A 144,179-nucleotide genomic window follows, 5' to 3' on the forward strand; every position below is an offset into this window, starting at 1 on the left:
GAATAAACTAAAATGGAATTAGTAGCCACGTAATGCAATTTTAAAGCTAAGTCTGCATTATTTTTAACAAAAATTAATTTTGATTTCCCAGAGAAGAAAACCCAAAGAAATAAATATTTGGTTATGGAAGCAGTAATAAAAAGTGTTAGCAACATTTGAAATAATTAGCCATACTAAAATCAAACCATAAACGTAAGATTGTTTGAAAAGAAAGACGATAAATCACCATTTGGTAATTACATGTTAAGTAATAGAACATTTATTCTAAACGCAACGATGGACTAAATTTACAACACCAGTTTTCAAGAATTCTAAATTAAAATCAACAACAGAGGCAATAAAATGTCGAAATAACCCCCTTTTGTCAAAAAAAGTATCGGCAGAAAGTTTAAACATTTTCTTCAGAAGAAATAACGTTAGAAAGGGAACTTTTCCTCAAAACAGCTAAATTGCCGCTGTGTCAATACTTTATTTTAATTTGTATTTGATCTGTCACGTGATTAACTAACCGGACGCTACCGGTCGTGCTCGTCGAACGTAAGCATTATCTGTAATAATCCTGCGTTTTGCTTCCGGGTTTTAATTGTTGCCAGAAACATTGAAAAACAGTATTTTTAATTCAAATATTTTCGCTTTTTAATTTTTGCCATAAACATGAAAAAATGAATTATCAATCAATTTAACAAATCAGTTTCATAGCTGAAACTAAGCATGCATATATTTGTTGGCGTTTTTAAAAGTTTTCTTTTTTCATCATACTTGAACAAAATTGCTTTTAAATTCAAGCACGCAAACCAGCAATACTGAGAAAAGATTAATGAAGAAAAAAAAGCTATTCTCTCTTTATGAGCAATACATCTAGGTTTAAATAAAAGTCCATACCGTTTTTTCCTTTTTAAAAAAAAAAAAAGGATAGGCAATAAGAAAATATGTTTCAACTTTCAAAACTTTTTAGCTCAAATAAGTTTCAAAAAAAAAAAGAATGAAATAAAAAAGAAATTTAACTGTAAAGACTATTTCTATGAGCTGGGTTTGCGCTAAAAAGTATGAAATAAAATAAGTATACGTTTTCTTGGTTAAAAGAATAAAAAGTTGCAGTTGATCTTAAGATCTTTATATTTTGAGTAATTCTAAAGCAACCAATAAAATTTAAATAAAAAATTAAGAGGTAGTACAGTTAAAGCTATTCGTAAAAAGCTGTATACCCCTATTTCTTTCTCTTCAAATTTTTAATTTAAATTTTATTGGTTGCTTTAGAATTACTTAATACCTTTATATATAAAGATCAACTGCAACTTTTTAGTGCTTTAATAAAAAAACCATATACGTATTTTATTTCATACTTTTTAGCGCAAACCAAGCTTATGGAATAGTGTTTAGAATTAAAAAAAAACATTTAAAATTTTATACTTCTTCCTCTCTCAAATTTTTAATTTTTTTTAGCAGCTTTAAAGTTAGCTAAATATACAGAAAAAAAAATCAACTGCACTTTTTCCAGTGTGTTGTAATCGAAGAATCTTACATTCATTTTATCCTTTTAAGTGCAAATCACGCTTATATCAATGGTCTTAAGAATTTAAAAAAAAACGTTTTTATATTTTATTGTCATAGCAATTAATTGAGAACTGTTTCGTAACTAAGGCATGTTATTCCTGCTCGCAAGGAAATGTCCAATTGTTTATATGCAAGTCACGGTCTGTGGTCGTCGAAAACAATTTACACCAGCAGGTGAAACCACAACACGGTTTTGCTTTTCGTACTGCACTTTTCAAAAGAATAAAAATTGATTTATATCAATAACGTGCCAAAACCTCACACCTTATAGATTTAGGTTTAGTAAGTGAATGGGGGACAAAGTGAAATAGCGGCGCCGAGTGAATTGGTGAAATATTTTCTTTGCTTCTAGTACCACCTAACCGGTAATATAATAACAAAGTGGTAACACATTTAGTATATTCCAGTAAGAAAAAAATTGCCTCTGTCGATCGAAGGATATGGATATGCAAGCAGTTTTAAAAAAATGATACTCAAAATTGTAGTATTTTGTTGTTAGTCAAAAATTATTTTTGTTACTATCAAACCATAAAATTCTTGCTTTAACATTTTAAATATAAACTCAGACCTTCTAATATTTGGTTAAATTTTTATTTAGCTAACGTTAAGCTTATTTGTATTGTAAATATTTTGCTCAATTAGTCAAACGCATGCAGGGCAAAATGAAATAATTCATTTCGTTTGCTCATGCCATCATTTACTAAATCATTTCTTCATTCATTAAATTGTTTATTTACTTTCCTTCATTTAATAATTCCTTTATTTACTCATACATTAACTTTTTTATTCATTGCTACTTTATTCACTCATTTATTTTCCCTCGTATATTAATTTATTTATTAGTTTGTTACATTATTCTTCATTCATTCATTCTTGAGTTTACTCTTTCATTTGATCAAAAATATTCTTTTTACAATCGAACACAAAATATTTCATTGTTCACTTAGCCCCATAAAAAAAGAAGCGATTTTCAAAAATATTTATTTTTTGAAGGCAAGAATTTACTGCCAAAACAAATATTGTTTCAATGCAAGTTTTACTGTAAAATAATAGTTATTTCTTTATGCATTGTAATTTTCAAAAAACAAGTTTCCAATTTGTTCATTTTAAAAAGCTTAATCATCTGAACTATTTCACTTCGCCCCAAATAACCCTACATTGTTGTTTGGAAGATTCCTAGTTTTTATTTAAAGTCCTGCTCTTACTTGAACAAGTAATGAACGTCACGTAGATAGTTTGGTTACATTTACTTAGTGAATAAAAGTATTGACAAAAAAAGTTGACTAGATATTAACTGGGAAAAAATGCCTTTCAAAAAAGATCAATCGTATTTCATGTTGAAGTTTCATGAGTTTTGAACGTAATTCCTAATTTTGAAGCGACTAGAAAAAAATGAAGTAAAAAGCTTTTATCTTGCATTTTTAAAATTTTAAACGTTTTATCGCCATCATAGAGCGATGGGCATACGTAGAACGACCGGTGGGCGCAATGTTGTCCGAGGGTATAGGGCTGAGGGCCCCTGATCTAGACTATGAATTTCAAAACTTTTGAAATAAGTCATTCTTAAATACGCTGTTAGACCAGCAATAGTTTTCACATCCATTAAAAAAAATATTTATAACATTGATCGTATGTGAATGACCACTCTTTTACTCACATTTTTTTTAAAATAGAAACTAGCAGTTAATTACCTTGCGAGAAAAACCTAAGCTTAATGAGACAACAGTAATGATAATAAGAAAAATGAGCTTTGTGTGACAATGTCAATGAAGTGAAAAACCAACGTAAATAAAGCACAAATTTTCTTGAGAATTTGCTTTATTTTTGTTGGTTCTTCACTTCATAGCAATGGTAACACTTATCCAAGATGGCAACTTAGTTCTTCAACTCTTACTTACAAATAAACCAACCACGTTATCGATCCAAGGGCGACTAAAAAACACGTGCACACACATACATACAAATATACATACATACAAAAGGAATGAAGAAATATTTTTTCAAGTAAACCTTCAACAGCAATCATTGACGAAAAAACGTGCTGGTCAAATGTTTGAACATCGAAACTGTCGGACGATCGAGCGTTGTTTCTGGAGAAATGGCAACAGGTGTGCACACGGGATCGACCCCTTCGAGTATGAGAACTGAAGTACTGTACCAGAGAGCCGATGTCTGCCAGGATCGGAACAGGTTGTAGGGAACAGTACTGAGGAACAGACATAGAGCAGTAACCAGAGTAACGAAACCAGAGGCATCAGTATCTGCTCAGTGCATTAAAAATCTCCGCATTGAAAAATTTGCACAGATCAAGCATAGCACCCAACACGAAAACTTTTTAACCAACTGAGACTTTTAATGCAATGCTCAGAGACAAAGGCCCCCACACCGGAAACATTGGGGTGGTTCGAAAAATTCGATTTCTTTTATTTCGGAATCGCGTTACCTCTCAAAAGTTGTAGTTTTGTATCCTCGATTGGGGAAAAATAAGAAATAAAAATTCCAAGTGGACATCTTCAGTTCGCGCATGTGGCTGAAAGTTAAAAGTCAAAAATTGAATCTTTCAAAAAATTAAATTTTAAATACATATTTTAATAAGGCAATAGCCATAAATCTTCAGTATATTGCGCAGTTTGAACCTAAAAAATGTTTTATGGCTTTTACAGAAAACCTTTCGTTTGCGTATGCGCCTTCGATTGGGCTAAAATCTCCTGAAATTTGAAGCCCAATCTAAGGCGTATGCGCAAACTAAGTATCTTATGCAAAAGCTATAAAATACATTTTAGGTTCAAACTACCACTATATATTGACAAATTATGGCTGTTGCATTTTGAAAAAATGCAATAAAAAACTAATTTCATTATTTTCTGAAAATTTTTAATTTTAACATATTTTTTCAAACTTTCAGTCTCATAAGCGAACTGAAGATGTTAACATAGAATTTTTTTAATTTTTTTTCCCCAATTGAGGATATCAAACTACAACTTTTGAGAGGTTACGCGATTCCGAAATAAAAAAATCGATTTTTTTTTCGAACCACCCTTGTTAATATATAAGGCAGGGAGAAACAAAGGGATGTAAGTGGCAAAATTAAAAATTTGAAGATAACCAGTTCAAATGGAAGGTGGACCACTCCTCTGTCTTGGGGCACGAAATAGTAATAGTACCCTGGTAGGTGCTACTATACAGCATGGTTTAGAAACAAATTTCAATGACAGTCTACCTAGGACGTTATCTTTAAATGCGTTTTACTCAAAACTTGTAAGTATCCACTTACATGCCTTTGCTTCTTACTGCCTCATATAGGGCTGTCCACAAAAGTTGTCACACTATGAGGGGGGAGGGGAGTTCGTGAAATCAAGGCCTGATTACTGAATAGGCCAACTAATACGTGGCCTAGGGGCCCCACTTTTTAGGGACGACCAAATGGCTGGCTAACTTTTTTCAACCAATAGCTAAAACTGTTTTTGCCAATGGCTAAAATTGTGAGAGTCGACTACACAGGGGCCATGAAAAAGCATATGGCCTAGGGCACCCTGATATCTAAATTGTGCCCTGAGTGAAAATGTGACTGTCGGACAAGGGGGGAGGGAGGTAAGTGCGAAACCGTGCACATTTTTTTTATGAGGATAGGTTTATGAAATATAGTGCGATATGTGAAAAGGGGGAAGGAGGAATTAAGATACAGCGTGACACGTTTTGGGGGGGCAGATGGACAAAAATGTGAAAAAAGTGACATCTTTATGGACAGTCCGTTTGAGATGCAATTTCCCCTGAACGTCTGTGCTGGACATCTTATGCCTAAATCCCTAGACCGTAGCTAAACTGGCGACACGTCCGCCATTTTGCGGCTGAATGCCACTTTCCTCTTATGTCTTCTACAATATAGTAGCGTGCTTTGCTTCGTGATTGTGGATTAACATCGAGTTAATAAGAAACCATAACCAAGAAACAAAATGTGCTACTTCACCATTCCCCCCCCCCCCCGATGGCGGACATATCGCTACTTCATTCTACAATTCAGGGCTTTACTGCTGTTCTAAGGGCAAGTCATGTCTGCAGCCGAGTTTGAAATGAGAAATTGCCGTTTAAAGTTCTCAAATTATTGTGTTTTTCATCCAGATGTAACTTTTTCATACTAAAAAAAAATCCTATTGACAAATGACCACAAAACATTGAATTTAGGTGAAATATGCGACAAAGAAACACCTCAATTTCGATAAAAAGTGCAGATACGACTTTTGTGCTTAACACGACAGTTTACTTCAGCTCATCCTGGCAGCACATGAACAATATTTACCTGTATATTGGTTAGACAACGTAAAAATGTATCGATTCTCAATTTCGTGATAATTCCATTCCGTGTAAATTACGCCTTCATCTCGGGGCGTAATTTAACCTTTTTTTTTTTTTTTTTTGCGAGTATTTCGTCTGGGAAATGTTGACATAAGAGTATTGAATAGAAACAAAATTTAGTTCCCGCAAAGAAGACATCAAAATCGCTACCACATCCCACGAGAGTACGAGTACTAAAGTATTTTAAGTAAAAGATCTTAAGTGGCAAGCATGATTAATGGTGGAATCAGTACGTGGGTACTTAAGTAATTTAAGTGAAAAACCATTAGTGTAAATTAAAACAAAGGACCAGAATTGACAGGTGTGAAGTGACAGGCTCATATTTGAGTGATGCATGTCTGACTTTTTGTACGTAAAATGACCGGCGAAGTTCACGTTGTGTTGCTGCGAAATAACCTGAGATTTTTCATTTTAAAAAACGTCTTGTATGATCGTTTGGAGGGGTGAAACCTCAAAAGTGTCAGGTCATTGGTAACCATATTTCAAAAACCTGTGGCGTATGCTTAGAAGGCACACAATTCAACTTTGCCCGAGCCATGAGGTCATTTTGGCTTAGCAGCAAAATACTGGGCTAGCATAGCGAAGGTCTGTGGAGCATAACCTACCGTGGACATATCACATCACGCATCGCTCCCTTTGCTGTCCATACCCGCACAAAAGATTTAATTCCATTGCAACAAAAGTATGACTCTTATAATAGTCAAACCAAAAATATAAAATTTTAAACCAAGTTTACACGAAATGCAAAAGTGATTCAAAAGTCAAATACTTGCTACACTTCAAATAGGCGTATTTTTATTTTACTTTTATTGTTGATTCTGACATCTCGATTGCGTCTTGATGTAAGTCAGGTAAACAGTTTATATTCGCTCATTTTTGGTGTCGTTTCACACTTAACGTACTCTTTATTACTCTTTCATGCGTATAACAGCAATTCCACGGGTAAGTGATTGACATTTTCGAAGCAAAACCATAAGCATTGCCACATTCCACACAAAATATACGTTTTAAAAATCTCCCCCGGTTTATTGTTCTTTCTGAGTTTAAAGCCGAAATTTAATTTAAAAAAAATATTTTTATTGAGTTTTGAAAAATCGTTTTAAAAACATGGTAACTGACTGACATCTAAACTGCCGAAGGAAAGTTATGGGTTGCAAATCTTTCGGTGCATTGGCTATATTGTACAACTTTTCCCGCCATAAACGTAAGTAAAAAGGTTCTCCACACATCTATATAAAAACTTTTATAATCCCGACTCCCAATTCTAAATGCTCCAAAAGAATGAAAAACAAATCAAGTGTAGTTATATAAAACTTGACTCAAAAATTCTGCATCGAATGGTAGTGTTGTTGTCTAAACAACGAGTAATAAATTTAACGGAATAAGAAATCAATTCTTGCTAGAGTAAACTAAATTTAAAATACATGGAACATTCAATATTTACATTTTTGAGGAAACACTTAAATACGTTTTGGATGTCCCTCTCTCGAGGGTTGTCACTCGACACTAGCCCCCCCCCCCCGTAGTAATGTTACTGCGATTAATAGATTAAATATAATTTTTTAAATACATCAAGATTTAAGCATTTATATTTTTCTGAAACTTTTCAATGAATTTTGGATGTCGCCCTCCAGAGGATATCAGCCCTCCCCCCCCCCTTACTGATTTTACTCTATTTGATAGATTAAATATAATTTAAAATGTTAGGAAACATTTTCAGAACTGAAGTATCTATTTTCTATGAACTTTTTAAATCCAATTTGGTATCAGCCCTGCTCCCGAGGGTCTCCCATCGCAAGCGCGTCCCCCCCCCCCCCATGACGCAACTGTGTTTAATAGAATAAATTTAATTTCAAATATTCGGGAAAGCATTCTGCATATTGAAGTATTTTTATTTTTCAATGACTTGCAATTCCATTTTGGGTATCACTCCCACACAGGAGACATCCGGGCGGACCGCCCCCGTAGCGACGTCACTGACATAAATGTTAAAACATTTCAAGAAAACCGTTAATGAATGACGGTTATTAAACATTTCTTCACTTGAAGGTCTTAAAACAATTTTATTATGAACTGAAATTACTTTCACAATTGTAACATTGTATTTTAGATAACAGGTTTGCCTTCTAATGAAACTGAAAATGAGAATTATCTTTAGATTGGGTTGGAAGGAAGCATCGTCTCTAAGTGCCACTAATAATGTCAAAACGTGTCAAGCATTATAATATAACTAGCATTCCCGTACCTGGCATTGCTCGGGTAATGGAATTAGCAGGGGTTAACAGTGCTTGGTCCACCTAGTTTCGAAAATCCTCTATAATAATTACTTATTACCTATAACTTTTTCTAATTTGGGGAGGATCCCGGGAACCCTGGACTCCTTATATATATACCCTTGTCCTCAACCGATCTTTAACTGTTATTAACGATCCTTTTAAAGTATTGATTATCTTTGCAAACACAGGTCATCCACATTTTATTGTTATACCTATGTTTAAGCTAGAACTTCTTTGTATACAACATTTTTAGTTTTTTTTTTTTCTGGTGCTAAAATTATTAAACTGCCTGATGAACTGACTTTGGAGCAAGCTACATAACATTGGTCGTGTGAAAAAAGTCTTCTCTTAAATCGATCCCTGCTACTTTTAATGTCTGACCTTGTGACTAATTAATGGTTATTGCAAAGCAAACTTTAACAGGAAACTGCACTCTTCTAAATTTAAAAGGATAGTCCGCCTGTGATGATGTTCTTAAAAACTTCGTTTCTAGTTTTGAAGAAATAAAAGCAAAAGACAGAAACATTATGATTTGACTTGAGAAAAGCCTCGAGGAATCAAGTGAGAAACAAAAACAATATCAAATTTATAATGTCAGTAATCCAACGTTATTAAGCACAAAACTTGCAAATGATTGCAGACACGTGTTTCGGTGTTACAAGGAACACCTTTTTCAATGCAAAGAAGTGTGAGCTTTTGGATGAAAAGTCATCCGAGAAAAGCGGCTTTCTCGGATGACTTTTTTGGATGGATTTTTTGGCTTTTCTCGGATGACTTTTCATCCAAAAGCTCACACTTCTTTGCATTGAAAAAGGTGTTCCTTGTAACACCGAAACACGTGTCTGCAATCATTTGCAAGTTTTGTGCTTAATAACGTTGGATTACTGACATTTTAATTTTTCAGCACAAAGGTATTTATTCTTTAATCAAATTTATAGTTCGCTATCGACCAAAAGTTGAGATGAAGTACTGAATAATGATTTGAATGGAGGAAAGCCTTCGAAAATAAGGGATTTGAATTTCAATGACAGGTTTTTAATTTCGCAGAAAGTAAGGGCTTTTAATTAATTTCTCCCGAACTAATTGAGATTTCGAAAAATCCTTTCTTAGTGGTTACTTTTGTAATCATGCGGACATGCCTGCCAAATTTCAAGTCTGAAGCTTCAGCGGTTTCGGCTGTGCGTTGATATATATATATATATATATATATATATATGTATATCTCAGGACATTGATTTCTATATATTAAGATAACAGTGTTTTAAACACCCCATTAGAATAAAGACAATATTCCCTAAAATTGCCCAGTACAATGTGGCCAACAAATCCAAAAAGGCCTCATCGGAATCGGGGCTGTTGAGTCGGATCGGACTGATTTTCGGGTCAAGGAGTCGGAGTCGTTAGGAAAAATGCCGACTCCGCGCTTTTTTTTCCCTTTAATTTTGACTAAATCTCTTTGCATCCTTTAAAAAAGTGATTATCAATGGGTTTGATTGCATGCATTAAGACCTACTAACAAGAAAATTACTGTCATTGGCTTGATTGTATATGTATATCGAACTTTCTGTAATAGCTACCTACGCCGGCGCCGTCAACTTGTTAGCTTGTTTTTTTTTAATTTTTTTATACTAATAGCAACTATCAGCAAACGGTTTTGTTACCTAACATTTTCTAAGTAATCACTTAGTTTTTTTTTTTTACTTCGATCTGAGTTATAAAATAGTAAAAGGAATGTATCTCTTGAGCAAGTCGGGACCCGTAGCTAGTGTAGCTATGGAGGCTACTTCTGAGGGTGTTCCAAAAATTCAAAAAGTGTTGGCGCGAAAGCGCGAATTCAAAAGATTTGATAAAATATATCTGTTTTAGTCAAGCTTAAAGACTATCTATAAGCTTGGTTCTCCCTAAATAGTATGAAACAGAATTAATATCTGATTTTTGAATTACAGCACTCAATAGTTGCAGTTAATCTTTAAATCTTCATACAAAGGTTAATTCTAAAGCAGCCAATAGAAGTAAAATTAAAAATTTAGTGAAGAAGAAATATAGGTATAGTAAAACCGATTCGTAGAAAGCTGTATACCGACTCATTTTGTATGAAATTTGCTCCAGACGTACACGTACCCGACCCGGCCTCTTTCCGCAATATAGTGCCCTGTTGAAATTTTATAGGTGAAATATAAAAGATTTATTACGGAAAGTTTCCAGATTTAAATTATTTATGTTTCTTATAAACTCTGAAATTAACTCGGTGGGTCACCCACTAGATGGTTGTCACCCAGGCTTGACAGCCCTCTTCTCTTGAGAAAGTTTTTTGACTTGGCAAAAAAGTTCTCTCAAGTTACAACTTTCAAAAATTGAAAGCACACGATTTGTTCAACATTGATTTATCAAACATTCAAGGGGAGCAAATTAATATTTTTTCATTTTTTCAATTGGATTTTTAAGTAATCTCACTTTTAAAATGGCAACATTGGAAAATTTGATTTTCAAATTGAATTTCTAACGTTGTATGCATCATACAATTACAATAAAATACAATGAAAAAATTTCATAAAAAGGAATTAATATTTCTGACTCTGTTTAGAGGTTTTTCCCCTACCTGGGGGGGGGGGGATTGGATTGTTATTCGTTTTCTATGGAACAAGGGACAAACGCAAATAGCAATTCGCAGGGAATGCTCCCCACACACGGGGAAAAGCGTCTCTCTTGGAGACTCACTTGAAGAGACACAAGGGGCGTTTGTCTCTTTTGCTCCATAGAAAACGAGTAACACTTCGCTGCTCATAAGCTGTGGACGTCAGAAGACAAACCGTCATCTTAAATGACTGATAGCAGCTCCGTTCTTCCGAGCAAAAAGCAGATACGGCTGGTACGGTTAAAAGGAACTGTCACTGCTGGGAATGTACATATTCGTTTTGTATTCCCAGCCATATTTTGGCTCAAAAAAATAGGCGCAAAGACTTTTTGATTTGCCCTCGTACATCGCATATGTGTCAAAAGTAAGATCAGAATTCTTTTCCACGAGTCTGGGGAGTTGGTCATAAAAATTCAGAATTTTTTACAGAAGAAAAACTCAATGTTTTTATTTCGAAACTGAATGGCTTTAAAGGTAAGTGGAGTGTTTAATGCATAAAAACAAACAGCTTCACTGCCGTGTGCGGGTAAGCGGCAGTATCTGCAGAAATGAGTTTGAGATATTTGAAGAAACGAGTTTTGGATTCAATACTAACAATAGGGAAATGTTGGAATTAGACGTCTTTTTCGCGCCTTTTTTTTCAGCGGATACCAAAGAAGCGAGCTTGTACAATAAACGTACAATAGATGACAAAAATGCAAAAAAATGAAAAAATTTGCAGTTACTGCCCTTTACATGCACACAGCAGTTCAATCATTATTTATCATTATGCTCTGATTAAATCTATCTCCAAGAGATGAGTTAAATTATCACATTCAGACACCGTTCATTAATTTACCAGAAATTCGGTTTGAAATTTCACAAGGTTAGGAAGCATTTCCAATTAGGTATAAATCTTGATCAGCTACTTATAGCGAGCCTTTAAAAGTTTATCCTGGAGGAGAATTAGGGATACTAGCTCCATAACAGTCCTTTCATGTATATACACTAACAAATTAGAAATGACAGTATGGATTAAACCCACGGGCTCTAAGAGAGAGCTGAAAAACCCCTCAAATACCCCTTCGCGAAGCTTATGGTGCGCTTCTTTCGGGGTTATAAAATAGAGATCCCCCCCCCCCCTCCCTTTGCAAGGTGGAAAAAGTTGAGCTTCATTGTGTATGCTGCTTGCCTCCCAACACTCAAAACTTCAGTTCTGAAAAGGAAGCACCTTGTGTGCACCAAAAGATATACTGAAAATTTTGCAAATGCATTGCTATTGCTGTCTCTAACAAGGGCCAGCGCTCTCAGCTCGCTTCGCTCGCCAATTCCCGTTCGCCACAGATTTATTACGAGTTACTAACTCTCTCCATACCTCTGAAAATTCGTAAGTTAGCAAAGGAATGTTAATTGACATTTTAATTAATATATCTGCTAATTAAAGTCGTACAAAGATGAGACTGGGATAAATAAATTCTTCGAAAAGTTTCAAGTTGATCGGTTTCTCGTTCGTCTCTCAACTTTTAGTGGTTTTTGAGAAGATGAGGTTTCAAACTGACAGAGTTTAATTAGTGTCGTTAAACGGCAGTAGCGGCAGAAATGAGTCTTCAAGAAACACGTTTTGGAATCAATACTAACAAAAGCGAAATGTTGGGACTAGGCGTTTTTTTTTTTTTTTTTTTTTTGCACTTTCTTTCTCAGTGGAAACCAAATAATCAAGCTTGTACAGTACAACAAAGGTAATTCACAATAGATGACAACAATGCAAACGAGCTGATGAGTGCATCACATGACTTCCTTTTACGCCAAATTAATGATAATAGCATAGACTAATAATAAGAGTAGACCGAGCTATGGCAACCCTTTTGCTGCTCATAAACCAAACCATGTGACTGGTGGATATCCTAGCAACAGCGGGCGTTAATCGTAGCAGACGATCAACGCCAGCGCGAAATAAAATAAATAGAATTTATGGAATACGGAAGAATGATCTTTTATGGAGTCCGATTTGTAAATTTGTTATTCTAAGTTGTGAATATTTTGTTAATATAGTGAGTTTTTCGTTTAGATAGTATTGTGCATTTTCTTTATTCAATTTCAATAACTCTCTAAGCAATTGAAGATGCTAGCGCCCAAAAAGAATCGGCAAACGGTAAGATTTTTACCTATAATTTCAATTTAAGATACCGATTAGTACATTTTTGCGTTAACGCAAAACGTTTACGCCATTTCGTTCACGCCAACGCTGACAGCTCCAAATGAAATAAAAGTTACCGAAAACTGATCAAAAACTATTACTAATGTCAAAATAATGCATAACTAAAAGAAAAACAGTTCAATCTCTGCACTTGGAAGTTTTTTTTAATGAAAACACATTGACTTAAAATACATGTCGAGTGCCAAACTGTAGATAATGCTGCCATCTAGCAACCATGCTGCCAAAGTCTTCGCCAAGCCCTTCCACTAGTCACATGATACATCTATGAACCAATTTTCTTCATCAGCAAGAATGAGAAAGCTCGGTCTACACTTATTATTAGTCTATGGATAATAGTGCCATGGAGTAAGCAAAGCTTACGTTTGACGAGCACGACCGGTGGGTTAATCACGTGACAGCAATGACGTCAGCGGTTACTAACCAGTTGTTCACGAACCAATGCTTCATCGAACGCTTTCGGTTGATCACCGGTTACTTGCGCAGACATGACGAAGACGAATAACACGCAGGTGAAAAATACATATAATTGGTCAAAAATGTCACGTGGTTCCATCAATCAATCAGCTAGAGTTGCGATCGACCGGTAGATCAACCGGTGAGGCTCATAAAACGACATCGGAAGCAACCAGTTAACCGGTAGCCCTCAAGAACGCTGCGATTAGCAACCGGTTACTCACGCCGGTTTCGTCGAACGCAAGCAAAGAAACTTTAAATATTTTTACCCCAAGTTCGTTGCGAACTGAAGCGAAAAAAAAAACATTTTATACAGATTGTTGTTCCCAATATTGGACATTTTAATGTGATTCAATGGTTAACTCTCTAAATATCGCCAATATAGGAAAAACTGAAACCAGATTAAAAAAACCACGAAATTTGTCGCCAATTTGGGGAATAACTTTGCAGTATATCGCAAAGCTTTTAGTCGCCAAATGTTTGCCAAATTGCAACACCACTTGAGTTTGCATTGAAATTAACAATGATTTCTCACCAAAAAGATGTAAAAGACTATCTTTGGAACATCTGAATGTAACCAAAAGGGGAGACGCACAACTAGACTCCACTAAGAGTCTACGTACCAAATTTCAACTTTCTAGGACATACCGTTTTTTGAGTTATGCGAGGCACATATTCGCATCCATCACATACGGACGTCACCGAGAAAACTCTTAATTCGGGAATCGTCAAAATGGATATTTCGTGTGTCTATACGTTCTTAGGCATATATCCAGTGTAGTCGTGTTAGAAAAAAAAAAAAACTCAATATTCATTCGGACGCGAGCAAAATGGAAATTAAGGCCGATTTGAGTGAATTTTTTTTTCGCGAATACAATACTTCCTTTACTTCGTAAAAGGAAGTAAAATATATGTAATGAAAAATTTACAGTTCAAATTTTTTCCTAATTTTATTTTCAGTTTTTACTTCCTTTTACAAAAAAGGAAGTATTGTATTCGTGAAAACATTTTCCACTCAAAATTCGGCCTTAATTTCCATTTTGCTCACACCCGAATGAATGTTGTTTTTTTTCTCGACCCGATCACACGTGGATATATGCCTAAGAAGGTACAGACACCCGAAATATCCATTTTGACGATCCCCGAGTTAATTACAACGAGTTTTCTCGTGACGTCCGTATGTATGCGCATATGTATCTCGCATAACTCAAGAACTGTATGTCCTAAAAAGTTGAAATTTGGTATATAGACTCTTAGTGAGGTCTAGGTGTGCACCTTCTCTTTTGGTTGCATTCGGATGCTCCTAAAGGGTTTTTTTTTTTCACAGCTTTTCGGGGCGGGGGGAATCATTGTTAATTTAAATGCAAACTCAAGTGGTGTTATAATTTGGCGGACACTTGGCGATATATCGCCAGTCTTTTGGTCGCCAAGTTTTGTCGCGAACTTTGCGACAAATTTGGCGATTTTTTCTTAAAATCTGGTTTCACTTTGGCCACTGTTTGAGATATTTAGAATGTTAGCTATTGAATCACATAAAAATCGCCAATAATGGGGAAATAACATTTAATTGGTGTAAAAGGAAGTCATGTGTTGCACTCATCAGCTCGTTTAACCATAGACTAATAATAAGAGTAGACCGAGCTTTCTCATTCTTGCTGATGAAGAAAATTGGTTCATAGATGTATCATGTGACTAGTGGAAGGGCTTGGCGAAGACTTTGGCAGCATGGTTGCTAGATGGCAGCATTATCCATAGTTTGGCACTCGACATGTATTTTAAGACTGTGTTTTCATTAAAAAAAACTTCCAGGTGCAGAGATTGAACTGTTTTTCTTTTAGTTATGCATTATTTTGACATTAGTAATAGTTTTTGATCAGTTTTCGGTAACTTTTATTTCATTTGGAGCTGTCAGCGTTGGCGTGAACGAAATGGCGTAAACGTTTTGCGTTAACGCAAAAATGTACTAATCGGTATCTTAACCTGAAACTGTAGGTAAAAATCTTACCGTTTGATGATTCTTCTTGGTCGCTTGCATCTTTTATTGCTTAGAGAGTTATTGAAATTGACTAAAGAAAATGCACAATACTATCTAAACGAAAAACTCACTATATTAACAAAATATTTACAACTTAGAATAACAAATTTACAAATTGGACTCCATAAAAGATCATTCTTCCGTGTTCCATAAATTCTACTTATTTTATTTCGCGCTGGCGTTGATCGTCTGCTACGATTAACGCCCGTTGTTGCTAGGATATCCACCAGTCACATGGTTTGGTTTATGAGCAGCAAAAGGGTTGCCATAGCTCGGTCTACTCTTATTATTAGTCTATGCGTTTAACCTCTACCTGCCCACGGCAGAAAAGACTTTCAGCGAGAGCTAAGATGTTTTTAGAGCATGCATTTTCCTTAGAAGATGAGTACTACCCCTGTGAAAGAAATTTTGAACGCTTTGTGCGGAAAGTGTATTGACCCTGCTCTAAAGAGTAATTTAAATGCATCTAACTTTCTGATTTGTTCGCTATTTCAGTTAGATATTTAAGAAATAATGTTCAGCAATTACATCCTATCGATAAGCCTGCTGTAAATACAGCTAATACAACATTTGCTCTCCATCCTCAAAAACTGAAATGGCAATGTTGATTCAACTCAAATACCGTCCATTACTACATGCTCTTTTTACTAATAATAAAGCTGAAAGTCTGTCTGGATCTCTGTGACGCGCATAACGCCTAGACCGTTCGGCCGATTTTCATGATATTTGGCACAAAGTTAGTTTGTAGCATGGGGGTGTGTTACAAACGATTTTTCGAAAATTCGATTTTGTTCTTTTTACCCGACTGCGCGTGCGCGACGCAAAGGAGGATAATGTCAGGTAATGTGTTTATCAGTCTATGTATGTCCGTTTCTATGTGGCGTTCTACAGGCTAAACGCCTTGGCCAATTTTGGTAATTCTTACGTCAATCGATTTGTCTTAACCTTGGGAGTGTGTACTTTCTTGAGAGGTTTTTTTAGTTTTGCGAGAAAGATTTGACTGACGACGTTTCCGATAATGCGTCATCATTAGTTATACAGGCTGTTTATATACCTGTGCTGTGGTTGACTTAAGTTCGCGCATTTTTGCCGAAGGTCAAGAACATGTTGCTTTAAGCCGAATTAGGTCCCTAGAGGGACTAATTATCAGTAGTTTAGACCACCGCAAGTTACTTAATAAACCTCACGATACAAACAAACTCTCTCAATGAAATGACAAGGTTGCGAAATGTACCATCTTATAATCATAATAACTAAGTCATTGAAAATTAACTAAAAAGTGTAAAATGAAAAATTATTAAATAAAAACAAAAAACCCGACTGCGTAAAAACCAAAACAACTAAAAAGAAAAATGTATAAGTCCAGTAGTTTAGAATGTTATTAAGTACTACTGAATAACCACACCGTTGAAATAGTTTTATAACCGTACACAGATAAGACAAATCATAAATTTAAAAGTAGAATAGAAGGATCAACAGTCGGGGCCCATTTAAATTTTATGGGATTCCTTGAATCAGAAAGGAATGGGCCCCGACTGTTGATATTTCTATTCTGCTTTTGAATTTATGATTTGTCTTATCTGTGTACGGTTATAAAACTATTTCAACGGTATGGTTATTCAGTAGTACTTAATAACATTCTAAACTACTGGGCTTATACATTTTTCTTTTTAGTTTTTTTGGTTTTTACGCAGTCGGGTTTTTTTGTTTTTATTTAATATTTTTTTTTCTATTCCAATTTCAAGAAATTTTTTTAGAGCAAAAGTATCATAACATGGGCGAGGAAATTACCAAGTTATCATAACGTGGAACCGTAACATGGGCGAGCAAATGAACATAGCAAACTTGCGAGAAATTCATCATCCATTATTTGTTAATATAAAGGCTAAACAAATTACCTTTTAATTTTCTACGACGGGCAAAGCCGTGCGGGTGCCACTAGTTCTCAATAAAATTCTACTTGTTGACAAATTTCACGATTTGAAGGGGAAGGAGAGTTCTCAAAATTGTGACAGTTTGTCCAAAGGAGGAGCAGGATTCGACATACCGGTGTTGCGATCACGAATTAATATGCTTAGTCATATTTAGTTCAGCAACAGTATAGAATCCGCCTAAACTGTTACTGGCACTCTAAGCCACAAAAATCAATTATTTTACACACGCAAAATTGCGAACAAACAATGCCTCGCGCAAAGAGAACTTGTTTCGACAATGTTCACTCTTATCAGTCTTGATTTAGCTTGTTTTGAATCAGTTTTGCAGTAGACTTGTTCGAAGATGGATGCCAACAATCGTGACGTGGACGAGCCAGGAGTGTTAAAGTAAATTACCTTGCATTCCTAAGAAATGGTTGGAGATAGAAATTGGCTTGTTTCCGAAATTTTAAAAGTATTTTTTTTTCTGAGCATGCTTAAAAACATAGGATTTAACCATTTTTATAATAATTTGACAAAGTTTAGTATTTTTTTAACAATTATTAAAATCGGTGCGTAGATTCAATTACATTTTTTTCCGCTTTTGCCTATGACATCAGAAGTGACAAAATGCCATTCACAGATATCATTAGAGCAGAGGGTAATATTTAATTCGCGTCTTAATTATTGGGAACGCGGTCGACAGCAAGCGTAAACATTCACCGCACCAGTGGAGTAGCGTGCCAAAGTACATTAATCGTGACGTCATAAAGACCAAGCCTTATTTCCAGAATCGGACACTTAAAAAAATAATTAAAGGTTAAACGTTGGGAAAATGAAAGTTTTATCTTGCTCCATGGCTTTTTATTTATTTATTATTATCATTTTTTGCATATTCTATCAATTTCAGTCTCTAAGAGTATTACTTTTGACTGAAGGAAACAACCCCATTCTGCAAAAGTAGGCAGAGGGTTTAAAAATTTACCATGCTTGAAAACAGCACGAAATACAGGGAGTGGCAAGATAACTTCCTTATTTCAAAACGCCATAAAATCCATTTCATGATTCAATTTTTTTTTTTTTTAAATGAAGTAGGAACAAACCTAAATTTCTGTTTTAGACGGTTTCAAATACGTATTACAGCAGGTTGATGGGGACAAGACGATAGCCATTGGCCCATACACTTAAGAAGCGTACGGGCAAACCCAAAGATTTAACGGCATAAGCTATAAGCATCGCTTTATGAATGCATAGTAGGGTGGGCCGAAAAAACTTTTTTTGGAAATCTGTTTTTGGATAGTGTGGAAAAGTTGCTATATGGACCCGTTATTACCCATAAAAAATTTCGCTAAATTTGTTTAATATTTAGCCGGCGCTATTTGACCTTGAAAAAAAGGTCACACTAAAACTGAAAAAAAGGACAAAAATGCACTTTTTTCAAAAAAAAAAGAGGGGGGGGGGGGGGGCAAAAATAAAAGTTTGAAGCTAGTTTCAACAAACATTAGAAGTATCTGTCACTATCTGTCAGTGCATTAGTTGAAATCCTCAAAGATTTTTATACATTTCGTAGAATATTTAGCTACGCTCCTTTAAGACTGAAACATTGGAAAAATGAAAAAAAAAAAAATTAAAAGTAGTTTCGAAATAAGTAAGTACTGAAATGTTACGCAATACGTTACCTAGAAAAAACAATGAAAATTCAATCAATTTTATGCGACATTTGTACGCCAATTTTAAAAAATGCACACACTCAAATAAAAAATAGTTACATAAGATGCGAATTTTTTAATCTTTGGTTCCAGTAGTTTCTTCGGGATAATAAACGGTGCTCAACTACTTCTATTATTCCTAAGATTATTTTATAACTATTTTATATATATTTGACCAGGGGCGGCATTTCAGCATTTCATTTGGGGGGTCGAGTTTCTTAAATATGTATTACCACGGTGCGGTAACAAACACACATTAGCTAACAAGAAGTGGTCATAAAATCGGTTTAATATGAATAAAAATTAGTGCTTAGACGCAATTAAAATTCTGATTCATTTTCTAATAAGTTATCATACAAAACATCTCGATACTGAAGTTTTTATACCTTTTGGAAAAGTTTTAATGCATGTGTTTTGGAATTCTGAAGAGCAGGGAACCGTCTTACTATCAGTACCCAGTGTCGTGCTGTTTTGCCAGTACAGCTAAATCGAAAAGGTTTTTTCTTTCTTTTTTTTTTCTTTTGCTCATTGTGCTTCGAAAATATTTCTCTAACCTAACAAAAAATTTTCTCTACCAGCTGAGCTGATTGGACTAGTTAAAAAATAATTGAAGTAACAAAGTTATGTATGAAAACACTTTTTATGTCTTGCTCTTCAAAATCACACAGGCAACTTAAAAAATAGCAAGGAGCTTAATTTTTCATCATTGAATAATCTAGTCTCGTGGCCGCTCTCAGCTTCAATGAGATGTCATCTACCACCAGCTCTGTTATTCACTATTCCAGGCTGAAGAGTCCACAACAAGGACGGAACTGCAGTCTCTGGATGTGATAACTGGTCTGTCGGTATATTGCCTGTAATTTTTCTTGCCTAGTGCTAAAAATTTTACTCATAATTGAAACATTTTATTTTTCGTTTTCAAAAAATCCAATCCAGATAATATAGAGCCAACCATGCAGAAAAGTAATTATCATCAAATCTTGTGTTAATTTTATTCGAAAAACAATCTATTACTTCATACAAAATATTAAAAAATCAGTGTTTGACTTCACATCATAATGTGGATTTTTCTTTTTTTAGCGCCTTTTTCAAATTGGCTCGGAGGAAGAATTTTTTTGAAAACGTTTCACCATTGATTGAAATATGCATCTATGTAAAATCTGTTTTCAATTTCAATTGCAGATTGAACTATGGTAGTATGAACGCACAGATGAATTGTACATTGAACTGTGGCTTGAATAGTCCGAAAATTAAGTGTGGCGGATTGAAGATGTTTTGATAGAGTACAGCATTTTTAAAACACTTTCCGCAATAGAAACAAATTGAATAAAAATTCAAACGAAGTCATACATGCTGGAAGGGCATGAGATTTTGAAAGAATCGTTTTGCAATAATTCTCACAGTCGTCAAATCACTGCTTTGAAGTTATAGAGAAAGGTTTTTATGATTTTAACTCTTGAAGACCATCTTGTGTCACTTCGAGATTGCATAACTATAGAGTCCCATAAAAGGTATTTGTTGATATGTTTTTTTATTTTTTAATTCAATAAGCACATGCATTTTTAAGAAGTTTCTATGAAAGCAGATAATGCATTGAGCAGCTGAAACGTGTTTCTAGCAAAAGAAAGCGATGAACACTCATTAAGTAAATATACACTTAAAAAATGAGCGTAAAAGTGAATGTAAAATATCAAGGAATTTTCTTGAGAAAACCATGCAGCCACACCACTTTGCACGAGCCTCTCATATTGGACATACCATCGTTACACTGGGCACACAAGTATGAAATATTTAGCCGAGAAAAGGCCGAAAAAATACTTCGTGAATTTCTAAATTATCATCCAAATAACGAAAAACCACCTTTTCTAGTCTGGGAATGTGTCGAGCTTCATCAAATAGTTACTGAGAACCAGCGAGATTTTTTTATGAACATTGATTTCCGACTTACATAAATTGAATTCACTTATTATCTATCATTCTGCTTAAAAAATTTGGGGGTGCGACCGCCCCCTCTTGACCCCCCTATTTGCCGCCCCTGTATTTGACAAATAGAGCCCTTGAGTATTAAAAAAATGTGAATCCTCTGAAGTCCTTTAAACTGATTAATGAATTGAACGCAAGTATTCTTCTTTAAGAAATGCTGTAATTCTACACCTCCACAGCTGGGAGTTAAGCAATTAAAGGGGTCCTCTCTTGAGTCCAATGTCCACAATGAGTTGCCACTGAGGCATCTTATACTGGAATTGGACGTTTGCACAAAGTGGCCAAATTCATATTCTGGAGCTATCGAACAACTTCTAAGAGATTGTAAAAAAATCCGGTGGTCAAATTTGATAAAATTGACTGCAATCTTCTGGTTTTGGACATGAAAGATATAAAAAATTTAAGTATTGAACAACAATATTTGTATAGAATCTGTCTTGCCGTAAAAGATGGTCAGTTGTCCTTCAAGCGTGGCTGACAGTAGCCCAGGCAAACTCAGTCAGTCATGCGCGATGGCTGACAACTGCAAACCATTTGTTACGCTTGTATATAGGCACTCCAACTCCATCAGAAAATCTTACAATACTTGTAAAGTATGTAATGTTAGTTTATGCTCCAATGTGGTTTGAAATTAAAATGAAACCGAACTGCCAGTATGGTGCCCAACATTTTTGAAAAACGATTTCACTTGCAAGGCAGTTTCCAGACAACGTTAAGGAGATAATTTTCAAAGTTCTCTCAAGTAATGCCTATTTCGCTCATCCTGAACAGCTACTGTTGACAATGTTGTTTGACTCAAGAAAATACATTCGGGAATTAGCTGTTAGGCGCATTCTGAACTCTAGAAATAAGAAGACGAAGAGCTCGGATGGTGTACGATTTTTTGAGCGTCCTAAACTCAATTTTGAAGCCGTTGATTATGTTGATTTAGTTGATTGGGCAAACTGTGTTGTAACAGAGCCAACTTTTACAATGCATCTAAAAGACCAACAATGGAAAGAAATGTGCAAAGAACATTCTACAGAGTTTACTTTCGAGAAATTTCCCTGTCACACGCAAACTGTGAAACGTTGTGTGAAACTAATAACCGAAGCTACAATAAAAGTTCGTGGTGAAACTGCACGAGATGGATACATTCGTGCAAAACTTCATGCTAGGAAAGAACTTCCATCATTTGATAACAAGGGACAATATTATTCCAAAAAATAATATTCATTATGCATGAGGTATTATAAATCAAATTTGAAGATTTCTTTTTTAAAATTTTATTATCTATATATGTAATTCTAGAAAATGTATGATACTATTGTGTGATAATAATTACTATGATTAATAGTGATATTTAATTAATTAGTCTATGATTTAATTTTGAAAAATAATTTTCACATTGGTTTTTAAAGAAATTCAATATTTTTTCATTTTTCTCCAATTTTTGATGTCGGAAAGGAGCGGTTAAATGCTCATTAAAATCAATGAAACATTTTATGGGCTCGAACTGGCTCATTGTATAACATTTTCGGTGCATTCCAGCAAAATATTTGAAATTTAGTTTTTTTAAAAAAATTTCGACAAAAATTCATTTTTCTCTTTTTTACGGTTTTTCAATGTCAAATAGCGCCGGCTAGATATTTTTTAATATCCAAGAAATTTTTTGTGACTGCTAACTAGCTCACTACGCAACTTTTGCGCGCTATCCAAAAATTGATTTCGAAAAAAAAATTTTTTCGGCTTATTTCGGCCCACCCTAATGCATAGTAAAATTTTAAACATTTAGAATTTTCTAGCATAAATTTTATTCAGCTATTATTATTTGTGCTTCGTCCCTTGTCTTCAAAATATATCTACCCGTACGAAAACATTCAGAGTATAGAAAATAAACCCACTCCCCCCCCCCCAAGTACAGTACCCGCCACTAATAAAATCACTGGATTATAAAATCAGCCGCTTTTTAAAATCAAATCTGGAAGAACAGAATCATTGCAGTATCGAAACATGTTAAAACCATCTCTTAATAAAATCATGATCGCCGTTTTATAAAATCACTTTTGGACATCTTGCGTACAAAATTAATAAAGAAGCATCAAGAAGTGAAATGGAAGGTCTCGGAAAATGAGGAAATCTCGTTGCCAAATTTCCCCTCTTCAATAGATGTCAGAAAAGAGCTTTATGTTTACGTTATACTATGCACTTTAGAGCAAAGAGAAAAATATAACGTTGAAAGTTACAATGCATTTTGTAAAATCTTAAACGATATTGAATCCTTACTCTTAAATTCTGTTAACCAAACTGCAATACGCCAATATTTTAAGACCCGTGTGTGAAAAAATAACAAAAAAAAAACCCCCTCATGGTTAGTTAAAAATGACAACTGTATTTTGAAATACTTCAAACAAAAACAAATGACGTAATTCATTTTTTTTAAGTATTTAAACTTCAAAACCTTTCATTTTTTAAATGTAGGTATGCCGTTTTATAAAATCAGCCGCTTTATAAAATCAAATGTCCTGAGAACGAATGTGATTTTAATAAGCGGCGGGCACTGTATAACTGAAACTGCCTTTTTCAATTATAGGACAAACTTGTCAGCTGTTGCTGAACTTTGTAGTGCGCTGTTTTGTCATAAGAGCTCCTACTCGTATTTTGGCAAGTTAGTTCCAGACCTAAATCAACAAACTTTTCCTACACCGAGTTTCTCTGCTACTCAGATATCCAGGAAGAAATGTGCCATTTGAATAAATAGCACGTAATCAGACTAGACAGTGGCGCACACAGAAATTTTGCAAGGGGGAGGGTCCATTGTTAAAAGTCCCATTTTCATATCATACCCCAATATGCCGTCAAACATATTGACTTGATTTTATTGATTCTTGAGAACAAAAACAGTAAAAAATAAATTATTGAATAAATAATTAGCACTAATTAATAAAACAAATATTAATAACAGATACTTAAATTACCAGAAAGCAAACGAATTTATGCAATGTATTTACTTTTATCATTGTTCATAAATGAAAACAGATGCCCAAATTCAAGTATAAGAAGCATCAAGTCTGAAGAACAAGAAAAATCTCATTTTAACCTGTAATTACAAAACTAAAAACATTATTATTACTCTGTTTTCATTTTCAGTCACCCATAGTCTGCCTCTATAGGTTTACAAAACATCGTAGAATAAAATTTAGTTTTCTAGTTCATTTTTCGATTTTATTTATAACTTCCTCAGTATGTGATGGTGACATTGCTTGAATTCAGCAGTACAACAACACACTAAACGTTCAATATACATAGTACTATTTAAGTATGTGTTTAGCCTTCTCCAAAGTCGAGAAAGATCTCTCGCTTGTGTAATTCGTTACAAGACATGTACACATTTTCTAAAAAATCTTAACAAGAGGATTTTTTTTCCCTATTATTAGAACTGAAATTCTTGTTTTCTTTGTTTGGAAATATTTTGTGTATAAAGTACATAGAATCATAATCAGTTGAAAGAAGAAAAATGCAAGAGCTATGGGAGGGGTCCGGACCCCCTGGACCCCTCCCTTGTGTGCGCCACTGAGACTAGAAATAACATTTTTGCACTTCAGATTTTTTTCATAAAGTTGAAAAAATTGAAAGAAGCCCTGTTACCAAAAAAAAAGCTAGTCCACCAGAGGCGCCCGTATAGGGGCAAGTGGGGGCTTCAGTCCCCTCCTCCAGAAACTAAAACTTCTTTGCTTTTAGTACTTTTCTTCGCAAAAATGAAAAAACATTTTTCTAATAACATTGAGCCATAAGTTTTTAAAAATTTTAACCTTTAATAACTTATCTGTACTAAAATCGGTTTCCATGAGGAAAAGATCCGAGCCCCCACTCCCTTAAAATTTTGCATATGGGCGCCCATGTAGTCCACCAATGGTCAAGAGTGAAAAAAAATCTTTTAAAAGGCTCATTTTGTAGTGGTATTCGTTTTAACGGGGTTTCACTGTATTTTCAAATTCACCTTTTTTTGCGGTTGGTCTACCCTTTCCTATTTTATTTTATTTATTTATTTTTTTGAAGCTGCATTCTGTGTGGATTATCTATATACGCACATAAAATGAGCTTCAACCTCATAAATCGAACGAAATCAATCTAGATACTCAGAAAAATATTAATAATAGATAAAAATTCAAAGAATTTTGTTCTCAGAAATGCGAAAAAGAAAATGGATTTAAAAACACGACTGAAAATGCTTAAGAACACCAATTAGAGAAATGTCTGGATTTAAAATGCAAAAAATGGCTGTAGAAAGAACAAAATGTTTCCTGGTCAAAAACATCTAAAAAATGAACTTTAAGAAAATTCACATTAATGAAAGATTAAAAATTAAAATTATTTTCTCTATTATATTTTTAATACGATACAAATTAGTTGCGACTGTTGTAAATGCTTAAAAAATTATTTATCGGATTATCACTGGCAATTTTTTTTTCTTCAAGCATTTGCATAAAAAGACTGTCTGCATATTTAAAGAAATAAAAAAAATATTCTAATTTAGGACACAATATAAAACTTATTTGTATTCGATTATTTATAAACTTGAATTTACGGGACAATGTATCCCATAGTGATCCTTAAACGGTTAACAAACAAAAGCTGAGTATTTTTTCTAATTAATAGGTACATACAGCTAAGTTATTGTCTTAGTATAAGTCTATTGTCTTCCCAGGAAACCGTATAAGTAGGAATCAAAAGAGCAGAGTAAAACGTGTTTATGGACGCATAAGTTATTTGCCCTCGTCTCCGTTATCGAGATATAAGGTTTAAAAACTAGCGAAATTTTAAGAAAAGAAGCCAAACTTAGCAAGTTTCCGTAAGAAATGGAAGACATCTTTCACACGCTTTGCAGATTGATGGCTTGCGCATTGCAAAGACATCAATCTGCAGACGATGAAGTCGTGTCAGACTTCCACTGTTCACCAACACTTTAAACTTGGCGCTTTTCTTAAACTATATCTGCCATGGAGACCTTATATTTCGCGAGTGGGGACACGAGGGCAAATAAGTTGTGTCAAAAAATATCTTAACATGCTCTTTTGAATGCTACCTGTTTAATTTTTTTTCGTCATGACACTATTTGCGTGATTCCCCCGGTTGAAAGTGGTTAACAATATTCATCTTAAATGCAGAATTCAATCCTAAATGTGGGAAAAATATTTTTTCCTAAAATTTTTTTTAAGGATGTTTATTTTCACACTTAAATATCTATGATATTGCTTTTCAATTCAGCAATCCACTTTGCATAGCTACAAAGAATTTAGGTAAAAACTACAAAACTGGTGGCTCAACTTTTTGGCTAGGAAAGAATTTGACCGATGACAGCAACATAAAATCATTCAAAACTACGCACAGTTAAATATTGCATTCACTTTTTGGTCCTTAAAAAAACTATCAAATTGTAAACATCTTTGCGAAGTAACATTAACTGAACAGGAACATAACTAGTTATCACAATTGACACTAAAGTGCATATTGCATACCGACAAGGGAAGTGACATTTTTTTTTTTAAATAGCATAGGAGAAAAGACTTTACGCAACAGTAGTTTCAATCGGTTTAATCTCAAATACTACAATACTAGCAAAAATATACATATTGTGGTATTTACTGGTTAGTGTTTTTTGCCTAAAGTCTTAATGCTTATTTAAAGTTGGAAAAACTTTCATCTAAATTTTGAAAGTTTTATGATGTATCACTATTGATTACATCGTTTCTACGCCAACACGCACCAGTTACGTTAGCTAACTTTGTGCGAATTTTGCGGCAGGAAAGAGCATTAAATTCAGATTTTAAATCAATAGCAAGTACGTTTTCTCCAAAATTTTGAGTTTTGTCACTTTCCTTGCCAGGGTGTGATTTTTTTTTTCTACAAAAAGCACATTTATTCTCCTTTAAATAGCTTTGATATAAAAAATATAGTTAGAGTAAAATCCTTACATGACAATTAAGCTGGGACAAGTGACATGTTGTAGTTAAAAACAATTACACGTAATTAAGTTCACACAAACTATAAAATATTTGCTTTCTGAATTCGTCAAAATGTCATTTATCAACCGCATTGCTGAGTTGAAAGAAAGCACTGAAATTAATATATTTTTCATTTATAGAATATACCTTTTTCCAATTTTTTTTAAAAATTACTTGCTTTATAAAATGTCCATCAGCATTATTTCTGTACTTTCAATCCGACGTTTTTTTTATATTTTAAACCGAAAATTACTTCCCTTCATTGAGAAGTTCTTTTTTGATTGAAAAATTTGTTTCATTTTTTAAATTTTTTTTGCATTTTCCGAAGATAAGTTGTATTTTCACTTTGCAGATGAAACACTGATTGAATCAGTTATTTATCAGTATTCTCTAAATCTGTTGTTTTTTCTCTCGTCCGGGCAGGATATCTGCCCCTTCCTCCCATCCGGGCAGGATCACCTCCTTCCTCCCATCCGAGCAGGATCAGAGTTTTTTTTTTTTCAACCCTCTCATTTACAGTTCTTATTCTTCATTGGGTGGATTTTTTACCTTCCCCCTCATCTGGTGTCGTTCTCAGTGTATTCAAGAGAAAATTTTTCATTAAAACAAAAGTTTTTCCTACCCCCCCCCCTTATTTTTCATTCATTCGGGGGATTTTTTTCGCCAACAGAGGTTTTTTTTTCCCCTAAGAAGTGCGTTTCTTTCAATTCATAGGCGTTGATCTGTATTAGTAAGGCTTTTGCTTTGCCAGTCAGTAGTAGGTAGTATCTCTTTCCATCGAAGATGATTCCTTTTTTTTCCCGATAGCAGTTTAATTTCCTTTGAAAGGTTTTTCAATTGAAAATTGTTTCCAGTGACAAACGGTTTTTTTTTTTTGGGGGGGGGAGGAGGTTTTTTTTTTCAAAAGATTTCAAATAGCTTCATATCATGGGCACTTTTGTTTTATTTGAGGAAAAGTCATTTAGAGGCATTATTTTCTATTCATCCTCAATAGTCTGATTTTCCTTTCATTGGTCAAGAGCTTTTCACTTCTAAAGTGTTTTCTGCCATTTTGGGATTTACCCTCCTAGTTATAATTTTCAGGAAGAGCTTGAAATTATTTTTTGAAGTTCAGCTCCATTACAATTCATCTGATCATACTTCCAAGACATAACATTGTATATTAGTCAGGAAAACTTCCGTAATGTGAGGATCTCATAATAAAGGCTGCCTGCGGTTATATAAATGCAAATGTATACAGCTCATTCAAATATTTCATAACACCGTTGTCAATAGCTTTGCAGAGGATTGCAGATAAAGCTGAGATACAGAACCGGAAAGTTTTTTTTTCTTTTGCAGTAGTACAGCATTTTCACTATAACAATTGAGTGAGTTCAGTTTTACTCCTCTGATCAAATTCCCATTACTGGGATGCAATCAGGAGACTTGAGGCTACCTGCATCCCACCCAGGTTTACATAACTGGATCTTCAGACAGGTTACTAACCTATTAAAACTGAACAAATTTGCTTCCTCACCTCTCGTTTTTTTAGAATTTTGATAAGATTTATTAAAAGTATCAATTTAAGAACAAATATGCAACAATTTTTTGAAACAAATTTTCAAATATGTAATAAAATACTTCAATTAACAATATGCACCTTAAACTTTTTTTTTCAGTTTACGATTTAGACCACTATAAGTACATTTTAGTAACTAGGCTAGTCAAATTTCTTAACTTTACAAGTTAAAATCTTTCAATTTTTAATTAAAAAAATTATAATCGTATTAAAATGCAAACAAAACCTTCAATGTCATATTAATAAATATAGAAAACTGTTATGTAACTCTTAAACTAGCAAAGTCACTAAATTTCTCAGTGTATATAGTGTTTCTCAATTTGGAAAAAAAAAGTAGCTAAGCTCTTTTTAAGTAGTTAAATAGTAGTAGACTTAGTTCACAATATGTCCCATACTGGTCCTTAAACGGTTAACACTCAACAGTTTCATTTTTTTTTTCTAATTTACAGGAACATACAATTACGTTATAACCTTAGTATAAGTTTGTCTTTCCAGATCACCATATAAATAGCAATTAAAAGAGCAGAGTAAGAAGCGTTTTTGGACGCATAAATTATTTGCCTTTTTTTCTTTTGCAGTAGTACAGCATTTTTAACGCAACGAATGAGAAAGTTCAGTTTTGTCCGTCTTATCACATTCCCATTACTGGGAGGCAATCAAGAGACTTGAGGCTACCTGCATCCCACCCTTGGTTGACATGACTGGATCTTCAGACAGGTTACTAGCCTCTAAAAACTGAACAAATTTACTTCCTCAACTCACAGAGTTTTCAGAAATTAGATAACATTTATTAAGAATTATTAAGCCGAGAACAAATATGCAACGTATATTTGAAACGGATTCTCAAATAAGTAATAAAATACTTCAATCCTTAAACTGTTAACACTCAACAGTTTCATATTTTTCTAACGTATAGGAACATACAATTCAGTTATAGTCTTGGTATAGTTTTGAGTCTTTCCAGATCTCCATATAAGTAGCAATTAAAAGAGCAGAGTAAGAAGCGTTTTTGGACGCATAAATTACTTGCCTTTTTTTTTGCAGTAGTACAGCATTTTTAACGCAACGAATGAGAAATTTCAGTTTTGTCCGTCTTATCACATTCCCATTACTGGGAGGCAATCAAGAGACTTGAGGCTACCTGCATCCCACCCAGGTTGACATGACTGGATCTTCAGACAGGTTACTAGCCTCTAAAAACTGAACAACTTTACTTCCTCAACTCACAGAGTTTTCAGAAAGTAGATAACAGTTATTAAGAATTATTAAGCTGAAAACAAATATGCAACGTATATTTGAAACAGATTCTCAAATAAGTAATAAAATACTTCAATCCTTAAACTGTTAACACTCAACAGTTTCATATTTTTCCTTCGTACAGGAACATACAATTAAGTTACAGTCTTGGTATAGTTTTGAGTCTTTCCAGATCTCCATATAAGTAGCAATTAAAAGAGCAGAGTAAGACGCGTTTTTGGACGCATAAATTACTTGCCTTTTTTTTTTTTTTTTTGCAGTAGTACAGCATTTTTAACGCAACGAATGAGAAATTTCAGTTTTGTCCATCTTATTACATTCCCATTACTGGGAGGCAATCAAGAGACTTGAGGCTACCTGCGTCCCACCTCAGTTTTTTTTAAAGAAATTTTATAAGATGTATTAAACGTATCAATTTAAGAACAAATATGCAACACATTTTTGAAACAAATTTTTAAACATGCAATAAAATACCTCAATTAACAATATGCACCTTAATTTTTGTTTTTCAGTTAACGATTTAGACCACTCTTAAGTACATTTTAGTAACTAAATTTCAATTTTTAATTAAAATAATAAAGTGCAAACAAAACCTTCAATTTCAAATTAATAAATAATATAGAAGACTTATATAACTCTTAAACTAGCAAAGTCGCTAAATTTCTCAGTGTAAATAATGCTTCTCAATTTGGAAAGAAAAAGAAATTAAAAAAAATATCTAAGCTCTTTTTAAGTAGTTAAATAGTAGTAGACTTAGTTCACAATATATCTCATACTGGTCCTTAAACGGTTAACACTAAACAGTTTCATTTTTTGTACTAATTTACAGGATCATACAATTAAGTTATAGTCTTAGTATAAGTGTATTGTCTTTCCAGATCACCATATAAGTAGCAATTAAAAGAGCAGAGTAAGAAGCGTTTTTGGGCGCATTAATTACTTGCCTTTTTTATTTATTTATTTACTTAATTTTTATTTATTTTTTTTTCTTTGCAGTAGTACAGCATTATCACTACAACAGAGTGAATTCAGTTTTGCTCCTCTGATCACATTCCCATTACTGGGATGTGATCAGGAGACTTGAGGCTACCTGCATCCCACCCAGGTTCACATGGCTGGATCTTCAGACAGGTTACTAACCTCTAATGACTGAACTAATTTGCTTCCCCGCCGTTCAGTGAGTTCTGAGGAATTTGATAAAATTTATTAAATGTATTTAACCGAGAACAAATACGCAACTTATATTTGAAACAAATTTTCAAATAAGTAATAAAATACTTCAATCTTTAAACGGTTAACACTCAGTTTCATATTGTTCTAATGTACAGGAACATACAATTAAATTAGTCTTAGTATAGTTTAGAGCCTTTCCAGATCACCATATAAGTAGCAATTAAAAGAGCAGAGTAAGACGCGTTTTTGGACGTACAAATTACTTTCCTTTTTTATTTAATTATTTTTATTTTATTTATTTATTTATTTATTTTGCAGTAGTACAGCGCTTTCAACACAACGAATGAGAAAGTTCAGTTTTGTTCGTCTTATCACATTCCCATTACTGGGATGCAATCGGGAGACTTGAGGCTACCTGCATCCCACCCAGGTTTACATAAATGGATCTTCAGACAGGTTACTAGCCTTTAAAAACTGAACAAATTTGCTTCCTTCATTTATTAACAATATCAAGTTAACAATTATGCAATACATACTTCAAATAAATTTTCAAATTGGTAATAAAATACTTCAATTAACTTAATCGATTTGCAAACGCTTTAGAACAACGAAAAATGTTCCCGAAATCGAGATTTACGTAAAATCGAACAGCATTGTTTCAATACAGTTGTCTAATTCTTCAATTAGAGGTTCGTCTCTAAATTCGAGCTTCAACCAGTTCAGAAGCATTTTATTAATATTCTCAATGTTTTACAATGTGCAAAATGACAGTTTCTTTAAAATGATCAACACAACATTTTTCAACAATAAATTGATTTCAGGCGATTTTTTTCATTGAAAATTATGATACATTTAGAAAAGGAGAATGACTCAATGAATATACAAAGCATTTCAAAATAATTACATTAAAATTTAAAACTTTTAAAAAAAATGTTTTGTGCTCAATTTTAAATTGTTCCTTGCATTTCTGTTTTTTTTTTTTTTTTTTTTTTGTTTTTTTTTTTAACTGTAAGTGTACTCCAATACTTAAAAATCACAGCATTATTACCAAATTTATACATTTATTTGGAAATATGTCAGTATGATGGTGAAACGCAATTTGTTTTTTCTAAAATATCGTACCAAAATTGATCACAAAAAAAAAAAAAAAACTTTAAATTATGCAATCCTGAGAATCTTAATTTTATATAGAAAAAATTAAAAACATTTTGAACTTTTAATGTTTTATAAAATAAATTTTAGAAAAGTTATTTTGAGAAGAATTTCTCAAATATTTTTTTAAGCTAACTACATAGACCACTTTAAGTTACTGAATGATGGCACTTTTTAGTAACTAAGCTAGACAAATTTCATATTTTCACAAGTTGAAAACTCAATTTTGAATTAAAAAAAATAATAATCATTAAAAAAGTAAGTTAAGCCTTTAATTTTATATTATCAAATAACATATTGGTTAGAAGACTGTTCAATAACTCTTAAATTATCCAAGTCACTAAATTTCACACAATGTAAATCGTGTCGCTCAATTTGAAAAAAAAGATAAAATTAAAAAATAAAATAAATAGCTAAGCTCTTTTTAAGTAGTATACTGATCAGGAAATTGTCTTAACGAGTATAAATACATCAGATGATGTAACAGTGTTTTTCTAAGAAATAGTTATGTAATAAAATTAAAAAATAAACAAATAAATTAAGCGCATTTTTTTCACATTTACTTCAAATAGAAGAGGCGTGCAAAACAAAGATCATTCTTACGTCAGTGAGAATTGATGAATCATAACAGCATACACAATGAAACCCCGATTTTACGTTTCTCAAGGGACTGGGTTAAAAATGTTAAACACGGGAAAACTTAAAATACGGGAAATACATAACAGCAAATTGATGCTAGGACCCGATGAAAAAATGTTAAATGCTGGGGGAAAACGCAGATTTGGGAGACGTTAAATCGGGGTTTCACTGCAAATGAATAAGCATTTAAACATGAAATAGAATAACAAGCTAAAATCTTTATAGAGAAAGTTAGAAGTATAGTATAGATAAATATCTGTACCTCAAAGACAGACTAACGTTAGTCCCAAAATGGTAATTTTCAGGTTATTACTGCTTTTATATCGTCGCCTCAGAGCAACAGTAAGATATCCAACCCCAGAAATAACAGTAAGACTTACTGTTGCTCTGAGGCGACGATATGCGGAATCTTATTCCGCATCGAGTCATTACAAAAAAAAAAAAAACTATTCTACAAAAAAAAAAAAAAAAAAAAAAAAAAAACTTTATAATTATTCATGAGCATAAAAGAGCACGAGCCCCTTCTTTTGTGTGTACCAGGCGAAAGTTTTTTCGCACTCCTGTAAAGTAGCAGTAATGTGACTTACGTAAGTCTGGCTTTGAAGTAAAGATATAATTTTTGATTATCTATACAGAGTTACATCAATAAACTTCACTGAATAAACTGAATGCAATACTTAAGCTGTGCCAGTCATAATACTTGGAGCTCGTATAATAAATTAATTTGATAAAACAAAACCATGCAAAAATATTCAATTTTTGATTCTCTCCCCCTCAAAAACTTAAATTTGAGCGAGAATATTTTTAAAAGTTAACAAATTTCAAACTTACCAACTGTGCAGTTTGAATTATTCTAAATTACTGTGCAAATAAATTCAATTGTATGATAATTTTGTTTTAGATAATGCATACATTCATGCACTTATTTTGTATTGATAGGTGCAACCACACTTTTTCATTATTACTTAGTTATTAAAATACTTTTCACACACATTAAAAATAATTGAATACAAAGCTGTCATTTAAATAGAAACAAATTTTATTTTATGCCCGTTATTTTAAGATTATCCCCTGAATTTCAGTTAATCAGGGGTTAAGAAAATAACTATTTAAGCATTTATCCAGCGAAGGAAGAAATTTTTAAAAACTCAAATATTTATTTTAGAGAAAAGAATCTGTACATAGCTAATTTAGTTTTCTTTTAAGGTTTAATGAGATTTTTCACAAAATCTCATTAAAAATTGCCAAAATGAAAAAGTTTTTGAATGTGTTTTTGAGATTAGCACATTTTTTGCATAATTTACATGGTGGCCTATACTAATTGGTTTAAAGTCAAAGCGGACACGTATGCACAAGTTGATCCTCATTTAAAATTCTTCATTTATTTTTCAATTACGACATCTAATATATGATTTATGATAGAGTATTGAAATAAACCGAAAATCTATTTTAAATCCATGCATTACCTAGTTAAACTCAATCATCGCTCAAATGATCTTTCAAATATTTACTAGGTGTGAGTTTTACCGTAAATTCAATTTTCATGCGGTAAGAAGATATTTCAAAGTTATTTTGTTACTCTACTACAAATCTCTCAAATTAAACTGAAGTTTTGGCTCTTAATTTGGATCTTATGAACCCAGTTATATTGTACCTAAAATATTTTGCTTGCGTACTATATACGTCACTGATAGATGAAAATGGACTGCAGAGCAAAACTTTCCAGTTTACTTATCTTCTTCCTAAAGTCAACTAATAAACCCAAAACCATAACTTAACATAAAAAAATTTTTTACCCGAGTCTGAATTATTAACTTTCAATGAAGTAAGTAAAGTTTTATTCTTTATTAGTTAACTGCAAAAGGTTTTGAGTCGTCATAATCGAAAAAATTGAAGTGGCTATGCGATAATAAATTTCCAGTTGTTTTCTAATAACTTTTTTACTCGAGAATACCATTACAGCGAAAACCCGTTCCAACGAATACCAGTACAAAGAAATATTAGTTTCAAAACGAAAGAAATTCAGTCCAGATTCGATTTCCATCACATTGCTTGAATTCCCTTAAAAAGCCCGTTACAAGTAAGAAAAGTTTTCTGTCTTTGAAATACGATACAACGAACTTCAATGTACTTGAATTGAAGGGCTCGGGGCAAGAACGTGATAAGCCACACTTTTGAAAAAATGAGTTTTGTTCTAAATGCTGCTTTGATAATTGAAATAAACATGACAATGGATTATGTGACTGTCAAAAAAACGTATCTGGTTTTAGTATTGCAGAATATAGAATGAATAATGTCTACAAAAAATATTTGTAGAATTTTTTCAAAAGTTGGAAATTGGCCTACCAGGAAAAAAACACATGTGGCATATCACATTCTTGCCCCGAGCCCTTCAACTCGGGTAATGTCGTTTTCCTGATAAAGAAGGATATTATTTTCCACTTTTATTAGATAAAAAAAAGACTAGTTTCAAATTTCGAATTCCTATGTTTTGCGAACGAAAATTTTACTATGCATAACATATAAACTCAATGCATACAACAGCTAATGTCTTTAAGAAAAATCCAAATTGAATTTAATGTACTTTTGACGCATGTTCGAGCCGGCTAGCGAGAAATAAAAAAGTAAAAGTTTCATTTCAATTCACGGTATCTTAAGTTGGTGCCGATTGTACAATGAACTTGTAAAGATTCGTTTAGACAAAAGCTGTTGTCGCTAAGCTGCAATTCTTTTAGGGTGAAGGTTTTCGAATCAACGATACATCCATTTTCATGCCGACAGTTTTTTTTTTATTTTCGACTTATGTTTGAAGAGAAGAAGACCTGTCGAAAAAGAATCGTCATCCTTTCCTAAAAACTGAGCAAAGGCAGGGGCGTGCAGGGGAGGAAGGACACTTGTTGGCCCGGGCCCGAGCCTGAAGGGGGCCCAATGTTTTTGAAACTAGGGGTGAAATATAAGAGTAAACAATATGGAGTGGGGACCGGTAAAGTCTTTTGTGACGGGCCCCAAAATTTCTATGCACGCCCCTGAGCAAAGGGTGTATACTAAATACAAATTTTGTTGGGAAAGCATGAAAACCACGCCCACTTATATGTAAAAACACTAATTTTTTCAAAGCCAGTAGAAGGAGGGAGCAACTGACCCCTCCCCCTCTCCCCCCTAAATGACGGGTCTGGATGAAGTCCACCTGAAGATTGTTGGCATTCGTCTTTGGACGATTCTACTTCATAACCGATTGAGAACAAGAGAAACCAAGAGGTTGCTAAGACACTTTTGCCAAAAAAAGTTTTTTTCCCTGAAGAATCATTTTCGGTTTTTAATTTTGCAAGCGGTGCTTGTATAAAATAATTGTTACTTGTACAGGGTGGGGCAGAGCAACTGGTTAATTGCTTATTCAATGAAAATAATACATGTAAATATAAAAGTTGTATTCTTTGAGCGCCATAAAGCATTTTTTCACTCGATAAGTATCCAGGATTTTAATATGTTTTGTGTCGAAAACGTATAATAGGTTAGTCTTTTTATAAGTACATTAATAATTGCGTAAGTATGTGTCAGGATAAGGGTAACATAGTCGCTTGACAAGAGTGGAAAATTAGCCAAATCCATTTGTCATTTTAATTGAACTTTTATGCAATTAAATGGGTTTATTATTCAGTCGTTGCTTATTATCCACTCAACCAGAAATCTCTGTAAACGTTTTGCAGAAAGATTTCAATAGCTGAGGCCTTTGGCAATTTTTTCAACTGTCGCTGTTTTTGAAGCCGAAACGTAAGACTACGTAAAAATGCTTCTCGGCTTTCACGATATAATCAAAATATCGCTATTAAAAGTCTTTAAGGTACCCTAAATATTATAAGAACACCCTAAATATTTTTTTCTTCAATATTCATCTCACCTTTCGAAAACTTTATACGATTATTAAATATGACATAAATAACACATTTTGACAACTTATTTGATGGAAAAAACTATTTACTACTGGTTTTTTTAAAATAAAAAAGCCATACTTTTATCAAAAAATGACCATTTCCTTAACACCTCCAGTGCCTTCATTTTTCCAAACTTTTTGTGTCTATCTCTTCATTATATACCAGAGACTGATATGACCCTCCAATTAGGATATAAGTAACTAAAAACAGATTTTATGGATAAATGTTTGAAAAATCCAACGAAAAACGTGCTTTTTGCCCCCTAAGTTTAATTGACCGTTATTCCAAAACCACACATCGCATGTACATTATTTTTTCGAGGTTTATATCATAGTAGTGTTCTCAATTACCATTTTTGCAAAGTTTCACATCTTTAGAGTTAATAACTTTTTTTGCTAGAGCTGTTGGCGTAAATAAAAACTTCGAAAACGTGGTTTCGAGAAAATCAAGAAAGAAAAAGCCAACTTCAGTTATAAGCAGTGCATTTGAGTTAGGTAAATTTCTTCTAGTTTTCTCAATAATTCATCGATTTGAAAAAAATGTGGATTTAGAAATAACACTGGGGCTCTTCAAATTTCTCAAACTTTTTTTTTTTTTTTGAAAATTAGGGTGTTTGCCTACCTTAAAACTAACTATTGTTAATATGTAAGAGAACCATCCAATTAAGGCAAATCCTTAAACAGCTAAAAAAGTTCCATTAATTTGTCTCTTTGCTCAGTTACAAATTATCAACAGATTTTACTACTTATTCATACGGAAACATCCCGAATGAAAAATTTTAACGTCATTTTATGGTTTACTAAAAGTATCTCAGCATTTGGCGACAATATCTCTTTCACGAAAATTAGTGTTGGGCCCGTTTTTCAATGATGATAGGGTAATAATTGATGATCAATTGGCAACAATAAACATCAATTATTCCTTTGAACATCAATTGGCACACGCCAATTTGAGCCTCCATTGATGGCGAACAGGGGTTGGCGAGAGAAGCTAGCAGGGGTCAAAGCCCTACAGGTTTTTGAAAGGTTTTTATTTGGAATTCAAAATATCTTATGTTTATTTGTCGCAAAGTACCACTTTAACAAAAAAAAAAAAAATTGCTTTTTATATTTTAAGATAATAATGCAAGTTATTAGATACCACCACATTTAACGTGGCAACAGTAAATACTTTAGTATTAAAAGTTTTGTTTTATATAATCTGTCGGGACAGTAACTGCATTTTTTGTTTCGCATTTTTGTCACCTACTGTACGTTAGCTTTATTGCACAAGTTCAATTATTTGGTTTCCCCTGAAAGAAAAGTGCGAAAAAGCGTCAAATTCCAACATTTCCCTGTTAGTACAAAAAGCTTTTTTTTTTTAAATGTCTCGAAAACTCATTTCTGTAGATACTGCCGTTTGCATGCCCTCGGCAGTATAACACATTTTTCTAGAGGGAGTGCGGTGAAAGGCCTGAGGGTATTCTTTTCAAACTCATTTCGTGTCGTGGTTTCTTTCATGTAATTTAATCTAATTCCCCAATGACGTACCAGAAGTAAAATTGTATTTCCAGCTGCTAACCCGGCATACACCTTGTCATATTTAGCAACGAGCTGATGTCACATGACTTCCTTTTACGCCAATTTAATGATTAATAGCGCCTTCAAGTAAGCAAGGAAAAACTAATATTTTCACCCCTAGTTTCTTGTGAACCGAAGCAAAAAAACGTTTTACTCAGATTTATTTCCCCATTATTTGCAATTTTAATGTGATTCAGTGGTTAACTCTTTAAACATCACCAACAGTGGACAAATTAAAACTAGATTTTTAAAAAAAATCGCCAAATGTTTCGCCAAGTTGGTGACAAAACTTGGCGGCTAAAAGACTGGCGATGTATCGCCAAGTGTCCACCAAATTATAACACCACTTGAGTTAGCATTGAAGTTAACAATGATTTCCCCCCAAAAAGGGGTAAAAAACCTTTAGGAACATGCGAATGCAACCAAAACAGAAGGTGCACAACTAGACCACACTGGGAGTCTACGCATCAAATTTCAATTTTCTAGGACACAGTTTGAGTTATGCGAGATACATACACATACGTACATACGGACGTCGCGAGAAAATTCGTTGTAATTAACTCGGGGGTCGTCAAAATGGATATTTCGGGTGTCTGTACGTTCCTAGGCATATATCCACGTGTGGTCGGGTCGGAAAAAAAACTCAACATTCATTCGGGGGTGAGCAAAATGGAAATTAAGGCCGATTTTTGAGTGAAAATTTTTTCGCGAATACAATACTTCCTTTTTTGTAAAAGGAAATAAAAAGGGGAAAAACGTTGGTAATAATGAAAAACAGTGCCGGATATACTGTGGAGCGAGCCGGGGCCCGTGAGAACTTCTTCGAACTCAACCTAGCTATACTTTTTATTTCTGTACAAGTCTGACTGTAACCCTATCTCCTCAGGATTAGCAATATCTACCAAGTAAAAACTGGTACGGTTGGATGCAAGACATTCAGGGAAAGGCCCTCCGGCCCGTCCTTGTCTCACCCCTCTAAACCTAAAGGAGTCAAACATCCCAGGGATAAATACCAATAAAATCATCAATTGTCACCGCCGCAGGCCGGATTGAGCCACTGCAGGTGGATAACGGGTTTTGGCGAGCGGAACGAGCAGGGTTGGAGTCCCTTAGTATATAGTATTAATATATGTGCGTGTGTCTGTAAGCCTATCTCCTCCGAACTGGCAATGTCTGCCAGGTGATGTTGATTACAGGCAGGGCTCGAAAATTATATTGCCCGACATGGCCCGGGGCATGAAAAAATTCCGATCAGGCATAAATCTTATCCTTACATATTTCTTCCTAAAACATTATATTATTTCATATTTTTTGAAAAATTACCGCATCCTTACGGGAGCTTAAAATAGTTTTCAAGCGGTACTGCTAAAATCATTTTTACAAACAAAATATCAATCAGAATAATCGGCAAAGTCACTGAGCGATCTCTGTTAAGTAAATTGTAAAGATTATGTTTTTGTTTACCGCAACACAGATTGCCTTAGGTCGAGTAGAAAAAAAAGAGTTTGCTGTTTCTGGTTTGTATGGAAGTGATCTTGCCCTTTATATAATTTAATTTTTTGTAAATTTTAACGACGTCTTGGTATTTCTTTAAACTATTTTTTTATGGTTTATAAATCATTCTTGATTCAGATATAAAGCTGTTAAATTAACTTTCTGTCCGATTAGTGTTATGTACATTAAAGAAAACTGGGGGACGTAAAAATTTTATTTGGGCATGTATGCTTTATACAAACATGCTCGGTAGGGCATGTGAAATTTTAAAGATTTCAGGCCCTGTTACAGGACATCCAGGGGAGCCAATCCGCTCTGTCTTACCCCTATTGGTCCACTTTCACCCACCGTAGGTGGCAAACGGGAGTTGGCGAGCGAAGTAAACAGGGGCACAGCCCCCTAGTTTGTTTTGCGTTGATACTCTATACAAAAGCTGGAAAGAACATGTGTAAGGGCGGCAGTTTCAAGTTTTTGCTGCGGCTCGGAATAATCACCGAAGATCCGGCACTAAATGTAACTAGTTTCTCCTAAGTGTTATGACATTATTTGCATTTTCAAGAATAAGGAGATTATGACGGTACTAAACTGAGTTTTCTTCCCAAAGTTAGAATTGAATCCCAAATTCTACCATTTCTTATTACCTTCCCTTACCAGAAGGTATTTCAAAAGAGAAGATCATCGTCCTAAAACTGAGTTCAAATTGCTGTTTTCTCACGAGTTAAGCAATTTCATTCACTACTAACTGCACATAAAACGAATATCCAGAAAGCTGTAATAATTTACACTTCGTCGGACATTTACCTTTCTGCTTAATCTTCCTTAATAGGAGACTCGGGACTGAAAATTAAAAACTAAAGCTCTCCAAAACTCAGTCTCGAAAACTAGTAAGTCATTACTTTTGCTATTGTGTTAACATACAAGCTGGAAGGTAGGGATTTTTGTGTTGCAGACTTTGCGATAAACGAGTCAAAGTTTCTAATGCTCATGGCCGGATTTCGATTTAAGGGGTCATTAAGCTAACACGAGTATGGGGTCCCCATTTTTCCTTTTGTTGTCTGGATATCTTTTATGTTAATGGCAAAACACGCCAATTTAAAAATAAAATTTACTATGCGTTATGTGTGTCTTTTCCTCTGATGCATAAAACCATGCGTTTTTCCTTTCATTTTTGAATGCCCTTGTGTTGATTAAACCTTTGAGGGGAGGAGAATAAGGAAAGTGATTCAAGGACTTCCTTTAAGTACGGTAAAAAAAATCTCAATTTTAGGGGCTCTGGGGGATTTTCCCCCCAGGGAAAAATTTGAAAAAAGATAAGATTCCTTATAACGGCGATAACTTCCTGGACAAGAAAAGTATCAGGAAAAAAATTGGCGAAAAAGAAAAACATTTTTAAAGTCACTCTTTCGCAGATTAAGGTAGAACAAACTAAAATTGATTTTTGGTTCGACAAATCGTCGACATTAATAGACAGCGGTAGCAGAAAAGATAACGCGTCATCTCTTGCTCACAAATATAAATAAAATACTTGGCCAATATACGTAAAACATTAAATTATTCAAAAGGATCGGTGTAGAAAATTGGGAGATAAGTAACAAGAGAGTCATTCTAGCCATTCAAACAATTTATAGTTTATACACTTAAGAAATAAAGTGGAAGCACTTTTCAAGTTGTCTCAAAAACGAATTTTTAAAGACTCTATAACAATTACAGTTGTTTAATGCATTTCATTTGCAAATTCCAGTCTCTAACATTTTGACACTTGATTGTATAGTTCTATCACTTTTGTAAGAAACTCCGGTTTAAAATTTAAAAAACACTTTAGATTTCTTTTCAACAATTTGTTTCCATTACAAGTAGTGCAAAAAGCGAAAACAGAACAGAAATCGTGCACTATTTTTTCCTTGTGCTAAACTGATGAACAGTATTCAGTAGAAGTAATTCCAAAAGAACTTTCGAAATGCTAAATTTGGGATTAAGTAATCAGGGCCTAATTTAAGTGTAAGCCTGTTAAACCCGCCTTTGGCTTGAGGCCCTCAAAATTACGAACTTGTTTTTACATATAAAAAGTTTTTTTTTTTTTTTAACTATAAAATGTTTCTTAATGTTTTTTATTCAAGTTTAAGCTAAAAATTTCATTGTTATTCAACAAGGTGTGTTTCAACAAGGTTAATGAGTTGAGTGGAAAACTCTCCCCCATGGAGTGAGACAATAATCAGGAGTGACATCTTGTCTAGAATTAAACCAGTCACATGTCACTCCATGTTAGTAGCTCACTATTACTGATTATGTGGCATTTACTTTCTTTCTGCTAAATAACAATACTTCAAGATGTTTGAATCCTTTGTAATGGTTTATTTATGTAAATTTCAAATTACAAATACATTAATACAGAAATAAAGTAACTTCAGAACTTCCGTTTAAAATTGGATGACTATGCATGTCAGCACATAGACATGCAAACGCCAAGGGTGTCAAAAGGAAGAGGGGGTCAAGAAATTTCAATTCCACCCCTTAAAAATTGGAGTACGTAGGTTGAAACATTGATGTTTTGCGGGGGAGGTATCAGTTCATTTGGTGGGGGGGGGGGGGGCTACGTTATTGCTTTTGAGGGATGAGAGCCTCTGCCATGACAAAAATATTTGCAATTGAGCACGTTCTTCGATTGTGCAATTCAAAGGGCCCCGCAGGTTTGTTGTGCTTACAGTCCTAAAATTTCTAAATCGGGCCTCTTAGTAATTAAGATATGAAACATGGGAGTCACAAAAACTTAACTTACACAATTTTCTGTATCAATATTAAACTGAAACGTGAGAACCATGATTTACATTTTTGATGCTGGACGTAGCAAGGACGTTGGCCTATTATGCCTCCCCCTCACCTGCTTGCGCGGGTAATTAAAAACTATTGTAGCCCAGCTCAACAACTGATTCAAGTGGTTGAATATTGCTAATGGAGTGGTGTCGCTATTGGGGGGCAGTATGCTCTGGGTGTCACCCGTCTGGGGGGAGGGTGAAATCCAAAGTGGAATTGCAAGTTTGAGAAATATGAAGCAATGCATTTTAAGAAGACAAATTCGAAAAATTCCCGGAGGTACCATACAGTAAGTACTTAACACAGGATTAGGTTCATATTTTCAATGCACCTGTTTTTGAGATACGTTCGAAGTAATTTAGGGGCAATCAATTTCATACACCCCCTTACTCTTTTGACCTATCGACGGTCTGCACACCTGCGTCTCTGGCAAGTTATATAAAAAAACATTCATAGTTTTTATTTGTCTCATTAGCTCACTTAAACTTTTATTAGTCTCATAAGCTCACAAATTTAGTTTTTTTGGAAAATTATCTGAATTTCTTTTTTCCATGTTTACATAGAGCATGAAACTTTTTTTGCATTTGTAGTGGGGTTGATACAAATTACCGCCCCGGTTGTCACCCATGTTAGGTACGCCACTGGCAAATGGACAGCAGAGTGGCGATAGAATGACGCAGCAGTGGGGCCCCTGCACCAACCCTCCTCCTATAGTCAGCACCTCGAGACCTATGATCAGTCCAGATTTTTTTTCGTATCCTAATGATGATGATGACCGGTGGCGAAGATCGGACTCATCTGCACCGCCACCAACTTGTGCTTCCAATAAACCGGACGAAGAGAGGCGATTTACTAGACTAAAGCGTCCTGATAATCCGATACTTTCTCGTACCTTTCATGTCCTTCAAAAAACAAAAAGTCTTGCTACATAAACCCTAAGCAAAATTCAGTTTTTTTTCTACCTATAGGTTTCTTGGCAGAAATTTTGAATTTCAAGGCATTCAGTTTATGCCAGCGATTTAGATGTTTTGTCAGTTATTCTCATAGTGTTGGGACAAATTCGTTAAATTTTTTTTTTTCCAAACCATTAAACTCTTGTCAGATGAAAAAACTTTTGCTGCCCTAATAATCATTTTTAGAGCACAAAAGTTGAGTATTATTACATATTTTAGTTTTAAGGTAAAACTGTAGTACAAGTCACGCATATTTTTCAATTTAATTTCCCAATTACTTCAATCTTCAATTAGGACAGCCACCTTTGCTAAAAGGACGTTTCTTCCACCAAGACAACAGTACTGTCCTACTCTGGCAAGTGGAGCTCCGTTGGCCGGCGGATTAAACTATTCCATTTGCTGAAATAGGAGTGAGGAAAAACAGTTGAAAGTCAAAAGGCTTGATGATAGCCGAACTCCGCGCTAACATTTCATCTTCTTACTCTCTCTTGAGAGAAATGGACTTGCTCAAGGCCACAGCTCAACGTCTCAGAGGCGGATAGTACATGTATCTGATTCTGACATGTTTGTATTCCATCCTACAAAATGACAAATTAGTGTCAACTCCCTCCTTTCCCCCTCACAAAACTCTTTTCTATTGAGCAATCCTGGAGGTTCCAAAGGTTCTTCAGCAAAATGCAGGGTGTCCGATCCAAATGTACCGAATGGAAAGGTCGCTATACTTAACATACAGTTCAAAAATTGAAAATAATCGAAACTCGCATAAAAAGAGGTTATATTTTTGAAAAATTAGTACCCATCCATGCGAACTCCCTGAAGGTACAGGGGTGCTCTAATGGGAGATCACAGACGGTCACTGTGACTTTCCAAAACTTCCTTTTTCGTCGAATTTTGTCTGACGATTCGGCAAACTGCAATATTGCAGTTTTTAAATGGCGGAATGCTCATTTTCAATTGATGTACGGATATGGATACCTGTATTTTACCATCCGGCAAACTACGAATTCCACCTTCCCAAAAATTAAAGTTCGAGGCACCTCTGAGTAGCTATGAGCTCCCTTAGAAGCTTTTTCTGTACATTTTCCGTTGCCGGAAAAGTTTTGTACCACTTTTTAATGCTCATATCATTGCAGATATTTTTTTTAACATTCTTTGCACTGTTATTAAGTATTGGTATTCTGCATTGCACACAAGAGAACAATTTGTGCTTTCTCTTGCGCTGACGTACTTTTCCATTTGTCAGCTGATAAAAAGCGCAGGGGCGTCAGGGCCAATTTCGCTCTCATAGCGAGTATTTTTTTTTTTTAATCGAGAGTTAAAAAGTACATTTGATTCGGACACCCTGCAGATCCAACATAGACGTTCAGGAGGAAATTGCATCTCCTACCTTCTCAAAACCAAGAACTTACCTATCACTGTTTATCAATATTGTGCCCCACAAACTGCCCCAACCCTTACACAGACATCTCAAAGGTACAGCGAGCACTCAGTCCTCATGCTCGAAGAAGTCTATTCCGATATGCACACCGGTCCCATTCCTCCAGCCACGCTCGATGGCCCTACAGTAGCGAGGTTTAAACGTTTGACCTTTGCAGAAATGATTGCTTTTGAAGGTTATAATCGGAGGCAAAAATAACCCGAGCTTCTAGCACAGCAATAAGCACGACTGACAGTGTCGCGAAAAGTGTGTTGTGCATCAATTTGGACATTGATGCACAGTACGTGTGCTAAGTTTAATTTAAGGAGTAAGGCCTCCTTCACACGAGGAAACTTAGTTGAATCAACTTTATTATTAGCGGTTATTAGGAAGTGTAACCAAATAGAAAAGTGAAGGAATCGCCTGTCATTCTTCACACGACAGTCAACTAACTGTGCTTGGGGTGCCAGCACACTTGGCACACCCACTAATCAACCTCCCTTGATGAGAATGGTAGCGGCACCCCAAGCAGTTGACTATCGTGTGAAGATTGCCAAGCGATTCCTCCACTTTTCGACCCGGTTACACTTCCTAATAACCGCTCGTTTGTTCGAAAGTTGACTCATCTAAGTTGCTTCGTGTGAAGGAGGCCTAAATGTGTGAAAGCATTATATGAATGTGTAGGTGTGTGCTTGTTCCCAAACTTCAACAAAATAAAGATGTTACCCATTAACTGTGTCACTGTGTGAGTTTTGCCCCAAACATGTATATTATGTGTACTTGTACGCCCTGTCCCCCATTAACATTAATGTTATTTGAGCCTCTGATTATGAAAAAAAATCTCCTAATTTCTCTAAAACCTTCACACACTCATTCATAATTCTTACTACCCTGACTTAAAACAATGTTACCTTTGTAATTATTTTTATGTTCAGCAAAAGCCGGAATAAATAGAAATCAACGACTTACCTGTAACTTCTTTCCTGGCTACTTCCTGAAGAACTTTGAGTTGATTTGATTGGCGAACGACATCTACTGACGAACGTAAAGCTGAGGACAGCTTCCATTGAACACTTCTGCCAAAAAAAAATTACAATGATGAACAACTGATACTAACACTCAGGGAAAGATTTCGAAAATAGTTGGGTTTCAGGTGTCAAAAGGAAATTTAGGATGAAGTAGGGAGGTGCTCTTCAATTAAAGGGGCCGTTGGGGACTGTCAAATGGATTTTGCCTAGTAAAACCCCAAAAGCAAAATAGGCAGAAATGTGAAGTCGTGAACTAATTTTGAATTTAGTTTATAGAAGCAAAATATATAATTAGTTGATAATTAACTTACTAGTTGATACTTGATATTTATTATTTGATAGTTTATTAATTGACAATTGATACTGTATTTTAATGCATAACAATTTTAATTAGCAGATAATTGCTGAACAGTTATTTCGAGAGCGATATTTTTAAGGCCTCCTTTTAACGGAACTGTACTAAGGGATTATTTCCTTAGTAACATTTGTCACAACCCAAAAATTTGGGAGAGCGACCAATTTCAAGCATTTAACAAAAACAATTTTACTGTTCTACCACCTAGGTATACACAAAGGGCATGAAGTTAAATAAGCTATCAATCAATAGTCTAATTTCATCTTAACGCAAAACATTGCTTATACAAAGCAATATTCAAAGATACCAAAGCTATTGTGAATGTGTTCATTCAAAGCAGCCTAAAACTTGCACTATCTAATAGCTTATGTTAAGTTAAATTTGTCAAACCACTGTGCCCGTTTCAAGGACGGATACAAGGGAGGGGCGATGGGGGCGATCGCCCCTCTCTTGAGGGAGCCTGCACCGGAAATTTTTCCGAATTGAAGCTCTAAAACGCAAGTGTAGGCCTTTTTTTAAGACGTTAAGGAAAGGAATGGGGCTCAAATCTTCCGCCCGAAAACTTTTTGGGAATTTAAAGTTTTAAAACGGCAATTTTAAACGATTTTTGGCTATGTGAGATGGAGGCGTTTGGAGACCTTCCCTCAGGCATTTCACAAAATTTAAGTCTTAAAGACGCGATTTTAGATATCTCTGGTAGTGTTAGGTGAAATACTGGATTCAGTAACTTTCCTCAGGTAGTTTTTTGAAACTGAAGTTTCAAAAAACTCAGTTTTAGAATACCTCTTTCGATGGAAAAGGTAAGCAGGTGGATTTGTGGACCTCCTTGGGTAAGTCTTTATGTTTTAGATAGAAAGATTAATGCAGTCTCCCCCCCTTCCTCCGGCCCCCAAACATGTGTAATTAGATACGTAAAGGTTAAAAAAAAAATTCAACCGCCCCCTCCTTGAAACTTTTCTGGATCCGCCCTTGGGCCGTTTTCAGTCTAGTGAATAAAATTGGCTAATCCAATTCTTCTCAAAATTAAAATAGGTTGAATAATTACTAAAAAAAAGAATTTAACGTTTTCAAAATTTCTCTAGTAAAATCGTAACCTTAGTTTATCGCCTAAAACTTAGAAACCCTTGTGAACTTCTGAATCTATCGGAAAAGAAATTCTCATCTATAAAAGATAGCTACATATAGAAAACGATAGGTTCAATAACTCAATTGTTAACTGTTTCTCACGTTTCCAATCAAACTGAAAAGATTTTGATACCTCTTCATCGGTTTCGAAAAGAGTAGCTAAAAAGTACAGAAAATTTAATTTTCGAACATCTACTTGTTAAAACACACACAATAACGTTCAGTCGCTCGGAAACCCTCGTAATCTGCTAAATTGTCGTGTTCGCTGAAAAGAAATTCTTGCCTTCTGTAACTAGATGCAAATAGGAAATGATAGATTCGACAAGCACTTTGAGAACCCACCGAACGATTGTCAAAAAAAGTTTCATTTAACTCACGAGTTTCAAAAGTTAGCACTTGAGTTAAAACTTAACCTTGGTTCATTCCCATAAAGTCAACCGCTCCCGAAACCTCATGAACTTTCAAATCGAACCTTGAAAATCGAAGATTCAAAAAGTGGATTCCCCCACCCCCTAAATGCTTTCCAGCAAACGAAGATAAATCCGCACACCCCCCCTCAAGTGTGGGAAGTGTGGGAAGGGAGAGTTGAACGATTGCCAAGAAAGTGTACGGCAGCGATTTTGGTTTCCTCGTGAAAGTTCCAAATGAGGCAGTGAGAAGCAAAGGGATGCTAGTGTATAAATTAAAAACTTGGAAATAACCAGTACAAATGGAAATAACCAGTACAAATGGTATGTGAAACTCTCCTCTGCTTTGAAGCAAGATATTGTACTAGCATCCCCGATAGGTACTGCTGTTCGGCATGATTACATGTCTTAGAAAAACTTTTCAATGAAAGCCTACCTAGGACTGAAACTTTAAACGCGTTGAACTCGAAATTTGAAAATGTCCTCTCTCATCCTTTGGCTTCTCACTGCCTCCATTTTTTTTTTGTCTATATTTGGTGTAAAAACTAACTTGTCAGCGTCGTAATGCTGTGATTAGGTTCTGTGTAATGACTTCGCAATGGTACTAGAGGTTAGGATTGCCCAAACAACAGATTGCCACAGAAATTTTAAGACTGGCGATAAAATAAAATAAAAAAAAATGTTAAGGGGCTGTCCATAAATGATGTCACTTTGACATTTTTACCCGCCTTTCTCCTCCATCTGTTCCTTACCCTTTGTCAAATTTCGCGCTGCTTTCAAAAACATTCAGAAAAAATGCGTGGCGCCAATTCGGTACACTTGTCCCAATCCCCCCCCCTGTCACAAACTGTCACAATTCTAGGATCCCCCCTCCCCCGTAAAGCGCACGATTAGTTGACAGCTCATTTAATTTTTTTCTTCATTATGGATTTAGATCTTAAAGACTGAGAAAGACCAAAAATCAGTGCAGGAAATCTTGTTTTTTTTACACTCCCCTCCAAAGTAAAATTGCAACACCAAGGAGTTTTCAGAACGAAACGAAATTCTGAGTATGCGAGGGTAACATAGATGTAAGAAAGCAATTACATTTACTCTAATAAGTCCAATGTCCAAAAAGATTTTCACCTTGTAAAAAAATGTTAATATTGAAAGCATCGCTTTTTGCACAGTCAGAGTTGCATCGCAGATATTTCAATAAAGAACCCTCTCCTAACTTATATTCCCAGACATTATTATGATAACAAATGAACTTAGGTATACTAATATAGCACTAATTTATATTTGCCCCGACTCTTATGCTTATCCCTTCTTGAGATAGTGAAAAACAATAGGCCCAGTGCATCTCTAGAAATATAAATATTCATTAATGCTACCCCAATTATATGCCGTACTTAAGCTCATTTTAATCTTAATTATATCTGTTAATGTAAGTTGAATACGGGAATGTTCTTTACTGAAGATCTGCGATGCGACTCACTACGCAAAATACGTTTCTTTAGCGAGATTTTTTTTCTTTTTTTTTTGGGGACATGGGTCTCTTAGGAGTGAGTCCTATACACTGGCTTCGTGCCGAAAAAAAAAAATCAAAAGATTGTAAAACAAACTTCTTGAGAAAAAAAGGGCCGGTTTTGATGGTTTATTTTTTTAGGGGGGGGGGGGCGGTAGAGGGCGGAAATACTTTCATGAGTCTCCCGACTTGCTCTAAATATTCATGCTTTTGAACACTGCACCTCTCTAGCCCCTCAGAAGAGGGTTAATGGCTAATATAATGTTCTTCTTTCTAAATAAAAATAGTGAATATGAAATGTTGAAAACTGGAAAAAAAAAACGGGGGTGTGATTCCTAAAAAGTAGGACATGATGGGGTTAAACGGTGGTCATATTTTGATTCAGAATGGTCATTTTACATAAGAATCTGCAGGATTAATTTTAGAAGCATTTTGAAGGGAGGGGGGGGGGCGGGGTTCCGCGGTCTATGCTACGACCAATCGAAAAACCTTGATATAACGCTATGCTGCTAAATAATTCAATTCCGTGGAATGCACGATTCGGAGTTAGAACATATAGACAACACTCGGAAAGCAAAAGTTCTGAAAGCGACTAATTTGTTTACGGGGATATACAGGTAATTTATGAGGGGGAAGAGTGACCACGAGGGATTTGCGGTGGGTCTACAGAATTGAAAACAGATAACAGACGATCTAGGTCACGGAGAGAGAGTCCAAAAGAACAAAAAATACTTAACTGACGTAAAATTCAAACTGTAAAACACTAAATAGTTTAAGTTCAAAAAAGTGCATGTAAATAGCGCTTAAGAGGGGAAACCAGTTTAGACGGGTCAAAAGTTCCACTTTTCTTTAAAAAAGTTCCACTTTTCTTTAAATGTTAGTAATAAAATGTATAATGTTAGTAATTATGTAATAAAATGTTAGTAAAACTATTCAAGAATATGTTGCCAAAATTTCAGTGAAAATTTTTGATTATTAAAATCGCCCGTCAAGGTATGACGGGTGAAAGTTGCTTCTACATTTGAACGAAGCAACTGCCTATTTGGTGATACAGTAAAACCTGTCTACAACGATACTGTTGGGACCTAAAAAAATATTGTAATGGACAGGTTATCGTTAGATAGTTTGATTATTCTTGCTGACACTTTGCTGGGACCAAGGAAAATATCATTATAGACAGGTTTATTGTTATAGACAGTATCGTTATACACAGGTTTCACTGTATTTTGATAGTTGAAATTTTAACCCCAACTCCATTTGACTAACCCTATACTCCAGTAGGTTTCATTCATTGTTGACCACTTTGTTTCTTCATTCTTCTAAAATGAGTCTTACCAGTAAAATAGTTAAGTTACCGGGTACAGTTCAGCCTTGTCAAAATGAAGCATTTCTCTGCATGTCAAGACTCTACCAAAAATAGTATCAAATTATCATGCTATGGTGCGAGTTTCATTGTTGGTGACGTCAAGAGCGTTACTCGATCAGTGAATTGGCTATTATATATCGATTATATATGAAAGTATGGAAAATCAAAGCATTGGCCATAAGTCCAACAATGCTGAGCGATGAAAGAACGAGCAAGTTCCTAATGTCTAAAATAAGTTTCATGCTCTTTCAGACTGGGCGTGAGTGCACATTTAATCTGACCAACGTAACCAAATCCACATTTTTAGGGAATGCTATAAATACCCCAGTTGCTACGGCAATCAGTGGGATGCTTCAAGTTTGTAAACTTAATTTAATTTACAGGAAAAAAAGTAGCATTGAAACCAAACTTCAAAATTTTTGCAGCTTGATGACTCACTTTTGGAAAATAAGACAACAGCATAGGCAGCTTCAGAAGCAGAGACCCAGCCAGAATAAGAGGGCTGTACTAAAAGGGTCTAAGGACCTTTAACCTTCAAAATTTACGACTTTCTGGAAAAAAATATGTTATGCATAATTTAGTTCTTAACAATTTGATACCTTATTCATTACCATACGCAAAAATTTTTCAAGTTATCGTAAAAATGTGTAAACTTTCCATATAGAGATTTATGTTAACAGCAGCTGTTTAACCCTTTTTAGTCGGAGAGTTGATGACATATTTTGGGAAGGTATTTTAGGCACTTATAAACTGGAAAAATTGAACAATTTGAATGTTGGGGAACCTGGAATCGAGAGTCTGCGAAGCCGTTTGCGGTTATTTTGCTACTGCGCAGCTAGTTGAAGTTGCGTAGTAGTAAAAAAAAATCCATCCTCTAGGCACCTTGGAACTGTTTAAATTTCCGATTTTGGAGCTTGATGAATGCAAAAATAACACTCTCAAGCTGTGTACACGATTACAAATTACTCCTAGACATCCTCGAGCATGCGAAAAACCATTTTAAAAACAAATCCTATAGGTGCTTGCAAAAAATAAAAATAAAAAAACCCGTCTTTTTGGCAAATTGAAACACTTTATGTTATCAGTTTAGCTCGTGCAGAATATATGTATAACGCTCCCAGACAGTGTGAACGATTATATAATGCTCCTTGATGTCCTCGAACTTGAAAAAAAAACCTTTTAAAAAGCAAATCCTTTAAGAATTTTGCAAAAAAGTCAATAAAACCCCATCTTTTAGGCAAATTGCAAATGGATCATTTCACGTCAAATCGCCTAATGCCATGTGCCGTCATATCTCCGATTTTGTCCATTATTTTTTTACGAATAGATATCTATGAGATGAGCTCAAATTATATTTAGATTTTCTGAATAAAAATTACACTTGAGAATTTCTTCAAAAATTGGATTTTTTGATCATTTTTCGGAGTCACCGTTTTGGCATGAATTTATAGTCTCTATAATTTATTTTTCAACCAATTAAGCTGAATTAGGTATCAATTTCAAGCTAAAACTTTTTCTCTTTCAGTGTGAAAGACAGAAATTATTCTGTGAATAGCTGGGTGTTGCCCCTCTTTAGATAAAGTCAGTTTTTATGCTTTTTCAATCGGGAGATTAGATAAGTCATATCTCCGGAGTACCTACTACGATCTGCATCAAAATTGTTTTTTGTCGTAGCATATTTAAATCATTCTCTTGCTACGTAGAAAGAAGTAGGAGAGTGTTTTCTTGTTTCGAAATAAAAAAATAAAGTGTGTTTGGCAGAAAATACAAGTTTTCTATTGCTTTAAATCAGTTGTTGGAAGCAGCGCGCTACAAGTAGCGACGCTACTGTAGTAGCTACATTTTTGAGTAAATTGTAGTGTAGCGCACTACTTTTTTAAAAAAGTAGTGTAGTGAGTAGTTAACTACAAAAAATAGTAGTTTGTAGCGATTTCTGGAAATTACTTTTAAATAAATTAAAAAAAAAAATAAAGGTTCAAACGAATTTGACTGGCACAAATTTTACACAAGTACATCAGCGGAGGCAATGAGAAACAAGACTCATAAAAATACGAGCTGACCTCAGGCATTTCATTTTTACATCATACGTTATATCTGTTTGACGCCATTAGTTTGTTTGTCGTCGTAATTTTCATATTTCACCAATATTTATATTGAAAAATGCATTTATTTTCGCAAAAATGAAGATATTGGTGATTTTGCGAGTTGAAAATTTGGTGAATTTTATATGAACAGACCGAAGATTGAAAAACAAAAATATTTTAGCGAGGCTTAAATTTTCTATAGTATTCACCAAATAAAAAGAAGCTACTGAAAATGTTATAGAAAAGGATGAAATTGAACTGTTCTGGAAGACTTACAATACTTACGAGCATTAGAGTGTTTGAGAGTATGATAACGGATATTTTTCTTAGTGTCTTCTGATGAGCTAATTTATCAATTTTTTTTTTGTTCAATCCTCTTACGGTGTGTGTGTGTATTAAGGTGTCTCCCCTCCCCCCCCCCCCTAAAAGTAGAAACTTGAATTTTCAAGTCGCACACTCTTACATTTTACCCTTTTTCGTCAAAAAAAAAAAAAAAATCATTTAATTTGAACAACAGCAACAAGTGCCGATTATTTCTGAAAGTGTGAACCAGTGCTTGTGCAATGCTAAGCCAAATTAAAATAAAATGTTTTTTCAGAAACTCAAAATTTCTGTTGATAAAACGCTGCTCCTATACCCCACATATGCACCACAAAAACATTTATTCAAATTAAAAACTATTTAGATATCCCACACGTGGCCTAACATTTATAATTTTCTTGAAAAAAATAAGTTTTTGATACATATTTTCAGAAATGTAAGATTTTACGAAATTATGAGCTGAAAAATATAAACAGTAAAGTAGAAAAGTAGGTAATTAGCGTTAAATAGAAATTTTTGTTTTCCTGCATTTTTTTAAATCTCCCACATAGTACTCAAATACATGGATTTTTTCCAGGTTGAGTTAAAGTTCTCAATTAAAATATATTATATTTTTATTATTCGTTTGTTGTTGATCTGTAAATGTGTTCGCCAGTTATTTTTTAACTTTATATTCTATTTAAATTTATATTTCAGTTTTTAAAAGATAACTGAAAAAAATCAATTTTTTTAAATAAAATTATAAATTTTAGGTCAAGTATGGCATATCTAAATGTTTTTTAATTTGAATAAATCTTCTTGTGGTTCATGTGGGGTGTTGGATACAGGGGCAACGTTTTATCAACAAAAATTTCGAGTTCGTAAAAAAAGTTTTTTTTTTTTTCGATTTGGCCTAGCATACAAGTACTGTTTTACACTTTCAGGTGCAAGTCGGCACGGGTTGCTGTTGTGCAAATTATATGAAACTTTTTTTCACGATTGTTTTGACACAAGACAAAAAATACAAGAGTGTATGCGACTTGAAAAATTGACCTTCATTTTTTGAGGGACAACCTATTGTGTATGCTTTTTATTTACTTATTTTTTGGAAAGTAGCGAAGTAGCGACTACATTTCAAAAGTAGTTTGTAGTTGCTACATTAAAAAAAAGTAGTTGTAGCTGTAGTTAACTACATTTGTAACAAAGTAGTTGTAGTTCGCTACAAAAAAAAATGTAGTTTTTCCAACCACTGCTTTAAATCCCTTTAAAGCTTAAAAAACTCCAAACACTTTTCAGAATAATTAATACTGGACTGTCAAAGGATAAAAATTTATTTGTATCAATAGTTAATCGGTATATAGTTGTTCACTTTGGAAAAGAATTCTGCAAAACCTCCGTTTCAGAGTTCACAAAAAACTTGATTGAAAGTGTACTGAACATTAAGAATAATAATTTAAAGAGTAGTGTAAAAAATATTTCTAACGGCATTATTTTGCTTTTTTCCAACTTTAAAAGATGAAATAAAAAGAATAACTGTTATTGAAAAGTTTTTAAAGCATAAACTTGTTTGGATTACATAACACCCGACAATGATCTTCCACTCTTAAAACACTCATGTAATACGTATCATTCTTCTTTCGCTTTGAAAGTGAATCGACACATAGCTTTCGACGATTTTAAAATGTGAAATGAAAGGCGTGCTTGCGTAGACTGCATTTAATTAAAAAATTTACTATTTCCTTTGTATCAAAAGATGAGAAAATCAGAATTTCTATCAGTAAGTTTCAAAGAGTTTTTAAAATATACTTCAATCAGCAAAAATATTCTTAAGAGAAATCTAGAGTTGCGCTGTATGAGTATTTTAAGTGTAGAAGATTGTCAGGTGTTACGAATCCAAACAAGATTATTCTATGAAAACTTTAATAGTAAATTTTTTTTCATCTTTTAATGTCGAAAAAAAAGCAAAATAATGCCATTAGAAGTATTTTTTACACTATTCTTCAAATTATTATTTTTAATATTTAGTACACTTTCAATCAATGGTGTTTTTTTTTTTTTTTTTGTGAACTCTGAAACTGAGGTTTTTTCACAATTCCTTTCCAAAGGGAACACCTTTTTAGCTATTAACTATTGATACAAATCAATTTTTATCCTTTGACAGTCCAGTATTAATTATTCTGAAAAGTGTTTGGGCTTTTTTAAGCTTTAAAGGGATTTAAAGCAATAGAAAGCTTGTATTTTCTGCCAAACACACTTTATTTTTTTATTTCGAAACAAAAAACACTCTCCTACTTTTTTCTACGTAGCAAGAGAATGATTTAAATATGCTACAAAAAACAATTTGGATGCAGATCGTAGTAGGTACTCTGGAGATATGACTTATTTAATCTCCCAATTGAAAAAGCATAAATACTGACTTTAGATAAGGAGTGGCAACACCCAACTATTCACAGAATACTTTGTCATTCACACTGAAAGAGAAAAAGTATTAGCTTGAAATTGATACCTAATTCAGCTTAATTGGTTGAAAAATAAAGAAATTAGAGATTTTCTAAATTCATGCCAACGGCGACATTCAAAATGAAATGAAAAAATCATTTAAAAAACTTGGGAATGTTTTTAGTGTCTTATTTTCGTTCTTACTGAATAAAGAAATATCACTAGCAGACTGAATGGCTATAAAACAACTCCCTACGGCCTCGCACTTGTGAAAAATCAAACAAAAAACCGTTGTTTAGGCATTAAAAAAATTATTCAAACCACCCTTTTTTTAGGCTCCTTGTAATTATTAATTATTTCAATGTCTTATTTTAACTTTTACATAACTAGCACTCCCGACTGTTTGGATGATTACAAAGCACCCCCATACGGCCTTGAACTTCCAAAAAATCAACCAAGATACCCTCCAACATTTAGGTTTCTTTTTTATTATTTTAGTGCTTTATTTTACCTCTTACAGATTAAATAAATATCTCTTTCAGACTGATTGGACGGTTATCAAACACCCCCCTGCGGCTTAGAACTTGCGAAAAAAATAGCACTTGCGAGTTTCTCAGTTTATCTGTAACAAAAGGCAGAAATTGCGCTTCCAGACGGTTTGGACGGTTATGAAACACTACCAGACAGCCCCGAATCATCGAAAAATAAACCGAAACCTTGGAGTAATAGTAGTTTTTCAATTTAACTTTTACAGAATACAGACATTGCACTCCTATACTATTTGACGGTTGTAAGACATCCACATTAACACTAATATGCTTTTAATTAGATACACAAAAAAGATGTTTTAGGCTCTTATAAATATTTAGACTACATTTATTAATTAGTGTTAAAAATTTGTGTAACAGTTCAAGACGCATGTGACTGCTTTAAATATTGACCTGACACGAATCAAGGTTTAAATGAATGAATCCAAAAATTCCTTTTCGTTGATATCAGGTACAATAGAAATGTAACGATGCCGGCCCGCTGGAGCTCCGGTGTTTTATTGAGCGTTTTGCAGCAATTTTTTTCTTCGGAGTAGCCGGATCACACAAAAATTATTTTGTATTCTGTAAGAGCTAAACTAAGAAACTCCAATATCTCCAACTTACCTAGAAGATTGTTTTTTTTTTCGAATGATTTTTTTTTGTAAGTTCCCAGAGGATGTTTTTTTGAGCAATCACGATTGCTTATTGTTCTCACTTGACCGTCCTTGGCGTTGTGGTTCCTTTTTCAGCTTGGACGAGGGGCACCAGCACCACCGCCCTCTGCAGGCGCGGCTCCGAGCACTGCCTCCTGGAATCTTTCTCCTGGTCGATGGCATCCATGTCCTACACACACGCGCGCTCACACACACAATCCTTTACACACATGCCTACGTGCATACACACAGGTCTACGCACACACACAAGCCTACACATGCATGCACGTACGCCTACACATACACGCCTGCACACACACACAACTATAACCGCCCAGGAGGAGGGGTAGGCTTGGGAGGGGGACAGGAGCTGTTTCTAGAAACAATAGCCCCCAATGAGTAGGGCCCTGTCGCAACTCGTGATTGCGAAACACATAATTTGAATTCAAAATTTCAGAATTCAAGTTAATTTTTTTTTTTGTTGATTTATCGCATGTTCGGAGCCGTTGGGGACATGGGGGGCGGAGTATTTTTTAAGCATCCAAACAGTCTGCTTGTAAGAGTGAAAATAAGACACTAAAATAAGTCCAGTGGGGTTTTTCAATGATTTTTTAAAAGTTCAAGGCGGTTTGGGAGTATTTCATATCCGACCAAACTGTCAGAGAGTGCAATTTCTGTATTCTGTAAGAGTAAAACTGAGAAACTAAAATATTTCCAATTTGCCCGAACCATGAGATTTTATTTATTATTATTATTTTTTTTTTGCTTTAAGTGCCCAAAATATGGGTTTTTTGGTTAATTTTTTGGAAGTTCGAGGGGCCGTATGGGGGTGTTTTATAATCATTCAAACAGTCAGGAAGAACTATTTCTATCTTCTGTAAGATTAAAAATAAGACACTGAAATAATTGCAAGGAGCCGAAAGAATGGGCTTTTTGAATGATTTTTTTTTTTAAGTCAAAGAGACGGGTTTTTGGTTGATTTTTCATAAGTTCGAGGCCGCAGGGGTTTGTTTTATAGCCATCCAAACAGTCCCAGAGTGATATTTCTTTATTTTGTAAAAGCGAAAAAAAAATCCCATAGGTTTTTTAAATGATTTATTTTTTAATGTCCGGGGCAGTCTGGCAGTACTTTAAGGCCGTCTAAACAACGTGGGAGTTCTAGTTCTGTATTCTGTAAGAAGTAAAAACTAAGAAACTAAAATATTTCCAATTCGCCTAAAGGATTGGTTTTTTGTTTGATTTTTGCAATGCCTGAAGGTCTGGTTTTTTTCGTTGATTTTTCGAAAATTTAAGGCAGTCTGGAAGTATTTTTGAACCGTCCAAACTATCTGGGAGTCTAATTTTCGCATTCTGTAAAAGCAAAACTGATAAAATAAAGTATTTCCCATTTGCAAAAGGATGGGTTTTTTGATTGATTTTTTTGCTAACACCTAAAGCATGTTTTTAAATTTGGTTTTCGCAAGTTAAAGGACGTCTGGGAGTATTTTATAATTGTTCAAACAGTCTGGGAATTTCTGCATTGTGTGGGAGCTAAATTGAAAAAAAAAAATTGCAATTTGCCTAAAAATATGGGGTTTTTATTGATTTTTTGCAAATTCTTAAAAGCTTTTTAGCAAGTTCGAGGACATCTAGGAGCATTATATAATCGTTCACACTGTCTGGAAGCGTTATATATGTGTTGTGTGTTTAGCGTTAGGGAAATTCCGCTGCTTAAGTTTAGCCTTGCTCTGAATTGAATAATAACGCAGACTATTTTTATCTGCAGACGAGTTTTATTTTGGCATGCATTTTTTTCTGTTTTTCTAGATCGCAATAAATGGTGGAACAAGGATGATGTGTGGTCAGTTGTCTTATTTTATTCATTACTAGGGGTACCCGCACGGCTTCGCCCGTAATAGAAAAATCAAAAGGTCTTTTGGTTCGCCTGTATATTTACAAATAATGTATGGTGAATTTTCTCGCCAATTGGCTTGTACCCATCTTACGGTTCCACGTTATGATAATTTTGTATCTCGCCAATTGGCTTGTGCCCATGTTACGGTTCCACGTTATGATAATTTCGTAATTTATTCGTCCATCTTATGATATTTTTTTCTTAAAATTGGAATAGAAAAAGAACCACATCGGATTTTCGAAAAATCGCTTCAAGGTGCACACCCCCATGCTACATACTAACTTTGTGCCAAATTTCATTAATATGGCCGAACGGTCTAGGCGCTGTGCGCGTCACAGACATCCTCCAAACATCCTACAGACATCCAGACATCCTCCGGACAGAGAGACTTTCAGCTTTATTATTAGTAAAGATATCGCATAAATTTCATCACATCGCATAAATATGAACAACCCCGCATCTACCAGCACCTTTCCGCATAAAAATACAGTCCGCTATCGCAGCTATCGTACAAATTGGTCCGTCTTCGCAGCAGAACATTGATTATTTGCATCGCATTACAGAACTTCAAAACAGTTGTTCTCAGTAGAAAATGGCGAAAATAACTGCATTAAACCGCCAAAAGGGCGCACTAAAAACGCAAGTAACTAAATTAGGACTATTCTTCGAGGACAAAGAATGGACATTTTCAAAAATTGAACTGGATCTTAAACTTAAAGCCTTGAAAAGAATTCAAGAAAGTGCTTCAAAATTGCGTTCTCAGTATTATCAGCTAATTGAAAAAGATGAAGATTTGCCTCCAATTGAAAAGGATCTCGATGAATTAGAATCGAAAACTGAAGAATTAGAGGTAAGAATTTATACATTTCTTTCAACGCATGGAGAAAATAATTCTACCAATGAAAGTAAAAACAATGCATTAGTTAGATTACCGGAACTTTCGATTTCAAAGTTCGCAGGTAAAATTGAAGAATGGAACAATTTTAAAATGCAATTCAATAGTATAATTAATAGTAACAACCAATTATCAGATGTACACAAACTTCAAGATTTACAATCTTGCTTAGTCGGTGAAGCAAAACATTTAATGTCAGCAGAAGACACTTACGACTCATTATTTAAAGCTTTAGAAGAAAGATATGAAAACGAAAGAATAATTGTAGAAACAAACGTAAATTCTATTCTTAAGTATTCTAAAATTCAGCAACAATCTACTAAAGAACTTAGACATCTAATTGACACTATTAATAAAAATATTCGTGCCCTTAAAGTCCTCAAATATGAGAGAAATCATTTAAGTGATATTTTATTGATAAATATAATCTTAGAAAAACTAGACATAGAATCTCGCAAGCAATTTGAGCTAAACGCAAGCTCCAAAGAAGTTCCGAAATTGGAAGAGCTTCTATCATTTTTAGAAAAAAGGTGTCAAGTTTTGGACAATGTACCGAGGAATGTTTATCATAAAACCTCAAAAAATGTGTCAGAACAAAAATTTAACTCAAAATCGTTAATGATAAATAGTGATAAAAATTTGTGCATTTTATGTTCATCTCCCGATCATGCAATATTTAAATGTAAGCAGTTTTTACAGCTTAATGTTCAAGAAAGATGGAACACAGTAAAGAGACATAATTTATGTACTAACTGTCTAAGCTATCAGCATCAACTTAATTCATGTAAATCCAAACATTTCTGTTTTACTTGTGGGAAAAGGCATAACAGCTTATTGCACAAAGTCAGAGAGACTACGAAACCCACACCCCCTCTCCAGGCTTTGGATACAATTGAAAAATTGCAGTTCCCAGACAGTGCCCCTGACAATGGTTCTCCCGCTGTCCAAGACGTTAGGACTTTCGCTGGCTACACTCCCTCAGCAGAGCGAGATGTGATTTTGTCAACTGCATTTGTTTCAGTTTTAGATGCTTCTGGAAATCCAGTTATTGGACGTGCTCTCCTAGATTGTGGTTCCCAAAGCAGCTTCACTACAGCTGCATTCGCTGATTTATTGAATTTAAGGAAAGAAAGGTTTCACGCGTCCGTTTCGGGCATCAATGGTAGTTCAGTGAAACTGTTTTCAAAAATAAAAGCAGTAATTTCGAATGAAAATCGCACTTTTAATAGAAAATTAGATTTATTAATTCTTTCAAGAATTACTGATGTCATCCCATCCTATGTCATAAGTACAAAAAATATGACATTGCCTCCAGGTGTAATCCTAGCAGACCCGGGTTTTGGCACTCCAAATAAAATTGATTTATTAATTGGCGCAGAGTTGTTTCGGGAAATCATAAAAACTGGACAATTTCGAACCCCTTCACCGGATTTAAGATTTCAAGAGACAGTTTTTGGCTATATAGCTACTGGAACAAGCACAAGCGCATCCGAATTTAAATTTTGTGGTTTTATTAAAGGTTTGGACTCTCTTGAACAAAGTATTCAGAAATTTTGGAACATTGAAAACGTGGAAGACGATAAACGCATCATTAGCGAAGAAGCGAAATTTTGCGAAGAATATTTTACGTCAACGTATAATCGAGATATGACGGTAGATTCATTGTTTCTATGCCTCTTAAAGAAGAACCTTCCTGCTTAGAAGATTCCAGAGCAAATGCAGAACGAAGACTTGAAAGCCTTTGGAAGCAATTGAAAAACAAACCAACAATGATGCAATTATATCAAAACTTCATGCAAGAATACGAAGATCTAAATCACATGGAAGTTATCTCAGATGAAGATATCAAAGAAAAATCTTATTATCTGCCGCATCACGGAGTATATAAACCAGAAAATCAGACAACTCCATTACGTGTCGTCTTCAACGCATCGGCCGCAACAACTTCTGGAAAATCCCTTAACGATATTTTATTGAAAGGTGACGTCCGAGAAGATATTTTTGACATAATGGTCAGATTTCGCAAACATTAAATACGCATTCATAGCCGATATTAAGAAGATGTACAGGCATTATTGGAATTCATCCATCTCAGCAAAATCTCCAAAGAATTTTGTGGAAAAAGACGGCAGAAGACCCTGTTCTCACATATAAGTTAAAGACTGTAACATACGGAACATCAAGTGCCCCTTATTTAGCTATTAGAACACTTCAACAACTTGCATATGATGAAACAGCAGACGCAAGAGGAAATTTTGATGCAACTCTAAGTGATTTCTATATGGATGATGTGGTATCCGGAGCCTCAAATATTAAGGAATTTGAAGAGGTCCAAAAACAACTTTTGGAAATGTTTAAAACCAGTGGCATGTTTTTTCATAAATGGAGCTCAAATGTCAGCAATTCCATTTTTAATTCGGCTGGAGAAAATCATAGTTTTGACGATAAATCGGAAAATGAGAAAAAAGCTTCAGGGATAAATTGGAACCCAACAGAAGACAAATTTTCCTTCAAGGTTTCCTTGAAACCCAGGATAAATTACACCAAACGAGACGTTCTATCCGACATTGCAAAATTGTATGATCCTCTTGGCTTAATTGGCCCCATAATATGCAAGGCAAAAATCTTTATGCAAAGACTGTGGCTACTTAAACTAAAATGGGAAGACAAGTTACCAGATTCAATCGCAACCGAATGGCGTAATTTTGTGATATCCTTAAAGGAGATAGAAAATATTAAAGTGCAGCGTTACCTAGAAAATGAAGACGGTGACACATTAAAATTACACGGTTTCGCAGATGCTTCAGAAGCTGCTTACGGAGCAACTATTTATCTTCAGAGCATTTCTGAATCTCATGAAGTGTCCTCGCATCTAATATGTAGCAAATCTCGGGTAGCTCCACTGAAGAAAATGTCAATTACCCGTTTAGAACTCTCCGCTTGTCATCTACTCGCAGAATTAACACAAAAAACCTTAAAATCTTTGAAAATGAATATCAAGGAAGTCATCTTGTGGTCAGATTCCACCATTGCACTTGCGTGGATCAAAACTCCTTCGCATCAATTAAAGACCTACGTTGGCAACAGAGTTTCTACCATTCAACAACTTACTGAAGCCTACCAATGGAAACATGTAGCATCCGAACAGAACCCTTCAGACTTGATCTCACGCGGAGCAAGCAGCTCTCAACTCTCATCTTTGTGGTTTAAGGGTCCAGAATTTCTACAACAAGACATGTCGGAAGAGAAAATGACAGAAACCTCTACAAATTATCTAGACTAACACCTATGAAATTGAACTCAAAAAGAATATTTGTTTGGCATTAACGAAAGACACTTCGTTTATTGAGACAGTCCTAAATATTTCTAACAGTTTTTCTAAAATTATTCGCACATTATGTTTTATTTTCAGATTTGCTAAGGGCCGAAGCAGCTCTGAGGGTCAGATAAGTATCCAAGAGTTGGAGCAATCCATTAAATTATTGATTAAATCTGTTCAAGAAGTGGAATTCGCAGAAAAAATAGAACTGCTGAAGAGAACCGAATCAGTAGCTCGGAAAAGTAAACTTAAATTTTTAAATCCATTTCTAGATAAAGACTCAATTCTTAGAGTGGGAGGTAGGTTAAATAATTCCAACTTAAATTTTGATCATAAACACCCAATTATTTTACCTAAGAGCCATAAACTCACTTCAATAATTTTTGAATATTTCCATAAAAAGTACTTACATTTGGGTCCACAATCATTGCTGCATCATGTTCGCATGCAATATTGGCCAATTAATGGTAAAAGTACTGCACGAAAGATAGTTCATGAATGCATTACGTGTTTCAAAAATAAACCTGTTACTGCACAACAAATTATGGGTAATCTTCCATCTGAAAGGACCAACCCTAATTTTACATTTAATGTTGCGGGAGTTGACTTTTGTGGTCCGTTTGAAATTAAATACAAGAACCAAAGAAAGGGAATCTATTCCAAAATTTACTTAGTCTTATTTGTTTAGCTACAAAAGCTATTCACATTGAATTAGTCACAGAGCTGACTTCAGAAGCTTTCATAGCTGCTCTAAAGCGTTTTTTTGCTCGCAGAGGGAAAAGTTCAACTATTATGTCAGATAATGCCACTAATTTTAAAGGTGCAGATTCGGAGTTAAAACGATTGTTATCACTTGTTACTAAGCAAAATAGCAGTTTTTCTAATTATTTAACTTCTGAATCAGTAATTTGGAAATTTATTCCTCCCAATTACCCAAATTTTGGAGGTTTGTGGGAAGCTGGTGTTAAGTCGGTTAAGTACCATTTGAAAATAAATTTAAACAATGTTAGACTTACAATAGAAGAATTTTTGACTATCGTTATTCAAATAGAAGGCACATTAAATTCGCGTCCTTTAACTCCCTTGCCATCAGATTCTAATGAATACGAAGTTCTCACTCCAGGCCATTTCTTAATCGGTCGTCCAATTAACGCAATTCCAGAGCCACAATTAATTAATACTAATGAAAATCACTTGTCAAGGTGGCAAAAACTTACAAGGTACTCGCAATTGATATGGAAAAGTTGGCAAAGAGATTATCTAAATCATCTCCAAAACCGTACTAAGTGGTGTTTCAAACAAGGTAATATTCCTATTGGTACTATGGTTCTTCTTAAAGATGATAACTTACCCCCAGGTAAATGGACCTTGGGCAGAATTATACAGACTACACCTGGTTCAGATGGGAATATTAGGGTGGTCAAAGTAAAAACCTCATCAAATATTTATGCAAGAGGAATATCTAAGATATGTGTCCTGCCAGGACAAAAATTGTGTTAATAATTTCTTTTGTGAAAAATTTCATCTCATATTAGGTGACAATTATTGAAAATTCTTTCAATGCCGGGCGGAATGTTGTGTGTTTAGCGTTAGGGAAGTTCCGCTGCTTAAGTTTAGCCTTGCTCTGAATTGAATAATAACGCAGACGATTTTTATCTGCAGACGAGTTTTATTTTGGCATGCATTTTTTTCTGTTTTTCTAGATCGCAATAAATGGTGGAACAAGGATGATGTGTGGTCAGTTGTCTTGGCTCTCCTCTGATATGCCCCCCTCTTGGCGAGATTTTAATTTTACGCTCGATACGAAAATCGCCAATAAGGCGATAACTTGGCAACCCTGGTTTTGCAACTTGAACGCTGGAAAGTAGTTTCTCGAAGTTTGTCTTTTTGCACGTGTATGTGTGGTAGGAGGTAGGTGCTCATATGTTTCGCTCTTAGGGAGATTTTAAGTTGAATACTCTAAAATAAAGTTTCAATTCAAACTTTATTTTAGAGTATTCTTTTTCTTGTTGTTTTTTAATGTTAATTTAGTTGAATTTTCTATTTTAATTATGAGTTCGGTTTGTGATGTTGTCCAAATGTATCAATTGAAATTTTTGAATGAATCTTTTTCTTTTTCGTCAGGTCGTCCAACGTTTGGACGTACCGGAGTCCTAAATAGATTTTTTATATTTAAACTAATTGAAAATAAAGAGGTTTTTTTAGAATTTTTAAGGGAAATTGGTTTACTTAAGAATGAAATGTTATGTTCTAGATGTAATTCTGTTATGAAAATTAAAAAAACTAAAAAATGTTCAGATGGGTTAATTTTTTTTTGTAAAAAGGTTATTGGGGGTGTTGTTTGTGGAAGAGAAGCAACGATCAGGAGTGGGTCATGGTTTAGTTCTAGCAAGTTGAAAATAGAGGAGATTTTTTTGATAACATATGAGATTTTAATTGGGACCAAAACTGCTGATATTGAAAGTCAATATTTTTTTTCATCACAAACTTTAGCCGATTGGCGAAATTATATTAATGAAGAAATATTAAATTACATTGAATTAAAATCCGAACAAATATTCCTAAGAGCGGAACATATGTGCACTGCCTCACGTGAGGAAGTAAAAGAAAAGTAAAAAAGGTAAGTGAACATATTTTGAATTATTGTGTTTTTAGTGTGTTTCTGGTAGTTTGTATTTTGGTCTGGTTGGCATTTTTGTAGCACAAAAATGGTGTTAATTTCACATAAAATCTGTGACTTTATTGTATACTGAACGGAGGAGAACTGTGACTTATATCCGACTGTGTGCGGCGAGCCCGAGGTCTCATAGTACTTTCGTAATGAGACCGAGGCAGGGCCGGCGAGCCGAGGTCTCATTACGAAAGTACTATGAGACCGAGGGCTCGTATCCCGGAGAAACAACGGAAAAAAATTAATGCATTAATTTCATTAAATAATTAATGACATAATTTGAATTTTTCCTGTTGGCGCTAAAAAAGCATCGCTAAGAACGATGTATGACATATGACGTCATACATAGTTTTCTTGGCGACGCTTTTTTGGCGCCAACAGGAAAAAGTCGCCAAGAGGGGGGTATATCAGATTTGTTCCGTTGTCTTATTTTTTTCATTATATCGCATAAATTTCATCACATCGCATAAATATGAACAACCCCGCATCTACCAGCACCTTTCCGCATAAAAATACAGTCCGCTATCGCAGCTATCGTACAATATGTATTCTGCAACAGCTAAACTGATAACAAAGTTTTTCCAATTTGCCAAAAAGATGGGGTTTTTTTTCATTTATTTATTTTTTATTTTATTTTATTTATTTATTTTTATTTATTTATTTATTTTTTTTTTTTTTGCAGACGCCAATAGGATTTATTTTTAAAATGGTTTTTCGCATGCTCGAGGATATCGGAGTATTTTGTAATCGTGTACACAGCTTGCGAGTGTTATTTTTTCATTCATCAAGCTCCAAAATCAAAAATTTAAACAGTTCCAAGGTGCCTAGAGGATGGATTTTTTTGCTACTACGCAAATTCAACTAGCTGCGCAGTAGCAAAGTAACCGCAAACGGCTTTGCAGATTCTCGATTCCAGATTCCCTAACATTCAAATTGTTCAATTTTTCCAGTTTATAAGTGCCTAAAATACCTTCCCAAAATATGTCATCAACTCTCCGACTAAAAAGGGTTAAACAGCTGCTGTTAACAAGAATCTCTATGGCAAAAGTTTACACATTTTTAAGGTACCTTGAAAAGTTTTTTGCGTATGATAATAAATAAGGTATCAAATTGTTAAGAATGTAATTATGCATAACATTTTTTCCAGAAAGTCGAAAGTTTTTGTTCACCACTGCACTTATCATAAAGATTAGTTACAGAAGTACAACGTAATGTATTTTTGTTTCTTACCAATCTGATTTTGTCATTTAGATGCAGTCTTGTTTTTTAAGTTCAACTGTGTTGAAGTTTCCTGAAAAAACGTAATTTTACACACACACCCTCTTTTTTAAAAGTAAAATCTGCTTAAGTTAAGCCTAGAAATGCAAACAAGATGTAACCATGGCGACGAAAATTTTGCCTCTTAATAAAAATATGAAAACAACGAGTAAGCTTATTCTCGTCATCCGGGCAGTCTGAAATATCATAGTAACATCAACTTCGGTCAAGTGAGGATAATAAGCAATCCGTGATTGCTAAAAATATAATTAAATTTAAAAAACGCGAGAGTCAAAATGAACTTTTTTTTAAATACTGGTTTAACATAAAATAACATCCGTTCTTTAAGTAAAATGCGTGAGCACCCACAATTCTAAAAAGAAATTCTTTGCAATTTAAAAGTATTCACTTAATAAATTTAAAAAAAAAACTTTAAATTACGCTAACGGAAGCTTAAAAATGTTTAAAAAATACATCAACTATTTCTTATTGCCTGACTCGCTAAGCGACCACGCCAGTGTAAACCAGCCGATTAGCGAGAGAAGCGAACTCCGATGGATTAGCGATCGGATATTTTTAACGAAAACTTTTAATTAAAAATCCCTATCTCTTCCCCTACCCAACAGAAAAAGAGTAATTTAAAAACATATTTTGTCTAGAACAAAGGAAACTCGCTCTTTCCTGTAGAAAAAAAAGAATTTAACGCAAATTATAAAATTAACATTTTACCCTTCAAGAGAACCAAAATACTCATTGCAAAACACATCAAAAAAAGGAAAACTATATATAGCTTAAATTCAATTGAAATGAGTACAGTTAATTTAAATTTCGAAATACTGTAAAACATGCTTTAAAAAAATTATAAAAAAAACAAGAATATTCACAACCGTCCCTAAATGTTAAAAAAAATGAAGAAAATGTGCGAAAAGCTATCATTGAGGGTGGGGGTTGGCAATGATAGTAATATTTACCCTATACAAAGGGAAGCCGCCTCCCCTTTTTTCATATAAAAAATTCAGCATTGTCTACAAATTTTAATCGCCAAAAATTAATGGGACAAAATAAAAGAAAATAAATTTGCAAAAGACAGGTAAATAAAAATAGTACAACTAAGTTATTATGGCTTCACTCTTTCGAATCTTTTGCGACCTATGATATTAAGTTAACAAACCGTACAGTGCTTTATCAAAAACAGAATGCATGTAATGTACTAAGTTTAACACTAAAATTTATAAATAAAACTGGCATTTCAAAATAATCATTTTCTAGTCGCACAGGTCGCACATGAAGCTACTACCTCTAAAATTAGTGAAGACCAACTTTTTTATTGTAATCAACGTGGCATTGATCATGAGAACGCCATCGCGCTTATTGTGAATGGTTACTGCAAAGAAAGTACTCAATCAGTTGCCTATGGAGTTCGCTGTAAAAGCACAAAAACTACTAGCGCTTACTTTAGAGGGTAGTGTGGGTACATGCCCCCCCAAGTTCAATGGCACAAATCCCCCTCCCACCCCCAAAAAAAATTCCCGACCCTCCTTCCATTTTTTTATTTTTTAGTTCTCGTTTCTTATTCTATTTTTTTTTAAATATTTTTAGTTATTTATTTATTTTTCATTATTATTAGTACGTTCTTTATTGGAAAGGTTCTGTGTTACGCCAATGACATACCGCATACATACACAAAAACTAAATAAATGAAATAAAATATAAACAGAACAAAAATAAATATGAATTAAAAACAAAGCAATAAATGAATTTAAATAAAAATAATTTTACCCCCACCCCCAAACAAAAAAAATTGGATGGCGCAATTGCGCCATAATCCCTACCTGTGGGCACCCCTGAGAACAAGAATCTAATCTTTGAAAGATTCTTGGTAAATGCACAGGGGTACCTCCCCCCCCCCCCTCAAAAAATGAAAAATACCCCTTAAAACACCTCGTTTGTAACTTCAATCGCGCAGTCTGCGCCATGACTTTTTCCCCTTGGGCACGCCTGAACAAACGGATTTCAAAACTTTTGAGTTAAGAGCTCTAAAATTCCAGGAGATTGAGCCGGTCATTTTCCCTAAAACTCCGTAGCCCTTCCTTATAACACAGTAAAATATTAGTGCCGGAACGCCGTTTCGTATTTTTTTTTTCCTTTTTTTTTGGGGGGGGGGGAAGCTCTGTATTCAGTAATGACTTATTGGCGTTCCGCTCCCACGACATTATAGAATTCATCTCTGCTATGAAACATTATGAGTTTTAATAACAACATTTTCTATTACACGATTAGAAGTTCCTAGGCACTATAGTTCAGGTGAATAAACAAAACTTACCCTGCATGCACGGGGATTTCTGCAACACTTAAAATATAAAAAAAAAACCTTCTTGACATTCTTCTTATTTCTTGAAATATATGCTTCACTCTAACAAAATGACTTCACCTCTATTACTCCAAAACCTTCTTGACATCTTACGAAAACAACACTTGCCAAGGTGAACCTACGAGATTCTTTCTGCGTGATCAAAATTTCCGCGCTGCTCAAAGCTCGGCCAATGAGATCCCACATTGACGTTGTGTCAATTATCATATGCAAATTCGTTCGCGAATCGAGAGCTTCTTCTTAAAAACGGCAAAAATAATTACGTTTTATTTCAAAGGAATTCTTTTCGTGAAAAGTGTTATGGGGTACGTTCAAATAGTGTAAATAGTTAACCAGTGACTAACTAGGCGCATTCTGATAAAGCTACCGGTTGATGAAAGCTAATGGAAACATCCGATAGACACTCATCGTGACGTCATCAAATCTACCAATCGGCTTTTTTATTCGACATATCCCATGTTATTTAAAATTTTAAAATAAGATTTGATGAATGTATGTGAAACTTTTGCCACAGGTGGATTTTATTTTCATTCGAAATTTAAATTATTACAGAGCCATTCCATTTCAGATCAGGCAGGGTCTGTCACATGACCATCACCGATTTTTTTGAAAAAAATACAGTAGTTACAATATGGGACGTATGAAATATCCCAAATGCAAGATGATTTTGCAAGAAAAATCTTTTTTCTTCACTTACAACCTATTAAAATTCTGCACAAAATCCGCCATTTTGGAAAAAAAAATGGCAAAACACTCCATTTGAAGTGGACACTATTTCAAAAGTATTTAACCTATTTGAATAATTCCTTTTTCCAAAAATAAATAACGATCCATATATCCTCTAGACATCGTTTTTGAAAGTTTAGTTAGGTTTTTTGATAAAGAAAAAAATTCATTTTTGAGGCGAAAAAAACTGCATTTTTACCGATTTTAATGATTTTTTTTCTCCATGAAAAAAAACGAGAAATGCCATGAAACGGAGATGGCAGTCTAAAGATCTTATATGATAGTTTCATAACATATTTTATTATAATCCTTAGATGCATACAGCCTCGGAAATAAAATTTGAAATTTTGAAAATTTTCAAAAATTTGCGATTTTTAAAGTGATTTTACTCAAAAAACCCATTTTTTAAAAATCTAAAAATTGGCTCATTTGAATCCCATATAATGCTTAACAAGTGGATAGACACCGCATCCCGTACTTTTCCCCATAAAATGTTTTTTGATTTTTTGAAAGAGACCTTATCGCCCATGGCATGCATGTAAAATAAAAATTTCCAATAATTTCAGTCACTTGAAATTCTGATTATATTAATGCCTAATAGCTACAATTATGGTGCACTTTATCAGCAACAACTAAAATTTTACTGACTTTTAATAATATAGCAGTAACAAACCGCTTCTGATGACCCAGTCAATTCTTCTTTTTATACTTCGTTATATAAATATATTTTTCTGCTAATCAGCGCCTAATTGTTATGGGAGCTGAGCTCCCATACTTCCTTATTTGTTTCACTCAAATTTTTGTATTTTTGACTGAATTCAGGCTACTTAAAATAAGTTCTGAAGACTATAGGGTTCCTGCACTTCTTTTGTTAGAAATTGGATCCCTGGCTATAATAACTACATTGGTGATCTGTTTGGTTACCTCAACTTACAACCATGTTCAATTGATTACTTCTCTCATAAAACAGATGGGCTTTTTAAATTCTTAAACTACAGGTGAGTTTTGCGGTTTGAATTTAGCATACATATTCTTACGTATAAGAGTAATCATACGAGGTAGGATCCAAAAATTATGTGACAACATTCGCCAATGACAACCAAAGCACGAAATTAAAATTAATCGTTTTAATTGCATTGTATTGTTCTTCTCTTTAATGGTTTCCCCTGTCACATAATTAAGTTGAAGGGGAAGAGAATTGAGAGAAAAAAAATATGATTTGTTGCTGCATATGAAAAGTAAAGGTGACTGCATAGCTTTGGAGACAAAATAAACTAATATTTTTTTAAAAAAGGAAAGATTTTAGCTGTTACTGATAAAGTACATCATTATCGTAGCTATTAGTCATTAATACAATCACCAAAGGCTCTTCTATAATTACACACAGAGTCTTACAAAAAGACGAATTGACTGAGTCATCAAAAGCGGTTTGTTACTGGTATATTATTAAAAGTCAGTAAGATTTTCGTTATTCCTGATAAAGTGCACCATTATTGTAGCTGTTAGACATTAATATAATCATAATTTCAGTGACTGAAATTATTAAACATTTTTATTTTGCATGCATGCCATGGGCGATAAGGTCACTTTCAAAAAATCAAAAAACATTTTATGGGAAAAAATACGGGATGCGGTGTCTATCCACTTGTTAAGAATTATATGGGGTTCAAATGACCAATTTTTAGATTTTTTAAAAATGGGTTGTTTGAGTAAAATCACTTCAAAAATCGCTAATTTTTGAAAATTTTCAAAATTTTAAATTTTATTTCTGAGGCTGTATGCATTTAAGGATTATAATAAAATATGTTATGAAACTATCATATAAGGGCTTTAGACTGCCATCTCCGTTTAGTAAAAAAAAACTTTTTTTCATGGAGAAAAAAAATCATAAAATCGGTAAAAATGCAGTTTTTTCGCCGCAAAAATGAATTTTTTTCTTTATCAAAAAACCTAACTAAACTTTCAAAAACGATGTCTGGAGGATATATGGGTCCTTATTTATTTTTAGAAAAAATAATTATTCAAATAGGTTAAATACTTTTGAAATAGTGTCCATTTCAAATGGAGTGTTTTGCCGGGTTTTTTCCAAAATGGCGGATTTTGTGCAGAATTTTAATAGGCTGTAACTGAAGAAAAAAAAAATTCTTGCAAAATCCTTTTGGGATATTTTATATGTCTCTTAGTTGTAACTACTGTAAATTTTTCAAAAAAATCGGTGATGGTCATATGATACTTTTCATACCTGCCTGCCTGATTTGAAATGGAATGACTCTTACGTTAACAATATTGAAATTAAAATCTTACTTCGTAGAAAATGCGTTAAATTTGAAAATTTTATTGAAAGGTGAGATGGTTTTTTGGCTTAGAAAATATTTGATCTGGTGTTAGAAATCAAAATAAAAATCATTTTGAATTTGATTTTGGTTTCTTTAGAATTCGAGTATTGGAAAAATATTTCACATCGATAGTTTGCTTTCGCGCACAAAAGAACGTTTTAACTATTTATTTTGTTGAGTTATTTATGAGAGAACAATTACTGAAATCACAATGAAATATCAAATCTGAAACACATAAAGTATTCTTTATAAAATCTTAAATTATGTTCCAAAAATTTAATGTCTTTGCTTATGTTCGACGACCTCCAACTGTAGCGACCGGTTGGTTGATCACGTGACAGCATAGACGTCATCTAATGCTAAAGCATTGGAGGTGACGTCATTATTTGACGTCATTATTTTAACCGATGAGCTACCGGTCGCTCATCGAACACAAACTTAAAGGGGTGTTCTAGTCTAGAAATTCAAACAAATAGATTTTTTTTTCTTTTCATATTTTCAAAGTTTAGATCTTTAAGAATAAGCCTTTAAGAGGATTCGCGGAAACTTTCGAATTATTTTTGGAGTTATAGTTCATTCTGTTAAGATAAATTCTTTTTTCTCAATATATACTTGACAAAAAACCATTAAGCCACATATTTGTACGTTCCTCGTGTACTGTGTATTTTTTTAGAGTTAAATTCAAATTTTAAATATAAAACTGATTAAAAAATCAAAGAGGAAATAATTAGCATCTAGATAGACAAAGAAAAAGCCAGCAAACGAGATCAACAGTGTAAGAAACGTTCCGAGGTACGATCTTCCGAAGCTTCAAAAGAAGGTAGAACTGCTCTTATGGCTCAAAGATCTGCCAAAAATGTAGCTTTTGAGGTACAGGAAGGAACAATTTATAAGGCAAGGATGGCTGTTCAAAAAAATACAGGTATAGCAATCTGTTAAACCGCTCAGACTGCCCGAAATGCGACTGCAGACTTTAAACACGTTTTTCTCGAAACTACTTTTTACTTCCTTTTACAATAAAAGGAAGTATTGTATTCGCGAAAAAATTTTCACTCAAAAATCGGCCTTAATTTCCATTTTGCTCACCCCTAAATGAATGTTAAGTTTATTTTTCAACCTGACCACATGTGAATATATGCCTAGGAACGTACAGACACCAGAAATATCCATTTTGACAATCCCCGAGTTAATTACAACGAATTTTCTCGTGACGTCCATATGTACGTATGTATGTGCGTATGTGTATATGTATCTCGCATAACTCAAAAACGGTATGTCCTAGAAAGTTGAAATTTGGTACGTAGATTCCTAGTAGGGCCTAGTTGTGCACCTTTCCTTTTGGTTGCATTCGGGTGTTGCTAAGGGGGGCTTTTGCCCCTTTTTGGAGGAAATCATTGTTAATTTCGATGTAAACTCAAGTGGCTTTATAATTTGTCGGAAAATTGGCGATATATCGCCAGTCTTCTGGCCGCCAAGTTTTGTCGCCTTGGCGACAAATTTGGCGGGTTTTTTTTTTTTTTTTTTTTTAAATTTGGTTTTAATTTGTCCACTGTTGGTGATATTTAGAGAGTAAACAATTGAATCACATTAAAATTGCCAATAATGGGGAAATGACACTAAATTGGAGTAAAAGGAAGTCATGTGATGCACACATCAGCTCGTCTTTGGAGAAATTACGACTACAAGTTGTCTTTCTTGTTGACTAGCTATGAGGGAAAGGAAACTACAATTTACAATTTAGAATCAGCAATAAAAGGAGGCAGAGGTCAGAGTGGGGATTATGAACAAATTAGGACACAATTTTGATAAAAATGCTAGGGCATTTGGCAACAAGGATCGTTATTGTGAGGATATGTTTCGTTTTTGTTAACTTTGTTATGAATTGTTACCAGTCTTGCATAATATAGACGAACGCACGAACGGGGTTCGCAGAAATTTTTTGGCTCTGCAGAAATTTTTTTTCAAACTGCTAACGTTGATTAAAAAAAAAAAAAAAAATTAAGGGAATTTTTAAGAAAATCCCAGAGTTTATTTCTGTTAAAGCCTTTCTCCAAAAGCCTTTTAAAGCACATGTGTGAAAAAAATAATGGTTTTGGCAGTTTTCTTCAGTTGGTGAAAAATAAGCAAACTATATGTTATTGTAAAAAAAAAATTGAATGATTTAAAGCACTTTTTTTTGCCTCTTTCATATATGAATATAAATTTAATTTTTTATTCAAGAGTGAGTTAGACAAAATAATTATTTGCAGAAAATTTTCCAGTTACGATTTGTGTTTGCAGAAAGCTTTTCATTTTATCTAAGTCTGATTGTTACCACCGCCCCCTCCCCCCCCCAAAAAAATGCTACAATTTTCTTCTTCGTTAAGGGGTCTGAGGTCTCTTAACCTTCAAAATTTTCAATTTTCTGGGAAAAATATATGCTATGCATAATTTTATTCTGAACAATTTGATGCCTTATTTATTACCATACGCAAAAAACTTTTCAAGTTATCGTGAAAATGCGTATACTTTCCCCATAGAGATTTATGTTAACAGCAACTGTTTAAGATTCTTTTTCTCAGGTTGCGTTTTCTCGGGTTTCTCATTTTGCGCGCATGATATCTCAAAAAGTTTCTAATATATTTCCGTAAAACTTTTTGTGCAAGCTTTTCCGCTTTATTTTTATGATCTGAACCTAAATTTATTTGTTTTTTTAAAATGATTTAATTCTTTTTTGAAATTTTATAAGTTAATGTCAAAATTTTCCAAAATTTTGGTTGAAAATATTTTTTTAATATTAACTTTTATTTTTTGTTAAAATTTAGGTTCAGATCATAAAAATAAGCCAGACAAACACGCATGAAAAGTTTTACAGAAATACATAAGAAACTTTCGAAGATATGCGCGCAAAACGAGAAACCGGCACGTGAGAAAAAGAGGCTTAAACAACTGCTGTAAACATAAATCTCTATGGGGAAAGTTTACGCATTTTCACGATAACTTGAAAAGTTTTTTTTGCGTATGGTAATAAATAAGGTATCAAATTGTTCAGAATTAAATTATGCATAACATATATTTTTTCCAGAAAATTGAAAATTTTGAAGGTTAAGAGACCTTAGTCCCCTTAAACGAAAACCAAGGACGATTCCTAAGTTTCTTTAAAATTATATTGTGAATGTTCCCCCTCCCCCATTTTCCCTACGTTTTAGTGCAGAGTTTTCTATTTTCATTTGATCAAAAGAAAGAAACCGCGCGTTAAAATAAGTGTCGCTCTTTTAAATAGAAATGCATGAATTAAGACCCTATCAACACTGCATAAAATACACCACCAGCTCAGTTATTCCATCCGAGAACTGCAGTTTCGTGCTTTTCAGCACTCATTAGCCCGGAGTAGGAAGTAACTGAGCTGGCGGCGGAAAACCCTTATAAAGGAGCCCAGAGAGCCAAACAAACTGGTAGCTGATGCAGCAGGTTTTCCGCCTCCAGCTCAGTTATTTCCTATTCCGAGCAGATGAGTGCTAAAAAGCACGAAACTGCAGTCCTCGGATGGAATAACTGAGCTGGCGGTATATTTTATGTATTTCTGCCTTAGCCCTGGCTTAGGGCGGTAACTTACTGCAAAATATCAACACTAGTCTGAACTCTAGTTACTGCGCCTTTTTTTCAATTAAAATATCCCAAAACATCATCATAGAGTGGGTAATTTTTTTTTTTTTCAGAAATACTACCTTAAAATCAGATATATAAACCCTTTTATTAACAGACTTTCTTGTACTAACAAAAATTAAAACTACAGTAAACTCCTGATTATCGGGCGTCGGATTATCGGCGGTTCGGATTATCCGCGGGTCATTTAACAAATTTTTTTCTTCAACGGTGGTGACTTATGATTATGTTCTTGTTTGTTTTATAGCTTTTTCATATGTTTTACAACCAATGTTATTGTTTTTAGGTATAACTTTCTATTCTATTCAAGAGTCACAACTGACTACAACTGTATTTATGTCGAGGGCTGCATACTAAGTGCCTTGCCTCCATTATTTTATATACCGATAGATGGCAGCACCATCACCGGATCGAACAGTTAATGAGAATTTTGAACTAATCCAGGAGCTAATAGCTACCTGAAATTAGCATCCCCAGAGGTATCGTTTCACTTGGAGGACATTGAGACCACGAGCATATTTAACGTCGCCCAGTTCCCTTTAATGACGACGGTGGGTCTTCGACCATCGAGGTTCGAACCCGAGGCCCTCCGGCTCCGAATCCGACACTCTACCGATCGGGCTACCACGGCCCAGGTATAACTTTTCTGTATGTGTGAGTGTTGTGCCTATTTTTTAGCTATTGTATACACCAGGATCCTTTTTCCCTATAATTCGGATTATCCGCAGTTTCGCTTATCCGCGGTTACCGTGCCACCCTAACCCGCCGATAATCGGGAGTTTACTGTAGTATGTTGTGGCCACTCCAAAATTCTCTTCAATATCTTTCCTATGAATTCTGATTTCTCCCCATGCCTGACAAGAATCAATATTCCCAATAAACGAGCTGATGTGTGCATCACATGACTTCCTTTAACTCCAATTTTAATGTCATTTTCCCATTATTGGCAATTTTAATGTGATTCAATAGTTTACTCTCTAAATATCACCACCAGTGGCCAAATTGAAACCAGATTTAAAAAAAAAAACCGCCAAATTTGCCGCCAACTTGGCGACCAAAAGACTGGCGATGTATATCGCCAAGTGTCTGCCTAATTATAACACCACTTGAGTATCCATCGAAATTAACAATGATATCCCCCCCAAAAAGGGGCAAAAGACCCCTTTAGAAACACCCGAATGCAACCAAAAGGGGAGGTGCACACAACTAGACCCCACTAGGAGTCTACGTACCAAATTTCAACTTTCTAGGACATACTGTTCTTGAGTTATGCGACATACATACGCACATCCGCACATACATACATACGGACGTCACGAGAAAAGTCGTTGTAATTAACTCGGGGAATGTCAAAATGGATATTTCGTTCTTAGGCACGTTCTTAGGCACTTATACGTTCTTAGGCACTTATCTGCGTGTGGTCGGGTAGAAAAAAAAATAACTCAACATTAATTCGGGGGTGAGCAAAATCGAAATTAAGGCCGAATTTTGAGTGAAAGTTTTTTCGCGAATACAATACTTCCTTTTTTGTAAAAGGAAGTAAAAAGAAGAAGAAGAAGAAGAAACAGAAAACGCACGCAAAGCTTGACGACTCCCAATTTCCGAATTCTCGCAAAAGCAAACCAAAGAGCGAACATTGAAAGTTATTTTTAAAGCCTTGCTTAAATTAATTACAAATACAGGCGTCCCTCGTATAACCACCTCCTATATATAAAGCCCTATCACTGGTTTCGTCACGTGACCGAAAAAGGCCGAGGAAGAGGAGATTTCCCGAGGAAAATCGCTTAATTTTATGTCCCGTAAAATACTAAAGCTATTATTTTGAGAACATTAGTTCACCAAAAATATTAACATAGATCAAAGGAGAAATCAAAAGTTTATTTTCTAAGTTGACGTTCTTTCGCTCTGTAAATTGAGCAAATACATAAGAAAGAACGCAGGGAATAACAAGATTATAGTAACCAAAAATTTTTCAAGACATTGTATCATATCCGCATAATTTTTAAAGAGTCTTATTAGATTTGAAAAATAATGTCTTCAGTATCAATATCGTAACGAAGTAAACATAAATGAAAAATTTAAATTTTAACTATCATAGAATCATACTTAAACAAAAACAACATACTTTAAATTTCCCATCCGCTATCGTAGAAGCGTTCACTAACGCAATAGCTATCACAATAAAGTATTCTAAAAAAATGTATAATTGAATAATGTGTTCTGCCTAAATATGAAAATATACGTGGGAACTAATGTAGATCATGCGTCACTATCTACAACACAAAGTAATCAAATGAATGTGATGCGAAAAGGAAGCAATATATTGAAAAAATGTCAGTTGTGAGTGAAATGTTTTCTTTTTGTTTACTTTCCTTGGCGATATCTTTTCCAATCAACTAAAACAAATTTTTTGGCTTTATTCTTACAAATTTTCATGAATTTAGTAGATGCATTCTATTAAAATTATTAGAAAATTTAGTTATCAGAATTTCTTTTTTGCAAAATGTAAATAAAATATCTAAAATGTTCTGTAAATATTTCTTTCTTTGCAAAAATTTAATTTGCTTAAAAGAACGAGCCATTGATATCCTGAAAAATAAAACAAAATTCTTACCTGTTCTTATGTTGTAAATTATATCCGTTATAGATTGTTAAAGCTCAAAGATTTTCATTTCTTTTCTATTCTTCATTACAGTTAAGATTACTAAAATACCTTTATATTTGCAGAATTAATTTAATTATATGAAGGAAATTTGCTAAATTCATACACTGTTAGAACTACAGGAGCCGTTGAAAGGTCCTTTGGCACCCTGGGGTGAAAGCAAGGTGCATCCGGGTGAAAACGGAGGCTTGGAGATGTCCTTGCGGTTCTTTTGGCTCCTTTAAAAAGGGTGCCCAACTGTCACGTGATCTGTCACATGATATTTATGATTTTTAATGGCGGCGTTCATGAAATGATAAAAGTCATTTTCATGCATTTTGTATTATTACGTTTATTTTTCAAATTTATTCTTCGTGATTACAGTAGTAGATGCCTTCTTCTGACGACTCGATTTTACTAAAAGGAGCTTGTAACCCTGTAACCACTGTTCCATGCTTGTTTACAAGTCAATTAAGTGAAACTGGACCGTTACTACTTCGTTAAGTTTTTTTTGTTCTTATATTTATTTCACGTATGATTATTTTGTTTCGGTCGCTATTCTTTTGAGAGATGAGAAAATTATATAGTTTCGCTCACAATTCTGTAAATATCTTTGACTTTTTTCCGTTTTAATGAATCTACATCGCGTGTGCTGATACATATGTGCTGAATTTAAGGTGAAACATTTTTTGACTTTGAGATATTTACCCACGTGATTTCATGCTGTCAATTGTTTCGAAAGCTGAATTGCATGTATTTTAATTTCATTTCAAACTATTTGGGTCGTTGCACAGTCAGAGATGTTTTAAGAAAATTTTCTGCCTTGCGAACGATCTTATTGGTTTGAAGCGCTAATTCTCCTTGAACGAATGAAGTTGAAATTTCTGAAGATTTGTTTACTTCTCGTCAAAAAAGTTTTAAGACTAAACTTTAAGGCTTGTGTAGTAAATTAAATCTTGACTAACATGCTTCATTATAAATAATGATGTGAAACACCTCTTAGCTGCTGCATAGGTTTTAAATTCAAATTTGGTAGGTTGTGGCAAATAGAAAAACATGCTTTGCTCTAGCAACGAAGCAATTGATATTTTTTGTATTCCCATTGACCAAAATTGTGGAAGGATCCTGATTGAGGAAGCAGTCTTGAATTTACAGTCAAACCCTGACTTAAGGCCCACCCTTTAAAGCACCAATCCTATTATGCCACCATAATTGTGTCGCTTGTTATGACGCAGACCAATACCATGCTCCAAAAAAATGCTTTTTCAAAAAATTTTCTGATGCTTACAGTAAGTTGACAATTATTTAATTACAAATACTGATTATTCTCTTCTGTATCTATAGTGTAATAAGCACTCCCATCCAAGTTATTCAAAAGTAGAGTACACCAAAATGTTTCCAGGCAAAAACGCTTTGTGGAGAGCTCGTTTGCAATAAACTTGTGGTCTACTCTCTACCGAAAAACACTATCAGTGGTTGAATAGGAAAGTGGGGCTTTGTTAACATGTGCCTGCATTTTTTACACCAGGGCTTAAATTTTACACAACCTTTACAACCCTTTTAGCTAAATGGGTTTATGGGATGAAATTACACCAGAAACTTGTCAATAGCTGGAGATATGGGGATTTAGTTGAATGTGAAAAACAGTGCAGAGTAATGTTGAAATGAGAGATTCAGAATAACATCAACAAAGAGATTGTTTTGCAAAATCTTCCACAGTAAATAAATACATTGATGCCAAAAAATCAGTTTCAGCTTTTGAAAATATGGCTCTCGAGGAAATTATTAAGTTAGCGATTCCAATTCATCTGAAGGAGAACTTGAGAATGTAGAAGGGAATTTTAAGTCAAACTGTAAAACGAACGTCACATTTAGAAACTAACAAAATTCTTAAAGGAATATGCGACTGATAGAAAAATGTTGAACAGCCTTCTTGCATTAGAAAAGAACAGAACTATCTTTTTTGAGCAAAAAAAAAAAAGTCAAACTGAAACTAAAAAATATTAATATTTTGGACCAGAAAACAGGTAGTTTAAATAAACTAATTAATGTTGGAGCCTGAAATCTATTAATTTTTTTAACTTAAAGAGGTAAAATACTGCTTTGATTTTATCACATTTCTTAACATTATTTGTAATCTTACACTTTATATTTTGATATATTGCCAAAATCGATATAACGTCACCAAAAGATGGGATTTGACAGTGGAGTTATATCGGAGTTTTACTGTAAGTCTATCAAACAGTCATATTAACATGATGACAGACTGCAGGGTTTTGTCGAAGCAGAAAGTGACTCAATCACATAGGCATGATCTTACAGCATTGTATCCCAAGATGTCACGAAATAGTGCTCAAAGAACTCCATAACTTGAAGGTGAAAATTCTGGTTTTTAAAAGCAAAAGCATTAGGCTCAGAGCTCAAACATTAGGAGTACAGTAGAATACCTTTATAACGTCGACCTGTATAACGCAATTGTCTATAAACCGCAACACTACTTTTCAAAAGTAAACAATAGGTTTTGAAGAAAAAAAATCTCTCTGGTTTGTCTTGCAAACATAAATATTGTTAGGTAAATTCAATTTTGAAACTGTTTTTCATCCTTTAATCTTAATTCAAAGCTTTTAAATAAAAATTAGTATTCACAGAAAAAAGAAAATACCAGATGGCTCTTGAAAATGCAGCTGTTATGTTAACCATGGAGCTAGCAGAAGTGCAGAATAATTCACTTTCTTTTGATTGTGAAACATATTTATTTGTGAATGACTAATGGTTTATAATTAGTGCTTTAGGACTTGTTGCAGATAGAACTCATTCTGAAATGCTAATATATAGATATATTCTGAATATTAGTTTCAAAATTTGAATTGACCTATATAATGCCAAAACCTGTATAACACAAAAGCTCTGGTCCCAAGGTGTGCGTTATAACGGTCTTCTACTGTATTATTTATTAATTGTGGGTACTAATAATACAATATATTCATTAGGTTTTTAGTTGTTGCTTTGTAGGAATTGAACATTTTTGTATTCTGTCAGTTTTTTCTTACCTGGGTGCAATATGCTGTCAGATAATAGTACCAGGCTTGATGGTGCACTGATTTGGTGCAAGTAAAAAACAGCATTGTTGGAAAAAAAAACATTGTCTAGCATGCATCATATACAGGGCCCTTGCTAGGGATTTCAAATTGTTAGCCAACAAATTAGTCAAATTTTAATTGCATTAGCCAAAGACCTAAATTTAGTTAATTTTAATTGTGAATTAAAAAAATTTCCATAAAATTTCAATTTGAAAACAAAGGAGTAAGTTTATAAAATAGACAATGCAAGTGCTAATATTTTAAATATGCAGTATACACTAATATTTTACTAAGCACTTAATAACAATGTATACGACATGGAAATCCCAATTTATTGTTTTTTTTCTTGCAGATTTTCTAATTATAATTTTGAGGGTCGAGGGAAAAATCTTTTTTCTATTTTTTATGAAAATTTCCGAAAATTTTCCGTTTGCCAAGAATTATAGCAAATCAGCTTCTTTTGTTGAATTTACAATTTTATCACTTTTGGCGCAGTGGCGAATCTTTAGCGCGGGCCCTGACATTTGTAAGTAAGTTTTCATTTATTCTATAATTCTGCATACATTATTTTCTTAAAAATTACTGCAATGATGTACAACAACTTTGTTATATTCAGTTGGACTAAGCAATGTAGAAATTTCTACATTGTGATGCATCGCCAACCTTACATGGCAATGTCACAATACATCACAATGTAAGTTTTTTTTTTTTTTTTTTTGAAGATACAGTGAAATCTTGTCACAACAAATACCAATGCAACTAAATATCGGTTTCAACAAAGGACATTTTCTGTATATTTCATTTCCATTACTTTGCTCTAATTCAATTGCAGCGAAAATTCCGTTACAGTGAGCAAAATTTACGGTCCCTTAAAGTTCGTTGTAACGAGATTTCACTGTAAACTGCTTGTTTAAATTTTACAAAATATGTTCCAGATGGAAAAATATAAATAATCCCAGATACTACAAACAGATTCTAACGCTAGCAGGAAGTTGCCAAAAAAAAAAACTGTTTAAAGGGACAAGATAGCAATAAATATTACAGGTGTTTTGGTATTACAATGAATCTATTTTCCTAATGCAAAAAGATGTGAGCAGTCTTTTAGCATTTAAAAAGGGGTTCATCAAAACACCAAAATATGTACATGCAATCTTAGTAGCTATTTTACACTTTAAGCGTCTTTTTTTTCTTTTGTTGTTGTTGAATGATTATAAGATATGTATAAATTTTGTTCATCAATATTTTTTCGGTCAAGAGCTTAAAAAACTGCATTTCCTGCAAGTTTTGGGAAAAGTGAAGATCTTCGTTCGCTTATGATACTTCCATGAGAGATAACAAAACTTAAATTTTTGGTTGGGAAATTTTTTTAATTTGCTGAATTGTACTGCATAAGCTGTGAGTATGAATTCATCTTATGAGAAGAGACATTAAACATCATTATTTTTTTAAAAGGTAAGTTCAAAAAGTAATCGTTAAATTTTATGAATCATCTGAAAAAAATTGTGGAATAAGGGCATTTTTATAGGTCACAGTAACCTCCCATCTGGGTGCCCCTGCTTCTACAGAATTTTGAAACAATTAAGATATTGAAACGGTAACGATTGTGGAATGGTGTCTGAATATTGGTGGTAGGATTTGTAGCCAGTGCTATATTGATGAATTGGTTTAGAGAAAAATTCTAATCTGATTTAAAGATGTAGGATGTACAACAGTTTTTTGCGATGCATTGCCCAACCCTAATATCCAGTAATATTCTATTGATATTAATTGAGATGCACTAAGTAAAAAAATATTCAGTTGAATACCTGGTTAATTTTTTTCATCTGAAAAATTTAATTTTTATTTTATGCCAATTTGAAATATTTTGCAATAAGATACCCAAGGCTAAGGCCCCCAGAACAAAATGTAATGTACCAAACAGCCTGATCATCACATCCTGAGACTGCAGTTTGGATCTTTTTAGAACTCTTCGGTCAGAATTGGTGAATAACTGAGCAGATGGCAGATATCATCTCAATTGAAGCTGAGAGTGCCTACAAACTGGTAGATAAAGTGAATTCACCAGCGAGTGTTCGCAGCATGGTATGGTTCGACTCGTGAGTTGAAGACAAAGTATGGGTATTTAGCAGTAAGTTACCACCTTTAAGCCAGGGCTAAGTCAGAACTGAATTGAGATGACATCCGAAACCAGCTCTGTTATTCACTATTCCTGACTGAGGAGTTCTAGTAAAAACGAAACTACAGTCTCAGTATGTGACGACTGGGCTGTTGGGGTATATTGCATTCAATTTGAAGTAGTTTATCTAATTTGTGTCTTATGTGAAATTTAAATGCACTTCCATCAAAAATCCTAAATTTATTTTCCTTAAAAGCATAGTTATTAATTTAAAATAAATAAAAAATAAAATAAATTATTCCAAAAATAACTTAATGTAGTACAACTAATCTTGGCTATAAGATAAATAAATACCTTTGTGCTGAATAGAAAAGTCAGACCAAACAACGTAAGTAGAAGCACAAATTTGTGCTTCTTCTTACGTTGTTTGGTCTGACTTGATCTTGGCTATGTTTATCAGTAGAGACGTACCAAGTATTCGGTAACTACTGGGTAATCGGCTTGCTCGGACAATTTGCCGAGTACTCAGTACTCGGGCAAATTTTGATCAGGTACATGGCCAATACCGAGTAGTTGTAAAAAATTGAATAATGTTCAAAGCAGATGTTACAACTAATAAAAAAAAAATGCAAGCATATAAATAATATACTGCAATCATTTACAATTTAAATTCAAATTCTGAGAATAATGAAGTTTGTTATGCCTCAATGGAGTAAATCTTATATTTTAATGCCCCAAAGTTAAAGAAACTTAAATATTAAAAATGGGGCAAAAAGGCAAGTACAGAAAATATGAAATTTTTATATTATTAAATGGATTTTTGCCACTAACAAAATTATAAGAAGCATAAAAATACCCTTTCTTAAAAAATAAAACAATGTTAAAAGCACAAATGTGCAGGAACACTGTATACACGTGTTTTGGCATTACAAGGAATGCTTTTTATAATGCACAAGATGTGAGCTTATGGATTTAAAGACATCTGACAAAAGTCAGATTTTTTTATGTTCATTTGCTCACATTTTATGCACTAAAAAAGATGTTAATGCAGAAGAATGTGTCTGCAATGCTCCTGCACATTTGTACTTTTAACATTGTTTCATTTGCTTTAAAAAATTATTTACATTTGTATGACTAGAAGTAGATTGATATAATTTGTTTTAATTCAAACTTGATAATCCTACCTTTTATGTATTTGTTTATTTTTACTTTAAAAAATAACTTATTTGTAAAATTATTGACACAAATAAAATCTTTTAAATAATACATAATTAAATTTCATCTGGAAGTTTGTTTTAAAAACTATTTTTTTTTATATGGAGGTCTATACTACTATTCCAATGAGTTCACAATTTGTCAGGTGTGTGTCCGTGGTTCTTCTTAAAACATAATTGGAACTCGGTACTCGGCTGAGTAGCGAAAGGCCGAGTACTCGGCTACTCGGCCAAAGTGCTACTCGGTACGTCTCTATTGATCAGAAATTCTGCATAAACTGATTAGTTTCTTTTCTGGGGATATAGGGTTTCATAACTGACAATCATGATAACTGGTTATGTTGTAAGGTATAATAACTATGTTTATGTTTTACAGCCTGTACATTGTAAATTTTCATCTTTTCACGAGGTTACTTTGGGACTGAGAAATTTTCAAAGTTAAAGGGCTGTAAGTTTTCAGCCTTATTTTGGCTTTGGTTGACAAAAACTAAACTTTACAAAGTGTTTAAATAGTATTAGTTACACTATCTTTTTTAAAAAAATTTCATAGCAGTTTAAAATAATATCATAATCTTTTACTTGTTAGTTAGAATGCATTGTTCTTAATTATCTATTTAATGTATAATATTCTAGGATTGATCAGAGCTAAATAATGTAGACGCATGCGCGCACCTCGTGCGCGGATACTTCAACTGACGTGCGGATACATCGCCGCGGAGTTGCACGTCGTCCGATAATAGTAAAAGTTCATACTCTTTTCTTCTAATTCGTTTTAAATTTCTTTGATATTAAATTCGTTGATATTATTTATTTAGATTGTAAAAGATATTTCCAGATCGTATATACACCCAAGCGTGTGGTGGATGTATTCGCTGGGGGCACGCGCATCTCGCGATAATTGTTCAAATTCTTATTTCTAATTTGTTTTAAAGTGATATTTAATTTATTTGTAAAAGTTATAAACGAATAGCATAAACGTAATAATAGCGTAACGTATTCATAACTCTTGCTACTAAATTTGTTGCACTTGTTTTTGTCCATTCCCTCAACAGAGCATTTCCAAGAAGCAGCGAATTGCTAGTTCTTCCTTTGTTCTCAGGAATTTGGATATCATATTAATTTCTTGACTTGACAGACTAAGAAGAGAAAGGTCCCACCAATGTATTATCTGCAGTGGAGATATAATACCCAAAATTATGTGAGCTTACGAATGCAAAGATATCGCTAAAAGAAGCTTAGTTTGAAAATTTTGAAATTTAACTTAGGTCTTTGCATAAATAGGCTCATATATAATTGGCATGAAAATTAGTTCCTTGTAACCTCAAAGCATATACCTGCAATTATTTGCAATTTTGTGCTTTATAACGTTGTTTTAGATAACGAATTTTTACAAAATGAAGAAATTTCTTGTGATTATTATTTTTTTTTTTTGTAATCCACCCCCCTCCCCCCACATTTTTTTTTTAAAAACGTGTTAGACAATTATTAGCTTGCAGATACTTTTGAGTTGCGTGCGCAGATACTTTATATTTTTATCTGACTCTGGGATTAATATAAACTCATTTCCTTTGTTGTTCCTAGTGTAGATCAGGCACCTATGGTACAATGGTTCGCAGTCATGTTTCCTACTGTTTTGAATTGGGATAAAGCACTGTTCCAATGTTACCCCAATCAATGGGGTAAGATTAGGACAAATTTAGATTTTTTTAAATAAAATGTCACTATAACTAGAGTTATTCTTTTGCCATATCTTGTAAGAGGAATACTCAATTGACATATTAGTGATTATTTAGCTTTTTTCTTTGAAAATAAAAATAGGAACAGTTAAACTTTGAAAAATGTTCCAAAGTTATCCCATCCTACAGTACTTTTAATAAAAGGTAGCTTATAATGCTTAACTTTATTTACAAATTCTGGAATACAAAAATCAAGTTGAACAGACAGAAAACAATTGTTACAACAAAACGTTTAGAATTCAAAATTGAAATGTGAAGTTGTTTTAAGTGATTCAAATTTAATATATTGGGTTTAACGGTTGATATCTAGAGTGGAATGTTAGGATCAGCCTTTAGACAGCTTCAGTATATAGTTTTGGTTACTGTATATGTTAAATTCAGATTTGCATATATAAGTTATGACAGTTGGAAGAACATGCTTTGTGTTTTCAACAGCTGGGGTTTCTTGGTGTCCAGCCAAAACCAAAAACGGGTAAGCACAGACTGACAAAAATTGTAAAATCTTTGGAGGCAAGGAAAATTGGTGGGCTCCTGACAAATTGTTTTTAGAATTTGTGAGGAAATTCATAATAACATGGTTTGTAGAATAATATTGTTCTGAAATAACTAATTGCCAAGGTATTTCTTTTTTAGTCAGACCTTCAAATGAAGTATCTGTAAGGTAGATTTAAAGGTGCAGTTTGAAGTTATGTCTGTCAAGCATTCATATTCACATAACAGACTACAGGGTTTTCTCAAAGCAAATAACGGTTCAACCACCTACGCATGATCTCGCCACACTGTCAGTGAGTTTCCAAGGGCGATTTCAGGGGAGGGTCAAAGGGTGACCCCCCCCCCCCTGTGGTGAAAAGTATTTTTTTATTAGTTACGAAGTCTTTAGCAATACGTAAGAAAAGGTATAGTGGGAAAATGTTTCTATAAAATAAATTTAAAATCTTTTTTTCCTTACTTAGTGTTATTATTGTTGAACTTCACTTTTATAGAAACTGTAAGCTTAAGTGATGATTGACTTTTCTGGCTTAACTGAAGAAAATATAAAGAAATTCTATTGAAATATTGCTAGGAAAAATTTAAGTTAAAATTTGACTGGAAAATTTTATTGGGGTACAAGCACGCATAAAAAAAGGGGGGAAACTTGCTGTTTACAATCCTGCTCTCCTTAAGTTCACATCTTGATTGCATTGTAAAAGGGTTTTATTTACAATGTGTGTCTACATGAAGTTGTTGTACAACATTTTAATGCCACATTGTTGTGCCTTTCTTGTTTCTTGTTTTCATGGAACAAAAATTTTCTCGACACATTGACTATAAAAAATGTATAGAAATATGTTGTTTGGAAAATTAACTTTAACCATGAAGAGTGTAGCACTTAATGAATTTAAATTAACATTTTTTACGATAATGATATTTTTTTAGAAAACATATGTTGGTAATTTAATAGAATGACATAAAAATATTAATTGAAATGGCAATGCAGTGGAACTGCAATTTTCTGATTCAATTGAAACTGAACCCCATTCGGATGATTGGATTTTAATTAGTCAATATTTGTGTTGAAAAGGAGAGAAAAGAACATTTTTAGAGAAAAAGTCTGATTAATTGAAAGGAAAGTCAACACATTTACTTGTGTGTGTGCTGAGTATATTTACTTGTGCTGTACATTAGAAGCTTCTACACTATGACACTGACTCTTCATCCCAATAATGTTTGTGCTGCACCTACACTAGGTTTGTAGTCTAATCTTTTTAAAAATTTATCTTACTTTTATCATCCCATTAACGTTTATGCTGTGCCTACATTAGATTGGTAGTCTCTTTTAAAATGTATCTTATACAGTGAAACCTGTGTAAGTTGACAACTTGCGGTGCACTACTTTTATTGATCAACTTAAACAGATGGTCAACTTATAGAGGTTGATTTATACTATAAAGGCTAATTACGTTCCTGAAAAAAGGCGGTCAACTTACAAGGGTGATCAACTTTACAGGTTTTACTGTATTTTTGTTTCAGAAATTCGGAAAGGAGTTTGGATAATTGAAGTTCTACTGTAAAAGATATTCTAAAATCTGAAAAATTGATATGGGTTTCAAAAAACACAGTAGAACTCAGAGTTTACATATTGTATCAGATAAGGGTCTGCAGGGCTTAAAAATCTAAGCATATTGTTTAAAAATTCGATTCTTTACCACTCGTCGCTCTAGGGTAAAGAATCGAATCCGTACCTGCCACTATTTGTGGTTTTACCAGTTGGATGCGACCCTGAAGATAGCTCTGATTTTCTGATTCAGACCAGAAAATGAGCAATCCCTGGTCCAGCACCCCCAGAGGTATCGTTTCACTTGGAGGAGTGTGTGTAACATCCCCCCCCCCCTCAACTCTTTACCAATGGGCTAGTGGAAGAAATCTGTAACCCTTGCTTGTTTTTTGTTTTTATGTACAATTTTATTTACAGCACATGCTGTACTAGCAACTTTTTACAAATTTGCTCCTTGCAATAAAAATTTTTATGCATTGACAAGCATTCAGAACCATTGGTGGTCTGTTGTACCGAGACAAGTAAAAATTGTTTCAGACCACCATTAAGTGGAATTCAGTATACCGTGGTACATCACAGTCAATTAAGAAATTTCCTGTTACAGTTAAACCACATTAATGAGTTGAGCGAGTGGCACAGACTTCATATGTTTAAGGTTTGTTTTTAAAAATTTTTAATTTTTATAATTTTTTTTATTGGGGGGGGGTGCCCCCCAAAAAAACCCTCATAACATGTGGGTAGGAATTCCTATTTAAAGGGGAACATCCCCTTCCGCTATAACTCTGCAGTAGGGAAAAACCATCGGCCTTCTGGATTTAAAAAAAAATCAAGCTATTTATTCGAATAAGACCAAAAGTAGTAGGGCCTATTGGGGGGGGGGGGGAGAATGGAGCGGGTCATGGCGCAGACTTCAAATTTTTAATGTTTATTTTTTAAAGATTTCAGTTTTTGTGGTGATTTTCTTTCTTTTTTCGGGGGGGGGGTGACCCCCTCGTTTTACTTAAGGGGGTTAACTTTTACTTTCAGGGAAGCACCCCCTTCCCGAAAGTAAACGCAATATGGAACAGGCATCAGCCTTTTGGATAAAAAAATTCAAGCAATTTATTGCAATAAGATCAAAAGCAGTGGGTCCTATGGGGGGGGGGGGGTTGCAGCGGGTCATGGCACAAGCTTCAAAATTTTAGAGTTTTTCCTTTAAAAATTTTAGTTTTTTGATGGTTTTAATTTTTTTTTCTAAGGACGGGGGGGGGGGGAAGAGGTATGCCCTAGACCCCCTAATACCTGAGGGGGTGAAATCCTATTTTAGGGGGAACATCTTCTACAAGTGACTGATAAAGGGAAAAGCCATCGGCCTTCTGGATTTAAAAAAAAAGCTTATTATTTGAATAAGACCAAAAGTAGTAGGGCCTACGGGGGGGGGGGGGGGTGATGTAGCGGGTCATGGCGCAGACTTCAAATTTTTAAGGTTCATTTCTTAAATAATTCAGTTTTTATGGTGATTTTTTTTTCTTTGGGGGGGGGTTGACCACCCCACCCCCCGTTTTACCTAAGGGGGTTAACTTTTACTTTCAGAGAAGCACCCCCTTTCCGAAAGTAAACGCAATATGGAACAGGCATCGGCCTTTTGGATAAAAGAAATTCAAGCAATTTATTGCAATAAGATCAAAAGCAGTGAGTCCTACGAGGGGGGGGGGTGGAGCGGGTCATGGCGCAAGCTTCAAAATTTTAAAGTTTTTCCTTTGAAAACTTTAGTTTGTAGCTTTTTTTGATAGCTTTGTTTTTTTTTCGAAGGAGGGGGGGGATGCCCCAGACCCCCCTAATACCTAAGAGGGTGAAATCCTATTTTAGGGGAACATCTCCTTTTACAAGTGACTCTGCAATAGGGAACAGCCATCGGCCCTCTGGATAAAAGAACGTTCAAGCTATTTTTGTTCCATTAAGACCGAAAGCAGTGTTGCCTACGGGGGGGGGGGAGGGAATAGTTGAACGGGTGGAACAGACTTCAGATTTTTACGGTTAGTTTTTGAAAATTTTTAATTTTAATATTTTGGGGGGGGGGGAGGAGGAGCCCCCATTCCCCACCCCCATGACCTGAGTAGGATAAATTTCTATTTAGGGGGGCATCCCCTTACGCCAGTAACTCTGCAATAGGAACTGGCATCGACCATCTGGATAAAAAATTTAAGCATTTTATTTGAATAAGGACAAAAGCAGTATGGCCTGCGATGGGCGGGGGGGGGGGGGAGGGGTAGTTGCGCGGGTGGCGCAGACTTAATATTTAACGTTGGTTTTTGAAAATTTTTAGTTTTATTTTTATTTTTTTGTTTTTTTGGTGGGGGGGATTTGCCCCCCCCACCCCCATGACCTGAGGGGGAGGAGAATTACTATGTAGGAGGAACATCTCCTTCCGCAAGTAACTGCAATAGGGAACAGCCATCGGCCATCTGGATAGTAAAAAGTCTATTCCAATAAGATTAAAAACAGCGGGGTGTACCAAATGGGGGGGGGGAGTCGGTCATGGCTCAGACTGCTTCAGTCAAAAAAGGGGATGTTTTTAAAAACTATCGATTTTTTAAGATCTTGTATTGGAGAACAGCCCCCCTGAACCCCCCACCCCCCCAAAAAGCCCTCCCCCTCCCCGTACCACATGAGGGGCTACCTATTTTCCATTGGGGGAGGGGTAGCGCCCTTTCCGCAAGAACTGAATATTAAAACCTGCAATAGGGAAAAGTGAGGGTGCCATTTCTCACTCCTAGTATGCCATCTTTTCACCTACTGTGCACGCTGTGGTTAAGGGTGCCAGTTTTTCACCCATTTTAAGGGTGACATTTCGGCACCGTATAGGATGTCGCTGGTGAACAAGCTTTTCACCCTTGAAAGGTGCCAATCGCAACCTGTAGTTTTAACAGTGCATTTAAAAACTTAGCGATGAGCAATCTGTCTACTCAACTGAGTTAGTTCCATTGTTAGTCTTAGACTTGTCTACGGTCATTTTAATGCGCAGCAAAACGGCAAGCCGCGAAGTTTGTACGAGTACTATTGTTCTTTTGAAAAGGGAAAAAAAAGTATTTTGCCCAACAATATCAAGTTTTCAGTTCTATCTATTGACATTGGCGATGTATATTTCACGAACGAACGATTCTAAAAGATCGAATCCTTAAAATGCACGGGTCAGAACGATCTCCTCAAAAATGAACAACCGTTCTTTTGAACCGTAAACAGTTGGATCATTGCACTTGATGCACTTTTGATAAAATCGTGTTTGTTTTTTTAATTACAATAAGAATTATTTAAATTTTAAGAAATTTGCTATTCATAGAGAGCTTTTTATATTCATTTCTAAGCATTTTTACTTTCTGTTTCATTCAGTATTTTTCTTTAACCGTTGTAACTCTTTCGCTTTTTTTCAATGTGTCCACTAGTAATAATTTGGGTAACTTGTTTAGGCTACTTACAAAATGTTTGGACTTTCCGCTTCCTATTCCACGGAACTGTTTAAATCCTTCTCGCGTTTTCAATCATTAAAATTATTTCTAAAAAGTCATTTTATCTCTTTTTTGGCGATATCCTAGTAACTAATATCGATCTTAATTTGGTTTTCTTTTCAACTAGCTTGGCAACTTTTAAGTCTCAATTTTACATTCAGTTTCCTGAGCATTTTTATAGGAGTAATTAATTTTTTTTCCTTACTTTAATAGTTTCTGCATTCTTTTTGTGTGTGCGTTATCCTATGGGTACAATGGGATAATTTTGAAGTTCTTTAATATTCAGATGAATTATGTTTTTGAAATGGAATTATTCGGTACCCCGGCTGAGTTACTGATATTTTTGTTTTTTTATTGTAAGGGATCCGGTGCGACTTCCAACTTTCTTGAAAGGACGACGCAGTTCTTGAGAGAAACACAAGGGATTTATTTACACTATGTACAAGAAAGATAGTTGACAACTGCTAAATTAATCATCAGCAATTAAGCAAATAACAATCAACACCGTAATCGCAACGGTTAAAAACGTATTTACATCCAAATAAGCAAAAATACAGTTCAAAAGGCTTCAAAAACAGTAATAAATGCTCTCCAGCGTACCGCTGCAACGATTCACAAGCAAAAACTAACTCGAAACTGACTTTTTATCATGCAGGCCGCTATTTATACACATCGAAAAGTTTCCACAATATTCCAAAAGATTCCCGACCGTAGACCGTTATTTTATTTCTTTCATTCAAATTTTGTCATTCAGAAATTAAGGGACCGTATACTTCAGCCGAATGTACGGGGGCTGTATGTTCATTACAAGAAACTATTTACAGGTTACGTTACTACAATAATTTTAGGTGACCGATAATTTAATAAACGCCAAATTTAGCTCGATTACGACAAATTAATCACAAAAATAACTAATATTTACAGAATTTGTAATATTATTTTTTTTGTTTCAGTATTATACTATTTTACATCTGAACCTATATAAAAAATTTAACATTTATAGGCATATTTTCATAATTTTAGGTCATTTTAGTTGTTTTTCCGTGAATGAGTATTGCTGATCTGATGAAACATTTCGAATGTACGCGCGTATGTCTGGCAGAGTGATCACCTGCAACACTTTTTAAATGAGCGAAGCTGTTCAAATGAACGAGTTCAGTGAACGGGTCAAAGGAACGAAGGGTCCTCTGATGAACGGATCATTAAAAAGAACGACATTGCCCATCTCTAATTAACATGTCTCTCTCACAACACTGAGATTCGATAAAGGAGATGCGAATCCCGAAGTAGCGCTGCCAAACGCAACTCGACCGAAAGGGCGCATTGTTTGGCAGCACGTTTCATTCACGTAATTATATTTAAACTATAAAAATTAGTTGACCATTATCGGAGCACTGCATGCTTTCACCATTGGGCAAGAGATGCGTGCTTCCACTTAAAACAAAATTTTCTGCATTTCATTAAATGTAATTACACTGGTCAACAAGGTTTCTGTTCCTCATAAAGTAAGTGGTGACTTTTATATTTTAGGGGGTGCTGAGAGAGAATGACAATAAAAATATTTAATCATCCACAGATTTTTGAAAAATCCAAAATCTTTAAAATCTCAATTTAATGACAGTTATTCAATACATGTGCAATATTTTCGCCATTTACCATTTTATAAACAACTAGTGGTACCCTCACGGCTTTGCCCGTAATAGAACAATTAAAAGGTCTTTTGGTTCGCCTGTATATTTACAAATAATGTAAGGTGAGTTTTCTCGCCATTTGGCTTCTACCCATGTTACGGATATACGTTATGATAATTTCGTACGTTATGATAATAATCGATTGGCTTGTGCCCATGTCACGGTTCCACGTTGTGGTAATTTCGTAATTTACTCGTCCATCTTATATTTTTGTTCTTAAAATTGGAATATAAAAAGATCAAAATCGAATTTTCGAAAAATCGCTTCCAGGTGCACACCCCCATGCTACAAACTAACTTTGTGCCAAATTTCATGAACATCGGCCGAACGGTCTAGGCGCTATGCGCGTCACAGAGATCCAGACATCCTCCGGACAGAGAGACTTTCAGCTTTATTATTAGTCAAGATTACAGAGCTTAAACACTAAAAATATATATTGTTTAAAAAGTTGTAGAAGAATGGAAGAGATTTTTGATGAAAAAAATTATGATACTTGTAAAAAGGAATTCCTAAATTTCATACTTTATGCAGCTATAAATGCCTTAACAGCGGATGCTTTATTATTGGCACTAAAACAAACTTAAATAAGATAATATTCTGATAAGATTCCAACAGTAACCCCAGCATATTAGGAGTAAATCATCCTTGATGTCCCCGCTTCAATTGCAGAAATATCCTGGTGAAATCGCTTCCCATGCTCTTCGCTCCCAGCTCCCACTTTCAGGGGAGGGGGGGATTCAGCAATATTGAACATCCTAATTATTTTGTAACTTAACACGTCTTAAATTATTTTTTCATAATTTGGACTTATTTCCTGAAAACTTTTTCACAACATTTTTTTAAATCAATCCATGCTGTTTTTTTTCTAAATAACTTAAACTAGCTTCAAAATATTGATCCTTCATAAGCTTTCTTATCTGTGGTTTAATGAAAATGCCCTCCTTAATTTTGCATAAGTGACTAATGGGAACTGTTCCTACAAATATTGAAATCCACACCCTTTTTATCCATTGATTTAACGATATTCTTTATTATCAATCCTAACTTTATAGGTAAAAGTGTGGGAATATTTTTTTAAATTTAGAGGAACTTTTTGTATATATTTTTTTTTACCTGCAATATATTGTTTGCGCTCTGGCCATTTCTTTTTTGATATAATGTTCATGCATTGCCCTGCTGATCCCTGCTCACACAGAAAATAGCATTATGCTGTATAATCAAGTTGCAGACCAATGAGTATGGTAATTACTTAAAAAACTACCCATATGCTTTAATTAAGATGTAAATAGTCAATTTCATGAATCAATATCTTCATATTTTGGCAGGATTCTTTCACTATGCAAGACTAAGCTATAGGAACCGATGGCAGGGCATTTCCAAGTGCAGAAAGACAGCTTCAACTACCGTGATCTTGCGTTAAACCGAAATGAAACGGAGCGTGTAGCCCCACCTGCTCAGGTCGCATATATAAAACTTAAAGTTAATTCGGTTTTTACTCTCTTGTTACATGTTCTATCGCTATAATGAATTAAAAAATATGTGTCTATGGATAAAATGCATCTAAAAAGAAAAATATAGTAAACTTCTAACTGCTATAAGATAGCATATATAAATCAAAACTTAGAAATAACATTTCTTACAATTGGAGGGTGATAGAAAAGTTTTGCAAACATATTCTTTTTCAGCAACTTGTAATCCGTAAGAAACTCGCAAAATACATTGAGGAACAGAAAATTCGTCAAAATTTGTTTTTCAGTGTTATATTGTGATACTATTTGCAACATGTTTGTGTATGTATGCACTAGTAATTAACAAACATGAGTATCGTCGCCTCAGAGCAACGTTAAGACATCTAATCCCAGAAAAGACACTGAGGTATCCTACAGTTGTTCTGAGGCGACGATATATATATATACGAATTGCTTATTTTGACCAAATTTAAGTTATGTGCACACATCTTACATGTTCAATCAAAATCATTCATTTGTAAAACAAAACAGATGCATACCTTTTGAGTTGTTTTTCAGCATCTCCGGATTCCCTTTTCATCCATGAGTTTCCAGAATCTCCGCAGCCCACAAAAGCCATTTGGTTCACGAAAAAAAGGAAAAAGCGATTTAAATAATATTCGGGTTATTCTCACAGAGACACCATTTTCAAATCCTTTTCATAGTTTATGAATGTTTCAGAAAATACATACTTTTAGTAATGTACGTAAAATTTCAAAAAGTTATTTTAATGTATTTTATTGATCTAATTTATCAAAATGTCATTCTCTGGCTAGTTCCCACTATTAATAAAATATAAGCAAAAAGTATTTTACTTTTCTATCCAAGAAAAGAACAAACTCCCCTCCTTACCGAAGTCAAAACGTACGGACTCCACGGGGGACCCCAGGGGTCCATGTGAGTGAAAGAAAAAAATGGGGGGGGGGGGAGATTAAAATTGCTCTTGAATTAAGTAAATGTAATTAAGATTGAAAATAACCATAGGTAGAGGGTCTATGGATAACAGAAAAAATCGGCAATATGAGTTCACAGAGAAATAAAGTTTTGGAACCTTTGATGTAGACCAAGGGTATCCAACTGTTTTGTGCAGAGATAGAGGCAGTAAGGTAAAAGCTATTCGTAAAAAGCTGTATACCGCCTATTTCTTTTTCAATTTTTTAATTTAAGTTTTATTGGTTGCTTTAGAATAGCTGTATGTATGAAGATATTAAGATCAACTGCAACTTTATAGTGTTAATTTAAGAAATCATATACTTATTTTATTTCATACTTTTTAGCGCAAACCAAGCTTACGGAAATAGTTTTCAGAATTAAAAAACATTTTAAGTTTTAAAGTTATTCTCTCATATTTTTGATTTAATTTTTTAAGTAGCTTTAAAGTTTACCTAAATATAAAGAAAAAGAATCAAATGTAATTTTTTAATGTTGTAATAAAAAAATCTTGCATTTATTTCATTCTTTTTAGTGCAAATCACTTACATAAATAGCCTTTAGAATTAAAAAAAAAAAAACATTTTTATATTTTATTGTCATAGAAATTTATTAGAAACTGTTTCGTAACTAAGACATGTTATTCCTGCTCGCAAAGAAATGTTCACATGTTTATATGCAAGTCACGGTCTGAGGTCGTCGAAAACAATTTACACAAGCAGGTGGAACCACAACACGGTTTTGCTTTTCGTGCTGCACTTTTCAAAAGAATAAACATTGATTTATATCAATAATGTGCCAAAACCTCACACCTTATAGATTTAGATTTAGTAAGGGAATGTGGGGCAAAGTAGAAATAGCTGGGCCGAGTGAATTGGTGAAATATTTTCTTTGCCTTTAGCAACACCTAACCGGTAATATTTTAACTAGGTGGTAACACATGTGGTCTATTACAGCAAGGAAACAAATACATCTGCCAAATAAAGGATATGGTTATGCAAGCAGTTCAAAAAATGATACTCAAATTGTAATATTCTGTTAGTCAAAAATTATTTTTGTTATTATCAAACCATAAAACTCTTGCTTTAACGTTTTAAATACAAATTCAGATCTTCTGATATTCGGAGAATTATTTATTTAGTAAACATTAAGCTTATTTGTATTGTAAATATTTTGCTCAATTAGCCAAGCGAATGCGGGGCAAAGTGGAATAGTTCATTTCGTTCGCTCATTCCATCATTTACTAAATCATTTACTCATTCATTCCTTAAATTGTTTATTTATATTCCTTCCTTTAATAATTCACTTATTTATTCATACATTTGTTATTTTATTGTTACATTACCTTCATATATTTATTATTACATTATTTTTCATTCATTCACTTATCCTTTAGTTTACTCATACATTTAATCAAAAATATTATTTACACTCGAACAAAAAATATTTCATTATCAAAATATTTCATTTTTCACTTTGACCCATAAAAAAAGCAATTTTTTTTTAAATTTATTAATTATTTTGAAGCCAAGAATTTACTGTCAAAAATAAACTAGTATGTTGTGGTCATCACGAAACTTTCTTCTATATTTTTCTTTTTTTTTTTCTGATCCTTCCCCATGCTTGACGAGGAAGCAATATTCCCAACAAAAACAAAATTACACATGCAAAAACTGATAGTTATTTTAAAAGCCTTGCTTGAATTAATTACAAATAATTTATTTGTTAACAAACATAAGATGGCAACAGTTAAAATTTTTAAATCATTGAGATAATATTTCCGATCATTTCCATACAATTAAAATCACGAGAAATACGCAGACGACAATCTATTACGATTTATCTTTCTTATTGTTGCATTAATAAAGCTATTTTCATTCGCAAAAAAAAAAAAAAAAAAAAAAAATTAAAATCAACACCTCTTGGAGCGATTGGAGTCAAAATTAAACCAAAGCCTGTTTACATATGGATTCACATATATTCCAAATTTCAACCAGAACGTAGCATTACTTCTTGAGATAGGGCACTCACAATGGAAAAAAAGAACGGGTGATTGCGCTAACCCCTTTTTAGCTATTGACACCAAAATAAAATTAGCTCTCATACCCACTAAGGACTACTTGCCGATAAATTTTTCTTTCATTCTGTTCATTATTTCTTGAGATACAGCAGTCACAATTGACGACAAAAAACGTTCTATAGCTCAACCCCCGTTTGAGTTATTGACACCAAAATTGAATCAGCACCTGTTCCTGTTACTGGCAACATATGGACCAAATTTTGTTTGATTCCGCCAGTTACTTCCTGAGGAATAGCAATCACGCGTAACTCAAAAAACTTCCCATTGCTCCACCCCCCTTAGAGGAATTCGCGCCAAAAACCAATGGGCACAAGTTCACATAGGGGCACATATGTGTACCAAATTTCGTTCGATTTCATGCGGTAGTTTTTGCTGTAAAGCGGCCACAAAAAATTAGTCACACACAGACGTGACACACACACATACATACACACACACATACACACACACAGACAGACAGACATTTTCCAAAAATAGTCGAAATGGACTCAGCACACCTCAAAACGTTCGAATCCGTCAAAATTCGAAATTCGAAAATTTGCACGAATCCAATACTTTCTTCTATATATTAGATGTAGAAGAAAGTAAAAATAATGTTACAATGTAAGTTTTATTGTAAAATATTGTTATTTCTTAATGTATTGTACATTACGAAATAATAATTTTCAAAACGGATTCCAATTTATTCATTTTAAAAAGCTAAATCATCTGAACTATTTCACTTCGCCCCCACATTACTCTCTATTGTCGTTTTGAAGATTCTAAGTTTTTATTTCAAGTCCTGTTCTTGCTTCAATAAGCACTGAACTTCACGTAGTTTCGTTACATTTATTTAGTGAATAAAAGTATTGAAGATAAAAAAAAGTTGACTAGATGATATTAACTAAGAGAAAATGCTTTTCAAAAAAGATCGATCGCATTTCACGTTCAGGTTTTATGAGTTTTGAACGTAGTTTCTAATTTTGTAGCGAACAGAAAAAAAACTTTTACCTTGCATTTTCTAAATTTTAAATGTTTTATCGCCATCATAGAGCGATGGGCATCCGTAAAACGACCGGTGAGCGTAATGATGCCTGCTGGTACACGGTTGAGGGCCCCTAATCTAGACTAGGAATTTCAAAACTTTTAAGACTGTTAGAACAGCAATAGTTTGCCATCTATTAATAAAAGAAGCTTATATTATTGAAGAGTGGCGATATGTTAATGGCCACTCTTTTACTCAAAGTTGTTTTTTTTTCTTTTATTGTAAAAAAAAAAAAAAGCGTAGCAGTTAACTACTTTAAGACAATAAGACAACAGTAATGATAATTGAAAAATGAACTTTGTCTGACAATATGAATGAAATGAAAAACTAACGTAAATAAAGCACCAATTTTCTTGAGAATTTGCTTTATTTACATTGGTTCTTCACTTCAATCATAGTAATGGTGATACTTACCCAAGATTGGCAACTTAATTCTTCAACTCTTACAAATAAACCAATGACGATAGTGATCCAAGATCGACTAAAAAACACACACGCACACATACATACATACATACAAACATACATGCAAGAGAAATGAAGAAATATCTTTTCAAGTAAACCTTCAACAGCAATCATCGACGAAAAAACGTGCTGGTCAAATGTTTGAACATCGAAACTGTCGGACGATCGAGCATTGCGTCTGGGGAAATGGCAACAGGTGTACACACGGAATCGACCCCTTCGAGTATGAGAACTGGAGTACGCTCTGTACCAGAGAGCTGACGTCTGCCAGAAAAGGAACAGGGTGTAGGGAACAGTACTGAGGAACAGAGATAGGGCAGCCACAGCGAAACCAGAGGCCTCGGTATCTGCTCAATACATTAAAAATCTCCGCATTGGAAAAACTTGCACAGATCATGCAAAGCACCCCACACGAAATTTTTTACCAACTGAGACTTTTAAAGCAATGTTCAGAGACAAAGGTCCTCCATACCGTAAACATTAGGGTGGTTCGACAAAATTGATTTTTTTTTTAGATTTCGGAATCGCTTTACCTCTCAAAAGTTGTAGTTTTGTATCCTCGATTGGGGAGAAATAAATATTCTAAGTGGATATCTTCAGTTCGCACATGTGGCTGAAAGTAATAAAGTTAAAAATTGAATTTTTCAAAAAATGATTTTTTTAAATATTTTAATAAAGGCAATAGCCATAAATGGTCAGTACATGGCGCAGTTTGAACCTAAAAAAATATTTTATGATTTTTACATCAGATTTTTCGTTTACGTATTCGCCTTAAATTGGACTAAAATCTCCTGAAATTTGAAGTCCAATTTAAGGCGTATGCGCAAATTAAGTATCTTATGCAAAAGCTTTAATATACTTTTTAGGTTCAAACTATGCTATATACTGACAATTTATAAATGTTGCATTTTGAAAAAAAAATGTTAAAAAACCTAATTTTATTATATTCCGAAAATTTTAATGTATTCAAACTTTCAGTCTCATACGCGATATGAAGATGTTAACTCAGAATTTTTTTAATTTTTCCCCAATTGAGGATATCAAACTACAACTTTTGAGGTTACGCGATCCCGAAATAATAAAAATCGATTTTTTCGAATCACCCTTGTAAACATATGAGGCAGGGAGAAGCGAAGGGATGTAAGTGGCAAAATTAAAAATTTGGAGAGAACCAGTTCAAAAGGTAGGTGGACCACTCCGTTTTGGGGCACGAAATAGTAATAGTAGCCTGGTAGGTGCTGCTGCATAGCATGATTTAGAAAAAAATTTCAATGAAAGCCTACCTCGGATTTTATCTTTAAATGCGTTATACTCAAAATTTTAAAATGTACACTTACATACCTTTGCTTCTCACTGCCTCGTATGGAGCTGTCCACAAAGGATGTCACGCTATGAGGGGGACTCGTGAAATCAGGTCCTGATTACTGAATATGCTAACTAGGACGTGGCCTAGGGGCCCCACCTTTTAGATACCCCAAATAGCTGGCTAACTTTTTTCAACCAAAATTGTTTTTGCCAATGGCTAAAGATGTGATAGTTGTCTACACAGGGGCCCCCTGATATCTTAATAGGTCCCTGCGTGAAATTGTGACAAGGGGGAAAGAGTTACAAGAGGTGTGTCATCATGCACATTTTTTATGAGGATATGTTTATGAAATATGTGACAAGGAGAAGGAGGGGATAAAGTGAAGCGTGACACTTTGGGGGACGGGGAAAGGTGGTCAAAAATGTGAAAAAATGTGACACACTTGTGGACAGTCCATTTAATATGCAATTTCCCCTGAACGTCTGTGCTGGATATCCTCAGCCAAAAGCCGTAGACCGTAGCTGAAGTAGAGACACCCCTGCCATCTTGGGGCTAAATGCCACTTTCTTCCTATGTCTTCTACAATATAGTAGCGTGTTTTGCTTCTTGATTGTGGATTAACATCGAGTTAATAAGATACCACAATCAAGAAACAAAATGTGCTACTTCACCATTCCTCCGCGATGGCGGACATGTCGCCATTTTATTCTACAACTAGCCGCCTGCGGCGACCAGCTGGTTCGCCTTCTTACGCCAGTCGCCTTTCTGTGCAAGCAGCCACCTACGGCGGCTGTTTGGCTAACTTGTCATTTACCTTTTTACTTCAAGTTTGACGCTTTCGGCGGCTGTTTAAACAAATTTGGCTGCAGTATTAATCAATCCATCTCTATCTTTTTTTGTGCCATTCACATTTTTACGCCATCTACCTTTACGATCTATCTCTAAATTTTCTTATGCATCTCTATTTATTTTAACCTCCCCGTCCATTTCCTAATGAAAACGAAGATCACTCAAAAAACCACTTTTTTTTTATTTAAGTAGAGCAAAAAAAAAAAAAAATCTCGCTGTTTTTATTGAATTAAATGCGCACAACTATGAAATGTAACGTAATATCGAAACAGCAAAACGTCCAGCTTGGGGGGGGGGAGGGGAGATGGAAAATGAAATGTATGCATTCCCTAAATTAAACCAAAAAAAAAAAGGAAAGAACAAAAGCAAGCGCTGCCGGAAAAACACGTGGTCATCACGTCATAATATGTAGAAGTAAGCTATATAGTAAAAAAAAAAAGATTAACATTGTTTGCGATTAAGATTCCATCGTAAATATCGAATCGAAATCCAAGTAGTGACGTCAGAGGCATAAAAGATTGAAGAATGCTTTTTTCGACCGATGCGTAGAAAGATATGATGTGTTCAGCATTAAAAAAATTGTAAAAAAAAACTATTGCGTATTTTTAAGAACTTTTTTCTTCTGAAGAGGGCGCAATGTTCTTACTATTACCAACTTAAATTTTAGAAATGAGGCTTTGATACTTCTCGCAGGATGATATTAGAAAAATATAAAACCCAAAAAAAAAAATGCAATTTGAAGGTTTTTTCAAAAATTCATAAAAAATACAAAAATTGCTCTATCTTCAAATTTTTTTCATTTATCATGTTTGAAATTAAATTTCCTACACTATAATACAAAAAATATTCGTGTGGTGCAATTGGTTCGGGGTCTGTGAGGTAAAAAGTGCAAAAAAACACATAAAACATTAAATAACTTTTTTTCTAATTAAAATATCAAAAATCGAAGCCCGAGGTGCACATCTTCGGCAAAAGCAGCACCTGTATACCAAATTTCATCTTTCTAGGCCTTACCGTTTTCCCGGGAAGCGCGCCACACACACACACACACACAAACATCTTATTTTATTATATGTATAGATTAACGGCTTTACTGATGTTCTAACCGCAAAAGCCGTATCTGCAACCGAGTTTGAAATGAGAAATTGCCGTTTAAAGTTCTCCACCTACTGTGTTTTTTATCCAGATGTAACTTTTTCTGATTAAAAAAAAAAATCCCACTGACAAATAAATGACCACAAAACATTGAATTTAGGTGAAATATGCGACAAAGAACCACCTCAATTTCGATAAAAAGTGCAGATACGACTTTTGTGCTTAACGCAGCAAATTACTTCAGCCTACCCTGGCAGCACGTAAACTAGATTTACCTGTATATTGGTTAAACAACGTAAAAATATACAGATTTTCAGTTTCGTGATGCTTCCATTCTGTGTAATAATGCCTTCATCTTGGGGCGCCAATTTAACTTTTTTTCGCTAGCATTTCGTCTAGGAAATGTCAAAATAAGGGTGTTGAATAGAAACAAAATTTAGTTTCCGCCAAGGAAGTCAACGGAATCGCTACCACATCCCACGAGTCCTAAAGTATCTTAAGTGGCAAACATGATTACTGGTGGAATTAGTGCGTGGTAACTTAAGTGAAGAACCATTAGTAATTAAAACAAAGGACCAGAATTGACAGATGTGAAGCGACAGGCTCATATTTGAGTAATGCCTGTCTTAGTCCTTTCGCGTATAAAATGACCGGTGAGGTCCACGGTGTATTGCTGCGAATTAGGCGGAAATTTTCCTGTTAAAAAAACGTCATCTATCATCGTCTGGAGGGGTGAAACCTCAAAAGCGTCAGGACGTTGGTAACCATACTTCAAAAACCCGTGGTGTACTCTCAGGAGGCACACAACTCAACTTTCTTAGCCATGAGGTCATTTTGGCTTAGCAGTAAAGTACTGGGTTAGCATAGCGAAGGTCTTGGAGCCAAACCTACCGAGAAACAACGCATCGCTCCCTCTGCTGTCCCTGCCCGCACAAAAGATTTAATTCCATTGTAACAAAAGTATGACTCTTATAATAGTTGAACCAAAAATATGAAATTTCAAACCAAGTTTACACGAAACACAAAAGTGATTCAAAATTCGAATACTTGCTACACTTCAAATAGGCATATTTTTATTTTGCTTATATTTGTTGATTCTGACATCTTTAATGATTGCGTCTTGATGTAAGCCAATGAGAGTTCATAGTTTATATTTGCTCATTTTTGGTGTCAGTTCACATTCGAGGCAGTGAGAAGCAAAGGGATAGGTAGGCTATCATTGAAATTTTTTCCTAAATCATGCTGTATAGCAGCAACTACCAGGGCTACTAGTACCATCTCTTGCCCCAAGACGGAGGAGAGGTTCACCTACCATGTGTATTGGTTACCTGCAATTTTTTCATTTTGCCACTTGCATCCCTTTGCTTCTCACTGCCTCATTTGGCGTTTTCTTTTTTATTACTCTTTCATGCATATATGAGCAATTCCATGGGTAAGTGATTGACATTTTCGAAACAAAACCATAAGCATTGCCACATTCCACACAAAATATGCGTTTTAAAAATCTCACCTGGTTTATTGTTCTTTCTGAGTTTAATGTCGCAATTTAATTTCAAAAATATTTCTGTTGAGTTTTGAAAAATAGTTTTAAAAACATGGTAACTGACTGATATTTAAACTGCCGAGGGGGTAGTATCTGCAGAAATGAGTTTTTGAGGCATTAATTACAGTATGGGATGGAGGCTTAAATTCTGTTTTAAATTAGTTCACTTAAATTCGGTGCACTGGCTAAACTGTACAACTTTTCTTGCCTTAAATTTAGTAAGAAGGTTCTCCACATATATATATATCAAAACATTTGTAATCCCGCCTCCCAATTCGAAATGCTCCAAAAGAATCTGAAATAATAAGTAAATCAAGTGTAGTTATAAACGGGATTCAAGCATTGATATTTTTCAGAAATTTTTAATGAATTTTGGGTATCGCCCTCCAGAGGATGTCAGCCCCCCCCCCCCTAGTGATTTTCTCTATTTGACAGATTAAATATAATTTAAAATGTTAGAAACAAATTTCAGAACTGAAGTATTTATATTTTTCAAAATCTCTTAAATCCTATTTGGTATCAGCCTTGCTCCCGAGGGTCTCTTAGCGCATCTCCCCTCTCGTAGTTATGCAACTTCATTTGGTAGAATAAATTTAATTTTAAATACTTGGGGAAACTGTATATATATTTTTTATTTTTACAAGATTTGCAATTCCACTTTGAGTGTCACCCCCAGAAAGGCGACACCCGGGGCGGACTGCGCCCTCCGCCACCCCCGTAGCGACACCACTGACATAAATATTAAAAACCCCATTCCAAGGAAACTATTAATGATTGACGGTTATTAAACATTTCTGTACTGGAAGATCTTAATACAATTTTATTATGCACTGAAATTACTTTCACACTTCTGACATTGTATTTTAGATAACAGGTTTGACTTTTAATGAAACTGAAAATAAGAATTCTCTTTAGATTGGGTTGATTCATTATGTTCCTAAATGCCACTAATTGCAAAACGTGTCCGACATTATAATATAATAGGGACAACAGTGTTTTAAACACCCCATTAGACTAAGGACAATATTCCCAAAAAATACCCAGTATAATGAAGACAACAAATCCAAAAAAAAGCCTCATCGGAATCAGGGCCCTGGAGTCGGACTAATTTTGGGGTCAAGGAGTCTGAGTCGTTAGAAAACATGTTCACTCTGACACCGGGATTCTCTTTTTTTTTTTCTTTAATTTTGACTAAGTCTCTTTACATCCTTTAAAAAACTGATTACCAATTGGTTTGATTACCTGCATAAAGAGCTACAATTAAGAAAATAGCTCGTTGGCAACCTGCTGGCTTGATTGTATATCGAACTTTCTGTAATAGCTACTTACGTCGTCATCTTGTTAACTTGTTTTTTAGCTTTCTTTAACTAATAGCAACTGTCAGCAAATTGTTTTGTTACCTAGCATTTTCCAAGTAATCACTTTTAAATAAAAATAGTAATATATTTTTACTTCGATCTGTTATAAAATAGTAAAAAAAAATGTATCTCTTGAGCAAGTCGGTACCCGTAGCTAGTGTGGCTACTAAGGAAATTTCCGAGGGTGTTCCAAATATTCAAATAAGTGTTGGCGCGAAGCGCCAACACTTATTTGAAGAAAGATTCGATAAAAGATCCGATTGAGAAGATCCGATAAAATATATATGTTTTAGTCAAGTCTTAAAAGACTACCTATAAGCTTGGTTCTCCCTAAATAGTATGAAACAGAATTAGTGTATGATTTGTGTTACAACACTCAATAAGTGCAGTTAATTTTAAAATCTTCATACAAAGGTTAATTCTAAAGCAGCCAATAAAATAAAAAATTGAGTGAAAAAAATATAGGTATAGTAAAAGCTATTCGTAGAAAGCTGTATACCACCTCATTTTGCATGAAATTTTCTCCAGACGTACATGTACCCGGCCTCTCCCCGAAATGTAGTGCATTGTTTTCGTTGAAATTGTACAGGTGAAATATAATGTAAGATTTATAGCGGAAAGTTTTCAGGCTCATATTTATATTTTTCGTAAACTCTGAAATTAACTCTGTGTCACTCACCAGATGGTTGTCACCCGAGCCTGACAGCCCAACTTGACTTAGCAAAAAAGCTTTTTTTTTCTCTCAAGTTATAGCTTTCAAAAATTGAAAGCACACGATTTTTCAACATTGATTTATCAAACATTAAAGGGGAGCGAACTAATCATTTTCATTGGATTTTTAAGTAATCTCACTTTTAAAATCGCGACTATTGGAAAATTTGATTTTCAAATTGAATTTCTAACGTTGTACGCCTCATACTTTTACAATAAAATACAACGCGAAAATTTCATAAAAAGGAATTAATATTTCTATCTCGCAAGAGATTTTTCCCCCTGCCATGGTGGAAGGGGGGAATTGGAAAAATAAAACCAGACGTTTCAGAATCCAGGAGTCGGAGTCTGCCATTTTTTACCCCACTCCGCAGTCCTGATCGGAATCACTTGGGGAATTTACAAATTAGCAGGAAATAAGCAGATATTGAACTTAAAATTAAAACCTTGTGAAAAATGTCTCCCTCTCCCCACCCAAAATTACACTCATGTTCCTCAACTGTGATGCTTAACTAAAAGCCTCTGGCGGCTTGCTTATTGCAGAACACTGAGCCATAGTTTCTGTACAGGGGGGTCTACTTGAATAGACCAAAGACTGAAATGTAGTCAATTATTCAAGTTTCCGAAAATGGCAATGCAATAATTTTCTTTTTGACCTGGAGATTACGATACGCCTGTGGTACGTAGATGGTCATTTTGTGTCACAGCGAAACACTGCTAAGGGTCTACTAGCGTAAGCAAAGCTCCGTGGATTATGCTAAATTTAGCGACACACGAGCTGCATGAAATACATCGCATATGTGTCAAAAGAGAGGTCAGAATTCTTTTCCAAGAGCTGGGGAGTTGGTCATAAAAATTCAGAATTTTTCTCTACAGAAGTAAAGAAAACTTAATGCTTTAACTAAATGCTACTTAAATGTAAAAAATAATGACATATTAAATACTACTTAATGCTACTTTTTGTACTTTTATTTCAAAACTGAATGGCTTTAAAGGTAAGAGTAGTGTTTAATGCATAAAAAACAGCTTCAATCATTAGCTATTCCTATTCTGATTAAATGTATCTTAAAAAATAAGATAAATTGTCACATTAAGAGCTCGTTCATTAATCCTCATATATATGACAGCCAATAATCAAGAAACCCGCGAGTTTCAACAATAAAACTCGTATCACGCCATGATAATTTGTTTTGGTAATGTTTAACATGCAGGGAAAGGCTTTACTGTGACCAAGCTGAACTCGATCCGGTAACTTAACTGTTTTACTGGCAAGACGGTCATTTCAGAGGAATTGAAGAAACGAAAGAATGGGAAACACAAGGAACGCTACCTGCTTGAGTTAAGGTTACAATTTCAACTATCAAAATATCACCAAACAGGCAATGCCTTCGTTCAAATGTAGAAGCAATTTTCAGTCATACCTTGATGGGCAATTTTCTAGTTAATCAGAAAATAGGTTTGAAATTTCTCAAGGTTAGGAAACATTTCCACTTAGGTTAACCTTGATCAGCTACTTACAGCGTGCCGTTAAAATTTTATCATGGAGGAGAATTAGGGAAATTAGCTGCATAACAGTCTTTTCATGTATATGCACCAACGTATTAGAAATGACGGTATGTATTAAACCCACGGGCTCTAGGAGAGAGTCAAACCCCTCAAATATCCCTTCGCGAAGCCTATGGTGCACATCTTTCGGGGTTATAAAATAGATTTATAGCCCCCCCCCCCTTTGCAAGGTGGAAGAAGTTGACCTTCATTCTGTATGCTGCTTGCCTCCCTAAACTCAAGACTCTTCAGTTCTTAAAAGGAAGCTCTTGGTTACACCAAAAGATATTGCAAATTTTGCAAAAGCATTGCTATTGCTGTCTAACAATGATCAGCGCTCTCAGCTCACTTCGCCCGCCAACTCCCGTTCGCCACAGATTTATTTCGGGTTATTAACTCTCCATATCTCTGAAAACTCGTAAGTTAGCAAAAGAATGTTAACTGACATTTTTAATAATATATCTGCTAATTAAAGTCGTACAAAGATGAGACCGGGATAAATGAATTCTTCGAAAAGTTTCAAGTTAATCGATTTCTCGTTCGGCTCTTAACTTTTCGTGGTTTTTTGCGAAGATGAGGTTTTAAACCGACAGAGTTTAACTGTCGGTAAACGGCAGTAGTGGCAGAAATGAGACTTCAAGAAACACTTTGCGACCAAAAGCTTGGCGATATACTGTAAAGTGTTTGCCAAATACATCACCACTTGAGTTTGCATTGAAATTAACAATGATTTCCCCCAAAAAAGGTGTAAAAACCCTTTTTGGAACATCTAAATGCAACCAAAAGGAAAGCTGCACAACTAGACTCTAAGAGTCTACGTACCAAATTTCAACTTTCTAAGACATACCTTTTTTGAGTTATGCGAGGCACATACGGAGGTCACGAGAAAACTCGTTGTAATTAATTCGGGAATCGTCAAAATGGATATTTCGGGTGTCTATACGTTCTTAGGCATATATCCAGGCGTAGTCGCGTTGAAAAAAAAAAACTCAGTATACACTCGGGGGTGGGCAAAATGGAAATTAATGCCGATTTTGGTTGACATTTGTTTCGCGAATACAATACTTCCTTTATTTAGTAAAAGGAAGTAAAAAATTATAAAATGAATAATTTAGCTCTATTTTTTTTTTTTTAAACCTCTACCTGCTCACGGTGGAAAAGACTCCTTCAGCGAGAGCGAAGATGTTTTTAGCGTAGGTCTTTTTATTAGAATATGAGTACTAAGCCCGTGAAAGATATTTTGAACGGTTTGTGCGGAAACTCTATGGACCCTGCTCTTAAAAGTAATTTCAATGCAGCTAACTTTCTAATTTGTTCGCTACTTTAGTTAGATATTTAATTAATGTTCAGCAATTTTCCTATAAGCCTGCTGTAAATACAATTAGTACAATATTTGCTCTCCATCCTCAAAAAATTTTGAAATGGCGGGGGTTGGTTCAACTCAAACACCGTCCATCACTACATGCTTTTATTTATCTTTATCTTTACTAATAATAAAGCAGTAAGTCTCTCTGTCCGGAGGATGTCTGGAGGATGTCTGTAGGATGTCCGTAGGATGTCTGTGACGCGCATAGCGCTTAAACCGTTCGGCCGATTTTCATGAAATTTGGCACCAAGTTAGTATGTAGCATGGGGGTGTGCACCTCGAAGCGATTTTTCGAAAATTCGATGTGGTTTTTTTTTATTCAAATTTTAAGAAAAAAAAAACTGTCATAAATTACGAAATTATCATAACGTGGAATCGTAACATGGGCACAAGCCAATTGGCGAGATACGAAATTATCATAACGTGGAACTGTAACGTCGGTACAAGCCAATTGGCGAGAAAATTCACCATACATCATTTGTAAATATACAAGCGAACCAAAAGACCTTTAATTTTTCTATTACGGGCGAAGCCGTGCGGGTGCTACTAGTTAATAATAAAGCTGAAAGTCTCTCTGTCCGGAGGATGTCTGTAGGATGTCTGCGACGCGCATAGCGCCTAGACCGTTCGGCCGATTTTCATGAAATTTGGCACGAAGTTAGTTTGTAGCATAAAGGTGTGCACCTCGAAGCGATTTTTCGAAAATTCGATTTTGTTCTTTTTCTATTCCAATTTTAAGCCCATTTTTCACAGAAATTTAATAAAATGGGAAAGAATCTGTATCTTTATCTTCTTTTCTAATAATAAAGCTGAAAGTCTCTCTGTCCGGAGGATATCTGTAGGATGTCTGTGACGCGCATAGCGTCTAGACCGTTCGGCCGATTTTCATGAAATTTGGCACGAAGTTAGTATGTAGCACCGGGGTGTGCACCTCGAAGCGATTTTTCAAAAATTCGATGTGGTTCTTTTTCTATTCCAATTTTAAGAAAAAAATATCATAAGATGGACGAGTAAATTACGAAATTATGATAACGTGGAACAGTAACATGGGCACAAGCCAATTGGCGAGATACGAAATTATCATAACGTGGAACCGTAAGATGGGTACAAGTCAACTGGCGAGAAAATTCACCATACATTATTTGTATGGTGAATATACTATACAGGCGAACCAAAAGACCTTTTAATTTTCTATTACGGGCAAAGCCGTGCGGGTGCCACTAGTTAATAATAAAGTTGAAATTCTCTTTTTCTGGATATCTGTCCGGATCTCTGTGACGCGCATAGCGCCTAGACCGTTCGGCCCGATTTTCATGAAATTTGGCACAAAGTTTGTAGCAAGGGAGTGTGCACCTCGAAGCGATTTTTCGAAAATTCCGATTTTTCTTTTTTCCATTCCAATTTTAAGAAAATTTTAACGAGCAAATTATCACAACGTGGGAATAGTAAATTACGGATTTTTTTACGGAATTACGGAAGAACATTTTCCCGCGCAAAATTATAAGCTGGACGAGTAGTTTGCCAAATTATCATAAAGTGGAACCGTAACATAGGCGAGCCAATGAGCAAGAAATTCATCATACATTATTTGTAAATATACCAGGTGAACCAAAAGACCTCTTAAGGTTTATACTACGGGCAAAGCCGTGCGGGTGCCAATAGTTCACAACTAATTGTTGTTCACAAATGTCACGGTTTGAAGGGGGAGGGGAGTTCTTGAAACTGCGACAGTTTGTCCAAAGGAGAAGGGGGGGGGGAGGGTTCTGCAATACCAGTTCTGCGATCATCAATTAATATGCTTAGTCATATGTAGTTCTGCAACAGTATAGAATCCGCCTTAACTGTTACAGGCACTCTACAAGTCACCAAAACCAATTATTTTGCACACGCGGCTCGCAAAATTGCGAACAAACGATCCGTCTCGAAGAAAACTTGTTTCGACAATGTTCGCTCTTATCAGCCTTGATTCAGCTTGTTTTGAATCAGTTTTGCTGCGGACTCGTTCGAAGATGAATGCCAACAATCGTGAGGTAGACGAGCCAGGAGTGTTAAATAAAGTAAATTGCCTTGCATTCTTAAGAATTGGTTGGAGATAGAAATTGGGTTGCTTCCGAAATTTTAAAAGTATTTTTTTTCTGATAGTGCATGCTTAAAAACGTAAGATTTAACGATTTTTTATATAATTTGGCAAAGTTTAGTATCTTAACAATTATTGAAATCGGTGCGCAGATTCAATTTCAATTTCTACGCTTCTGCACATGACATCACAAGTAACGAAATGATTCTCTGACGCCATTAGCGTAGAGCGCAATATTTAATTCGCGTCTTAATTATCGGAAATGCGGTAGACAGCGAGCGTAAACATTCAGGGCGCCAGTGGAGTAGCGCGCGAAAGTACAATCACGACGCCATAAAGACCATGCCTTATTTCCAGAATCGGATACTTAAAAAAAATAATTAAAAAATAAATGTTGGGGAAAAGAAAGTTTTATCTTGCTCCATTTTTTTTTCCATATTCTATGAATTTCAGTCACTAAGAGTAGGACTTTTGACTGAAGGAAACAACCCCATTCCGCGAAAGTAGGCAGATGGTTTAAAAATTTAGCATGCTTGAAAACAGCACAAAATACAGGGAGCGGCAAAATAACTTCCTTAATTGAAAACGCCATAAAATCCATTTCATGATTCGGAACGTTTTTCTTTTTTTTTTTTTAAATAAAGTAGGAACAAACCTGAACTTTTGTTTTAGACGGTTTCGAATACGTATTACATTAGGTTGATGAGAACAAGACGATGGCCATTGCCCATACACTTAAGTGTACGGGCAAACCCAAAGATTTTTTGAACGGCATAAGCTGTAAGCATTGCTTTATGAATGCATAGTAAAATTTTAAACATTTAGAATTTTCTAGCATAAATTTTATTCGGCTATTATTTTTGCTTCGTCCCTTGTCTTAAATATATCTACCCGTACGGAAACCATTAAGAGTAGAAAATAAAACCACTTCCCCCTCCCCAAATATGACTGAAACTGCCTTTTTCAATTAAAGGACTTAAACTTTTCATTTGTTTGCTGACCTTTGAGTGCGCTGTTTTATCATAAGAGCTCCTGCCCACATTTTGGTAATTTAGTTCCAATCGTAAACCAAGAAACTTTTCCTACACAGAGTTTCTCAGCTACTCAAATATCTGCAGAAGAAATTTGCTATTTGAATAAATAGCACAAAAGCCGGATATAAATAACATTTTTGCACTTAATATTTTTTCATTAAGTTGGAAAAATTGAAAGTAGCAATAGCCCCCCCCCCTTCAAAAGAAAAAAAGAAAAAAAAAATACTCCACCAGGGACGCCCATATAGGGGTTCAAGCCGGGGCTTAAGCCTCCCCCCTCCCTAGAAACTAGAACTTCCTTGCTTTTAATACTTTTTTTCTTTTCAAAAATGAAAAAACATTTTTCTCCAACCGTTAATTCATAAATTATTAAACATTTTAGCCTTTAATAACTCTTATTTGTAGTAAAATCGGTTTCCATGGAGAAAATATGAGCCCTCAACCCCTTAAAATTTTGCACGTGGGCGCCCATGTAGTCCCCCAATGGTCAACAGTGAAAGAAAAATTATTTAAAAGTAATTTTGTAGTGGTATTCGTTTCAACGGGATTTCACTACTTTTCAATTCACCTTTTCTGCAAGTTGGTCTACTCTTTCTATGCTAAAATTTTTTAATCTTTTTTTTTTTTCTTTTGGAGCTGCATTTGGTGCGGAATATTTATGTACGCACATAAAATGAGAGCTTCAACCTCGTAAATATCACAAAACTAACGAAAACGATCACATTATCTAGATACTCGGAAAAATATTAGTAATAGATAAAAATTCGAAGAATTTTGTTCCTAGATATGCGAAAAAGAAGATTCATTTAAAAACAGGACTTAAACTGCATAAAAAGACCAATTAGATAAATGTCTTGATTTAAAATGCAAAAAAATGACTGTACAAAGAACATGAAATGTTTTCTGGTCAAAAAGGAACTTTAAAAAAATTCAAATTACTGAAAGTTTAAAAATTAAAATTCATTTCTGTGTTATATTTTTAATACGATACAAATTAGTTGCAACTGTTGTAAATGCTTAAAAAATTGTTTATCAGATTGTCACTTGCAAATTTTTTTTTTCTTCAAGCATTTGGGAGATTCTTGAAAAATTGTCCCGCGCGTAACGCAGTTTTTTTTTTTTTTTTATTTTATTCAAGTGACTTTTAAATAAATATGGGATTAACTGTTATGCTTTGATAGTATATTAAAGCATGTATTATTCCCCGAAAGCATTATTTTTGAAGATTTTGCTTAGCCGGAAAAAGTAATAAACTTAACGTTACGAGCGGGACTTTTTTTTTTCGAAAATCGCCATTTGTATGAAGACCGTCTACATATTTAAATATATAAAAAATATGCTAATTTTGGACATATGAAACTCATTTGTATCCGATTATTTATAACATACACTTGGACTCACGGGACAATATATCCCATACTTATTCATGAACGGTTAACACTCAAATTTTCATCTAATTTATAGGTACATACAATTAAGTTACAGTCTTAGTAAAAGTCTCTAGTCTTTCCAGGAAACCGTATAAGTAAGAATCAAAAGTGCAGAGTAGAACGTGTTTATGGACGCATAAATTCTTTGTCCTCGTCTCCGTTATCAAGATATAAGGTTTTAAAAACTGCCGAAATTTTAAGAAAAGGCGCCAAATTTAGCAAGTTTCCGTAAGAAATGGAAGACATTTCTCACACGCTCTGCAGATTGACGGCTTGCGCATTGCAAGACATCCATCTGCAGACTATGAATTCGTGTGAGACTTCCACTGTTCACCAACACTTTAAACTTAGCGCTTTTCTTAAACTATATCAGCCATGAAGACCTTATGTCTCGCGAGTGGGGACACGAGGGCAAATAAGTTGAGTCAAATCTCCTAACATGCTCTTTCGAACGCTACCTATTGAGTTTTTTTCGTTATGACTCCATTTGCGTGATTCCCTGGTTGTAAGTTGTTAATAATATTCGTCTTAAATGCAGAAATCAATCCTAAATGTGGGAAAAGTATTTTTTCCTAAAAAAAAATATTTAAGAATGTTTATTTTCACAATAAAATATCAATGATATTACTTTTCAATTGCGCATTTAATTTTGTATAGCTGCAAAGAATTTAGGGAAGAGCTAGAAAACTGGTTGCTCATTTGGCTAGGAAAGAATTTGACCAATAACAGCAACATAAAATAATTCAAAAATACGCACAGTTAAATATTGCATTCCCTTTTTAGTCTTTAAAGAAACTACCAGATTGTAAACATTTTCGCGAAGTAACATGAACTGAAAAGAAACATAACAAAATAACTAATTATCACAGTTGACATTAAAGTGCATATTGCATACCGGCAAGGGAAGTGACATAACAAAGTAACTAGTTATCACAGTTGACATTAAAGTGCATATTGCATACCGGCAAGGGAAGTGACACAACTAAAAACTTTTTTTAATACCATAGGAGAAAATCAAGGTTTTACTCAACAGTAGTTTCAAGCGGTTTAGTCTCAAATACTACAATATTCGCAAAAATTATATTGTTGTGTTTACTGGTTAGTGTTTTTTTTTTGCCTAAACTCTTAATGCTTACATAAAGTTGGAAGAACTCATCTAAATTATGAAAGTTTAATGATGTGTCACTATTGAGTACACTGTTTCTACGCCACCACGCACCAGTTATGTAAACTAACTGTGCGAATTTTGCGGCAGGAAAGAGCATTAAGTTTCGATTTTGAATCAATAGCAAGTACGTTTTTCCCAAATTTTGAGTTGTGTTACTTTCCTTGCCTGGTTGTTGTTTTTTTTCGTCTACAGAGTACATTTTATTCTTCTTTAAACAGCTTTGATATAAAAAATATAATTAGAGTAAAGTCTTTGCATCATAACTAAACTGGGACAAATGGCAGGTTATAGTTAAAAACAATTGCAAACAAAAAATACAAAACGAAAACAATATAGAATATAAAAACAAATAGAATATAAAAACAATTATACGTAAGTTCACACAAACTAAAATATTTGCTTTCTAAATTCGTCAAAATGTCATTTATCAACAGCATTGCTGAGTTGAAAAGAAAGCACTGAAATTAACATTTTTCATTTATATAATAGACCTTTTTCCAATTCCTGTTTTTTTTTTTTTTTAATTGCTTTATAAAATTTCCACCCGCATTTTCAATCCGACGTTTTTTTTTATTTTAAACCGGAAAATTCTTTTCATTAAGTTCTTTTTTGATTGAAAGATAAATTTTATTGGATTTTTTTTTTTTTTGGCATTTTCCGAAGCCCAGTAGTACTTTTACTTTGCGGACAAAATACTGATAGAATCCGTTATTTATCAATATCCTCTGAATCAGTTGCGTTTTTTCTCTCGTTCGAGCAGGATTAGTCCCTTCCTCCCATCCGAGCAAGATCAGCTCCTTTCTCCCATGCGAGCAAGATCAGCTCCTTTCTCCCATGCGAGCAAGATCAGCTCCCTTTTTTTTTCAATCCTCTCATTCACAGTTCTTATTCCTCATTGGATGGATTTTTCACCTTCCCCCTCATCTGGTGTTGTTCTCGTATTTTAAAGAGAAAATTTCTCATTCCAAAAAGTTTCTTTTCCTCCATTTTTTTTTTTTTTTTTCAGTCATTTGGGGGATTTTTTTCTCCAACAGTTGTAGTTTTTTTTCTCTCTCTCGGGAGTGCGTTTCTTTCAATTCATAGGAGTTGATCTGTAGAAGTATGGTTTTTGCTCTGCCAGGCAGTGAAAGGTAGTCTTGCTTTCCATCTTTTTTTTCTTTCGTTTTTTCAATAGCAGTTTTATTTCCTTTGAACGGTTTTATCAATCGAAAATAGTTTCCAGTGACAAACGGGTTTTTTTTCCACCGGAGAGTTTTTCAGTAGGAGGGGACGGTTTTTTAGGGAGGGGGGATGAAGATTTTTTTTTTCTTTCAAAAAGACTTCAAATAGCTTCATATTATGGGCACTTTTGCTTTATTCGAGGGAAAAGTCTTTTATTCAGAGAGGCATTTTTTTCCGATTCATCCCCAATATTCCGATTTTCCTTTCATTGGAAAAGAACTTTTCACTTTCTAAAGTGTTTCCTCCCACTCTGGGGTTTACCCCCTCGTTATAGTTTTCTGGAAGAGCTTGAAATTATTTTTTGAAATTCAGCTCGATTATCATACTTCACATCTGATCATACTTCCAGGACGTAACATTGTATATTAGTCAGGAAAACTTCCGTAATGTGAGGATCTCATAATAAAGCCTGCGGTTAGATAAATGCAAATGCATACAGTTCATTTAAATATTTCATAACATCGTTGTCAATAGCTTTACAATGGAATACCGATAAAATTTAGATACAGAAAAGGAAAGATTTTTTTTTGCAGAAGTATAGCATTTTCACTACAACAAATGAGTGAGTTTAGTTTTGCTCCTCTGATCACATTCCCATTACTGGGATGCAATCGAGAGACTTGAGGTTACCTGCATCCCACCCAGGTTTACATAACTGGATCTTCAGACAGGTTACTAGCCTCTTCAAACTAAACAAATTTACTTCCTCAACTCACTGAGTTTTCAGAAATTAGATAACATTTATTAAGTATTAAGCTAAGAACAAATATGCTACTTATATTTGAAACAAATTTTCAAATAAGTAATAACATACTTCAATCCTTAAACTGTTAACACTCAACAGTTTCATATATTTCTAACGTACAGGAACATACAATAAAGTTATAGTCTTGGTATAGATTTGAGTCTCTCCAAATCGCCATATAAGTAGCAATTAAAAGAGTATAGTAAGACAAATTTTTGGACGCATAAATTACTTGCCTTTTTTTTTTGCAATAGTACAGCATTTTTAATGAAACAAATGAGTGAGTTTAGCTTTGCTCCTCTGATCACATTCCCATTACTGGGAGGCAATCACGAGGCTTGAGGCTACCTGCATCCCACCCAGGTTTACATAACTGGATCTTCAGACAGGTTACTAGCCTCTAAGAACTGAACAAATTTACTTCCTCACCAATCCGAGTTTTTTAGAAATTTGATAAGATTCATTAAAAGTATCAGTTTAAGGACAAAAATGCAACACATTCTTAAAACAAATTTTCAAATATGTAATAAAATACTTCAATTAACAATATGCACCTTGACCCTTTTTTTTTTTTTTTCAAATAACGATTTATATTACTCTGAGTACATTTCAGTAACTGAGCTAGTGAAATTTCTTAGTTTTACAAGTTGAAATCTTTCAATTTTTAATTAAAAAAATTATAATCATAATAAAAAGCAAACAAAACCTTCAATTTCATATTGATAAATAAAAAAGAAAACTTATGTAACTCTTAAACTAGCAAAGTCACTAAATTTCTCAGTGTATATAGTACTTCTAAATTTGTAAAAAAATAAAAAATAAATTAGCTAAGCTCTTTTTAAGTAGTTAAATAGAAGTAGACTTAGTTCACACTATGTTCCATGCTAGTCCTTAAACGGTTAACACTCAAGTTTCTTTTTTTTTTCTAATTTACAGGAACATACAATTAAGTTAGTTTTAATGTAAGTTTATTGTCTTTCCACATCACCATACAAGTAGCAATTAAAAGAGTAGAGTAAGAAGCGTTTTCGGACGCATAATTTTTTTTTTTTTCTGGCAGTAGTAAAGCATTTTCAACACAACGAATGATAAAGTTCAGTTTTGTCCGTTTTATCACATTTCCATTACAGGGAGGCAATCAAGAGACTTGAGGCTACCTGCATCCCACCCAGGTTTACATAACTGGATCTTCAGACAGGTTACTAGCCTCTAAAGACTAAACAAATTTTCTTCCTTCATTTATTAGCAGTATGAAGTTAAGAACAAATATTCAACACATACTCCAAATAAATTTTCAAATTGGTAATAAAATACCTCAACTTAATAGATTTACAAACGCTTTAAGACACCAAAAAACGTTCCAAAATCGAAATTTTCGTGAAATCGAACAGCATTGTTTCAATACAAGATGACCTGGAGAGTTGTCCAATTCTTTAGAGGTTGTCGTAAATTCGAGCTTCAGCCAGTTCAAAAAAATTACATATTTAAATATATAAAAGAATATGTTAAATTTAGGACATAATATGAATTTCATGTGTATCCGATTATTTATAAAATTCACTTGTACTCACGGGACAATATATCCCATACTTATTCATGAACGGTTAACACTCATATTTTCTTATAATTTATAGGTACACACAATTAAGTTACAGTCTTAGTAACAGTCTCTAGTCTTCCTAGCAAACCGTACTCTTAAAAATGTTCCGGAAAATTTACGGTAATTGTTACTGGCATCCATGTTGCCAGTAACTATTACCGTAAAAATCAAATGTTACCATAAAATTTTACGGTATCCTCGGTAAGCCGCAGCAACCAATTGGCGCTGGGATCGCTTATTTCTCCGGTATAAATTACCGTAAAAATCAGCTATGCGTTAGTCCGCCGTTTTACAGTAACAATTACCAGAAAATCTTCCTGAATTTTTAACAGTGTGTAAGTAGGAAGCAAAAGAGCAGAGTTGAACGTGTTTATGGACGCATAAATTATTTGCCCTCGTCTCCGTTATCGAGATATAAGGTTTTAAAAACTACCGAAATTTTAAGAAAAGACGCCAAATTTAGCAAGTTTCCGTAAGAAATGGAAGACATCTCCCACACGCTCTGCAGATTGACGGCTTGCGCATTGCAAGGCATCCATCTGCAGACTATGAATTCGCGTGAGACTTCCACTGTTCACAAACACTAAACTTGGCGCTTTTCTTAAACTATATCAGCCAGGAAGACCTTATATCTCGCGAGTAGGGGCACGAGGGTAAATAAGTTGAGTCAAATCTCTTAACATGCTCTTTCGAATGCTAGCTGTTGAGGTTTTTTTTTTCGTTATGACACTATTTGTGCGATTCCCTGGTTGTAAGTGGTTAACAATATTCGTCTTAAAAGCAGAATTCAATCCTAAATGTGGACAAAGTATTTTTCCTAAGAAAAATATTTAAGAATGTTTATTTTCACAAATAATATCTATGATAAGATCAGAGTAAGACGCGTTTTTGGACGCATAAATTACTTTTTTTTTTTTTGCAGTAGTACAGCATTTTTAACGCAACGAATGAGAAAGTTCAGTTTTATCCGTCTTATCACATTTCCATTACTGAGAGGCAATCAAGAACTTGAGGCTACCTGCATCCCACCCAGGTTTACATAATTGGATCTTCAAACAGGTTACTAGCCTCTAAAAACTGAACAAATTTACTTTAACTCACTGAGTTCTCAGAAATTAGAGAAAACATTAAGAAGTATTAAGTTGAGAACAAATATGCAACATATTTGAAACCATTTTCAAACAAGTAATAAAATACTTCAATCCTTAAATTGCTAACACTCAACACTTTCATACTTTTCTAATTAACAGGAACATACAGTTAAGTTAGTCTTGGTATAGTTTATTGCCTTTCCAAATCACTATATAAGTAGCAATTAAAAGAGCAGAGCAAGACGCGTTTTTGGACGCATTAATTACTTGTTTTTTGCAGTAGTACAGCATTTTCAACACAACAAAGGAGTGAGTTCAGTTTTGCCCGTCTTATCACATTCCCATTACTGGGAGGCAATCACGAGACTTGAAGCTACCTGCATCCCACCCAGGTTTACATGACTGGATCTTCAGACAGGTTACTAGCCTCCGCAGACGGAACAAATTTACTTCAACTCACTGAGTTCTCAGAAATTAGAAAACATTTATTAAGATGTATTAAGCTGAGAACAAATATGCAACTTATATTTGAAACACATTTTCAAACAATAAAATACTTCAATCCTTAAACTGTTAACACTCAACAGTTTCAAACTTTTCTAATTAACAGGAACATACAATTAAGTTAGTCTTGGGATACTTTATTGCCTTTCCAGATCACTATATAAGTAGCTATTAAAAGAGCAGAGTAAGAAGCGTTTTTGGACGCATTAATTACTTGCCCTTTTTTTGTAGTAGTAGTAGTAGTACAGCAATTTTCAACACAACAAATGAGTGAGTTCAGTTTTATCCGTCTTATCACATTCCCACTACTGGAAGGCAATCAAGAGACTTGAGGCTACCTGCATCCCACCCAGGTTTACATAACTGGATCTTCAGACAGGTTACTAGCCTCTAAAAACTGAACAAATTTGCTTTCTCACCAATCGGAGTTTTTTTTATAAACTTTATCAGATTTATTAAAAGTATCAATTTAAGAACAAATATGCAACACATTTTTGAAACATATTTTCAAATATGTAGTAAAATACTTCAATTAACAATATGCAACTTTTTTTTCAGTTAACGATTTAGACCACTCTTAGTACATTTTAGTAACTAAGCTAGTCAAACTTTTTAATTTTAGAAGTTGAAATCTTTCAAATTTTAATTTAAAAAAATTTAAATCTTTATAAAATGCAAACAAAACCTTCAATTCCATATTAATAAATATAGAAGACTTATGTAACTCTTAAACTAGCAAAGTCACTAAATTTCGCACAGTGTAAGTAGTGCTTCTCAATTTGGAAAAAAAAATAGCTAAGCTCTTTTAAGTAGTTAAATATTATTAGACTTAGTTCACAATATGTTCCATACTGGTCCTTAAACGGTTTTAACACTCAGTTTCATATTTTTCTAATGTAGAGGAATATACAATTAAGTTATAGTCCAAGCATAGTTTAGAGTCTCTGCAGATCACCTTATAAGTAGCAGTTAAAAGAGCAGAGTAAGAAGCGTTTTTGGACGCATAAATTACTTGCCTTTTTTATATATTTACTTACTTAATTTTTTTTGTTTATTTTTATTTATTTATTTTTTTTTTTTTTTTTTTTTTGCATTAGTACATCATTTCCACTACAACAATAGAGTGAATTAAGTTTTGCTCCTCTGATCGCATTCCCATTACTGGATGTGATCAGGATATTTGAGGCTACCTGCATCCCACCCAGGTTGACATGACTGGATCTTCAGACAGGTTACTAGAATCTAATGACTAAACAAATTTGCTTCCTCACTACTCAGAGTTGGGAGGAATTTGGCAACATTTAATAAAAGTATTAAACTGAAAACAAATACGCAACTTATATTTAAAACAAATTTTCAAATAAGTAATAAAATACTTCAATCCTTAAACGGTTAATACTCAACAGTTTCCTAGTTTTCTAATGTACTGGAACATACAATTAAGTTATAGTCTTAGGATAGTTTAGAGTCTCTCCAGATCGTCTTATAAGCAGCAATTAAAAAAGAGTAAGATGCGTTTTTGGACGCATAAATTATTTGCCTTTTTTTTTATGTTTTTTTTTTTTTGCAGTAGTACAGCACTTTCAACACAAATGAGTGAGTTCAGTTTTATCCGTCTTATCACACTCCCATTACTGGGAGGCAATCAAGACACTTAAGGCTACCTGCATCCCACCCAGGTTAACATGACTGGATCTTCAGACAGGTTACTAGCCTCTAAAAACTGAACAAATTAGCTTCCTTCATTTATTAACAGTTACCAAGAACAAATATGCAACACATATTTCAAACAAATTTTAAAATTGGTAATAAAATACTTCAATTAACTTAATCGATTTGCAAACGCTTTAGGACAGCTAAAAATTCCCAAAATCTAGATTTTCGTAAAATCCAACAGCATTTCTTCAATACAAGATGACTTGGTGAACTGTAATTCTTTAATTAGAGAGAGGTTCGTAAATTCGAGCTTCAACCAGTTCAGAAGCAGTATTTTCTTAATATTCTCAATGCTTTACAATGTGAAAAATGAGTATCTTTTAAATAATCAACACTACAACTTTTTTTAACAATAAATGGATTTCAGGTGATTTTTTCTTCATTGAAAATTATGATACTTTTTTAAAAGGAGAATGACTCAATGCACATACAAAAAATTTCAAAATAATTACATCAAACTTTTTAAAAAATGTTTTGTGCTCAATTTTAAATTGTTCCTTGCATTCCTATTTTTTTAACTGTAATTGTACTCTGATACATAGAAAAACACAGCATTATAATCGAATTTATACATTTATTTGGAAATATGTCAGTATGATGGTGAAATGCAATTTGTTTTTTTCTAACATATCGTAACAAAACTGATCAGAAAGAAAAAACTTTAAATTATGCAATCCTGAAAAACCTAATTTTATATAGAAATTTTTTTTAAGAACATTTTATTTAAATACACTTCTGAACTCTTAAAGTTATATAAAATAAATAAAAACTAGTTATATTTTCATAAAAAATTCTCAAATATTTTAATTAAAAATCTATCTTATCAGTCAATTTTTTGAAGTGCTCTTAAACGTTTTTTTAAGCTAACTACATAGACTGCTTTAAGTTACTGATTGATTGCACTTTTTAGTAACTGAGCTAGACAAATTTCTTATTTTCACAAGTTGAAAACTTTCAATTTGGAATTAAAAAAATAATCATTAAAAAAGTAAATTAAACCTTTAATTTTATATTATCAAATGACATACTAATTAGAACATGGTTCTATAACTCTTAAATTATCGAAGTCCCTATATTTGACACTATGTAAATAGTGCCTCTCAATTTTGAAAAAGAGAATTAAAAAATAAATTAAATAGTTAAGCTCTATAAGTATTATACAGATCAGGAGATTGTCTTAACGATTATAAATACATCAGATGTGTTTTTCTCTAAGAAATAGTAATGTAATAAAATTAAAAATAAACAAATAAACTGAACACACCATTTTTTTCACATTTACAACAAATAGAAGAGGCGCGCGAAATAAAGATCATTCTTATGTCAGTGAGAATTGATAAATCATAACTGCATGCACAATGAAACCCGGATTTTACATTTCTCAAGGGACCAGGTAAAAACGTTAAATACGGAAAACGTAAATTACGGCAAATACATAGCAGCAAATAGATGTAGGACCAGATGAAAAAACTTTGAATACTGGGTAACGCAGATTTGGGAGACGTAAAATCGGGGTTTCACTGCAGATGAATAAACATTAAAACTTGAAATACATTAGAAAGCTAAGTTTCTTATAGAGAAAGTCAGACAATAGTATAGATAAATATCTGTACAACAGAGCTAGACTAACACAAGTCCAAAAATGGGAATTTAAGTTATTACTGCTTTATATCGTCGCCTCAGAACATCAGTAAGATATCTAACCCCATGACTAACACTAAGATATCTTACTATTGCTCTGAGGCGACGATATGCGGAATCTTATTCCGCTTTGAGTCATCACAACGTAATTCTACAAAAAAAAAAAGAAAAATCCTTTAGAATTATTTATCTGCATAAAAGAGCACGAGCCTCTTTTTTTATGTGCGCCAGACGAAAGTTTTTTCGCTCTCCTGCTAAAAAGCAGTAGTGTGACTTACGTTAGTCTGGCTCTGAGGTAAAGGTATAATTTTTGATTATCCATACAGAGTTACATCAATAAACTTCCCTCAATAAACTGAATGCAATATCTAAGCTGTGCCAGTCATAATATTTGGAGCTCGTTTAAAATATATATAAAACAAAAACAAAACTGTGCAAAAATGTTAATTTTTCGATTCCCTCCCCTCAAAAAATTAAATTTGAGCGAGAATATTTTTAAAACTTAACAAATTTCAAATTTGCATATTGTGCAGCTTGAATTATTCTAAATTACTATATAATTGAATTCAATTGTATGACAGTTTTATTTTAGGTAATGCATACATTCATGCACTTAGTTTATATTGATAGGTGCAACCACCCTTTTATATTATTAGGTATTAAAGCACTTTTCCCACAATTTAGAAAAAATAAATAAAAATTAAAAGCTGTCATTGAAATAAAAACAAATTTTATTTCATTTTACGCCCGTTACTTTAAAATTACCCCCTGAATTTCTGTTTTTTCTTTCAGTTAATCAGGGGCTGAGAAAATAACTGTTTAAGCATTTAAACAGTGAAGCAAGAAATATTTCGTACTCAAATATTTACTTCATACAAAAGATTCTGTATAAAGCTAATTTAGTTTCTTTTAAGATTTAATGAGATTTTTCACAAAATCTCATTAAAAATTGCAAAAATGAAAAACTTTTGAAACGTGTTTTTGATATTAGCACATTTTTTGCATAATTTAAACCGATTAGAACAGGCCATCATGTGAAGTAAAAGTTGACACGTATGCACAAGTTAATCCTCATTTAAAATTCTTCATTAATTTTTCTATGATGAGATAATATATGATTTATGATAAGATAAAATATTAAAATAAACCGAAAATCTATTTTAAATCCACGCATTACGTAGTTAAACTCAATCATCGCTCAATTGATCTTTCAAATGTTTACTAGGTGCGAGTTTTACCGTAAATTCAATTTCCATGCGGTAAGAAGATATTTCAAAGTTATTTTGTTACTCTACTACAAATCTCTGAAATTAAGCTGAAGTTTTGGCTCTTTATTTGGATATCATGAACCCAGTTATATTGTGCCTACAATAATTTGCTTGCGTACTATGTACGTCACTGATTGATGAAAATGAATGAACTGCAGAGCAAATCATTCCAGTTTACTTATCTACTTCCTAAATTCAACTGCTAAACGCAAAACCGTAACTGTTAACATAATATTTCTACCGATTACCGAGTCTTTGAATCACTAACTTTCAATGAAGTTATGTTTTATTCTTTATTAGTTTACTGCAAAAGGTTTTGAGTTGTCATAATCGAAAAAATTGAAGTGGCTATGTATTATAAATTTCCAATTGTTAAAGTAAAAAAGTTTTCTGTCTTTGAAGTTCGTTGTATCGAATTTCAATGTACTTGAATTAAAGGGACAAGCCACACTTTAGAAATAATGAGTTTGTTTTAAATGCTGCTTTGATAATTGAAATAAACATGAAAATGAATTATGGCACTGTCAGAAAAACTATTTGGTTTTAGTATTGCAGAATATAGGATTTATAATATCTATAAAAAATATTTGTGGAATTTTTCGAAAGTTGGAAATCAGCCTACCGGAAAAAACTCATGTGACATACATTCTTGCCCCAAGCTGTTCAATTGAATTCAGGTAATGTCTTTTTGCTGATGAAAAATATTTTCTACTTTTATTAGATAAAAAGAATTCCAATCTTTTGCGAACGAAAAATTTTACTATGCATAACATATTAACTCAATGCAAAAGACGGGATGCTTGTTCGAGCAGGCTAGCCCCCCAGAGAAAGAAAAAGTACAAGTTTCATTTCAAATCACGGTACTTTAAATTAGTGCCGATTGAACAATGAACTTAAAACGATTCGTTTGGACAGAAGCTTTTGTCGCTAAGCTGCAATTCTTTTTTGGGTGAAAGTTTTCGAATCAACATTACATCCATTTTCATGCTAACAGTTTTTCTTTTGAGTTATGTTTGAAGAGACACACCGCATAGAAAAAAGAATAATCATTCTTTCCTGAAAACTGGGCAAAGGTTTATACTACATACAAATTTTGCCGGGTAAGCATGAAAACCATGCCCGTTTATATGGAAAAACAAATTTTTCAAGGCCAGTGGAAGGGGAGAACAATTGAACCCCCCCCCCCCCTCTCTTAAAATGACAGGTCTGGATGAAACCCACCGGAAGACTGTTGGAATTCGTCTTTGGACAAATCTACTTCAGAACTTATAGAAAACAGGAGAAACCAAGGTTGCTAATACACAGCATTGTCAAAACAAGTTTTTCCCCTGAAGAATCATTTTCTGTTTTTAATTTTGCAAGCGGCGCTTGTATAAAATAATTGTTACTTTTACAAGGTGGGGTAGAGCAACTTGTTAATTGCTTACTCAATGAAAATAATACATGTAGACATAAAAGTTTTATTCTTTGAGCGTAATAAAGCATTTTTCCACTTGATAAGTATCCAGGATTTTAATTTGTTTTGTGTCTAAAACCTATAATAGCTTAGTTTTTTTATAAGTACATTAATAATTACGTAAATATGTTTCAGGATAAGAGTAACATAGTCTCTTGACAATATTTGAAAATATTCAGCCAAATCCATTTATTTGTCATTTTAATGGAACCGTTTATGCAATTAAAAGAGCTTATTATCCAGTCGTTGCTTATTATTTGCTTATTATCCACTCAACCAAGAATCTCGATAAACGTTTTGCAGAAAGATTTCAATAGCTGAGGCCCTCTTGAATTTTTTCAACTGTCGCTGTTTTTGAAGCCAAATCCCTAAGACAACGTAATAATGCTTCTCTGCTTTCACGATACAAACAAAATATCGCTATTAAAAGTATTTAAGGTACCCTAAATATTATAAGAACACTCTAAATATTTTTTTTTCTTCAATATTCCTTTCACCTTTCTAAAACTTTATACGATTAAATATGACAAACTAATTCTGACTACTTATTTGATGGAAAAAAAATTCCCACTGGTTTTTAAACAAAAAAGCCATATTTTTTGCAAAAACCATTTCCTTAACGCCTCTAGTGCCATCATTTTTCTAAACTTTTTGTGTCTATCTCTCCATTACATACCAGAGAGCGATATGATCCCCCAATTTGGATATAAGTAACTAAAAACAGGTTTTATGGATAAAAGTTCGAATAATTCAGGCGAAAAACGTGTCTTTTGCCCTCTAGTTTAATTAATCGTTATTCCAAAACCACATATCGTATGTACATTATATTTTAAAGGTTTATATCATAGTAGTGTTTTTAATTACCATTTTTGCAAAGTTTCACATCTTTAGAGTTAACACTTTTTTTTTGGTAGCTGTTGGCGTAAAGAAAAACTTTGAAAACGTGGTTTCGAGAAAATCAAGAAAGAAAAAGTCGATTTCAGTTATAAGCTGTGCATTTAAGTTGGGTAAATTTCTTCTAGTTTTCTCAATGATTCATCAATTTGAAAAAAAAAAAAAAAAAAACTGGATTTAGAAAGAACACTGGGGCTCTATAAATTTCTCAAACTCTCAAACTTTTTTTTATTTTGAAAGTTCTAAGGTAGGCAAACACCCTAATTAACTATTGTTAATTAGTAAAAGAACCCGCCAATTAAGGCAAATCCTTAAACAGCTAAAAAAAAAAAATTCCATTAATCTATCTCTTTGCTCAGTTAAAAATTATCAACAGATTTGACTACTTATTTTGGAAACATTTCAAATGAAAAATTTTAGCGTCATTTTATGGTTTACTAAAGTATCTCAGCATTTTGCGACATCTCTTTCACGAAAATTAGTGTTGGGCCGGTTTTTCAATGATAGCGTAATTTATGATCAATTGGCAACAATAAACATCAATTATTCCTTTGAACATCAATTGGCATACGCCAATTTGAGCCGTCATTGTTGGCAAACAGGGGTTGGCGAGTGAGACGAGCAGGGGTCAGAGCCCTACAGGTTTTTGCAAGGTTTTCATTTAGAATTGAAAATATCGTATGTTTATTTGTCGCATGATACCACTTTAAAAAAAAATTGCTTTTTAGCCTACTTTCCCAGTAAAAGTCAGAAAAAGAAAAAAGCATGAAAGAATTAATGCATCTTAAAAGTATCGCGAAAAACAAAAAGTCAAAAATAAATTAAATAATTAAATAAATATCGAAAAATTAAAAAATGGAAAGTAGGGTATTGAGATGGGAAAAAATGTCGGTCTGTCCCTCCCCCCCCCCCCCCAGGAACTTTTGAATAAATAGTCCGATTCGAACAAACTTTTTTTTTTGTTCGAAAGATCTCGGCGAGGACACCTTATTCCCATTTCACTTTTTGATTTGAACTATTTTTTGTTCAATTTTGAACAGTTCAAATCCCTTAACATTAGCACCTACGGGGAAACTGAAAGTAAATGTAAATCCCCTACTTGAAGGTGGATTTACTTCAAACAAATATTGTTGGAAATAGCTCTTGACGACGAACTCCAGATTCTGACTCCGAGAATTTAGGGGCACTTGACTCCGACTCCGGTGCCCGAAAATTAGTCAGACTTCGACTCCGGTGCCCGACAATTAGTCCGACTTCGACTCTGATTTCGTAGCTTTGGCAAAAATTTGTACACGGAGGAGAAATGTCTGACTCCGATTCTTGGATATTAGTCTCCGACTCCTTTATCCCAAAATGAGATCGACTCCGACTCCGCAGCTATGGTTTTAACTGTGAAATAATTATTGTTGATATGATTTGTTTTTATTTTCACGTTAAAATTTTAATTTAGGTATTCAGTTTTCAGCGAATAAACTCGAAGTCATTTATATTTCAACATAAAGATATGCGCAGACGATTTTTTTTTTGACAATGAAAAGTGTTTCAAAGTTGATATTTCAATGTTTTTATTTTGGTAAGTATATTAATTAATTAAAAAAATTATTTTTGGAAACAGGGGAAAAAACTATTTTTACATATTTATTTTTTTTATATGATTTATCTATTTAATGAGCTTATTAATTTTAATTATTTTTTCGTTTTGAAAGCTGTTAAAGAATTTTTTTAATGGAAAAAGTGTATTAGCTGCTTTGTTTAAAAGGTGCTGCTTTTTTTTACGCATCTTATTTTTTAGGTAAGTGGGGAATATTTTATTCCTAGAAATTAGCTTAAAATGTTAAAAAATATGTTTCAAACAATTTGCGATTTTAGCTATTTGAGAATATTGATCAGGTACTGGAAAGTAGTATGGGTATACGGGAAAGTAGGCTCGTATAGTTCTAGACGGAACTTCTTGTTATATTTGAAGATAACAATGCAAACTATTCGATACCACCATTTAACGTGGTACCATTAAACGTGGCAGCAGTAAATACTTAGGTATCAAAAGTTTTATTTTATACGGTCTGCCGGGACAGTAACTGCATTTTTTTTTTTTTTTTTTTTTTGCATTTTTGTCACCTATTGTACGTTAGCTTTATTGTGCAAGCTTATTTGGTTTCCACTGAAAGAAAAGTGCGAAAAAACATCAAATTCCAATATTTAATAACTTTTTTTAATAACCCGAAAACTCATTTCTGCAGATACTGCTGTTTATCTGCCCTCGGCAGAATAATACATTTTTCTAGAGGTAGTGCGGTGAAAGGTTTAAAGCTTTACTTTTTGTACTCATTTCGTGCAACTGTTTCTTGCATGTAATTTAGTCTTTAATTCACCAATGACCTACTAGAACAAAAATAGTATTTCCAGCTACTAACCCATCATACACATTGTCCTATTTAGCAAAAAGGGCAAAAATTTCGGAAATAATGTAAAACACTGCTGGATATACTGTGGAGGGAGTCGAGGCCTGTGAGGCAACTTCTTCGAACTCACTTTAGTCGTAGTTTTATTTTTATTCAAGTCTGACTGTAACCCTACCTCCTCAGGATTAGCAATATATACCAAATAAAAACTGGTACGGGTGGATGCAGGGCATCCAAGGAAAGGTCCTCTTGCCCGTCCGAGTCTCATCCCTCTGAACCTAAAGTAGTCAGACATTCCAGGGGTAAAATACAATAAAATCATCAATTGCCGTCACACGCCGCGGGCGGCATTGAACCACCGCAGGTGGATAACGAGGTTTGGCAAGCGGAGCGAGCAGCGATCGGAGTCCCTTAGTATATACTATTAATTTCTGTGCGTGTCTGTCTGTAACCCTATCTCATCCAAACTGGCGATGTTGGTTACAGGCAGGGTTCGAAAATTATGTTGCCCGACATGCCCGGGGCATGTAAAAATTCCGATCGGTCATGAATCTTACCCTTACATATTTCTTACTAAAACTTTATGTTATTGCATAATTTTTTGAAAACTGACCGCATCCTTACGGGTGCTTAAAATTATTTCAAGCGGTACTGCTAAAATCACATTTTTACAAACAAAAAACCATTTAGAATAATCGGCAAAGTCACTGAGCTATCTCCAATAAGTGTAAAGATAATGTTTTTGTGTACCGCAACACGAATTGCCTTAAGTCGAGTAGAAAAAGAGTTTGCTGTTTCTGGTTTGGTTGGAAGTGATCTTGCCCTTAATATGATTTATTTTTTGTAAATTTTAACGACATTTTAATTTTTCTTTAAACTATTTTTTTATGGTTTATAAATAATTCGTGATTCAGATAGAAAGTTGTTAAATTAACGTTCTGTCCGATTAGTGTTATATACAATAAAGAAAACTGGGTGCGTAAAAATTTTATTCGGGCACGTTTGCTTTAAACAAACATGCTCGGTAGGACGTGTAAAATTTGGAAGATTTTTCGGGCCCTGTTACAGGACATCCAGGGGAGCCAATCTGCTCCGTCTCACCCCTCTTAATCCACTTTCACCTACCGTAGGTGGCAAACGGGAGTTGGCGAGCGAAATAAGCAGGGGCAGAGCTTCCTAGTTTGTTTTGCGTTGATACTCTGTACAAATTCTGGAAAGAACATGTATTAGGGCGGCAATTTCAAGTTTTTGCTGCGGCTCGGAATAAGTGTCATGACATTATTTGCATTTTCAAGAATAAGATTATAATGGTATTAAACTGTTTTTACACAAAGTTAGAATTGAATCCCAAATTCAACCATTTCTTATTAGCTTCCCTTACCAGGAAATATTCCAAAACAGAAGATCATCGTCCTAAACTGAGTTCAAACTGCTGTTTTCTCACGAGTTAAGCAATTTCATGTACTACTAACTGCACATAAAACGAATATCCAGAAAGCTGTAATAATTTACACTTAGTCGGACATTTAACTTTCTGCTTAATCTTCGTTAATAGGAGACTCGGGACAAAAAATTAAAACGAAAGTTCTTCAAAACTCAGTCTCGAAAACTAGTAAACCATTTCTTCTGTTATTGTGTTAACATACAAGCTGGAAGGTATGGATTTTGTGTTGCAGACTGAGATAAACGAGTCAAAGTTTCTAATGCTCAGAGCTGGATTTTGATTTAAGGGGTCATTAAGCTAACACGAATATGCGGTATACAAAGGGGGAGGGGATTCTAAGGGTTCAATCCCCTCTCCCCCCTGAAAAGTTTGGTTTGACATTTAAATGTTCGTTTCAATTAAAAAGTTTCCAAAAAATATTGTTCCAAAACTCAAATGTATTTCATATGTATGCTGCGCATACATATGAAATACATTTACATACTATTGCATAAAACTCTTTCATAATCGATACCCCGACGACTTGAACGTTAGCACAAATAGTGTAAAACTTCGCATGAAAGTTTTGAAACCCTCCCCGAAATTATTTTCTGGTTATGGCAGTGCCCCTTCCTCTTTTGTTGTTCGGATAACGTTTATATTAATGGCAAAACATGCCAGTTTAAAAATGAAAAAATTCACTATGCATGTCTTTTCCTCTGATGCATAAAACCATGCGTTTTTCCTTTCATTTTTCAATGCTGCCTGCTCCTTTCTGTTGAATTGACCTCTGAGGAGAGGGGAATAACGAAAAGTGATTCAAAGACTTCCTTTTAATACAGTAAAAAAAATTCTCAATTTTAGAGGCTCTGAAGGATTCTCCCCGGGGGAAAATTTTGAAAAATAGATATAAGATTCCTTATAACGGATAATTAGAACAAGAAAAATTTCGGGAAAAAAAATTCGCAAAAAAAAAACATTTTTGAAGTCATAACTTTTGGTTCGACAAAATCGTCGACATTAACAGCGGAAGGAGAAACGATAACGCTCACATCTCTTGCTCACATGGAAAATATACATAAAACTAGAAAATCTCCCGTCAAGGTATGACGGCTGAAAATTGCTTCTACGTTTGAACGAAGCCATTGCCTGTTTGGTGATGCTTTGATAGTTGAAATTGTAATTCCAGTGGACTAACCCTAAACTCCAGCAAATGGCGTTCATTGTTGACCCTTTTTTCGTTTCTGCATTTCCCTGAAAAGACACAGTCTTAGCAGTAAAACAATTATGTTACCGGATCGAGTTCAGCCTTGTCACAACAAAGACTTTCCCTGCATGTTAAACATTAAAGAAACATTATCAAATAATCATGCCGTGGCGCGAGTTTCATTGTTGAAAAACTATCATCGGCTATTAGACGCTTATTCAAAAGAATCTGTGTGGAGAATCGGATGATAAGTAAGAAGAGAGTATCATTCTAGCCATTCAAACTATTCATAGTTTATACACTTAAGAAATAAAATAGAAACACTTTTCAAGTTGTCTCAAAAACAAATTTTTAAGGACTATAACAATTAAAACTGTTTAAAGCACTTCATTCGCACTTTTCAGTCTCTAACATTTCGATACTTGATTGTATAGCTTTACCAAATCGTTCTACTTCTGTAAGAAACTCCGGTTTTAAATTTAAAAAAAAAAAAAATAGATTTCTTTTTCAACAATTTGTTTCCATTACAAGTAGCGGAAAAAGCGAAAACAGATCAGAGATCATGTACTATTTTTTCTTGCGCTAAACAGATTTACAGTATGCAGTAGAAGTTAATTCCAAAAGAACTTCCGAAATGCTGAATTAGGGATTAAGTAATCAGAGCCCGATTTAAGTGTAAGCCTGTTAAACCCGGCTTAAAGGCCTTCTAGCTTGAAGGCCCCCAAAATTACGAATTTGTTTTTACATATAAAAAGTTTTTCAATTGTTTTGAACTATAAAATGTTTCTTAATATTTTTTATTCAAGTGTAAGTTTAAAACTTTGTTATTCAACAAGGTGTATTTCAACAAGATTCATGAGTTCAGTGGAAAACTAACTCTCCCCCTTGGAGTGAGACAATCAGGAGTGACATCTTGCGACCACTCACATGTCACTCTATGTTAGTAGCTCACTATTACTGCTTATGTGGTACATTTTGTTTCTGCTGATTTACAATACATCAAGGTGTTTGAATCTTTTGTAATGATTCATGTATATAAATTTTTAATTACAAATACATTGATAGAGAAATAAATGTCAGAACTTCCTTTTAAGGTTGAATGACAATGCATGGCAACATATGGACATGCAAACGCCAAGAGCGTCACATAGAAGGGGGGACAATAGGGTTACACCCAAGAAATTCCAATCCCACCCCTTAATAATTAGCGTACGTAGGTTGCAACACTTTTGGGGAGGGGGGTTATCAGTTTTTTTTTTAAGGTACTTGCTTTTGCGGTCTGCCATGGCAAAAAGATTTGCAATTGAGCACGTTCTTCGACTGTGCAATTCAAGGGGCCCTCCGTAGGTTTGTTGTGCTTACAGTCCTAAAATTTCTAAATCAGTTCTTGATAATTAAGATATGAAACATGGGAGACATAAAAACTTATCTTCCACAATTTTCTGTATCAATACGAAACAGAAACGTGAGAACCATGATTTACATTTTTGATGCAGGACGAAGCAAGAAGTTGAATTTGGTCCATTATGCCTCCCCTGCTTGCGCGGGTGAGCAAATCCTATTGTAGCCCAGCTCAACAACCGACACGAGAGGTTGAATATTGCTAATGTGCTGGTGTCGCTACGGGGGGCGGTCTGCCCCGGGTGTCACCAGTCTGGAGGGGGGGAATCCAAAGTGGAATTGCAAGTTTGAGAAATATGAAGCAATGCGTTTTCAAAAATACAAATTTGAAAAATTCCGGGGGTAGGGGACCCCCGCCCCCCCCCCGGTCTTTTTTTCTATCTCACACCATTGAGTGAATTCTAAACTCAGGATTACGTTCATATTTTCAATGAACTGTTTGTGATACGTACGAACTAATTAAGAAGCAATCAATTTCATACACCACCTTACTCTTTTGACCTATCGACGGTCTGCACACCTAAAGCAAGTTATATGAAAAGCATTCTCAGTTTTTATTTGTCTTATTAGCCCACTTAAAATTTCGTTACAACACAAATATAGTTTTATCGGAATATAGTATGAATTTCTTTTTTTCAATGTTTATATAGAATATTAAAACGTTTTTTTGCACTTGTAGTGGAGGGGTGACACTACAAATTACCACCCCGGGTGTCACCCATGTCAGGTACGCCACTGGATAATGGACAGCAGAGTGGCGATTGAATGGATGCAGCAGTGGAGCCCGTGCGCCAACCCTCCTCCTATAGTCAGCACCTCGAGACTTATGATCACTCCAGATTTCTTCTTATTTTAATGATTATAACCGGTGGCGATGAGCGGACTCATCTGCATTGCCATCAACTTGTGCTTCCAATAAATCGGACGATGAGAGGCGATTTACCAGACTAAAGCGTCAAGATAATCAGATACTTTCTCATACCTTTCATGCTCTTCAGAAAACAACAAAACTTCTTGCTACATAAACTAAGCGAAATTCAGTTTTTTTTTCTATCTACAGGTTTGTCGGCAGAAATTTCGAATTTCAGGGCATTTAGTTTATGCCAGCGATTTAAATGTTTTACCAATTATTCTCAAAGTGTTTGAACTAATTCTTTATATTTTTTTTTTCAAACTATTAAACTGACGTATAAAAAAAAACTTTTGCTGCCCTAATAATCATTTTTTAGAGCACAAAATTTGAGTATTATTACACATTTTAGGTTCAAGATAAAACTGTAGTACAAATCACGCATATTTTTTTAATTTAATTTCCCAATTACTTCAATCTTCAACTATGACAGTCACCTTTGCTGAAAGGACGTTTCTTCCACCAAGAAACTTAACAGTACTTTAAGACTCGGGCAATTTGAGCTCAGTTTTAGCAGGCGGATTAAACGATTCCATTTGCTGAAATAGAAGTGAGGAAAAACGGTTGAAGGTCAAAAGGCTTGATAATAGCGCGCTAACAATTCCTCTTTTTACTGTTTGCTCTCCCTTGAAAGAAATAGACTAGCTAAAGGCCACAGCTCAACTTCTCAAAAGCGGATAGTACATGTATCTGATTGACCTGTTTGTATTCCATCCTACAAAATGACAAGTTAGTGTCAACTCCCTCCTTTCCTCCTCACAAACCCCCTTCTATTGAGCAATTCTGGTAGCAAAATCCTGGAGGTTCCAAAGGTTCTTCAGCAAAATGCAGGGTGTCCGAACCAAATGTATCGAATGGAAATGTCGCTATACTTAACATATAGTTCAAAAATCGAAAATAATCGAAATTACTCACATAAAAAGAGGTTTATCTTTGAAAAAATTAGTACCCATTCACGCGAACTCCCCGAAGGTACAGGGGTGCTCGAATAGGAGATCACAGACGGTCACTGACTATCCAAAACTTTTTTCGTCTAATATTGTCCGACGATTCGGCAAACTGCAATATTGCAGTTTTTAAATGGCGGAATGCTCATTTAAATTTGCTATATAGATACCCGTATTTTACCATTTGGCAAACCAAACTACAAATTCCACCTTCCCAAAAATTTAAGTTCGGCGCACCTCTGAGTACTCAGTGAGTTCACTTAGAAACTTTTTCTATACACTTTCCGTGACGGGGAAAGTTTTGTACCACTTTTTAATGCTCATATCATTGGAGAGATTTCGTTTCTTACATTCTTTGCACAGTTATTAAGGGATGGTATTCTGCATTGCACACAAGAGAACAATATGTGCTTTCTCTTGTGATGACCTCCTTTTTCTATTTGTCCGCTGATAAAAAGCGCAGGTTCGTCAGGACCAATTTCGCCCTCATAACCAGTAAATTTCTTTTAATTGAGTATTAAAAAAAAAGTACATTTGATTCGGACACCCTGCATATCCAACACAGACGTTCAGGAGGAAATTGCGTCTCCCACCTACTCAAAGCCTGGAACTGACCTATCACTGTTCATCAATACTGTGCCCCACAAACTGCCCCAACCCTTTCACAGACATCATCTCAATGGTACAGCGAGCACTCAGTCCTCATGCTCGAAGAAGTCGATTCCGATATGCACACCGGTCCCATTCCTCCAGCCACGCTCGATGGCCAGACAGTATATAGCGATGTTGAAACATTTGACCTTTGCACGAATGATTGCTATTGAAGGTCATAATCAGAGGCAAAAATAACACGAGCTTCTAGCACAGCAATAAGCAAGACCGACAGTGTCGCGAAAAATGTGTTGTGCATTATGTGTGCTAAGTTTAATTTAAAAGTAAGGCCTCCTTCACACGAGGACACTTAGTTGAATCAACTTTCGAACAGACGAGCGGTTATTATGAAGTGTAACCAGATCGAAAAGTGGAGGAATAGTCTGGCATTCTTCACATGACAGTCAGCTGTGCTTGGGGTGCCACGTGCTAACACAACAGGCACATCCGCTAATCAACCTTTGATGAGAATGGTAGCGGCACACCAGGTACAGTTGACTATCGTGTGAAGAATGCCAGGCGATTCCTCCACTTGTCGATCTGGTTACACTTCCTAATAACCGCTCGTCTGTTCGAAAGTTGACTCATCTAAGTTGCTTCGTGTCAAGGAGGCCAAAATGTGTGAAAGCATTATGTGAATGTATAGGTGTGTGTTAGTTCCCAAAGCTTCAAATAAATAAGGATGTTGCCCATTAACTGTGTGAGTTTTGCCCCAAACATGTATATTATGTGTACCTGTTCGCCCTGTCCCCGATTAACATGAATGTTATTTGAACCTCGGATTATGAAAAAAAAATTTCTTTATTTCTCTAAAACCTTCACGCATTCATTCATAATTCTCTTACTACCCCGACTTAAAACTGAAAACAATGTTACCTTTGTAATTAATTTTTATGCTCAGCAAAAGCTACACTGACCGAAATAAATAGAACTGAACGACTTACCTGTAACTTATTTCCCGGCTACTTCCTGACGAACTTTGAGTTGAAGATTGGCGAACGACATCTACTCACGAACGTAAAGCTGAGGACAGCTTCGATTGAAGACATCTGCCAAAAAAAAAAAAATAATAATAACAATGAACAACTGAAATTAACACTCAGGCAAAGACTTCCAAAATAGTTGAGCTTCAGGTGTCAAAATGAAATTTAAGATGAAGTAGGGAGGTACTCTTCTTCCATTAAAGGGACCATTTTGGAGTCAAATTGATTTCGCCTAGTAAAACCCCAAAAGCAAAATAAGCAGAAATGTGAAGTCGTGAACTAATTTTGAATTTAGTTTATAGAAGAAGCAAAATATATAATTAGTTGATAATTAACTTATTAGTTGATAGTTGATATTTATTATTTGATAGTTTATTAATTGACAATTAATTGATACTGTATTTCAATGCATAACAATTTTAATTGTTCGGCAATTATCTGCTAATTATTTCGAGAGCGATATTTTTAAGTCCTCCTTTAAACGGAACTGTACTAGGGGAATATATTTCCTTAGTAACATTTGTCACAACCCAAAAATTTGGGAGATCGACCAATTTCTATCACTTAAATAATTTTACGGTTCTCCCACCTAAGTATACACAAAGGGCCATGAAGTTAAATAAGCTATCAATCAATAGTCTAATTTCATCTTAACTCAAAATATTGTTTATCTAAAGCAATATTCAAAGACTCCAAAGCTATTGTGAATGTGTTCAGAGAAGCAAAAACTTGCACTATCTAACTTCTTATGTCAAGTGTTAAATTCGACAAACCACTGTGTCCGTTTCCAGTCCAGCGAATAATTGGCTGGTCCGATCTTTCTCAAAATTAAAAAATAGGCTGAATAATTACTAAAAAAGAATTTAAAGCTTTCCAAATTTCGTAGTTAAACCCAGTTTATAGCCACAAACTTAAAATCCCTTGGGAAATTCTGAAACTATCGAAGAAGAAATTCTCATCTATGAAAAAAAGCTACCGATAGAAAATGATAGGTTCAATAAATCAATTGAGCTGTCACTTTCTTGTCGTGGTTTCTGAACTGTTAATGCAGCAAAATATAATTGCATATCCAACTAAAAGCTGTATTGTGCACATTCATTGTAAAAAAAAAAAGTATAATTGATAACTAGACCATAAAAGATACATTGCAAGTGCAAAAAAGTTACAAAATGTCAATTTTTTGTTCATTTCGCGAAACTTTACGGTTTATGTGCGAACTAAAATCTGCGTACGAACTTGAATTCTTAAATAATGTAAATAATTTCAAAGACGAGTGAAATTTGTGAGAAAATAAAGAATTTGAATGGTATCAGAACAAAAATGTTAAACATTTGTACTGTCATAAAACCCTTTGAAAAATCGAGCAGTTTTTTCCTACTTTTGGAGAAATTCAAGCCTAGGTAGAGGCTTCAAGAAGTTGTACAAACTTGATAATGTTTTACATAGTTATTATAACTCCATTAGCATATGTTAACAAACACGAATGACTGAAAAGTTGAGTATACCACTTACAAATACGCAACCTTTATCGGGTATTCCAAATCAAGATTCCAACTCTAGAGTAAACTAAGAGTAAATGTGTGAAAGCATTGTGTGAATGTGGATTCCAAAAACTTCAACAAAAGAAATATGTTACCCCTTAACTGTGCGCATGTTGTCCCAAGCATTTATATTATGTGTACTAATCCATGAAGTCCAACTTGTCCCCCATTAACAAGAATGATACTTGAATCTCTGATTATGGAAATATTTCTACATTTCTCTAAAAAAATTAACACTCACTCTCAATTATCTTACTGACATGATTTAAAACTGAAAACTATGTTACCTAGGTAATCCTCATATATGTAATAGTCGATGATCGAGTAACGCGCGTGTTTCAGCAATGAAACTCGCGCCACGGCATGATAATTTAATAGTATGTTTTGGTAATGTTTAACATGCAGGGAAAGACTTTATTGTGAGAAAGCTGAACTCGATTCAGCAGCTTAACTGTTATACTGTTAAAACTGTCATTTCAGGAGAATGAAGAAACGAAAGGACGGTCAACAAGGAACGCTACCTACTGGAGTTTAGGGTTCATCCACTGGAGTTAGGGTTACCTTATTTGAAAAATCGGATATTTAAAAAAATTAAACGTTTTAAAAATAAAACATTTTTCTCGCTCCATTTTTATTTTTGCTCGCTGTATAAACTTGAGTGACTAAAAGTAGTAAGTGAATGTGAGGCAAAGTGAAATGGTTAAGTTCACGGAGCTTTTTCAAAATAAACAAAATTGAAGTTTGCTTTTAAAATTACAGTACATAAAGAACGTTGTATTTTAAAATAAAAGTTTCAATGAAATAGTATTTTTTTATTTTTGACAGTCAATTTTCGCCTTCAATAGAAAAGTGGAAAATTTCCCTTTTTTTCATGGGGCAAAGTGAAAAATGAAATATTTTTGTGGTGAAATATTTTTCTATTTATAAAAGTATTTTGGATCAAATGAATCAGTAAATAAATGGTTTAATGAATAAATGAATTTTTCCTAAAAAGAAAAGAATTAAAATAAAAAAAAAAACTAAATCAAGTATGATGACAAATAAATGAGTAAAACAGTGAGTGCGTAAGAAAAATGAATGAAAAGATAAGTTAATTGCTAAATTAAGGTACGTTAATAAGGTAATAAAGAATACGTGAAAGATTTATTAAATAATTGAACAGTTGAACTAAATTATTTCACCTATCCCGGCATGTACTTGTCTAATTGTACAAAATATTAAAAACACAAATAATCTTAACATTAACGAAAATACTGCACCGAATATTAGAAGGTCTCAATATTTCAACTGTTAATTACAATAAGTTTATCATTTAACTATGTCAAAAATTATTTTCGACTTGCAACAAAATTTTACAATATAAATATCAATTTTTGAAAATTGCTAGAATTATGTTTTATAACTTCCAGGGGAATTTTTTTCTTGACTGGAATAGACTATATGTGTTACTACATAGTTAAAATAATGCTATATGGAAGGCACTAGAAGCAAGGTGAATATTTCATTTCACTTTGCCCCGCTATTTCATTTTGTCTCATATTCCCCTACGTCTGATTGATGTAAACAACCCCATTGATTTCACCTATTTAACAAAAAAAAAAACTAATTTACTGTTCCACGCTTAATTGTACGCAAAGTTAATCAAAAGGGGCATGAAGTTAAATGAGCTATCAATAATTATTTTGTTTAACTAGTCACATCACCCAAACAATTGCTTATTCAAAGCAATATACAACGATTCTATTTTAAGCTATTGTTAATATGTTCATTCAAAACGAGCTGATGTGTGCATCACATGACTTCCTTTTACTCCAATTTAATGTCATTTCCCCATTACTGGCAATTTTAATGTCATTCAATAGTTTACTCTCTAAATATCACCAACAGTGGCTAAACTAAAACCAGCTTTAAACGAGCTGTTGTGTGCATCACATGACTTCCTTTTACTCCAATTCAATGTCATTTCCCCATTATTGGCAATTTTAATGTCATTCAATAGTTTACTCTCTAAATATCACCAACAGTGGCTAAACTAAAACCAGCTTTAAACGAGCTGTTGTGTGCATCACATGACTTCCTTTTACTCCAATTCAATGTCATTTCCCCATTATTGGCAATTTTAATGTCATTCAATAGTTTACTCTCTAAATATCACCAACAGTGGCTAAACTAAAACCAGCTTTAAACGAGCTGTTGTGTGCATCACATGACTTCCTTTTACTCCAATTCAATGTCATTTCCCCATTATTGGCAATTTTAATGTCATTCAATAGTTTACTCTCTAAATATCACCAACAGTGGCTAAACTAAAACCAGCTTTAAACGAGCTGTTGTGTGCATCACATGACTTCCTTTTACTCCAATTTAATGTCATTTCCCCATTACTGGCAATTTTAATGTCATTCAATAGTTTACTCTCTAAATATCACCAACAGTGGCTAAACTAAAACCAGCTTTAAACGAGCTGTTGTGTGCATCACATGACTTCCTTTTACTCCAATTCAATGTCATTTCCCCATTATTGGCAATTTTAATGTCATTCAATAGTTTACTCTCTAAATATCACCAACAGTGGCTAAACTAAAACCAGCTTTAAACGAGCTGTTGTGTGCATCACATGACTTCCTTTTACTCCAATTTAATGTCATTTCCCCATTACTGGCAATTTTAATGTCATTCAATAGTTTACTCTCTAAATATCACCAACAGTGGCTAAACTAAAACCAGCTTTAAACGAGCTGTTGTGTGCATCACATGACTTCCTTTTACTCCAATTCAATGTCATTTCCCCATTATTGGCAATTTTAATGTCATTCAATAGTTTACTCTCTAAATATCACCAACAGTGGCTAAACTAAAACCAGCTTTAAACGAGCTGTTGTGTGCATCACATGACTTCCTTTTACTCCAATTCAATGTCATTTCCCCATTACTGGCAATTTTAATGTCATTCAATAGTTTACTCTCTAAATATCACCAACAGTGGCTAAACTAAAACCAGCTTTAAACGAGCTGTTGTGTGCATCACATGACTTCCTTTTACTCCAATTTAATGTCATTTCCCCATTACTGGCAATTTTAATGTCATTCAATAGTTTACTCTCTAAATATCACCAACAGTGGCTAAACTAAAACCAGCTTTAAACGAGCTGTTGTGTGCATCACATGACTTCCTTTTACTCCAATTCAATGTCATTTCCCCATTATTGGCAATTTTAATGTCATTCAATAGTTTACTCTCTAAATATCACCAACAGTGGCTAAACTAAAACCAGCTTTAAACGAGCTGTTGTGTGCATCACATGACTTCCTTTTACTCCAATTCAATGTCATTTCCCCATTATTGGCAATTTTAATGTCATTCAATAGTTTACTCTCTAAATATCACCAACAGTGGCTAAACTAAAACCAGCTTTAAACGAGCTGTTGTGTGCATCACATGACTTCCTTTTACTCCAATTCAATGTCATTTCCCCATTATTGGCAATTTTAATGTCATTCAATAGTTTACTCTCTAAATATCACCAACAGTGGCTAAACTAAAACCAGCTTTAAACGAGCTGTTGTGTGCATCACATGACTTCCTTTTACTCCAATTTAATGTCATTTCCCCATTACTGGCAATTTTAATGTCATTCAATAGTTTACTCTCTAAATATCACCAACAGTGGCTAAACTAAAACCAGCTTTAAACGAGCTGTTGTGTGCATCACATGACTTCCTTTTACTCCAATTCAATGTCATTTCCCCATTATTGGCAATTTTAATGTCATTCAATAGTTTACTCTCTAAATATCACCAACAGTGGCTAAACTAAAACCAGCTTTAAACGAGCTGTTGTGTGCATCACATGACTTCCTTTTACTCCAATTCAATGTCATTTCCCCATTATTGGCAATTTTAATGTCATTCAATAGTTTACTCTCTAAATATCACCAACAGTGGCTAAACTAAAACCAGCTTTAAACGAGCTGTTGTGTGCATCACATGACTTCCTTTTACTCCAATTTAATGTCATTTTCCCATTATTGGCAATTTTAATGTCATTCAATAGTTTACTCTCTAAATATCACCAACAACAACTAAATCGAAACCAGATTGAAAAAGAAATCGCCAAATTCGTCGCCCGGTTGGCGACAAAACTTGACGACCAAAAGACTGGCGATATATCGCCAAGTGTCCGCCAAATTATAACACCAATTGAGTTTACATCGAAATTAACAATGGTTTCCCCCCAAAAAGTGGGAAAAGACCCCCTTAGGTACATCCGAATGCAACCAAAAGAGAAGGTGCACAACTACACCTCACTAGGAGTCCACGTACCAAATTTAAACTTTCTAGGACATACCGCTTTAGAGTTATGCGAGATACATACACACATACGCACATACATACGTCACGAGAAAACTCGTTGTAATTAACTCGGGGATCGTCAAAATGGATATTTCGGGTGTCTGTACGTTCCTAGGCATATATCCACGTGTGGTCGAGTCGAAAAAAAAAAAAAAAACCAACATTCATTTGGAGGTGAGCAAAATAGAAATTAAGGCCGATTTTTGAGTGAAATTTTTTTCGCGAATACAATACTTCCTTTTTTGTAAAAGGAAGTAAAAACTAATGATCAAACTAGCTGTCTATGGAAAGTAAATTCAACAAAACACTGGGCCTGTTTTCAGGCAAGTGAATAAAATTGGCCAACCCCATCCCTCTCCTCGAAAGAATTGAAATACAGTGGGTTGAATAATTACTTAAAAAGAATTCAAGATTTTCAGTCTCTCGCTCGTTAAACCGTAACCTTAGTCTATCGCCCAAAACTTAGTCGCTGTGAACTTCTAAAACGGTCAAAAAAGAAATTTCTATCTTATGAAAGATATGCGGATGAAAAATATTAGATTCCAATATATCCATTGAACCAGGGGCGGCAATCGGGACTGAAAATGGGAAGGGGGGAGGCAAATAAAAACGACAACTAAAAGCCACGGGATTTTTAGCGGGAGCAAAAAAAAAAAGGAAAACAAGAAGTTCCGTCTACAATTAAACAAGCCTATTTTCCCGTATACCCATATCTAATCTTTCTAGTGCCTGAACAATATTCTCAAAATTAGCTAAAATCGCAAAATGTTTCAAACGCATTTTTTAAATATTT

Source organism: Uloborus diversus, chromosome 4 (assembly GCF_026930045.1).
Source record: "Uloborus diversus isolate 005 chromosome 4, Udiv.v.3.1, whole genome shotgun sequence".
Classification (NCBI taxonomy): Eukaryota; Metazoa; Arthropoda; class Arachnida; order Araneae; family Uloboridae; genus Uloborus; species Uloborus diversus.